At 40.7% G+C, this 144,179-nt stretch overlaps 1 protein-coding gene, 1 non-coding gene and 1 pseudogene across 2 annotated transcripts; 2 read left to right on the top strand and 1 right to left on the bottom strand.

Annotated features, from left to right (window-relative positions):
* Positions 1 to 16,431: 16,431 nt before the first annotated feature.
* Positions 16,432 to 16,665, bottom strand: LOC122753094 (annotated as a pseudogene).
* A 30,621-nt stretch (positions 16,666 to 47,286) lies between these two features.
* Positions 47,287 to 47,475, top strand: LOC122727178. Its single transcript, XR_006353119.1, has one exon. It is a non-coding gene; the product is annotated as a U2 spliceosomal RNA (small nuclear RNA).
* Positions 47,476 to 51,368: 3,893 nt separating this feature from the next.
* Positions 51,369 to 140,041, top strand: NGF (nerve growth factor). Its single transcript, XM_043962733.1, has 3 exons — positions 51,369 to 51,525; positions 127,334 to 127,473; positions 139,241 to 140,041. The coding sequence occupies exon 3, from the start codon at positions 139,253 to 139,255 to the stop codon at positions 139,967 to 139,969; it is 717 nt and encodes a 238-aa protein (XP_043818668.1). The 5' UTR covers positions 51,369 to 51,525; positions 127,334 to 127,473; positions 139,241 to 139,252; the 3' UTR covers positions 139,970 to 140,041.
* The last annotated feature ends 4,138 nt before the right edge of the window (positions 140,042 to 144,179 follow it).

Here is a 144,179-nt window from a genome sequence, read left to right as displayed (position 1 = left end):
TTCTCTGGTCATTGCGTAGAGTCTCTAAGGAAGATTTATGGAAGAACATGGACATTAGAATTTATTTATTTAGAATGTTCCCCAAATTACATGTACAAACAAATTTTCACATCAATTTTTATAACTTTGTGTTCCAAATTCTCTTCCTCTTTCCCTCCCCACCCTCTTAAGAACTCAAACAATTCAATATAAGTTATACTTGTGCAGTCATGCAAAACATATTCAGATACCATCAGTTCTTTCTCTGTAGATGGATTGCATTTTTCAGAAATCCTTCTGATGGCATCCTGCTCATCATTTCTCACAGCACAATAGTGCTCCATCATAATCTCATCCCACAACTTGTTGATCCATTCCCCAACTGATGGTCATCACCACAATTTCAAATATGCATGGTTTTATAGCCCTTTGGCCATTGTTCATATGGCTATAGATGGCTTTGATTCATCTATCAATTAGGGAATGGTTCTCATTTTAACACATTTGACTCAGTTCTCTATGTGTTTGAGAACTGAGGAACATGGACATTAGAATGCTCACATAGATATGGACACAGATGAAAAGATGTGCATGAGGTTACAATCTGTACTAAAGGAGGGATTACAGGTTCATGGAAGCCCATTCCCAAGATTTGAATTTGCCTTAACGGTGAACTGTGGAAGGCAATTCAGGGGCTAAATGTCATTGGTTATAGAGCAGAGGAAGCTCAGACATCACTAACATTTTTTTTCATTTTTTTAGTTTCTCAAGTCAAATGCAGTAGAATCTTCCTCTATGTTCTAGACAAATGCCATTTCATTCAGCCTAATGTTATTGGGGAAAACATAACTAAAGTGGGGACCCAGAGAATCTAAGCCTAAAAGAACCTTCAAACAACCTGATTTAGCAGAGAACTACAGACTCTATGGATGATTTTGTTTTCTCCCCTAAGTGCTGAGACCTGGTATCTATGAGTTTTGAGGAAGGCAGAAATGGGACTAATTCAGGCCTACTTACCTGTGTTGGGTGATTTGAGGGGCTAAGATGGGGATCCCTAAGATCATTTCCTCTGTTTAGTCATTATGGTGCCTGAAATCCCACCATTAAAGATTTGACTCTTTGGGCTAAGAATTGCATTCTCTCTCTCTCTCTCTCTCTCTCTCTCTCTCTCTCTCTCTCTCTCTCTCTCTCTTTTGCAGGGCAGTGAGGGTTAAGTGACTTGCCCAGGGTCACACAGCTAGTAAGCATCAAGTGTCTGAGGTCAGATTTGAACTCAGGTTCTCCTGTATCCAGGGTTGGTGCTTTATCCACTGCACCACCTAGCTGCCCTAAGAATTGCATTTTCTCAACATTCACATTCCCAAGTGAACTTAAAACGGGGCAAGATAGCATCAAAACTCAAATACTTTAATGTTAATTATTTTGTCATAGAATCTTAGAACGGGAAAGGGCCTTAACTTATTTATCCTTATTTTACAGATGAGGAAACAGACTCATAGAAATGAATTAATCAATTAAAAAAACAAAATATGTCATCAAGATTGATGAAGTGATTTATGCTATTAGAAAGTGGGCAGTTGGGCATGAGGTTTCCTGACTCCCAGGTCAGTGCTTTTTTCCATTAAACCTCATTCAGCTGATTTTCTACATGAAAAGAGCACTCCATGAAATAAATTGGACAGGAAGAAATACTGAACCTGGAAGGAAGGCACTGAAGGTGATCCTCATTCTCCTTTAAAATTTCACCTAGAGGGACAGCTAGGTGGCACAGTGGATAAAGCACCAGCCCTGGATTCAGGAGGACCTGAGCTCAAATCCAGCCTCAGACACTTGACACTTACTTAGTAACTGTGTGACCCTGGGCAAGTCACTTAATCCCCATTGCCTTGCAAAAAAAAAAAAAAAGTCAAAATAATTTCACCTACAGTATGGGAGTATGGGGGTGAGCCAGGAGTCTGCTGGTAAATGTTTAACAACAGTCTCTCTGAGGGGGAAAAATACCCATGACACACTCTTGAATTTAATGTACATTCTCAACATTTTCTCTTTTATTTTCTTAACAAAATAATACACTCAAGCCTTCATTTGTACCATTTGCTCATTTCCTAGGCATACATGCTCACAATGAAAATTTAATGATCAGCTCTCATGAGCTTGTTCAGGTTGGCTCTAGCACCCCTCTGGAGGAAGTTTAGTTCTGAGAAAAAAACACAACAATAAGCACTCTGTGTGGTGTCCAGTTATTCCATCCTTGAGAAAGTAGAGTGGACAACAAAGTTTAGTGGACCAAGCCAGAAAACTGCCTTTGAGTTACTTAATCTTGGAGGGTTAAGTTTTGTTTTCTGTAAAAGGAGGGGTGGGAAGAAATGATCTGTGATTTTTCTTTCTAGATTTATGAACAAAGTAAGGTGTTATAATGATTATTTTCATACACGTGACAGTGACTACTGTGGCTCCATATATATTATATTTCCCCCCTCTCCCAGAGTTCTCAGTACCTTTAAGAAAATTTGGGACTGTCTAGATTCTCTACCATTGGCTACAGCCCCCAATGATGCTGTTCCCCCAGTTTTAAAGTTCCCCTATGCCACATTAGCCACTTAACAGTGAGATTAACTTTCACAGAGAAATGTTGACTTCAAAGGTATAACGAATATACAAATATGTCCTTTCATGTGTGGGGGAGTGCTCCCCACCCCCTTCCCTGCACCACCTTATACAATGGGGAGGAGAAATAGGTTATGTTCATAGCTTAGGTGAGTTACTATTTAGCGGAGTCCCAAATACCAAGTCCAAAGCACCCCTTGAGTTCTAGTCTGAAGAACACTGGCTTCTCAGGACTTCCTTTCCAGGTCAGCTGGCTGTCACATAAAGCCTGGAATCCTGACTCCAAGGTGGCCATCTCTTGATTCTGGGTCTAATGGGTATTACCACCTACAAATAGAAACCGTATATAAGTATTTGGGGGGCCATGAAACCTAAAAGAAAGGGCAGGAGAAAATGTCCTTCCCCACCCACACCCCGACTCAAGTTTACTTCATGGAATTGGTGCTGTTGTGAATGCAAACTTCACACTCTCTGGAAGCAACAAAGGAAAGAAGGAGAAGGAGAAAAAAAGCAAGGGTCCTAGTCTCACAGGTTTGAAAGATGCAGCTCCTTGAGGCTATGTGGCCAATGTAAAGAGGCTGTTTTGCCCCTCACCTGATATGGCATGGCAGGATGCACCTAGATGCAGAACACCTCAATGGTAGGTGACTTGGGCATCTTCTGAGGCTCCTCTTACACTCATATGAAGAAATAGAGGCTGAGGAATGATAACAAGCCCCAAATGCTACATTTAATATGGTGGGGTCAGAGGTAGAACAGGAAAAGACCTCAGAGAGCATTTAGTCCAACCACCACATTTTACAGATGAGAGCATTGAGTCCTAGAGAAGCTAAGTGGTTTACTCAAGCTCCCAAAGGTATCTCATGTCTGACTCAAGATTTGAACTTAGGTCCTTTACTGGTTGTGTGACCCTAGGCAACTCACTTCACCGTTTGCCTGTTTCATCATCTATCAAATGAGCTAGAGAAGGAAATGGCAAATCACTCCAGTAGCTTTGCCAAGAAAACCCCAAATGGGGTCACGGAGAGTCAGATAAGACTGAAACATGGCTGAACAACAACAACAGACTTCTGACTCCAAAGACATGGCTCTTTCCACTATACCACACAAAGTAGGGTGCCACCTTCCTATCCCCTCATCTTTCTCTCTCTCTCTCTCTCTCTCTGCAGGGCAATGAGGGTTAAGTGACTTGCCCAGGGTCACACAGCAAGTAACTGTCAAGTGTCTGAGGCTGGATTTGAACTCAGGTCCTCCTGAATCCAGGGCCAGTGCTTTATCCACTGTGCCACCTAGCTGCCCCTTCCCTCATCTCTTAATAAGAAAATTTCCTTTGCCTCTTTCTCCTGGCTTTGTACCACTCATTTTGCAAAATGTTCTTCCAGTTCCTCCCCAGGGGCTAAGCATAACTGAAAACAGATACTTCCAACATGCCTCCCATATTCATAGTTTTATGATGTATTTACATGTCATACTTTTACATTTGCAAAGTGCTTGACCATCATTTTTATTGCATTTTTATTAGCCATTTGAAATAGCTATTTGAAACAATTAACACTGAAACTCCCCCTCTCATTTGTGGAAACTTTGGGTTACATCCATTTTTAGCGGTTTCTCTTCTAAGAACTGCTAAGGATCTAGGGAAGATTAACCACCTTTTTAGGCAATGAGGATCTGCAAATTTCTCAGGGGCAAAAGAATGTGCCTTTGTTGGGGGTTGGGGTTGGTGGTAGGAAGAGTGGAGAGGGCAGGCAGAGACTCTGCCAGAACCTGCCAATAATAATCCCAAACCCTCAATATCTGCAAAATGTATCTGAAAGCCTAGTGGCTACTTCTCCCTCTGCCAGACACACCAGGCAGTCAGAGAGCTCACAATGTTTACCGTGCCCCAGTATTTGAGAAATGTGTAGAATAAACTGAAATTGTGTAACCATTCCATCTAAAGTTGAAACTAATATCCACGTTATAAAAAAAAAGTGCTGAAAAGGATATCAAAGTCTGTAAAAATGTTAACGGAGACAGTGTGTTTCCAATGATTTTGCTTTCTTTGGAATGGAAATACCCCATAAAAAGGCATGATCTGTGTGCTCCCCTCCTCTGTCAGGAGATCTACAAACATTGCCCTAGATGTCTTGAGCAAACCTCACTTTCTTCCAACTCCAACCCATTTGGATGTTCCCCCTACACATGTACAGAGAATTTGAAAGATTGCTAAAAGTACCCTTGGAACAATGCAACATTGTACATTGTTCCCGGGATGCTGGCTTGTTTCATCTATGAACTCAATTCTCTATTCCATTAATAATAATGCTGTATGTGTGCACTTCAGCCTCCTTATCCCTGCACCCCAATTCCACAGAGCCAGCTGCTGTTTATAGAATATAGACCAAGTGACTTTGCAACTCATCACTACAACAGAGAGGCAGGATGTTAGAGTAGATGGAGTACTGGACCTAGACATAAATCAGGAATGGGTTCAACTCCCATCCCTGAGACATTATATGAGTGACCCTGGGCTGGACATAGTAATTTCTCTGAACCTCAGTTTTTCCATCTGCAAAATGGGAATAAAAGGCATTATTGTATAGTGGGTGGAAAACCAGCCTCAGAATCAAGGAGATCTGGGTTCTGGTCCAACATCTGATATATACTGGTTGTGTGACCCTGGGACCATGTAATCTCTGAGTGCCTCAGGCAACTGTCTCAGACTGTAAATGATGTGAGAACTGCCATCATTAAAAGTTCCCAAAACCCATGAAATCACAGTTCTGGGTAGGAAAAAAAAAAAAAACAAGAAAAAGAGACTAGAGATAATAATCCCTAAAGATATTTGCCTCTATTATTAGGATCAAACAAGATATTTTATGTAAAATGCTTGATAAATCTTAAAGCTCTATATAAATGTCAGTTATTATCTCTGCCCACTACACCATTTCCAAGTATCAGGCAATAGTACCTTTTTCAGGACAATAGTTGATACAACAACTGAAAGAATTGTGACAACCCTTTGAAAAGTTCATGAAATTTGGACTGTGATGCCAAGTGGAGAAGGTCAACTGTGGTCTTCCCTGCCCCCTACTCCCACCCCCACCCCCAGATCATAGTGCCACAATAATCAAAGTTGGAAAGAATCACTGGATCATTGAGCATAAGGCCATCTTATCCAAATCTTTCTAACATGTCAGGAAACCAAGGCTCAGAGAGGTTAAAATAACTTGTGTGTCAGCCCTCAGTACCAGAGCTTATATATGTACCCCAATTCTCTCACTCTTCTTTTCTTTTTTCCATATATTTTATTATTTCCAGTTACATTTAGAGATAGTTTTCAACATTTGTTTTTATAAGATTTCTAATTTCAAATTTTTCTCCCTCCCTTCCTCCCCTCCCTCCCCCCTCCCCAAGACAGCAAGTCATCTGATATAGGTTATATATGTACAATCACATTAAACCTTTTTCTGCATTATCTGACTCTTCTTTTCATTATACCATGAGGAAGAGTTCTTTGATATTTGCTGATTTTATTTTTCTCTCTTTGCCTCTCATGTCATCTCATAGGATCAAAGATTTAGGACTGGAAGGGGGCATCAGAGATCCTACAGCCCACCTCCCTTATTTTATGGATGAGGAAACTGAGGCTCTAAAATGTAGTGTCTTACTCAAGGTCACATAGATCATAAGAAACAAAAGTGTTTTTCAAAGCCAGGTCAACTGATTCCAAATCCATTGCCTTTCTCCTTTCTTTCTCCCCTTTGTGGCTGCTGGATTCTAGTACTGAAATGGCAGAACTTCAACTCCCAGAGTTTCTGTATCAAACAGAAGCAAGACCACTACTCATCAAGTATGTTATAGTAGGAATTCATTTGATGTATCAGATGGACCAAAGAGCTGCTGAGATTCCTTTTCCCTCCCCACCCCCTACCCCCAATTCTCAGATTTTGTGAGCTTCAGAAATGTAATGGGAAGATTGCTAGTCTTGAATCAAGAGACTTTGATCTGAATTCTGCCTCAGATCAGTGGGACCATGGACAAGTCATCTAACATCTCAGAGCTTTCCTTTTCTAATCTGTAAAATGGGAACAATGATCCTTGTACTTATCTACCTCAGGGAACCATTGGGTGGTAAACTGCTTTGCAAACATGAAAGAGCTATAAAAATAGAAGTTATGATTGTTCATGTTCAGCGTTAGCATGGAAAGTCTGCAGAAGCCACAGAGGTCCTGGAGACCCAAAGTACCCACCCTATTGGTCTGTTCTGAGCTTCCTCCTATTGTTGTTGGCATTGCAGAGCAGAGCCAGGTTTTGACCACACAAAAGGAGGAGGCACACACAATGATGAGATCAAATTCAACACCATTGTGATGCCCTGTTTAATCTCCAACCACCGCTGGTACATCACACACTGGAACTTCCCAGGCGAGCATTTTTTTTTCCCTCACCACAGTCTGTTTTTCTTTAAAAAAAAAAAATGAACTTGCTGCTCCAAGTGACTTGCTGTCTGGCTCTGGCTACAGAGCTTGAGGGCAGATGGTGAAATGAAAATGTGTTTCTGGATTTGGAGGCTGGAGAGTGGTTGCGGTGTCCTAACCAGGGTGGCCTCTCCAGCAAAATTGTGAAGTAGACAAATTTGCCTTTTGAGTCCCCAGCCCGGGCCCCTCTCACACCATTCCTGGCAATTCTTTTCTTACAGCTTCCAAGGCACCCATCAAGAGGCCCATTCCTACAGAGCTTTGTGTTCACTGAGCTGTCAACTAATACTTTAAGGAGACATGATTTCATTGGGGTGGGGACACCCTCTGTCTGCTCCCCACCCCTTCCAGGAAGCCTGCTCCCTGGGGTAATATAAATGTCCTAGGGAACAGACCTCACCTGGGTGAAACAGTGGTCTGAGCCCCATTCTGTGATGCTGATGTCAAAGGCAAGAAGGAGTTTGAATGAGAGGGTTTCTCATGCCATTTCTCCATTATCCCCCTGTGTCCCTAGGGAGCAGTTGGCCACCTTTTTACTGATAGAGATTATGACCTACTAGAACCCTTGAACTGATGTAGATCCCAACCCCTCTACAGCTTTACAAATTACTGTAGCTGAAAAGAATCTGTTCCCTGGGGGCTGACTCTCTGGTTCAACTCAATTCAATTGAACATTCATTCACTTATTGTCTCCTTGGTGCCAATCACTGTGCTAGTGCTGAGATAAGATAAAAATGAAGCAATCTCTACCCTTAAGGAGTTTATATTCTATTTGACAGAAACAACATATACACGTGTATAAATTGTTCTCCCAGTTCTGCTTACTTCACTTTGCATTAGTTCAATGAAGACTTCCCAGGTTTTAATGAAACCATCCTGCTTGTCCTTTCTTATAGTGCAACAGTAATCCAACACAATCATGTGCCACAACTTGTTCAGCCATTCTACAGCTGATGGTCATTCTCTCACTTTCCAATTCTTTAGTACCATAAAAAAGCTGCTGTAAATATTTTTATATGTATTGGGTCATTTTCCATTTTCTCTGATTGCATTAAAGTATAACCCTAGTAGCAGTAATGTTGGGTCAAAGTATATAAACTGTTTTATAGCCTTTTGGGCATTGTTCCAAATTGCTCTCAAGAATGGTTGGACTACTTCACATCTCCACCAACAGAGCATTAGTGTGATTATTTTTCCATATTCTCTTCAGCATTTGTCATTTTCCTTTTCTGTCATCTTAGCCAATTTGATGGCTTGGGGGGTACCTAAAAGTTGTTTTTTAATTTCTCTATTTAATCATTCAGAGTATTTTATATGACTATTGATAGTTTTAATGTCTTCCTCTGAAAACTGTCCATTCTTATCCTTTGATCATTTGTCAATAGGGGATTGACTCATTTTTATAAATTTGTCTCAGTTCCCCACATATTTGAGGACTGAGACCTTTATTAGAGAAATTTCCTATAAATTCCTCCCCTCTCCATTTCCTGCTTTTCTTCTAATTTTGGCTGCATTGATTTCGTTTGTGAAGAAATCTTTCAATTTCATGTAATCAGAATTATCTGCTTTACTCCCTGTGATCCTCTCTATCTCTTGCTTAGTCATGAACTCTCCCCCTATCCATAAATATGACAGATATTTTTCCATGTTCCCCTAATTTGCTTACTGTGATATCAGTCTTTATGTCTATATACCCATTTCAAACTTATCTTAGTATATGATGTGAGATGTTGACTTGTTCCTCACTTCTGTCAAGTTATTTCCTAGTGTCCCTAGCAGTTTTTGTCAAATAGTTATTTTGGGTCCCAATGACTAAGATTGGAGGTTTATCAAACATTAGGCTACTGTTCTCATTTCTTTCCATATACTATGTACCTAACCTATTCCATTGATCAACCACCCTATTTCTTATCAAGTACCAAATTGTTTTGCTGATTACTACTTTGTAATATAGTTTGAAATATGGCACTGCTAGACCCCTTTCCTTCACATTCAAACCCAAATTCTCTGACTCCTAATTTCATTATACCATGAGGAGGAGTTCTTAAATATTTGGTAATTTTATTTTTCTATGTCTTTAGTTTTAATGTCATCTCATGGGATCATAGATTTAAGACTAGAAGAGGACCTTCGAGATCATGCATTCCATCTCCCTCATTTTATGTATTATAGATAAACCATGCACTTGGCCCACCCATGAACAATTCACATTTCTCCAGTTGTTTAGATATGTCTTTATTTGTGTGGAGTTTTATAATTGTGTTCATATAATTCCTTTCTGTGTCTTGGCAGGTAGTATTTTATACTGTCTATAGTTATTTTCAGTGGAATTTCTCTTTCTATCTCGTCCTGCTGGGTTTTGTTGACAGTATGTAGAAATGCTTATGTATGGGTTTATTTTATATCCTCCATCTTTGCTAAAGTTATTGTTTTGACTAAGCATTCCATCATATCACCTACAAAAAGTGATAGTTGTGTTTCCTTTTTGCCTATGTTTACTCTTTCAATTTCTTTTTCTTGTCTAATTGTTATGGTTAGTTTTTTTGTATGGTACTGAATAATAATGGTTCAATGGACATTCTTGCTTCACCCATAATCCTATTGGAAAAGATTCTAGTTTACCATGTCATAGGTAATGCTTACTCTTGGTTTTAGATAAATACTATTCATAATTTTAAGAAAAATCTCCATTTATTCTTATACATTCTGCTATTTTTAATAGTAATAACCATTATATTTTGTCAAAAGATTTTTAAGCACCTATTAATGTAATCCCATTATTTTCATGTTTTTGTTACTGATATGGTCAATTATGTTGATAGTTTTCTGAATATTGAACCAGCCCTGAATTCCTGCTGTAAATCCAGCCTAGTCATAATGTATCGTCTTTGTGATAAATTACAATAATGTCCTTGCTAGCATTTTATTTAAAATTTTGTACCTCAATGTTCATTTGAGAGATTGGTCATTAGTTTTCTTTTTCTCTTTTTGCTCTCTCTGGTCTAAATATCACAACCACATTTTGTCATAGAAGGAATTTGGTAGGACTTCTTTACCTATTTTTTGTTTTGTTTGTTTTTTGTGTTTTGAGGGTTTTTTTTGCAGGGCAATGGGGGTTAAGTGACTTGCCCAGGGTCACACACAACTAGTAAGTGTCAAGTGTCTAAGGCCGGATTTGAACTCAGGTACTCCTGAATCCAGGGCTGGTGCTTTATCCACTGCACCATCTAGTTACCGCCCACCTGTTTTTAAAGTGGTTTATATGGAATTAGAATTAATTTTTTTAAATGTTTGGTAGAATTTGATTGTAAATTCATATGATCCTAAGGTTTTTGTTTGTTTGTTTTTCCCTAAGGGAACTCACTTTTGGTTTGATCAATTTCTTTTTCTAAAATAGAGTTATGTAAGTATTCTATTTCCTCTTTTTTTAATCTGGGCACCTTATATTTTTAGACATATTCATTCATTTAATTTAGATTGTCAGGTTTTTTTGGTTTGTTTTGGTTTGGGGTTTTTGTTTTTTTGTTTTTTGTTTTTGTGAAAAGGAGCTCCTAACAATTATTTTATTATTCATCTTCATTACTTGTGCATTAACCCTTTTCATTTTTGATGCAGTAATTTTACTTTTTTCTTCCTTTTTTTTCTTTGTTTTTTTTCGGGGCAATGGGGGTTAAGTGACTTGCCCAGGGTCACACAGCTAGTGAGTGTCAAGTGTCTGAGGCTGGATTTGAACTCAGATGCTTTATCCACTGCAGTGCTTTATCCACTGCACCACCTAGCTGCCCTTTTTCTTCCTTTTAAAAATCAAAACAGTAAATAGTTTATCTCTTTTATTGTATTTTTTTCATAAAATCTGTTCCTAATTTTATTTATTAGTTCAATAGTTGGGGGGGTTACTTTCAATTTTAAAAATTTCTCCTTTGATTTTCAAGATTTTTTGATGCCTAATTAAATATTTTTAATTTGCTGTTTTTCTAGGTTTTTTTTAAGTTGGTTAACCAATTTGTTTATCTATTATTTTTCTCTTTTATTGATATAAACATTTAGAGACATAAATTTTCCTCTAAGTACTGCTTTGACTACATTCCCAAAATTTTAGTATATTGGCTCATTATTGTCATTATCTTTAATGACATTATTGATTGGTTCTATAATTTGTTCTTTGACGCACCAATTCATAAGAATTAGATTATTTAGTTTCCAATTAATTTTTAATCCATGCTCCAAAGGCTCTTTATTGAATATAATTCTTATTGCCTTATGATCTGAAAAAGGTGTATTTAATATGTTTGTTTTTATGCATTTGTTTGTGATGGTTCTATGTCCTAATACATGGTCAGTTTTGTGAAAGTGCCATAAATATATGAGAAATAGATATATTCTTTTCTATTCCCATTTAATATTCATCAAACAGCTATCATATCTAACTTTTCTAAAATTCTATGTATCTACTTAATTTCTGTATTGTCTATTGTATGGTTAGATTTATCCAGGTTTGAGATGGTAAATTGAGATATACTGCTTATATAGTTTTACTATATTACTGTACTAAAATATTTTGTTGTTATATGTATTAATATCTTATGTTCTAAAGATGGGATTTTTTATTGGCAAATTTAAAAATAAAAATGTGTTTCTAACTAGAAAAAATGTCAATTCAGCATTTAACTTTTCCTGTAACATTTAACTTTTCCTTCAAGAATTTGGTTTCTTTGCCATTTGACTCAGATATATTCAGAATTTATCTTAATTTGTCTCTTGCATATTTTAGCTAAATGTAGTTTCCCTGACTCTCTCTCTTAATTAGGTCCATTTTTTGCTTTTGTATTGTCTGAAATGATGTTTGCTACTCCCACCTGTTTTACTTTGGCTGGGGCATAATATAGTCTGCTTCAGTCCCTTGCTTCAACTCCATGTGTATATTTCTGTTTCAAATGTGTCTCTTGTAAACAACACATTGTCGGGTCCTGGTTGTTAATCCATTCCGCTCTGTTTCTGTTTTATGGGTGAGTTCATCCCATTCACATTCACAGTCATGCTGTGTATTTCCCTCCATCTTATTTTCTTCTATTTATCTTTCTCTTTTTTATTCTGTCTCCTCTTCAAAGTCTGTTTTGTTTCCGATCACTGCCTCCCTTAATCTACCCTCCTTCTTATGCCCACTATCTTTCTCTTAGCTCCTTCGTCTCCTACTTCCCTGTCAGTTAAAATGAATTTCTATAACCTACTCTGGGTGTATGTATGCCCCTCTTTTATGTGAGATAATTTCCCCATTCTTTCTCTCTCTTCCCTTTTCTCCCAGTGCATCCCTCCTTTTTACCCTTCCATTCTTCATTTGAGACCATTCTAACATAATAGATCCACCATTATATCCTCTGTTTATGTAGGTGCTTTTTAAATGTCCTAATGATGATAAAGTTCTTGAGGGGTTACATATATCATCTTCCCATATAGTAATGTAAATAATTTAATCTTAACTCCCTTATGATTTCTCATTCATATTTACTTTTTTATGCTTCTTCTGAATCTTGTGTTTGAATGTCAAATTTTTATCCAGCTCTGGTCATTTCATCAGGAATATGTGAAAACCCTCTATTTCAACAAATATCCAGTTTTCCCACTATAGGATTATATTTTTATATTTTTTCCAAATAGGTTATCCTTCCTTATAATCTTAGTCCTTCTTCTGAAGAGTATAGGTCTAATATAAAGGAGTATTGATAAGCAATAGAACATTGATTCCCAAGGCACAGTGGAAAACTTAGAAGAGTAGTATAGGAACACCAGAGGGAGAGAACTAACATTAAAAGGTATGCACAAACAGAAAATGATAGTCAGAGAAAGGAGCTCTGACTTGAGGTAGCCTGCAACTCAGGAGAGAGATTCAGAGTGGGGCTACCAAGATCTATATTGGCATGCCCTTCATAGTAACCAAGATAATATTATTTGATTTTCAATACCAGAGAAAGAAGTAGAAGGAAGAGAGGAGGCACATGTAATAAAGCAAATGTCTAGTCCCTAGGCCTGCATGACAATTAAGGCAAGAGTCAGTGAAGTCCTGGTACCAGGCTGAATATAGAGAAATTAGACATTCTTGGGATATTCATCCTCAGCTAAGTCAAGTCTACCTTAGGATTCATTCCAATGTTGAGTTTATTATCTCCCTCAAGGAGAACCAAAGGGATGAAGAGAGAAACACTAAGCAAGTTCTTTGTTTCTAGATTCATTTAAGGTGTAGATTTCAGAAGGGCAAAAGAGAAGATGTCTAATCTTAGGTCCTGGTGCTGAGTCTCTTAGAACTTGGGAAAGCTGGTCCTTCATCAACAGTTATGTCACCATGAACAAAATATTTTTATATTGGTAGGATCTGCCAAAAATAGTACTGTGTTGGCATTAACTTCAAGAACCTCACAGATTACCTCCATGTGAGGCATCTGGGTATCACTGTAGTAGAGGTGTTAATAACTATGTCAATGCTTCAATGCATCTGTTATCTCACACATGTGGGTTTCCATGATTAGGTGTACATTTCCACCTATCCACATCTTCTCAGACTTGTTGATTATTACCCACCACTTCCCATATCTCCTTTATGAATGATCTACTTAATATCCAAGGGGACTTCCTCCAGTTCTCTTAACACCCCATGGGAACCAATGTAGTACTCAGGCTATCCATTTCTCATCCTTTGTTCTCACTACATGACCTACCTTTCTTCTTTTCCCATCATACATTCCCTAAGTGATATCTTCTGTACCATTTTGTGAGTACATCAATGTTGTAACATACTTATGCACATATTTGCTTTTCCATTGTCCCTTATGCCAACTTGCAATTATGATTCTTCAGAAACCATAGTGTTCCATGACATAGCTATATAGTTTTATGAGAAGAATACTGGTGCTAAAAAGATGGGGATCTGTGCTGGAGGAACACACAGTGAGAGCACAAATATACTGCATAAATAATGGTCCAAATACCAATTATCCCATGCTCTTCCTACTATTGACTTCAGGGCTCAACTCATTATCCCTTTTACTGTGCCGGTCCAGAAAGAGATACGCTAAATGATGAATGAACTGCCCACCCAACCACTGCATGTAATAGTTTGGATAATAAATATTGTTCATCCATTTGGGTTTGTTCCAGGAATTCAAATGTTCTGGATCTTGTTGGAGGAGACTCTTTGAAATTCTTGGAATTGAACTAATCAGCACAATGTTATTGGCAACCAGAACTGGAGGGCCTTATGATCTAGAGGAAGGTCCTGCTCCATTTGCACCCTCTGAAGGGTATCCTCCACGAAAGGGTGAACATCTCTGGTAAGAATGCATTTATCTATTCTTAAAAATATATTTGTCTACTCATTAAAAACAATACCTTAACATGCCAAGGAGTAATTGCCATAATAAAAGTTGATATTTACTTTTTTTAAAAAAGTTCACAAAATGTGTTCAGATGCACTGTCTTATTTTGTGTTCTCAAACAATTCTTATAAGGTAGGGTGCTTACATTGTATTGCCATTTTACAGATGGTTACCCATGAGACAAAGAGCAATACAAAATGATCTTCAGTCCTGTGTGGTCCCCTTATACTAGTGATGGTGGCAGAATAGTAGAAAATAGATGCTAAGAATCAGGGTTTTGTTTTTTATTTTTTTACTTCCTTCAGACTTTACCTGAGTTGTTAGTATTCTAAATGTGAGAGCCTCATCCAATGACTGATAACCGGATAAAGTAATCAAGTGAGGGAATGACATTACTTGTTATATTCTCATTATAAATAATAAAAAGGTAGAATAGTTGATAAAATGCTGGATTTAGAGTCAGGAAGATCTGAATTCAAATCTTGCATCAAACACTAACTCTGTGACCCTAGACAAGATTCTTAACCTCTCTAAGCCTGTTTCCCTATCTATAAAATAGGGATAATGATAGCACCAATATCATAGGGTTGTTATGAGGAACAAATGAGATGCATATATACATTATAAATACAAACCGTAAAGCACCACATAAATCTCAGATATTATCATTATAATTGTTGTTGTTGCCAGGAGAGAGAAGGATGTTGCAACTAAGATGGAAGGCTAGCTCAAAGATTCTCTTTGGCAAGACAAATAGAGCAGATGATGGAGTGGGTTTTATCGTACATAAAAAAGCAACAAGAAATGTCATTTTGTGGGACTATTTAGTTATCTCTTTTTTTCTATTTGTTTATTTATTTAGAATTTCCCCCCACCTTACATGTAAAAACAAATCATAACATTGCTTTTTAAAACTTTTTAAAACCTCCCTATTACCCCCCCTTAAGAACTCAAGCAATTCAATATGGTGTGCATGTGCAGTCATGCAAAACATAGCAGACAAAAAAACTTTAGAAAAAGGAACTAACAACAACAACATATACTTCTATCTATATCCAGGTACCATCAGTTCTTTCTCTGTAGATGGACTGCATTTTCCATAAGTCTTTCAGAGTTGTCTTGGACCTTATTTTGAAAATAACTGTCATTTGCAGCACATCCTCTTACAATATTGCTGGTATTTTGTATACAGTACATTTCACTTTGCATCAGCTTATGTATATCTTTCCAGGTTTTTCTGATAACATCCTGCTCATCTTTTTTTTTAATAGGAAACTTCATTTATAAAGTACTTTAAAGGGAGATTTCTTTACAAAGCATCCATGAGGTTGATTATTGCAACAACAATAGCTAACATTTATATAGTACCTTTTACCTGACAAAGAATTTTCTTCACAATAGCCCAGCAAAGTAAGTACCACCACTATCATCATCATCATCATTGCCATCATCATCTTACATTGCTCTTGCCTCTGCTTCAATTTTTTCCCAGTTACTATTGCTAACTGTGTTTTTCTCCATCTTATTAACTCCCCATGATATTTAATCTATTTTCTATCTTCTTTTACCCTATCCCTCCTCAAAATTGTTTGTTTTTTCAGAGAACCATAACTTTAATAAACAATTGCTGGGAACAATTACATTTGTATGTACATACATAACAGGGTACTGCTGGGAAATGTCATGGCTGCTGTCCCCACTCAGCTTCCTTTCTGCCAGCAGCCCAGGATGTAAGCTCTGAAAGGGTATCCTGATAGTTTTTGCTCCCCAAAGAAGGCAATTCAGAAAAATGATGTGCTGCTGGATGACAAATACTTAGATAGATGTGCTGAGTGATGAAAAGTGACATTTAAAATACAGTTGCTCTTAATGTTTGGCTCGAACCCTTCACCCTTGAAAATGGGCCTGAAATATGGTTTCCCAGGTGTAACTTGAACAACTTGGCAAAAGTCATGGCTCCACTTATTTGAAGGGGATACATACTCACAATATGACAAAAAGCAAGAACTAATAAATCAATCCACTGTCTTGGAAGCATTTGCTGGGCTGGCATCTGAAATGGTAACTAAATAAATGAGATTTCTGTGTAGTACATGCTGGTACTATGTGCACTCTGCAGCCCTCCCCTAGTTCTGGTACTCCACAATGCACTGGATCAGCTGGTCATTTTCCTCCAGAAACTGCTGGATGGTCTCCTGATTAACTTCTGCCTTCCCCCTAAGCCACTCTGGCACAAAAGCCACTTACATCTCAGTATCCGAGCAGCTGTCCTCAGGAACTCACCTCAAAAGTTTTTTGCTTCTGACTGCCCCTCCCCCAATCTGCCCTCCCTTCCTTCACCCCTTCCCCCATCCCCTTTCCCTCCCATTTCCCCTCAGGGCAAGATATATTACTTTACCCACTTGAATGTGTATGTTATTCCCTCTTTGAGTCAGTTCTGATGAAAGTAAGGCTAATTCACTCCCACTCTCCTCCTCCATCTTCCCCTCTACTCCATAACCTTTTTCTTGCTTCTTTTATGTGAGATACTTTGCCCCATTCCACCTCTCTCTTTCCCTTTCTCCCAGTGCAATCCTCTCATCCCTTAAATTTTATTTTAAAGATGTCATCATGGGGCAGCTAGGTGACACAGTGAACAAAGCATCAACCCTGGACCCAGGAGGACCTGAACCCAAATCCAGTCTCAGACATTCCCCAACTGTGTGACCCTGGGCATGCCCACCAACCCTGACTGCCCCACAAAAAAAATGACAAACAATAAATGGTTTACAGATATGATCCCTTCGCAATTAATTCTCACCCATGCCCTCTGTCCAAATTTATTCCTTTCAACTGCCCAAATACTGAGAAAGTTCTTATGAGTTAGAAGTATCATCTTCCCATGCAGGAATGCAAACAGTTTAACCTTTTAACATCCCTCATAATTTATTTTTCCTGTTTACCGTTTTATGCTTCTCTAGGGTCTTGTATTTGAAAGTCAAAGTTTCTACTCAGTTCAGATCTTTTCATCACAAATGCCTGAAAGTCCTCTTTTTCATTGAAGTCCCATTTTTTTTCACCTGAAAAATTATATTCAGTTCTGCTTTGTAGGTGATTTTTGGTTGTAATCCCAATTCCTTTTCCCTCTGGAATATCATATTCTATACCCTCTGATACTTCATTGTTGAAGCTGCTAGATCTTATGTTATTCTGACTGTGGCTCCACAGTACTTGAACTATTTCTTTCTGGCTGCTTACAATATTTTCTCCTTGAACTGAGAACTCTGTAATTAGGCTATAATATTCCTGGGAGTTTTCCTTTTAGGATCTCTTTCAGGAAGTGATTGGTGGATTCTTTCAATTTCTATTTTACCTTCTCCTTCTAGAATATCAGGGAAATTTTCCCTGACAATCTCTTGGGAGATGATGTCTAAGTTCTTTTTTGCTCATGGTTTTCAGGTAGTCCAATAATTTTCAGATTATATCTCCTGAATCTATTTTCCAGGTCAGCTGGAGATATTTCACATTGCTCTCTATTTTTTCATTCATTTGGATTTGCTTTATTGTGTTTTGATTTCTCATAAAGTCATTAGCTTGCATTTGTTCAATCCTAATTCTTAAGCAATTATTTTCTGCAGAGAGCTTTTCCATTCTGTTTTTCAAGCTGTTGACTTTTTTTCCTGAATCACTCTCATTTCTCCAGAGAGCTTTTCATTTGGCTTTTCAAGCTGTTGACTTTTTTGCATAAAGTTCCTGCATCACTCTCATTTCTCTTTCCAGTTTTTCCTCTACCTCTCTTACTTTATCTTCAAAGTCTGTTTTGAGCACTTCCATGGCCTGAGAACAATTCATATTTTTCTGGGAAGCTTTGGATGTAGGAGCTTTGACTTTGTTATATTCTTGGGGGGGGTATATTTTGATCTTCCTTGTCACCAAAGAAACTTTAAATGGTGCACATTATTCTTCTGTCTGTTCATTTTTTTTTCTAGCCTCTTTCTTGACTTTTACCTCCTTCTTAAAGTGGGGCCCTGCTTCCAGGATGCACTGTCCTAAACTTCAGGGGGTCCCAGGTGGATAAATTTGAGGAGAGGCAGGTTCTTCACTGCCCTGGCCTGTTCTCTGATCTGTAAATAGCCCCAAGCTTGCTTGCTCTTTAATCCAGAAACAGAATTCTGTTTCACTATGGTTGCTAGCTTTGGATGTGCTTGCACCCCTCCCTCACCTGGGCCTGACACTCAAGACTGTGTTCTGGTTTCCCAGCATGGACAAGACAACTGAGTTCCACCTCAGTGCCAGTAGCAACCCCTGTAATCTCCTCCGCCCCCCCCTCCACCCTTGCCCCCCAGCCAGCAGCTTGATCCTTTCACCAGACCATGAGCTGAGTTTTAGAAGTAGCCACAGCTGCAGCTGATTCAGAAGCTCTGGAGGTCTCTTTCTCTGGTGTAGCCTCCCTGGGGCTAGATGTGTGTTGGTGCATCCTGGGTCTGGGTTCCACTCCCACCCCCGGTACAACAGACCTTTTCTACTGATCTCCTAAACCATCTTTGGCTAGGAAATGATCTCACCCCATCCTTTTGTGGGTTCAGCTGCTCCAGGAATTGTCTTATGGCATTATTTGGAGGATTTTGCAGTGAACATGTGGGGAGCTCCAAGAAGTTACTACCTTTCCTCCACCATCTTGGCTCTGCCCCTCTCTTATTTAGTTATCTCTTATTGGTGTCCTTATGATTCATATTGCCAAAAGACTAATAAAAACCCTGAAAACAGTTTTAGCTTATACACAAATGATATTGAAGAAGGTAAAGAGATAGTGAAACTCCATGAAGAATTCAACTGTCATTTTTTAATCACCACAAGCTTAAATACTCGGTGATTTCAATGCAGTAGTAATAGTAAAAGTCTTCAATGTTAAAAAAAAATATCAGGAACAAGAAATGTTAAAGACCAAAAACATGTAGATTCAACAGAAGTTTCACACCTAAATATCATGAAGAAAATTGAGAGGTACTGGACCTGGTGAGAACCAGGTAATATTTTTTAAAATGAAATGTATTGTATTTTAGTGTTATTTTTTAATTAATTAATTAATTAATTTTTTTTTACATATAAGGTATTTTATTTTTTCTGTTACATGTAAAGATAGTTCTCAACTTTTGTTTATATAAGCTTTACAATTTCAGATTTTTCCCCCTCCCTCCCCTCCCTCCCCTCCCTCCCCCCTCCCCTAGACAGCAGGTAATGTGATATAGATTATATCTATATATCTATATACATATACATATAGATATATATACACACACATATATATATACACATAATAACATTAATCCTGTTACAAGAAAAAAAATCAGAGCAGTGATGCAAAACCTCAAAATAGAAAAAAAAAACCAACAGCACCCAAAACAAAAGAAATAGTATGGTTCAATCAGCATCTATACTCCACAGTTCTTTTTTTTTTTTCTTGGATTTGGAGATCCTCTTCTATCATGAGTTCCCTAGAATTCTTCTGTACCATTGCATTGGTGAGAAGAATATAGTCCATCACAGAAGGTCAACACTCAATGTTGATGATACTGTGTACAATGTTCTTCTGGTTCTGCTCATCTCACTCATCATCAGTTCACGCAAGACCCTCCAGGTTTCTCTGAACTCCTCCTGCTCATCATTTCTTACAACACAATAGTATTCCATTGTATTCATATACCACAACTTGTCCAGCCATTCCCCAATTGATGGGCACCCCTCAACTTCCAATTCCTTGCTACCACGTAAAGAGCAGCTATAAATATTTTTGTACATGTGGGTCCCTTTCCCCCTTCTATGATTTCTTTGGGAATATATTTTAGTATTATTAAAATAAAAAATTAATAAAATTTTGTAATGCATGTCTTTATTATTATTTATACAGAGTTTAACCAATTCAAGCCAACTGTCATAATGAAGAGATCAAATGTCTAAAAACTGTCTCAGTTAGCCACCACTTGACTTACTTTCCAAGTAAAGATATGTGGCTGCCAAGGTCAGATCAGGTTTATAATAATAACACATTTGTAAAATATTATAGAAAAAAATGGTCAAAGATTATGTCCAAAATTGCATCATAAAATATAGAAAAGTAGTGGAGGATAAAATCAGTTTAAAGAAAGCTTGGCAAGAGACCCAAATAAACAAAGTTATCCTGAGCTCATTTAAAGTAGAAACTAGAAGGAACAGGGAAAACAAACATATAAAATATGTAAAGATCTGCAGAAGTTTCTTTTTTTTATGATAAATGCTTTTCTCCATCAAGAATAATGGAACCTCAAATTCCAGGATCAATCTAGGACATACATACTCAGGAAGGAGAGAGAAATAATACTTAAAAAGAACAAAAATGGGGAAAGCTTCTGGACTAGACAAAGTATGTATGGGGGAAGTTGTGTTGGCAGTGACATAATTATAAGGACACTGAAGGAATAATTCTCAAACTATTTAAAGAAAAAGAAGACACACAAGGTATGGCAAAGGGATAATCATGGAATTTATTATTGCCCCTCAGAAAAGCCAATCCTAAGAACATGTCATTGATATATAATTTTATAAGAATGATTAATACCATTAATAGCATCCTTGACTATGGTATTAGTATAAAATAGACAGGCTTTTGAAAGTGATATTCCATAATAAACTTATTCTTTATCATCACTCTATTGACTGAAAGACAGAGAGTAAAATATCCCACTGTGTTTACTGTTGACTATTGTAAAAAGGCATTTGATTAAATAGAACAAGTCAGAGCTTTAAAAGACATCAACAAGATGTATCCTTTGCCTAAATCAAGATTATATGAGATTATTTGAAAGATGTAACAATTACACCAACCTTGCATGATGACTCCATAATTTTCTAACAGGAGAGACATAAAACAAAGAGATTCAGGGGTAGCTAGGTGGCACAGTGGATAAAGCACTGGCCCTGGATTCAGGAGGACCTGAGTTCAAATCTGGCCTCAGACCCTTGACACTTACTAGCTGTGTGACCCTGGGAAAGTCACTTAACCCCAATTGCCTCACACAAAAAACCGAAGACATTCTCTCCTTATGACAAATACTAAATGTTTGCCATTGTCATAGAGGAGATCCAGCTCAGATACCAAGTCGAAAAGTGAATCCTGCTAGATGGTGAGGTTCTTACAATACTCTTGTTGTTGTTGTTGTTGGGTTGTTGGGGTTTTTTTGAGGGACAATTGGGGTTAAGTGACTTTCCCAGGGTCACACAGCTAGTAAGTGACAAGTGTCTGAGGCTGGATTTGAACTCAGGTCCTCCTGAATCCAGGGCCAGTGCTCTATCCACTGCACCACCTAGCTGCCCCCAATATTCTTGTTAATAACACTGTACTGGCACCATCAAGCCTGGAAACATTGCCAAACCTCCTGAACAAGATCCATTGCCATTTAAAAGAACCTGGCCTAACCACCCACCAAGTCGATGAAGAATATCTTTTATCTGGATAATGACAATATAATGTTTTTAACTATGCATATGATTTCATCTTTATAGGAAACATCCTGGGAGGGTTCTCCCTTCACCAAAACAAAGCAGTGTCTACTCTATAATACAAAAATTTTAGAGAATAGACTGGATGCTTAGAGCTTAAATACAGGTTTGAGACTCTTCCCAATGAGAAGAAAACTGAATTCTCTGAGAAGGAAGAAGCTTATTGCCCTTCCAAAAAAAAATATGATATAGTAGAAAGATCATCCAGTTGTTGTTGTTGTTGTTTGTCCTTCATTTTCAAAGAAGACCAATGACTGGCAAAGAATTGGAAACTGAGAAAATACCCATCAATTGGAGAATGATCGAACAAATTATAATATATGATTATGATTGAATACTATTATGCTATAAGAAATGATGAGCAGGATGCTCTCAGAAAAACTTGGAAAGACTTACATGAGCTGATGCAAAGTGAAATGTACTGTGTACAAAATAAGAGCAATATTGTAAGATGGTCAGCTGTGAATGACTTAGCTATTCTAAACAATACAATGATCTAAGACAACTCTGAAGGACTTATGATGAAAAATGATATCAATCCCAAAAAAAAGAACTGATTGTGTCCGAATACAGTTTGAAGCATATTTTTTTTACTTTATTTTTCTCCATGTCTTTTTTGTCTGGTTTTTTCCCACAACATGACTAACATGGAAATGCTTTGCATGACTACACATATATAACCTATATCAAATTGCTTGCCCTCTCAAAGGGTGGAGGGAAGAAGGAAGAGAATTTGGAATTCAAGGTTTTTACAATGGATGTTAAAATTGTTTTTACATATAATTGGGGGAAAATAAAATACTAAATAAAGTTACAATTTAAAAAAAAAAACAATGACCACAAAACAATTTTTAAAAAAAGAATCAATGACATCACAGGCTAATGCCTTGACTCATGCATTCATTGGATTTAAATGAGGCAGAGTTGCACAGTCATCAGTCTCATTCTCTCTTCTAGAGTCATCAAAGTCCAGTGACAAGATAAATGCCAAGATGACTAGCAATGGCCTAGGATGCAGTGGGTGACCTTAGTGTCTTCCATGTCTTACCAAGTTCTATGCACTCCACAGTGCCTTCATAGCAGTTAGAACAAATTGTTCTTATCCACCCATGCCACAGGGGGAATACCTCACATGCTTGAGGTAGACAACCCTCCTAACTCACTGATGGGTTTGAGGCCTATTTGTTATGCTAAAGATGGTTTAACCCTACTACCAAGATGGTTTACTGGGATGTGGCCACTGTGCATTCTACAGCTGCTTGGAGCCACTTGGAGATGAGAATTTAGTGCCAGGTAGACCAAAAAGGTAGATGAGCAGCCTGAAAAGGGCTCTCACGCCAGAGGTGCTAGTCTTCCTTGAACACCACATACACCACACCTAGTAAGATCATCCAGTAAGAATTATAAGAAAGGAGAACAGTAGTTGATGATTTCCTATTCAGGGACAAAGGGGCAACTATTTGTTAATCTGTTAACATGCTGTTCTCTTTTCTTTCTGGGGTGTGTACACAAGATCTAACAGAGAATTTCCCAAGACTTAAGAAAGTGGATGACACTTCATTTCATGTGATTCACACGGTCACAAATTATACTACCCAAAGGAATCTCTCTCTCTCTCTCTCTCTCTCTCTCTCTCTCTCTCTCTCTCTCTCTCTCTCTCTCTTTCTCTCTCTCAAAAGCAAAGCATCTAATAACTTTCATGGCATGTTTCAGTCATCATTACATCCTTCAACAGGTAAAGTAATCAACAAGAGGAAATTTTATTACAAATCTGATTCTTACTAATAGGGAAGAACTTCTTATAGGTGGGGAAATAATGGAAATCTTAGGTGAAACTAACAACTCTGTCCTGGATAAGAAGAAATTTGAGTCCAATCTGCTTCTTAGATTTTGAGAAACATATTTCAGAGAGTTCAGAAGAAAGATAAGGCAAGAGAGGTGAGATCCCATGAAAATAATGTATCAGGACAAGTTAACCCTGGAAAGATAGTTGGTGTTTCAAGAATAAAAATCTGAAGACACAAGGGAGGAGGAAAATACAAATATACAAATGTATGTGGTAAGGGAACTCACCAAGCAATTCAACAAATCAAATAAAATATTATTTGTAGAAAGCACTTAACACAATACCTGGCATATAGGAGGTATTATATAAATATTTATTCTCTTCATCCTTCCCCAACCAACTTAGTTTAAAAAATCTATAGAGAGTAAAATCAAGGCCAGATAACAGAGAATGAATATAATATTGTAGTACAATTCTGCAAAAAATAGCTTCAGGAATGTGAAAATTGAGAATGAAGAGGAAGATAAAGACACAATAAAAGGAGGAGGTGGTAGTTATATTAGGAGAAAAAAAGAGGATCAAATAACTGGTAGGATCATTGCTTGAGATGGTATCATTGCTGGGATGATGGTATCTAACAACAGAGAGAAGGAAAAATTGTTCAATTATCTTTTGCTTCTGTTTTGTCTAACAAGGAGAATAACATTTGCACTCTAAATCATAAGGCACACATGATTCTCAAAACAAATAAGTGGATACCAAGAAAAAATATAGCTAGGCTTGATAAATAAAAGTTACTTGCTCTTACTTCCTTGACCATTAAAAGACTTGACAGGTGTGATTGCTGAACCACTGTCAGTGAGTGGTGAAATATCATGGAACATGGGAGTGGTTCCATTAGATTGGAAAAGGATCAACGTTCTGATTTTCAACAAGTCAACAAGAATTTAAGCAGCACCTGCTATGTGCCAGACACTGAATGGAGAGAAAACAGTTTGCAAACTATAGACCCATGAACTTGACTTTCATTCCTGGGAAAATTCTAGAATGGATAATTAAATAAATGGTTGATGAACACTTAGAAAAGAAAATAGCTATTACAAAGATCTAATATGGTTTCTTTTTCCAGTATAACTCTCATTTCTCTAATTTCTTTTTCCATTTTTCCTTCTACCTCTCTCATTTGGTTTTTAAAAGCCTTTTTGAGCTCTTCAAAGAAGGCTTTTTGGTCTTGAGACAAGATCATCTTCCCACTTGAGTCTTTACTTGTAGACATTTTGACAAACTCATCTGAGTTTGAGTTTTGGTCTTCCCTTCCCTAGGAACGATGAGTAGAATTTGCAAAGAGTTAAATTTAGTCTTCCTGCAATTAAAACTGTCACCAAAAGTGGAATGGGCCACCTTGAAGAGCAATAAGTTCCCCTTCCTTGGAAGTCTTCAGAGGCTGGATGACAACTTGCGAGATAGATTGTATTGATGATTCCTTCATTATATAGTTTGGACTAAGTATATGGCCACAAAGATCTCTTCCAACTCTTAATTATAGATAGATAGATAGATAGATAGATAGATAGATAGATAGATAGATAGATAGATAGATAGATAGATAGATAGATGATAGAGATAGACTCAGATATTATGTATAAACATAGATATATAGATATCTATATAGATGTATAATTATGTATCTATTTGTGTATATATATGCACAGATAAAGATACATTACATATAATATATGAGCTATATTATACATATATTATATATGTGATATATATTTATATATGAGAGAGAAAGGAAGGGAGAGAGGGAGAGATAGAGAGAGAGAGTGGGAAAAAGAAAGAGACAGAGAGAAATAATGGGTGGGGTAGAGGGAAGAATATATGGAGTAGTGAATAGTTGAATAGTCTTGCTTCTACCACATCTGCTAAATGTGTGACCCTAGGCAAGTCACTACATTTCTCAGCAACCCAGTCTGCACTCTAAGACCCTAAACTGCAGAGTTGGTGCTGATATTTATCGGTTAAGAGATTTTCCTCAATGGGATTTACTATTGAAGGCTAGTAAATAGAGATGGGAATAGAGATAGACAAAGATTAGAAATGGAGATATAGTGATGTAGAGCTGAATGAATGAAAAAGCATTTAAGTGTTTACTGTGTGCCAAACACTGTGCTAAGTTCTAAAATGGAAAAAAAAAGAATAGCAAGACTGTCCCTGCTTACAAGGAGCTCACATTCTAATTGGGGAAGAAAACACAAGAAAGATATTTCAGCTGTGGAGCAAATGGAAAGTCTCAGAGGACTTCAGGTTACATTAGAAGGTCAGATCAAAATGCTATGGGTCCACAGACAAGGCTGGAAAGGATGTACATATAAATTTAATGAGAAAAATTGGTACCTCGGACAGATACTGCAAATGGACAAAGAGGTGAGTCCAGCATTAAACAGCAGGAGAGGAGACTGAATTGTCTTTGGGAAATTATGAAGTTGCTTTAAATGATTCTAAACTTTCCCTAAAACAAAGGCTCATCTTTAAAATAGAGTGTTCTGCCATTGTAGCTGTATGGCTAGGAGCCATGGAACACTATAATCTCAAAAGAATTAAAAATAAAAATCACTCAGAAGACAATGGAGAGTCAAATAGTGGGTATGAACAGGCTGTAATAAATCACAAAGAACTATGAAGAACTGGAGTAAAAATGCCATCAAAGAAATGCACTAAAAAAAAAAATGGGCTAGTCACAGGGTGAGCATTAAGGATAATGGAGGGACCATCCATGGGTCCCATCATCCATGTCCACAGAAAATCAGGATGGCCCCCAACAAAATGGGCAGACCCCAGAGGCAAATATGGGGGAGGATGTGGATAAGAATTACAAGGTAAGAGGTGGGAAAAGAAGAAGAAAGGAATAAACAAATTGATTGTGAGTCGTCCCAGAAGAATTACAAGACTCAGTGCCTCAGTTTCCCAAGTTTTATTGCAAGACTGTGAGTGAACACAGGGAGAGAACCAGAAAAGTGGAAAGGTATCTCATGAATAGGGAAAGAAAAGAGTTATATTTATAGTGTGGATAAACTGATTATCAGTCTCATTATAATAATCTCCACCTTCGGGAGGTACAGGGGAGGGTCTATCCTAATTTGGAGTTCCTGGGGTCCTAAGCCAACCCCTAAGGTGGGTACCTTTTTCCCTGGAGGTGTGATTTGGGGATTTACACATCATAAGGGGAATCTGGGGACAAATTTGGCTTTTCCTGCACATGTCTCTTTTTGATTCCCATCTCCAGTTTCAAAATATCTTTATTTATCAGTTGAATTTCTATGCCCTATCTATGTATTATTGTTATAGTTAAGGTCTCTACGACCTGCCTCTTTATGTTATTGTTATGGGTGTTGATTAATGTAGGTAACAAGAACTCAGACCCTGACTTCTATTGATGAAGACTCAAGTCTTAAGTTATCCATTAACTGGGGTCTGAATCCCTCTTAGAGCTCAAATCTAAATTAGAGCTTGGGTCTTAGGTTTTTCTGTTAACCCCTTTTTTGCCTCCTACATCAACTATGTGTCAAGAACTTTGGAGTTGTGAACTGAATGATTGGAGGAACCATCCATATAAATTAACTCACAAAATCCAATTGAATAATTTATAAATGGAGACATTGAATAGAAACTCTGGCTAAGGGTCTTGACCAAGATCACCCAGTTAGTAGATAAACAGAATCAAAGCTAGAACATAGATTTGAAATTAACAGAATCAAGGCTAGAACATAGATTCAAAATTAACAGAATTAAAGCTAGAACATAGTCAAACTAGAAATTTACAAAAACAAGACTAAAACATATTCAGATTTAAAATGAACAGAATCAAAGCTAGACTATAGATTCAAAATTGTCTATGAATCCTTTAAATGAATAGCTGTTAAGGGCATTTGCATTTTTACCTTGATCTTGTATACTGGGCCTAACAAACTGGGAGCACTATCCAGGATACTTCAGATCAGGAGGTGGTCCGGGCCCTTCCCAACTTGTAAGTTTCACCTTTTTCCTAATTCTAGGCAACAATGGAACAGCTAGAATTCTTGCTTCAGTTAGGAAAGACCTTTGATCAAATTGTAGGGGTTTTCTTTTTTGCCATAAGGTATAAGGATGTTAATTTTAAAAAGACAAAAAGGGAAAACTATTAGATAAACACATTGCTCTGAGCTAACCAAGTGTTCACAGTCCTATCACCTGCTAGGACTTGATTCTTCCCTGGTTCTGGTTTGTGAGAGAGCAGCAATGGCGTCTGGGATGTCTTCACAGGGGCTGCAGGCAGCACCCATCATCCACCTGCATGCCCCTGGGGCTAGAGAAGCCTTTGGCTAGAAAGAAGCCTTCCCCCTACTGTACTTCCTTCTTAATTAAAAAAACATTTTGAAAGTAAAATTATACTGTGGTAAGAATAAACAGCAAAACAATAGCTGTGATTAATCTGTCAGAGACTTGTATAATGTGATGCTAATAGGAAGAAATAAATTCCTGCTGAATATCAAAGTCATCCTTTCACATGGAGAACTTTTAAAATTAGAATGCCTGTAAATGAATATACATCAGAAAAGCCTTAGCTGGAACAGTTGCCTCTTAGGAGTGAAAGAAGAGAGGACAGTCTGAGGACATCACAGCCTCAGGGAACAGGAGAATAGCAAAGTAGAGGTTTTCTACCTTCTCCTGCCTGGTAAGCGTGATTCTACTATGATAGCCTCCAGTCAGAAAAATCCAGAGCTTGAAGGGACCAGCATTTAGTGCAACACCTTCACTTTACAGAAAAGGAAACTGAGGCCCAGAGACAGAAAGTAACTTTTCTAATATCTAATCATTAATGTTTATGCTGGAACTAGGATCCAGTACTCCAGAGCAGAGCCATGACTAGCCTGGAGCCAATGGAGCTTTGTCCCAAAGTGTTGAAATGGGGGTGAGAAAGATCCCCACAATGGAAAAGCCAAATTTTCTTCCTGCAGCAAAGGAATGTCCAATATCATTTCCTTTTAGAAATGATTATGGTCCTTCATCAGCTAGCTACCTACAACAAGAAGTTGAGTCTCCTCCATGTCCTGGGCTTGCTTTTCTCTTTAGTCACCCCTGGGGGTGAGAGTCAACCTCCCTTTTGGCATGATGACTTTCCCTATGGTAATAGTGCATGCCGTGTCTATCCACTGTCTCCCATGTCCACTCACTCCTCATCTCCATCATGCCTCTCAGCTGTTTTTCCCAAGTGAAAGAATTTCTAGTTACTCCATTACTAAGTTCATCTCAAATGCTTTCCTTTAACCCATACTGTTCTACCTTTTAGCTTAATTCATTTCAAGCATTACTTAAACTTTCCATGTGAACATCTGAACTATACCCATGTTCTCAACCAGCATGTTTCCTGGCTTGAGAAAATGTAGTAGACAGGAATGAAATGTTACGACCGATAACATGGCATAGTGGGAAGAATATTGGGCTAAAAAAAAAGTCAAATATCCTAAATCATAGAACTTTAGATTTGGAAGAAGTCTTAAAAGTCATTATGTTCAATCCCATTCTGCAGGCATGAAGCAATCCCTTCTGAAGCTTTCCAGTCAACCAGACAAGAGTGATCCAAATTATTCTTGAAAACTTTTGAAAATGAGGAATTCTCTAAGCCAAACCAAGTCAAACCAACGAACAAGCATTTGTTAAATGCCTTCTACGTGCCCTCATCCTCCTCCCTGCCATTTTTCTCCCCTCTGTTTCTGTTGCTGCTTTTGTTCCATGTACCATACCAAACCCCCTGAGAGAAGCTAAATCACTGGGTTCTATACTCCCTAGGACCATGCATCCTCATTTTCAGCCCAGTCATTTTCTTGCCTTTCTCTAAGGATTAGGTAATAACCTTCCTGCCCCACCCCCCATACACACTTCTTTTTCTGAGTACTGCAATCAAACTACCACTATTCTAGACTCCTGTTGAATATATGAATTGGCTCCTCTATCATTCCATATATCATCTCTATGACTTGCCAGACCACCCTTCCCTGACCATCAATCTCCTCTATTTATTTCTACTATTAGAATTCAATTTCTTTGAGGTCAGGGCTTGTCTTCGCTTTTGTATTTGTATCTACAGCCATAGCACAATGCTTGACACATAAGCAGTAGTTATAATAAGAGCTTTTCATTCATTTGTACTGAGCATCCAGCCCCATGGTAGGTGGCAGAGATACAAAGACAAAAGTAAAGCCAACCTTGCCCTCAAAGAGATTATATTCTATCCGAGCAGATCAATGTGAATTTCTGTTATAAGTACATGCAAAATAGATAAAAGGCACTGTTGTCAGCTAAGGCATTAATACCTGGGGAGAGCAAGGAAGTCTTTACATGGAAGGGGAAATGAGCTGAATTTGAAGAAAAGCAGTGATTCTGAAAGGTGGAGGTTAGGAATGAGCAAATTCCAGATATGAAGGACAACCAGTGAAAAGACATGGAGACAGGAAGGGGACTAAATTGTATATGGAACAGAATGTGGTTCTGCCCACTATAAGAGCAGTATACAGAAGTAGACCACACAGGCTATTGATGCTGTAACTATTGATACCTTAAAGCAGGGATTTGAGTCCATGAACTTGTTTTTAAATGTGTGTACATGTGTGTGTGTGTATGTGTGTGTGTGTGTATTGATAACTTCATTTAAGTATATGTGTTTTCCTTTGTAATCCTATCCATTTTATTTTATACATTTTAGACCATTATTCTGAGAAGGATCTCATAGGCTTCACTAGACTGCCAAAGGACTTCCCATCACAAAAATAAGTACCCCTACCTTAAAGTATGAGGATCTTAGCAAGTCTCATCAAGCCAAGCTGACAGCTGCATTAGTGATGTGTGAGACAATATTGAGAGGTGTGGAAGACAAGATTTTAATTCATAAAATAATAATAGCTAACATTGATATATTACTTCCTTTGATCTCTATAGCAAACCTGGGAGACAGGTGCTATCGTTATTCCCATTTTACAGATGAGGAAACTGAGGTAGATGTCATTTAAATGTCTTGCTCAGGATCACACAGCCAGTAAGTGTCTGAGTTCAAATTTGAACTCAGGTCTTTTTTGACTCTAGGCCTGATATTCTATCCACTGAACCACCTAGCTGCCAATGTATGTGTGTGTTCAATCATTTCAGTTGTGTCTGCTTTTTCATGACCCCATCTAGGGTTTTCTTGGCAGAGATCCTAGAGTGGTTTGCCATTTCCTCTCTAGTTCATTTTATAGATGAGGAAACTGAGGCAAACAGGGTTAAGTGATTTGTCCAGGGTCACACAGATAGGATGTGTCTGAGGTCAGATTTGAACTCAAGAAGATGAGTCTTTCTGATTCCAGGCTAGGTTCTCTATGCACTGCACCACCTACCTTCCCCTGATATGTACATAGTTATGATATATACATAATTATCTGCATGTCGTCTCACCAATTAGAATGTCATCCACTTGAAGGTAATGTCCCTATTTTTCTCATTTTTTTTTGTTTACCCAACATTTTGCACAAAACCTTGCATATAGTAAGTGCTTAATAAATGCTTATTGAGTAACTGAGCACTTTATAAACTGCAAAGCACCATGGAAAAGAGAATTATCATTTTCTGGTATATGGTATAGTGAAATTTGGAGTCCTTGTAAAGTCACTTAAAGTATGTGACCTCGGGCAAACTATTTAACCCCACTGAGACTCAGTTTCCTCATCTGTAAAATGATGGGGTAGAATATGGACCAGATAATCTCTAAAGTCCCTTAGATCTCTAATATTATGACCATTATGGACTTTATATGAACCTGTGAAAGCCACATTCATTTGGGTTATCTGTGTATTTGTGTGTGTGTGTGTGTGTGTGTGTGTGTGTGTGTGTGTGAGAGAGAGAGAGAGAGAGAGAGATCCGCTTTTCATGCAGTGCCACAGTAGGTTCATAGACCACTAAAGCCAGAAGAGACCTGGAGGACCATCTAGTACAATGCCTCAACTTTACAAGAAGAGAAAGCCAAGCTCCAAAATAGTGAAATGACTTGTCAAAGGTCACTAGTATGTGGCAAAATTAGAACTAGAAACCAAGTTTTCTTCCTGTATATTCTCAATGAGGGAGAACTTTAGTACCCTGAGTGAACTTAGTAACTGTCTCCTGGGACTCCAGATTGCTAGTGATAATGGGAATTGAGATGGTTGCCCCACAACAATTGCTACACTAGCTCTGGTAAACATTCAAAAATGTTTATTACAGATTGATTGAACTTGATTGAGTAGTCTGCACTATTGTAAGGAAGATTTCTCAACAGAGATGGTAGTTGGACTTGAGAGCATGGGTCAGCTCCCCAAAGGAGAAAATGTATGAATTAACCAAGGCAGTGTGGTATAGTCTATTAGACATTGCACTTTTAGTCAGGAAGGCTTGGATTCAAGTCCTATCTCAGACACATCATCTGTGTAAACCTAGAAAAATCACTCGATCTCTCCATACTTCAGGTTCTTCCTGTGTAAAATGCAGAGACTGTATTCAACAACCTCTAAATTCCTTTCCAGTTCTAAATCTGTGACTCTGTAATCCTTCTCAATCTTTGACCTAACTTAGTCATTCTTTCTCATAACTTCCACTCTGGCATACTGTACATTGTGTTCCAGTAGAACATAGGTTCCTTGAGACCAAGATGCTATTTCCTGTGAATCTCCAGGACCTAATAAGGTGCATTTCACATAGTAGGTACTCAATAAATGTTTGCTAATTTGAGTTGGCCTGAATTTCTGATGACATCTTCAGGGTTACTGGAAGGGATTTTGCTTCACTGTGCTTCAGGACTGCAGTTGGCAGTAGAAAAAAGCTTTCATTTTTATGAAAATTACATCAATCAATAGTATTTATTAAGCACCTACCATCTGCCAGGCACTGTGCTAAGCACTGAGGATACAACAAAGAGGCAAAAGACAATCCCTGCCCTCAAGGAGCTTACAGTCTAATGGGAGATAAAACAAGCAAATCTATATAAAGTCAACTATATACAGGATAAATAGAAAATAACTAACAGAGAGAAGGCACTGGAATGAAGAAAGGTTGGGAAGGTCGGTAGTGGATAAAAACCTGCCACTTTTGAGAAAATTTGGGAAGACATTTCTGTGCTTTACACATGTAAAGTGAATGGATCACATTTTCCCATCTTTGCTGGCAGATCACCACCAAGCCTCCTGTTTTAAATAGCTTGTGCACTTTGTTCTGGCCTTCTGGAATGAAGAACTAGGCAGTAGCTTAGTGCTAAGGGGAAGTGTTGCTGTTGACAAGGACCTAACCGGCTCCAGGCTTCTGAATCCTTCAGAAATAACAACAATTACTGTGCGTTCTACATTTCCCCCTCCGAGTCAGCAAATGCTTCAGCTGTTGGTTATTTTGATACCCTAGATAAAAGCTCTTTCAAGAAAATCTCATACAGAAAAATACCCTTGGCATGTTTGTACTGTCCTTTTTTGCCCTGAACTTTCTGAAGACATTGGACAGTTGTAGATGCTGCTTTCTGGTCGCTGGTTGAGGGTGGAGAGATGTGTGTGGAAATAACCCCAGCTGGGGGGTGGAGGTGAATGTTTCCCTTTTTATTCTTCATGGAAGACTGGAAGGAAAGGGGGATGGGCAAGCCCAGCTCAAAGATAAAGAATCAAAGAATCTTAGAAGTCAAATGGATCTTAGGGGTCATGTGGTCTAACCCTCTGCCAGATGCATGAATCTGTCCTAAAACCTTCCTGTCAAGGGGAAGCTAGCTTCTGATTGAACACTTCCAGGGACAAGGAGTTAACTACTTCAGAGGCTAGCTCTGCAGATGGCTCCACTTGTTAGAACTTTCTTATATCCAGGGGTATAGTAAGGCTCTAATGAGATAATACATATAAAGCAATGTAAAAACCTTAAAGCCAGTGAGTTAATAAACATTTAAATGCCTATTGTGTGACAGGCACTGTGCTAAGTGCTATATAAATGCCAGTGGTTGTGGTAGTGGTGGTGGTGGTGGTAGCGGTAGTAGTGGTAGTAGTAGTAGTAGTGGTGGTGGTGGTGGTGGTGGTGGTGGTAGTAGTGGTAGTAGTGGTAGTAGTAGCAGCAGTAGTGGTAGTAGTAGCAGCAGTAGTGGTAGTAGTAGTAGTGGTGGTGGTAGTAGTGGTGGTGGTAGTAGTAGTAGTGGTGGTGGTGGTAGTAGTAGTAGTAATAGTACTGGTGGTAGTAGCAGTAACCTATAGTCACCTCCGTCACACCTCCAATGTGGTGATGACTTCTTTTCCTGAGCCTTCTTCTCCACTGCTCCTAAGCTAAAGTAATATTTATAGAACAACACAAGGGTGTCCTAGTGCATTTTTAACAACCAGGAGCTCCAGCAGGGAAAAAAAAATGTATGCCCGCATACTTCTAAATTTAATCTGTATCATTAACACTTAAATCTAGACAATCCACAAAACAATAAATCAAACCCCGATATGTGGTGATTGCCCATTTCTGAGGTCATACTGAAGATTTAACCTTTGGTTTTCCCAAGCCAGTCAGCAGTGGTTCCAGCATATCTCTGCTTATAGCTAGCTAATGCATCCCTCCCTGTAACTTCTACCCAGTGGCCTAGATCTGTCCTCTGACAGCACATACTCCCTCTGCTACCTTCTGTCTTTTCTTCTCCAGGCTAAATAATCCCAGTTCCTTTAATGAATCTTCATATGGCACGGTTCCAAGACCTTTAACATCCTTGTCATTCTCTTCTGGACCACTACAGTTTGTTTCATCAACCTTATTAAAATGTGGTTCCCAGGGGCAGCTAGGTGGTACAGTGGAGAAATAAAGCACCGGCCCTAGATACAGGAGGACCTGAGTTCAAATCCGACCTCAGACACTTGACACTAGCTGTGTGACCCTGGGCAAGTCACTTAATCCTCATTGCCCCACCAAAAAAAAAAGGGGGTTTCCCAAGAGTAAACACAAATTCAACAGATGTTATCTGACCAGGACAGAGTGGAGTGGAACTACTCCTACCCTTATTCGGGATACTGTACTTTTACTGCAATTATATTAGTTTGGTTTATATGTCTCTGTGTATGTATATATGTGATCTGTGTCACTCTGTTGATTCATATCCAGCTTGGTAAGCTACATCCTCCACAAAGGAAGTACCATTAAGTGACATCTTACCCATATTGTACTTGCACAACTAATGTTTTGAACCTAAGTGCAGTGGTTTTCATATATCCATATTCAATTTTACCTTGTTAGATTTGGCCTGTGAGTCCTGCTTAACCCACATTTTTTTCTTTATCCAAATCACAATGGGATTCTTCTATTTCTATCATATCTTTTTCTTTTGTCATATTTCAGTGATAAGTCCTATTATATCAAGTCTCAGGGATGCCTTAGAAGTTGTATTTGTCTCTTTGTGTTAAAATTTCAAATCCACTTCATTTATTACCAGTTTTCTACCCATTTGTATAAAGGTATCTGGGACCATGAGCATTACCTCCAACACTTTTCCAAGTTATATTCATACATTTCTGGGCACCGTCTTTTCTGTGATCCTTTGTATAATATACCTAATGTCATCTCCCCATGTTCTATCCCCATTTTCAATTTGAAGTCCCCTTGATTAGATTGTTATTGTTCAGTTGTTTCAATAGTGTCAAAGTCTTCATGACCCCATTTGGCATTTTCCTAGAAAAGACTTGTCATTTCCTTCTCCAACTCATTTTACAGATGGGAAAACTAAGGCAAAGAGGATTAAGTGAATTCCTATTGTCCCATAGCTAGTAAGTGTCTGATTCCAGATTTGAACTAAAAAAGATGAGTCTTCCTAACTCCAGGCCTGAGATTCTATTCATTGCATTGCCAATTAATTATATTAGGCCTCCCAGATGTGGCTGACTTGACCTCAAATCTTCTGGAAACAAATCCCATGGATTAATTGTGTGTCAATGACCTTATTAGTCCTAGCAGTTATTAGTTTAATTCATTCATTCAAGTGTTACAAAGCATCCTATTTGGAAGGGAATTTAGAAGCCATTAAATACCATCTGGACTTGACCAAAAAATCTCCTAACATTTGCCATAAATTGTCTTGAAGACCTCCAGTGAAGGAAACCCACTACCTCCCATAGCAGGTCATTCCCCTTTGGGTTTAGTTAGGAGATTTTTCTTTATTCCAAACCTAAAACTGCTTCTATGCAAATTTTACTTATTGTTCCTGGCTTTGTCCTCCAGGGCCAAGAAGGAAAAAAAAATCTCTTTTACCTTTTAAAGACATTTAGAAATAGCTCTCATGCCTTCCTAAGTATTCTTTTCCCTAATCTAAACATTCTTAGTTTCTTTAACCAGTCTTCATACCTAAAAATCTTGAGGGTTTTTGCCCAACCTAGTTATCCTTTTTTTTAAATCTTCTGTAATTCATCAGTGTTTTTCCTAAAATGAGGTACATGGAAATGAAAATGGTATCACACATGTGTTCTGAGAAGAGCAGAATACCACAAAATAATCTCTCTACAAGATGCCTGATAAAAGTCTGATATCCAAGATATATAAGGGACTCATTCAAATTTATAAAACTACAAACCATTCTTTGTTAGGTTATAGTGATTTTAGGTTATAGTGCAAGGATATGAACAGGAAATTTTCAAAGGAAGGTATTCAAGTATATAGGCAAATGCTCCCAATCAGTAATAATCAGAGGAATTCAAATTAAGAAACTCGGAGGTTCTACTTTATATCTATGAGACTAATAAAGATCACAAAAGAGGAAAATACCTAGTGTTGGAGGGGCTAAGAAATGATGAAATGGCCAGTTTCGGAGGAAACTAAGAAGACCTCTGTGAACTGAAGCAGAGCAAAGTGAGCAGGAATAAGAGAACTATGTATACAATAAAAACTCAATAGACAAAAATAACTTTGGAAAACTCTAGAATTCTGATCGATGCAATGATAAATTGTTAGTCCAAAAGAATGAAGATGAAACATGTTGCTCACCATTTGACAGAGAAGTGATGAACTTAAGATATAGAAAGACATAAACTTCTGAACATGGCCAATGTGGTCATTTGTTTTGATAAACTATGAAGCTTTGTGTGTTTTGAGGGCTTTAAAAATTGTGCTCAGTGGGGAGGGGAGGAAAAGGAAAAGATTAATAAAAAAAAGAAAAAACTAACAATGAAGAATAATTATGCTATGATATAACACGTTTATTTCAATATAATTTGTTGTTATGCAATGGTACACAGCACTTTCAATGCATTCCCTTAATAGGGTAGGACTGCTATTTATATTACTATTATTGGCAATGAAGAGAGAGTTTTAATTGAAAAGATAATCTGTTAAGTGGATGCCATGTGTATGTTTAAATCATTTTATTGTTAAGACATGCTGTATAATAAAATAAAATTTAAAAAGAAAAAGAATAAGAACAAACACATAATAAGTTCCACATGTTAGTTTATAGGCTAGTTTATTTTGTTATTTGTGCTTTCCTTGGTGGCTGTATTTATATACCTCTCTTGTGTTTCTGTTGCATGGAGTGTTTGCAAAGTAAATAATCTACTCTAGTCTATGGTTTTTTTGTTTTGTGTTGTGTTGTTTTTGCTTTTAGTAGGAATGTTTCAAATATCTGGTTTTTTATTGAACATCTATCTTTCTAAATTGATGGTTAAGCTCAGATTTGCAGGGTATATCCTCCTGGGTTGTATCTTGAGTTCCTTATTTCTTCTAAATACATTATTCAATTTCTTTTTTTGATTTGTTGGATACAGAATAGTTTTGTGTTATTTTAATATCCTATCCTTTATATTTGAAGGTCTTGCTCCTGGTCACTTGCAAAATTCACTGTCATTGAATTAATTTATTTTAACCACTATATGTCTTGGACTTTGTTGTGTTGTTCTTTCACCTGGAGATGATCTGTGAATTCTTCTGATTGGCATTTTGTTTTCTATATGGAGAAGTCATGTATTTTGTATGTATTTTCCTATAATTTTCCTGTATCATTTCTTACCTTATAACATTCAGGATTTGTTTTGTTTTGTTTTTTGAATGGCCTTGTTCTTCTTGGAGACCTATGATTCTTGCTGTCTCTATGCCTTTGAGACAGGATGGGATGACCAGATGTTTCATGAAATTACATTTGTTGTTGCCTTTGGACCCCCAATACAGTAATTATCACCTCCTTTATTTGCCTCTCTAAAAGAACCGATGAGTTAGCCTTCCATTTATTTACAATTTCATTTTTCCTGCTTTTGTTTATAGCAAAAATGTCAATATTGTTATGATTCATTTCATCTACCAATATGGTAACTCACTGATTATTAGATAGGAATCTCACATTTAGGTTGCCAACAGATGCATTAATATTTACAGATATTTATAAACTATGACTCCTGGCACCTTATGCCTCCATTTCTATGCCTCTACCATCATCCTTACACTGGCAGATAGGAAGAAAGGAGGCAACAAATGTTTATTAAGGGTCTACTATGTGTTGTTGTTGTTGTTGTTGTTGTTGTTGTTGTTGTTGTTGTTCAGTTGTTTCAGTTATGCAGGACTCTTCTATAGCTTTCTTTTTGTTTTGTTTTGGTTTTTTTGTGAGGCAATTGGGGTTAAGTGACTTGCCCAGGGTCACACAGCTATTAAGTGTTAAGTGTCTGAGGCCGGATTTGAACTCAGGTACTCCTGAATCCAGGGCCAGTGCTCTATCCACTGCGCCACCTAGCTGCCCCCTTCTATAGCTTTCTTGATCTTCACAGAGCCAATAACCCTATAAGGTTGATGTTATTATTATCTCTGCTTTATAGTTGAGGAAATTGAAGCAGAGTTAACGTGATTTGCCTAGTTGTTGTTCAGTTGTTTCTCAGTCATGTCCAACTTTTCTCGTTGAAGATATTGGAGTGGTTTGCCATTTCCTCCTCTTGCTCATTTTACAGATGAGGAAACTAAGGCAAAGAGGGTGCAGTGACTTGCCCAGGGTATATAGCTAGTAATTATTACAGCCAGATTTGAATTTACAGAATGAGTTTTCCTGACTCCAGGTCCTGTGCTCTATCTACTGCACCACTTAGCCATCTAGGATCAAAAAGCTAATAAGTGTCTGAGACAGGATTTGAACTCAGCACTTTTTAACTCCAGGCCCAGCTCTCTATTCACTGTACCTTCTATCTGGTTCAAAGGGAGGCTTGAATTACTGAAGATCACTATGTATGTTTCTTTTTTCCAATGGGTCATGATGGCCAAATGATTCATTGCCAAGCCTACTGACAATGAGCCTCTTTAGCTAGTCTTACACTCTGGAGGCAGATAGACTCTCTTTTTGGAACTGTGTTTGAAGCCTTGTTATCATGACAAAAACAAAAACAAAAAACCCAACAACCTTCTAGAACTAGTAATCTAATGCATTGTTTTCAAGAATTTATGGTCACTTTTACCCCAAAATGAAGCATTAGAGTGAGATTTTGAGGAGGTTCTACAGAATCTTCCTAATGCATCTCGAGATTACATTAGGTCATATCAAATTGCCTACCATCTTAGGGAACAAGGAGGTAAAGAAGGGAGGGAGAAAATTTGGAATGCAAACTTTCTTAAATGAATGTTTTAAATGTTTAACAGTTGGCTCCCTGTTTTTAAAAATTTACTCACAGCATACTTTGAGGTTTGATCTGTATTATTAACATTTTCTCTATCACTTTTTAAAAGTCTAGACAATAAAGAAAACAACAAAAAAGAAAAAGATTGCATTTTTTGACTATCAAGTTGACTCATACCTTTTAGATCTTTAAAAAAAATTTTTTTGATGAACCGCCATTTTTCTATACCTCTTGGATATTGTCTAAGTATTGTTTCCAGGATAGGACTTCACATTTTTCTATTAAATTTCATCTTAGGATCATAGATTTACAGGTAGAAGGGGATTTAGAGATCACTTAGTTCAACTCCCATATCTTACAGAGAAGGAAACTGGATCCTTGAAAAATTAAGTGACTTCTCCAATTTCACACAATAAGGGGGAGAGCCATGACTTGAACCAAGTACTCTGATTCCAATGTTTTCAATTACATCATGTTTTCTTTTATTAGATTTTTTTTCCTTTGTTGAAACCTCTTGGGATTCTGGGGGCTGGGAGGATCATATAATACAAAAATGTCAGAATAATGACTCCTTGCCGATTGCTTCAACCCATTAACCTCCATACTTGTACTTTAGATGTAAAGAAAATGGAGTTTAATTCACAAGATATGAAGAGAGAACCTACATAAACAAGGAAAAATATTAAGAATAAATATCAAAGAATTTTAATATCTAGTGTTCACTCATTGCCCAAATCTAAATGTCCTCTACAGGAAACACAATGTAAGTAGCAGGCTTATTCCTGGCGACCTAACCCCAGCATAATGATCCCTCATGCTGCCGTCTTGCTATTGTTGTTGTTGTTGTTGTTGTTGTCATTGTTGAGTCATGTCTGACTCTTCGTGACCCCATGAACCATAGCACTCCAGGCCTTTCTATCCTCCCCTATCTCTCAAATACTGTCCAAGTTCATGTTCATTTTTTCCATGACACCATCCGTCATCCTCTGTCATCCCCTTTTCCTTTTGCCTTCACTTTTATGCAACATCAAGATCTTTTCTAGGCCCAGCACTCTATCCACAGCGCCATCTAGCTGAGCCATGCTGCACTGACTCTATTCAAATATCTACACCCTCCCTATCCAACAAGTAGAAAATACTGACTCTTTCCAGGCAAGTGAAGGAAAAGAGAGAAGAGGGCAAGCTAAAATGGTGAGACAAACAGACAGCTGCACTGGGCCTGAGGGAAAGGTGACTGGAAACCCAGCTGCAACAAGTCTTATGTCCTGGAAGTTACTCAGAGAAGAGAGCAGCAGCTTCCAGGGCTATCATTGTTGCCCAGATGACCTCATCTCTATTCCATAAGAAGCAGAAGAACCTGGCAATGCCTAGTCACATAAAGGAAAGGAAGATAGCAGTGGGGGGATTCCAGTGAACTGAAAATCTGCCTTGTGACTAGAGGCTTGGACCTGGGGTTACAGTGACTGGTTTAATATGCTTACCCTGAAACAACAGACAGTGATTCTGCTCAGCCTTGTGAAAGAAAAGGGGAGAGTGGGGAGGGGAATGGAGAAGGGAAGGATGAGAAGCTGAAAATAGATTTTTCCCAGGTGGTTGTGACTGGCCTTAGGGGAAAGGAACTGGAAACCCATCTGTGACCAGTCCAGACATTTGGAGGTTACTCATGGCAGGGATCGGAATTGGAAAGTCCATATTTCCCATACTTAGGGGCTGAGGTATCCCTGTAACCAAACCACAGGGTCTATGACATGGGATGGGGCAGAAAATGAATAGCATATAATATAATTAAAAAGCTGAAACACCAAGGATATCATGAAGGAAAGCCTTACTAAGCACCAAGCTCACAAATATAAATCTGCTAAGAAGATACTAAAAAGGTAAGGAAGATGAGTAAAACCACAAAGAAATCAAAGTATGATTAGAAAATATCACAATATAAAGGAAAGTTAACCAATAGTGCTTAGTGAAAAACAGAATCCTGTTGATTCCCCAACTATAATAGAACAAGAAAATTCAAAATGGCCAAAAAGAAAAACAAAAACTCACAAAACAAGTTATGAATGAATTTAGATTTTAAAAATAGATCTCTCAAGGAAGAAAATGGAATTCTCAATGAAGAATTTAAAAACATAATTATCAGATTAGGAAAATTGAATCTGATAGAAACTCTCTGGAAAGAAATAGGTGTGGAAAAGAGATTAGATCTGTAACAGAAAAATAGAAAAATGAAGGAAACTGCCATAAGAGGAACAAGAAGAAGCAGAATATTGAATGTTAAATATCAGGAAGCCATGAATTGTATATAGACAAGCCAATATGACAGGCTTTGAAAACTGGATGGTGAGAGAAAAATTGAGGATCATAGGTCTCCCAAGGGGGAGAAAAGCCAAACATGACAAATGTAGGAAATAATACATGAAAATTGTATGGAACTTCAGAATACAATCAACAAATTATGGATCAGGAGATACCACAAACTACTCCCAAAATAAAGCTCTATGTTTCAATGTCTGCAATATGTATGATCAAATTTAATAATTCCAATGACAACAATATTTTTGCAAACTACCTAAAGAAAGATCTTCAAATATAAGAAAAAAATTATTCTGTAGTAAGGAGAAATCAGAAAAGGGATCAGAAAAATGATTTCCAAAAAGCAATAAAGCTTGGATTGCAACCCAAAACAACATATGCTGCAAACTAAGCAAGAAAAAGAAGGCATTTGGAGCACCCCTGAAAAAAAACACACAACAAAATAGAGGTGAGCAAATTAATTCAACTACAAACACCCCCAAACAGAGCAAGAAAGATAAATAGGTACAACTATCAAGAGAGCACTAAATGATGAAATCAAATACATATTTCATAGGTATTTTTATTGTTTCATGGGGGAAGGGAGAAGAAAGCTTGACCTATGAGATGAAAAAACAAAGAACAATCGAGGGATAAACAGTACATAAGGGGCTAAAGCTTTCAGGAAAACACTCAGGATAAACAATGTGGTTGCTGAATTGATGAACAGTGGACTAATCTTCTGATTCCCCCACATGTGAATCATTATCTTTTTGAGGAAGGGAATATGACAGAGGAGGTTACATAATTGGAGAAAATAAGTGGGAGACAAAAGGAAATGGGTCATGTACCCACCCTAGTATATGGTTAGACACTTATGAGATAGTGATTCCTATAGTCTCTTGGTAATATAGAATGCCTGGGTTGGGGGAATTGGGCGTCTTGCACCAGAGAAGGATGAGGCTCAGTTAAAGAGACTTTTTTGGATTCTGTCATTTAGCATGCTAGCTAGTCCCTTTACCTTTGTATTACACAAAATTTTGATAAGTATATAATATAAATCTTTGATAAACATTTTATATAGTGCTGGTCAAGCTCAGATCCCAGTGGTTTTCTCCTGGAGATTATCCTCCAAACTGACTTCAAGCTATTGACAACTACTTTCTAGATATGGTCATTCAACCAGCTCTACCTAACTCTCTTATCATCTTGCCTCCATCTCAAAAAGCTTTATTAAATTCTTTGCTGAAGTCCAAGTAAATCACATACATAGCATGACCTTGATCTATCATTCTAAAAACCTAGTCAAAAAAAAAGAAAATTAAATTAGTCTTACACAAACTGTTCTTGCTTGAACCTCTTTGTAATTAGTTTCCTCTTCCATCTATATGAATTACTATCTCAATCTATGATTCTCTTAACAAAAACAAAATGTCAGTTGACTCCCACAGGACAGAATGAAGGACATCAAGATCTATACTGATGCTGCTAGCCTGGTTCTAGTCTGCCCTCCTGTCTGTATTGCGGCTGTCTCCCAGGGCTATCTCACATTGAACCAACTCACCTCTTGACATGCTCCAGGCTTTCCTTTGACTTTGAAGTTCTCCCCTCCAACTCTTTCCCTCTCCATTTCTGTACCAAGAAGGCATAATTAATACTTATTGTAGAGTCATAAACTTGGAATTAGGCTGACCAAGGTAGAAATCCAACATATCACTGACAAGGTTTTAGCCATTTTTGAGTACTTGTCTCTGCTTTAGTTCCCTTACCTATAAAATAAGATATTATCTACCTCAATGGGTTAATGTGAATACAAAACATTTGGCTAGCTTTAAAGAGGTATATCAGTATTTGTTATTATTATTAGTATCAGATATTGAGTCTCACTTACCCAAGTTGTTGTGGCTGGCTGCTAATCTCTTCCTTTCTTCCAAAGAGCAGCACAATATGATACCAAGCTCCCTCTGTAATCTATCAAATACCTTGTGTTTTCCATGTGAATTCCCCTTCATTTATGATATTCTGTTTTGCAATGTCAAAAAGAGTAGGAGAGGGGGCAGTTAGGTGTCACAGTGGATAAAGCACTGGCCCTGGATTCAGGAGTACCTGAGTTCAAATCCAGCCTCAGACACTTGATGCTTACTAGTTGTGTGACCCTGGGCAAGTCACTTAACCCCCACTGCCCCACAAAAACAAACAAAAAACCAAAAAAAGTAGGAGAACTTGGTTTTGAATCAAAGTTGTGCTGGTAAATTTTTTAAAACCAGAAAAGTGGAATGGGGAAGGAATGTGGAGAGGATATACTTACTCAAATTTAATATGTACTGTTCACATTTTTCTATCACTTTCTTAAGTCTAGGCAATCAACAAAACAATAAATCCAGACTTGATTTGTACAATTTCCTGATTTCTGAGGGATAAAGACTCGTTAACATTCTTTCTGGTTCCAGCACATCCCTGGTTTGAACCCCAAGGCTGCTGCCTACAACCTTTGTGACTGAGTGAGTCACCTAAATGATCTAGTCCTCATTGTGCTCCTCTGTAAAATGTGGTGTTTGGACAATATGGTCTCAAAGATCTTTTTCCAACTCTAAATCCACTGAGTTTATGCTCTTAGATGTCTATAGTAGGCTCCATCAAAGTCTTCCTCCAATGCCTCATTGTGTCAGAGGGGTAACTCTCAGTTCTTTAAAGGCTATGCCTGTGGAATACAAGCTCTAGTAGGTTGTACCAAGCTGAAAAGACCCCAGATATGTAGCCGGCAATAGATTTTCCCTGTCATTGAAAGAGAAGGTTTAAGTTCAGAAATGTCCGTCATCTGAAGAGCATCCACCAAAAGATGGTTTTCTTTTAATTTGTAAAAATAGAAGTAGGGGGACAAGAATTCACAAAGGCTGTCTGTTAAGGTATGGAAAGATTGTGCTATGATTTAGTGAAAGGACTACCACCAGATGAAATCGCAGATCCTTAAAATATTGGAATATTTCCATAATAATTTGTAATCAGTCAAGCAAGTATTTATGAAGGACCTGCTCTGGCCAGGCACTGTACTAAATGCTGGAGATATAAAGACAAAAAACAGTCCCTGCCCTCAAGAAGATTAGATTCTAATGGGAGAGCCAAACTCTGTGTGTGTGTGTGTGTGTGTGTGTGTGTGTGTGTGTGTGTGTGTATACCAGACACACACGCACAAGTTGGCTCTCCCATTAGAGCCTAAGTATGTCTATTCAAGTCTAAATGTGTATGTATGTACACACATAAAGATACATATATACATGTATGTGTATACATACATGTATATATAGGTATTGGCATACATCTCTTCAAAATGCATACAAAGCAGATGTGTGCTTTCTATACATCTGCATACAAAGATGCAGAGTAGTAGAGAGTGGAAGATTCTGCCAAGGCGAGAGTAAGGGGAATGAGTGTCCTGTGAGAAACAGCAAGTCAGCCAGTTATTCTGTAGAGAATATGGAAGGGAGTAAAGTATAAGAAAACAAAGCACATTCTTCCTTGTGATCCTTTAAGGTAATAAAATGACAGGTATTATCCCAACCTTACAGGTAAGGAAACTGGGGTTCAGAGAGGGTAAGTCTCATATTTGTTTCATAGATTTAAAAGTTGGAAGGGACCTCACAGGGGTCTCTAGTGCTTTTGTTTTAAAGATGAGAAAACAGTTTCAGAGAGGTCAAGTGAATTGTCCAACAAGGTCACTATCGTAAGTAGCACGTTGGGATCAGTACCCAGGTTCTCTGACCCTAAATCTAGCCCACAGTCATATAAGTAGTAAGCAGCAGAGTTAAGTAGGTCCTCTACACACTCCCAAGAAAACCACATAGAATAGGGGGCTGAACTGTATTCAGCCCCAAGTTCCCTCCTTTCCCAGTCCGTCTCCTATCTAGCACATGAAAGAGAACCAAAACCCTCCAGTATGCTCATGACTTCAAAATCCTTTCTGCAATTTAGGATAACACTCACCAAGCCACATCTACTGAAGCTCCATCTTCAAAAAATGTACTCTCTGTTCATCTAAAGTTTAAACTTCATCCCCAAATTCTTGGGCAGTTATTACAAAAGGTTGAGCTGGTGCCTTTAGACAAGTTTATACACAACATGAGTGATGAACTGAATAATATCCTATTGTCTGAAATTTCCTTTGTTTAATTGAAGATGATAAATTTCCCAATGGATGATGTTGACGGTGAGGATGTCTATGCAGAAAGGACCATTTATGGTGTTCCTTGAACCTCCTGCCTTTACCTGCAAACCCTGTTAGTTTACAAAGTTTGGTCTGGACTGGCCTGCTCTGCAAAAATCCAACTCAGAAATGGGGAAGGAAGTCTGTCCTGAGAAATGAAGAAAGGATCCCCAACAGAACTGACTAGTGGGAGAAATCTTCCAACTTCTGTTCTTTGGGTTATTTTCTTAACCCAGCTCTTCAGCACCCATTTGTGGTTCTAGGTTGCTTAGCAACAGTGGGCTGATTTTGATGGACTTGGTGATAGAAGAAACCTCAGTCCAGTCAATAAGCATGTATTAAACACCTACTATATTCCAGGCACTATGCTAAGCACTGGGGATACAAAGAAAAGTTAAAAAATGGCCCTTGCCCTCAAGGAACTTACAGTCTAATGAGAGAGATGACAAGCAATCAGATGTATACAGGCAAGCTATATACAGGATAAATGGGAAATAATTAACAAAGGGCAGGCACTAGAATTAAAAGGGATTGGAAAAGATTTCCTGTAGAAGGTGGGGTTTTAGCAGGGACTGGAATGAAGCCAGGGAACCCAGGAGGCAGAGATGAGGAGGGAGAGTATTCCAGGTATAGGGGATAGCCATTGAAAACAGTCGAGTCAGGAAGTGGAGTGTGTTGTTCAAGAAACTGTTATTGGCTAGTGTCGTTGAATAGAAAATTACATGGCTAGAAGTATGGTGTAAGAAGACTAGAAAGGTGGGGAAAGGCTAAGTTATGAAGGGCTTTGAATGCCAAACAGAGAATTGTGTATTTCATCCTGGAGGTGATAGGCAGCCCCTGGTTTAAATCCTGACTCTCACACTTAGTTGCACCATCTTAAGCATGATCTTTGAATTTTTTGAATCCAATACTCAGACTATGTACCTCACAGGTTCATTGTAAGCAATACTGAGGAAACCTTAAAGTACTAGATAAGTGTGAATTTTGATGATGATGATAATTAAGTAAAAATGAAGACACTATAGTTTAACATATGCCTCAATCCCCATTCACGTTTACCATTGAGATGGTTTAATAAAAGGGATACAGGACTTGTATTTGGAAGACTTTTCTTTTGAGTCATGGACTAACTGAGAAACCTTAGATCATTTAATCTCTCTTAGCCTCATTTTTCTCATCTATAAGGCTATGGACAACTCTAAAAAGAAGGACAGCACCCATGATTTCACATGTATGAGAAATTCCTTCTACTTTTATAAAACAGCATCTTCTCTACAATTGATAGTCTTAGAGAATTCCCTAAAACACTGAGAGGTTAATGATTGCCTGAGGGTGACAGGCAGCACTTGAACCTCACACTTCCCAGTTCTGAGGCTGGCTCTATCTCCATTATGTCCCACTCTCTCTATCTGTAACCTTGTACTAATAATGTTTGCACTATTTTTTCCTCAAAGGATTAAGGAAAATCACTTCTTGGCCTTTTGGCTAAGATCAAGTATAGTATCAAAGGATTGAGGAAAGGATGAAATGAGGGAATATTACCCTCTAAGTAATTTATTTATTCATCAATGTGCTGTGGATTTGAAGTTAGAAGAGCTGGGTTCAAATCCCCACTTTGCACCTTTTACTACCTGTGTGACTTTTGGCAAATCACTTAATCTCTGTGGTCTGTGATTTCATTATCTTTAAAATGAGGGACTCAGATTAGGTGACTTCTAAGGCCCCAAATCTGAATCTATGATTCTAAGGGACAGTACAGTCATATGGAGCAAATTAAAATCCTGAATTAAAAGACTGGCTTTAGTTCTTTTTTGTGTGTGTGTGTGAGGCAATTGGTGTTAAGTGACTTGCCCAAGGTCACAGAGCTAGTTAAGTGTCAAGTGTCTGAGGCCAGATTTGAACTCAGGTCCTCCTGAATCCAGGGCCAGTGCTCTATCCACTGCACCACCTAGCTGCCCAGACTTTAGTTCTTTTGATGCAAAGCTTTGCAAAAAAAGCATCGAATATCTGTGCCTTAGTTTTCCCAGCTCTGCAATGGAATGGTCAGGCTAGAATTAAGATCTGAAACGAATTATAAAGTTGATTTAATTCAGCACTTTCATTTTAGAGATGACAAAAATGAGACCCACAAAACTGAAATGCCTTGCCCACAATCACAAGGCAGTAAACAGTAGAACTGGGATGCAGACTCATGGCCCTTTACTCTAGTCCAGTCAAATCCCATCCAATAAATGCCTACCTCCCTTCAAGGCTAATGTCCAGAACTACCTTGTACAAGAAGCCTTTACTGCTTCCCCTATTATTAGTCCCTTTCTCAACTCTATTTATTTTGTATTTATCTTAGATCATTTTACCTATGAATATCTTGTTTCCTCCTATAGAATATAAGGGTCTTCATTCATTCATTCATTCATTCAAAAATAATTTATTAAACCCCCATCATGTCCCTAGATCATTGAAATCACAGGTTTAATTCTTATCTTTATTCTTATATGCAAGGCACAGTATGAGACACTGGGAATACAAAGACAAACAAAACAGACTTTGCCCTAATGAATTATATGTATATGTGTGTGCATATATATTATATACATATAATATATGTATACATAATACATATATAAGGGGGAATATATACCAAGTAAATGAAAATAATTTCCAAGAATGGGGAGGGAGAGAAATCAGAATAGACTTCCCACAGGAGATCACAATTTAGCAGAGCTTAGAAGGAAGCTGGGGCTTGTGCTAAACAGAAGTGAAGAGGAAGAGCATCCCAGGTTTGGGTAACAGTCTGGGCAAAGGCGCAGGAGTGGAAAGTGAAATGTCATTTATTTAAGGATTATTGTATAAGACCAGAAGAAACGGGGGCAGCTAGGTGGCGCAGTGGATAGAGAACCGGCCCTGGATTCAGGAGGACCTCAGTTCAAATCCGGCCTCAGACACTTGATACTAGCTGTGTGACCCTGGGCAAGTCACTTAACCCTCATTGCCCCTCAAAAAAAAAAAAGACTAGAAGAAAGATCTTATGAAAAGTCTCCTTGAGGGTAGGGACTGTTCTGTTTTTGCCTTTGTTATCCTTAGCTATCCTTAGCCTATAGTATCAAGCACATAATAGTTGTTTAAATTAACAATAACAACAACAGTAATAATAGATAACATTTATATATCCCTTACTATGTGCCAGGCACTGTATAAAGGTGCTTTATGATTATTATCTTATCTGATCTTCACAACAACCCTGGAAGTTAGGTACTATTGTTATCCTCATTTTACAGATGAGGAAACTGAGGCAAACAGAGGTTAAATGACTTGTCCAGGGTCACATAACTAATAAGTGTCTGAGGCTATCCACTGTACTACCTGGAAGTATTCAGCACCTAAAGGCACTCTGAGTTTCCTGATCTGACTCCAACTTCAGAGTTCTTGCCACTGAATACAATGCTGTCTCACTATCTGCTACTCCATTTTCCAGTAGCTGGAAAAATTGAGGTAAGCTCTGAATCCCCCTTCAGGCTTTGGCCACTACACTAATGCCTTCCTTTCTTCATCAGCATAGCCAACTGGCAGTGGAGGCTCCAGGGTTCAGCCCTCACAGGTGGGCAGGTTAGGATAGACTTGATCACCTTTGACCAGAAAAAGCACTGGAGAAAGAAGGTGAACTGAAACATCTCTGTGAACAAAGATCCCACTGAGGTCTCAAGGTTTCCCAGCTTCTTCAGTCTGCCAAAGGTGGCAGACTTTCTTCCCTTTCTGTCCAGTACCAGAAAAGCCTGCAGCACCAGGGTATGCCAAGTAAAGGGTCTTGGGAGAGGGCCTTACCTCAGCCCTGCCTCCCTTTCTCAGGCCTCATCAGAGTTTCAGAGAAAAGAGAACTCCAAGAAAGATCAATCAAAAGTTTGTGGCTGTCTCCACCACCAGCAGACACCTGGGGGAGAGAGAGAGACAGAGACAGAGACACAAAGATACACAGAGAGAGACAGAGACACAGAGAGACAGACAAAGGGAGAAGACAGAGACAGTGACAGAGAAACAGAGACAGACAGTGAGAGGGAAAGAGACAGGGAGACAGAGGAAGAAGAAGAAGAAGAAGAAGAAGAAGAAGAAGAAGAAGAAGAAGAAGAAGAAGAAGAAGAAGAAGAAGAAGAAGGTGTGTTCTTTTGCTGTACTTCAACAAGGCTTTATAAGGGGACCCACTTGCCCCCATCCACTGACCACTCCCAATCTAACAGTCTGAAGCTAGGAGGAATAAGATTTTGCCAAGCTTAGTTTCCAATAGAGCTCCTAGAGGACCCCGTTCGGGTGTGGGGGGGTGATAACTCTGGCCCTTCAATAGTTCACAGTGGTGAAAACCTGGCACAGCAGTGGGTGATGTGCCAGCAGGCCCTTGGCACCCTGTGTGGCACGTGGCTGGGCCACGTGGGGCTTTGTGGCACCCAGGCAAGCAACCAAGCCCCCTCCGACTTGGCTTTCAAAAGAAAGCTAAAAGGCATAAATTGGGGGTTTAACCAAGAACGCTCCACAGACAAAGGGACAGAAGGAGCCTAGGTAGGAATGTGTAGAACAGCTCAGAAGAGGGGTTTATCGAGCTACTGAGCTGTGGGGCAGGGTCTGAGGGGTGTGTGTGTGTGTGTGTGTGTGTGTGTGTGTGTGTGTGTGTGTGTGTGTGTGTGTGTGTGTGAAGAGCTGTCACTCTTACTTAGAGGCAGAGGACTTATTCCCTCCACCTTGGCATCGGCCGTCGCTGGCAAATGGACCGCGGCCATCCGTTAGTCACGCCTTTGCCCGCGGTCACCGCCTCTCCCCAACTCAGGGCCTCCCCTCCACGAGTTTTATGGTTCTGGCTAGCAGCCCCCGCGTAGGGCTCCGTCTGGGACCTCCGTTAGCGGGAACGCCCCTCAGGGTCCGCACCTCAGGGTCTCTTTCCTAGAAATTAGCTCCGACTTGTCTGGAGAAAAGATTCTTAACATGTGAAAAGCAGATCGGGGTGCAGAGCCGTGCGTGCCCACCCTCGAGGCTCAGGTGGCCAGAGGCTAGCAAGCCGGACGAGGAGAGAGGGGTCAACCGGGGGACCTGGGAGCTAAAAAGAGCATACGCCCGTTGTCCCCAAACACAAAGCCCAGCCTCTGAGAACCTCGGCCTCCCAAACCCGTGGGCAGCCCCTTCCCCCGTCCCCCCCCCCCCTTCCTTAGAGGCACCGCCTGAGGTGGTGACAAGAGACAAAGTCTCTACTCCCTTCCGGAGCTTCCCGGAGCTGGCCCTGGCCCGGGATTGCTCAACCCCCTCCTAGTCTCGGAACCTTGGACTGGCCCTAGGACCCTTCCCCTCTGGAGCAGACAACCCTTCCGAGTCAGTCAGAGCAGGTGCTGGGGTGGGGGTGGGGGCAGGAAAGGGGGGGGGGGAGGAGGTTTTCGAGCAGCCTCGAAAGGGGAGGGACTAAAATAAAAAAATGCTAAGGAGGAGAGCGTGAGCCAGCCACTCCAGCAGAAAGCGCTGCAAGCCCGAGGGGAGCGGAGCTCCGAGTGAGTCAGGGCTGCCCCAGAGCACCGGCACTGCAGCGCACGGGCAGAGGCGCACACGGCCAGGACCTGGGGCAGGGTGGATGGCTGTGTCCGCCTGGGAGAGTGTCTACGGACGCGAGTCCAGCGAGATTTCCGACCCTCTGGGCAACCCCTAGGCTCTCGACATCCAGAGGCGCAGCCCCGAGGTGAGTGTCCCGGGCGGCGCTTTGGTGAGAGCGCGGCTGAGGAGCGGGACCGGGCTGGGGGCACGCGGACCTTGCCAGGCGCCGGTGGCTCCAGCCGTGTGCGCCTTAGCCGCGCTCCGCACGGCGGACCCCGCAGGGCCTGGGCAGGCTTCTCTGTGGGCACGCGGCGCCTGGGGAGAGAAACCTGCAAGCGAGGGAGCAAATTTGTGAGGGGTGGGGGCAGGGGCCCACTGGCTCTGACCATGCACAAGGCTGGGGAGAGGCAGGTACGAGCGTTTTGCACGCGAGTGCACTGAGTCCAGAAAGTAGCACTGCTGCCTAAAGGCAGCGCGGTCCCAGGGGCTCCCCAGGTGAGGCGAAGAGCTCAGCTCAGAGCCCACTAGTAAGCTTAGCGCTCACTTTCTCGTCCCCCTCCAACCTCTCCCCGCAGCAGTTTGGATCCTGAAGGATCGGGTCTCTTGGCTCCCTAGCTCAGGGACTCTGGTGGTGCCCAAGGTCAAAGGCTCAGTTCTGGAGATGGGAACGCTGACGTGCCCATCTCCAAGAAACTGGCAGTAGGGCTGGGCTGCGCCAGCCATTTCATTTTAAAAACGCCATGGGCACCTTCAGGTGCCTGGCCGAGGTAGCCAACCAAGGCTTCAACTCCTCCTTCTTGGGACATCCTTCCCTGCCGGGAGTTGCCAGGTGCAGGGGAGGTTTGGCTGAGGTGGCATCACCTTCTTCAGCTAAAGCAGGGAGGACAGGTAGAGGAAGGGAGGGAGGGAGGGAGGGAGGGAGAGAGAGAGAGAGAGAGAGAGAGAGAGAGAGAGAGAGAGAGAGAGAGAGAGAGAGAGAGAGAGAGAGAGAGAGAGAGAGACTGAGAGACTGAGAGACTGAGAGATTGAGAGATTGAGAGATTGAGAGACTGAGAGACTGAGAGACTGAGACTTCAGGGATCAGGGAACGACAACCGGGAGTAGTTTTCTTCGGGCTGATTGAGTCTGTTCTTTTCCTTAAGAACATAACTCCCAGATTATGATGAAAAGGGGTTTGCTAACTTTCTGTACTCCTAAAAAGTGAGAGATTAAAAAAAAAAAAGATCCTGCTTGCCGGGCTGGTTTTTCCAAGTCGTTCCAGATTGGAAGTTGTAACAGTTTGGAGGATAATTTATGGGTGTTTCAAGCATTAAAGTCGATTACAGCAAAGCCTTTTGGGTGCTTGGGGTATTAAGAGAAACGAAGTACACGTCCCAGCTGGAAACAAAAGAAGGGAAATCTTCATTGGTTCTACTCCGTCGATATGTAATCTGAAGTTAAGGAAAATGCCTTGGACCAATTGCTCTGCCTATCAATGTCCTCAGACCCTCACTCATTGACTGTGGTGTGTCATGATCCCCAATTAGGACTCCCAGCTATGGAACTAGGAGCTAGATTGTAATAGTGAATGATGGTCAAAAGCCTAGAGAATCTTCTCCAGAGAATCTATTCTGGGACTGGAGACATCCCCCCCCCCACCCAAACCTGCCCTGGGGGAGGAATTTCTAGTCCCATTCAATTCTATAAACATTTATGAAATACCTACCATGTGCCAGAGACTGGACAACGCCCTGATCTTATAGTCTTTTCCTTAATTCTGCCTCTCTCCCTTCCTCAGGTGAACTCTTAGACTCCCAAATGAACCGTAAGTTCGGCCAACCTGATGGGCCTCTTTTGTTACCACCGCCAAGTATCAATATAGGCAGGCAGCTTGTGTTATTTCCTAGCCAGGAGCTATTGATGAAGCCCGTTGTTAGTTATCTGTCAGCAAAAAAATAAAAATAAAAATAAAACACCCAAGAGCAGAAAGACAAGAAGGGGCCTGGCATGGAGGGAAGGTGCATTCCCTTTTCTGGACTTCCATGGAAGTCCCTGACTTCTTGTAAACCGCAGGGCCCTATTTTGAAATGAAGGCTGATTACCAGTGTTTCTTCGGCCAAATCACTGAATTATTGTACTGATACCCCCTATATTTTTATTCTGATGAATTCCTGATAAACCAACCTTGAAGAGCAGCCTTGAAATGAATGAGGTTTCCCTAAAGGGTGATGTGAAGCCTAAGGACTGTCTTAAGGGGGAGTGGGGAGTGGGGAGTGGGGAAGGCAATAGGGAAGTATTGCTAGCAAGATTTCCCCCTTTTTTTCCTCTTCCTTTTTAGGGGGGAGTAGTTCAATTTAATTCTATAGACAGTTATAAAGAAGCTCGGTACCATGAAAATAGCCCCTTGCTCGTATTACCTGCAGAACCTAGGGCAAATCATTTAACATCCATGGTCCTCAGCTTTCTCCTGGAAAATGAAGGGGCTAAACTAAATGAGCTCTGAGGTCCTTCTAGCTCCAGACTCCAGGCATCTCCACTGGCTGTTCCTTATTTCCACTACCTGGCTTCCCTGACTTTTTTGAAGTCCCAATTAAAATTCTACTTTCTAATCCTCCTTAATTCTGGACCCTTCTCTCTGTTACTTATCTCCCATTTATCCTGTATATATCTTGATTGCATATAGTTGTTTTCATGTTGTCTCCCCCATTAGACTGAGAGCTTCTTCAGAACAGAGGCTGTCTTTTACTTTTCTTTGTATTCCCAAAATAGTGCTTGGCACATAGTAGGTGCCTTCCAAATGCTTGTTGACCGACTAGTTGATCCTATAAACCGACTGTGTGCAAGGTCCTTCACACACAGGAATAATATTATCTCCTCCCAGTCCCATCAAAACACAGGAAGTATACCTACTCATTCCAATTTACCTCAACCTGGAGCATCTCTAATAGCTATTCTTTCCTGATCACTTCTGGGAAAATGAAACTCCCATCCCAGCTCCTCTTGTTTCATCCTAAATATTCCCAGTGAGTCCTGTGGGAACAGAAGCAGGTTCCAGACCCAGACTGATGCAGTTGCAGAAGCACCCAATCCCCTGAGCACTGGGCTGAGATGGAATTGGGAGTCAGGGCAGGAAGAAGGCCCCTAGCTACAGGGAAGGCTGGGGAAGAGCCTTGGGGAAGTTTCTTGTGGTTACTGCTGAAAAGAATCTGAGAAGTTTGCTCTTTGATTTGGATATCCAGCATTACTTGCACCATGCCCATGGAATACTCCCACTCCAGGGGCCACTTGACTTCCATCACAGAGCAGATGCTACATAAAATTAGTTCAGCCACTCCATTACACTAATCACCATATGAAGGGTTCACCTCTAAGGACTGGATGCAAAGTGCTCATCACCATATGAAGAGGTTCACTTCTGAGGGATGGATAAGGAGTGTCTCCACCAGACACTGAAATCAAAAGCAGTGAAAGCTGACACTGGAAGTCAAGGACTTTCAGTAGAAAATCTACAGAACTTTCCGTAAAAAAAAAAAAAAAAATCTAAGGACTAGGAATTCATGAAAAGCGCTAATATCCTTTGCTAACATCAAACTTTCTCCTTGCACATTAGAAGCAGGGCTCTGCCCCTCGTTTGTACTGGTTTTGTGACCACTGTGTCTGCTTTGGAAAGTTATCAAATAGACGGACTATGCCATAACTAGGATGGGACAGATGGGTCTTTGTCTCAGGATGGGGACATGGGGGAGTTTCCTCTTTATACCTAATTTTACTATGTTCCAGAAGCAGGTAGTACAATCACCTTATCCCTACCTGAAGCAACCTGTCACCATGATGCCCCTCTCCGAGGGTCCACTTTCCTTCTCAACTCATAAACCATTAAGCACAACTATAATCATACTCAATGAATCACCAACCTTAAGAATTTGAAGGGATCTCAAAAGCCATCTTGTCCAGCTCATAACCACCCCCCCAAAAAAAAGAATCCCCCTACAACACACTAGACAAGTAATTATGCAGCCTCTCTGGTATCTATCATACATACCTCTGCCTTTTAACCTGAATTTGATCTTGTACAGTTATGATTCTGCCAGAAGTCTAAATCACATTTCTATTAACCAATCCCAAGCATCCCTCTCTTCATTCATATTCATGCCATCCCATCTCACTCTACTGTCTTTTCCTATGCCTCAATCCAGCAGTCCAATTTCTATTTAGATTCCTAATTGGTGAGAGTTCCCTCCAGAGCCCAGCCACATAACCTTCTATCTCCCAAGAGTTCCATCCCTAGCTTTGTGTACAATGCTACCTGAAATGAAGTGTCAGTCATTTGCATTGTGATTTCCCAAACTGAAACACCCTATCTGGGACAGTCCTAATTAGAATGGAAGCTATTTGAGGGCAGACTGTTTCTTGCTTGTGGTGCAGTATTTTTATTCCCAGCAATAAGCATAACATCTGTGACGTTTTTATTCATTCATTCAGTTAGGTTTGCAAACCACCCATTCACAGACTGAACTAATGTGCAGAAGACATTTTTCCCCTAAACTATTTTTTTTGTTTGTTTTTTTGTTTTTTGTTTTTATTTTTTAGTGAGGTAGTTAGGGTTAAGTGACTTGCCCAGGATCACACAGCTAGTAAGTGTTAAGTATCTGAGGCCAGATTTGAACTCAGGTACTCCTGACTTCAGGGCTGGTGCTCTATCCACTGCGCCACCTAGCTGCCCCTTGCCCAAAACTATTTTAAAGAACTTTTACTAGCAAATGAATACAAGCAGTAACTCAGGTGTGGGTTTAGTTTTTAGAGACTCTAATGTTTTTGTGGTTTTGTGGTATTTTTTTGCAGGGCAATGAGGGTTAAATGACTTACCCAGGGTCACACATCTAGTAAGTGTCAAGTGTCTGAGGCCAGATTTGAACTCAGGTCCTCCTGAATCCACGGCCGGTGCTTTATCCACTGTGCCACCTAGCTGTCCCGACTCAATGGTTTTTAGAGACTATAGATTGAAATGGGGACTTGTTTCCTCACCAACTAGAAATTAAGCAAACACTTTGATTCCAAGAAATATATGGGTCAAGCTGACTGTGATATACATCAATATTCAATGGGAAAAAAATAATAATCCAGTGAATTGGTAGAAGAAAGACTTGTAGGAAGAAGATTTGAGTCCCCATCTACCTTTTTGACCTTGGGAAGTCATTTCACCTAACCTGAACATAGTTCTTTTCATCTGTAAAATGGAGAGGGTAGTCTATAAACTCCTGTCAAGTTCTAAATTTCTAATCCTATGAATGGAAGCACTTATTCTTAGTGGGTAAGGACTTCCAGCAACAGAGCTGAGCCAAAGCAAGAGAAGCAAAGAATTTTTAAAAAGAATCTTCAGGAGGGGCAGCTAGGTGGCTCAGTAGATAAAGCATCAGCCCTGGATTCAGGAGGATCTGAGTTCAAATCTGGCCTCAGACACTTGACACTTACTAACTGTGTGACCCTGTGCAAGTCACTTAACCCTTATTCCCCCCCCCCAAAAAAAAAAATCTCCAGGAGACAGTGACTTCTTGAATCACTTGGTTGAGACTTTGGAAACCAGATCCTCTTAAGTTATCCCCTAAATATATGTTGTCCATGACCCAAAATGACATTTATACTTAGTCCAGTTGAGTGATTCTACTCTCAACAGCTGCCATTGTTTCTTTAGGTGGTTGACTCCAGAGAGAAGGGAACCAGAGCAAAGGGGGGGGGTGGCAAGGGAAAGGTGGGAAGAATGTGATGGAGACATGGCAAGAGAAGAGGTTATTTAGCAGTTTTATTTTCTACCATATGCTGGGGGAAAAAAGATTAACCTGTCTATGCCCCTGGTGTCTACAGTGTTGATGTGAAGAGGAAATCCTACCCTTAATCACAGTCACTCACCAAGGGGTCCTTCCTTTGAGCCATCAGCCAAGTACAACCTTTCCTACTACTGAGGCCAATTAATACAACATTCACACATCTCCATGCAACATGAATAAAAATGGGCACAAGTTGTTAGAATAAATGAGAGTCCACAACGTTCCATTTAATTTTCAAATAGGGTACTTTTCGACAGTGAATTACAAATTGCTTGAGAGTGATCCACCTATCCCCTATATTTCCCAAGATAGCTCAGAAGGACAGAGGAACTTGGGTGACTTCAGCTTTTGAAAGGAGTAAAAGGAGTAGTCTCAGGGAATGAGATTTCCGATGACAGGTGTTTGCTAATTATTAAGACCAGAGAAGAGAAGATGATGGTGGTGACGGTGGGGTATTGTGAGGGAACCATAGAACTCTCTGTTAATGCAATTAATGAGATAAAAAAAGAAACTGCAGAAAATGGGAAGCTCCTTGCTCATGTGACAGTCTCAACAGCATCTTACCAGAGTCTCCGCCCCAGGGATCTGTCTTTCCCAACATGTGGCCCCCCTAGGACCAAGACCTTTCCCTTACAATTCTTGGCAATGCAGGTAGGTAATAAGTCACTGCCAAAATCTGAACCCATATCTTCTGCCTCTAAATCTAGGGCTCTTTCCTGAGCACCTCACTTCCTCCTAGTCACCCTCTCACTTATGCCCAATTAAATAGTTGCTTTGAATTATCCAGGAGCCAACTTAGCTTTGTCATATTCATAGAGTCTTCTTTTTTCTCTTGGTCTTCCTCATCCTTCTCCTCCTCCTCTTCCTTCTCATCTTTGTGTTCAGAGTTGGAAACTCAGAATTTCTCTGTAAATTTACTCCTAGGCTAAGGAGAAGTTTGAGAGATTTAGGGCCCCGCAGTGGTCTTTTCTGAAAACCAAAAAACCCTGGAAATGGAAGGACCTGACTATGATGTGGTGGCAGACGAATGGGCTCTGGTGTCCAAACTTACCACAGAAGCCTTTTACTATAAGGAAATTTACAATCCATTATACTACAGCGATCGTTTCCAAGTGACCACAAAATATTTGCTATCCGGTACAGATGTGCTCAGTCGTCTTGGTATGTTTCAGACAGCTGTGACTTCCCTATCTAGAATTAGTTGTATTCCATTCCTTACATTGAATGCCCTTACATTGAGAGAGAGAGAGAGAGAGAAATGAAAAAAAACAAACCCTGAATCAAAAGACCCAGGCATTCTGTACCTATGATGATAAACATTAACATCCAAGAATTTCACAAGAGAAGCCACATAAAGGATGAATGAATGAAAAGCATTTGTTAAGCTTTTAAAGAATATCCTAGGAGTGTATCTCTGAAAAGAAAGTGGGCCAGTCATGGAGTAAAAGCCCACGTGCTCCATTGGCATCCACTCAGAGTCAAGAGAACATAGTGCATTGGAAAGAGCACAGAGTTTGAACTCAGAGGATGTAGGTTTAAATTCTGCCTTTGTCATTTGGTTTTGTTGCTTGTTTTGCTTGGGGCTCTGGGTTTCAGTTCCTGAACCTGAGAAAAGAGGATGTTGGTCTAGATGTGATCACTGAGGTACCTTTCAGTTTTAAATATGTGATCCTATGAACTAGAGAAAGGCATCCAGAATGTTGGGTGGATTCACCTGCAAAGGTTACATGGTAGTACATGGGACACAGTCATACCAGATGAGAGGACATGGACAGCTTATGTTCTGCATCATTAGAGGGAGTACCCACATTAGGGAGATCACAGATTCATCAAAGTATCAAAGATAATAAGCCAATAGGCTAGTGTTGTCTCTGGCCCTTCCCTAGTCCCCCTTCCTCACCTCGCCCTCAAGAAATGTGAGTCAAGGTAGTTCTAAATACCTGGTAATGAAACATGGTACAGTGAATACTTGCTGATTTAACTGAAGGAAATGCAGCCTCAGATGAAAAAGCATAGATTGACAGGTGCCAAGAAACATTTCTTGAGCTAGCTGTGTGCTACGTGCTGTGGATGTGGTTCTGGCCCTTAAGTAGCGTAGGGAATGATGTAATGGAATTTAGAGTCAAATCCTGGGTCTGCCATAGTTCTTTGAGTTACTTCACATGGTGAGGCCACTGGGCTGTCATTTTGTCCCTTATAAAATGAAGGGTTTGGACAAGTCATTCCTACTTCCACATCCTCAGATCTTATCATTGTTATAACTTAAAATGATAAATACCTGGAAAAGGAAAGGATGGTAGGAGAATAGGGACCTTACAGGCCAAAGGATCCAGCTCCACCATTTTGTAGATAAGGAAACTGAGGTCTAAAGAGATTAAGTGATTTGACCAAGATCACAGAGCTGGGTCTGAAGTAAGATTTGAACCCAGATCTTTCTGACTACAGATCCAGTACTCTCTCCGCTATCCACACTAGTGAGAAGGAAATGGTACATTGGGAGCACAGTAGCAAGCTTGTGTGATTGGGGTATAGGGCTCAGCTAGAGCTGATATAAGAATGAAAAGGCTATGCTCCATTTGCGTTTCTTAGATCTATCATTCAATTTAAAATTAAGCCCTGGGGCAATTGTTCCCCCTTCCCCCATTTCATTTCTATTTTAGATGCCCTAATTTGTATAAATCTACTATTGGTATTTCTGGCATGACAAATCATTTTTATTTACCCAGTTGTATATTTTGACATTTTATAATTAACATTCTGGTTGGTTTGCATTCCCTACTTTAAATAATCTTTATAAGCCCCTTGACATATGGGTGAAAGATCAGTAGATGTTCAGATGGATTTTTTTGCCCCAGATTTCATTTTGGAAATGATAAAACATAATCCTTTCAATACAGAATTCTTTGAAAAGTTGCCATTTCGACTGAAGGCATTTGTAGGTATTTTTAGGAAGGTATTGGACTCCACGATCTCTTTCAGCTCTATATCCTATCATCTTATTTTAGTTCCTTACCCAATCCAACAATATGACTATTTCCTTTTAACGTTTAGGGAGGAAAAGGAGATTGGGAGAAATAAACTTAGACAGAAAGAAGCAACTCATCATACAAAGTTTATGAAAGTCGATGATAGATTATTTCCATCGCTTTTAGGTACAGTTCTTAATTGACAGACAATGGGCAAAGGGTGAACTGACTATTGAGGAAAAAAACACAGAAATAGCAAATGTCTGTGACCTCAGGCCACCAAACCAAATTTCCATCGATCAGCTCCATCTTACTCTGAGTATTTACTGAGCACTTACTTAAAAGCTCTGTATTATTCGAGGTACTGTTGGAAATACCAAGAAACATAAGACAGACTTCCAGTTCTCCAAGAACTTATCAATTCAGTCATAGAACTACATGTTTCCTCCACACCTCACTGTCATTTTTGTGCCTCTATGAAGATCCCCAAACCTCCATCCACTCGTGTTCCTTCCCCTGTATATAGAATGCCCTTTTTTTTCTTTCTTTCTCCCCTACATAGAAAGTATTTAAACATAGGAAGAAAGAGAAATGCTTAGCTTTTTAAGCACTGAATTGCCTAGGGAAGAAACTAAGGGCTATAGGAATTGGAATAAGAGGAATAATTCCTCAGCCTAGCATTTAACATTCTCCACCTTCTGGTTTCACCCTTAACCCCCTCCCCCCAGCTTTATTTCACACTCTTCCCCATTAAATCCCACTGACAAACATACTATTCCCAGAACTCTACATGCCTCAGTATAGTACATTCCCACAAGCCATTCTCATACCTTGAATCTGAACACTTAGAATTCCTGTCTTCCTTGAAGGCTCAGCTCATGTGCTATTTCTTAAGGCAGCTAGGTTGCACAGTGGATAAAGCACTGGACCCGGAGTCAGGAAGACCTGAGTTCAAATAAGGCCTCAGATACTTACTAGCTATAAGACCCTATGCAAGTCACTTAACCTTTGTTTGTCTCAATTTCTTCAACTGTAAAATGGGGATGACTGTAACACCTACCTTGGCAGGGTTGTTGTGAGGATCAAATGATATATTTGTAAAGCACTTAGTATAGTGCTAGAGTAGGTGCTATATAAAAATGCTTATTCCCTTCAGTGCCTGGCACATAGTAGGTGCTATATAAATGCTTATTCCCTTTTCTTCCCCTTCCCCTCCTTCATGAAATCCTTCATGAATCCCCCAGCTTTAATTTTAGGGCCTTCCCTCTGTCAATTATTTTCTATTTATCTTATGTAGTATATAACTTGCTTTGTATTTGCATGTTGTTTTCTCCTTTAAATTGTAAGATCCTTGAGGGCAGAAGTGGTCTTCTGACATTTTTTTTTGTATTTCCAGTCTTTAGCACATAGTACATAGTAGGTTTTTTATAAAATGATTATTGTTTCATTGATCACTTTACTCCATGACCTAGATTATAATTACCCATGAGCATGCATTATCTCCTCAGTGAAATGTAAGTCCTTGAAGTCTGAAACTATTTCTCTGGTGCCTTTGTATCCGCAGCACTGATGAAGTTCCTGACTCATTGGAAGAGTTTAATAAGTATCTCTTCAGTTGACTGGATTTGTCGGAGGGAGGGTTTCATAGAGGAGATAGTCTTTGAAGGATTCAGAAGACTTGGGGAGAAGTAGGAGAGAAAGGAAAAGAAGGCCTTCTATACAGGGCAGTCATCATGAATAGACTGAGGTATGGTGTGGATGAGGGGTCACTATGACCGATGTAGGAGAAAATGAATTTCCAGGAACTTTATCTATTACTTCTCCCTCTTTCCATAGAAAAGCACACTCAAAAAAACAGATTATCTTTCTCCCTGCCCCATACTCTGGCTGACCACTGGTCCATTAACCCTCTGGGGGAGTTCCACCCCCCACAGACCTAACTTAAGATAAAACAGGAAATCTTAGTCCTTCTCAGTAAGAATGGAGTAATGATCCAGGAGGCTGTAGAGACACGCACAACAAATATTCAAGGAATTCTAAAGGAATAAAAAAAAATGCCCCAATCTGGATTTTTCCATGAAGACATCACTGGAACATGTTTTCTCAATTAGCTTTCACATTGCTTGGAGTGAAGTCATTGTGTGGGCCATCTATCAGCTCTGAGACCAACCAGCTACCTGATTCTGGACTCTACTTTCCTTCCCTGCACCCTACCAAAGTTTGGTTCAGAGGGCCAACAGTCTTTCTACAAGCTAGCATCTTTGCTGGCTATAGAAACAGAATCATCCCAACATCAATAAGCCAGGGCATGTATGCGCATGTGCACACACACAAACATGCATTTACACTCCAGAAAAGAATCCTAATTTTAGATTTGAGTTGTGATGTGCAAAAAAGTGAGAAGACACACTTCTGTAGAAACTAAGACTGAAAGGAGCCTTCGACCCACATTCTGACTGGTCAGACAATCCAGAAATCTATCCTTCCCCTCCCCCAATCTCTGGGTGTATTTTTTTTTTAAATAAAGTTTAAAGTCACCAAAATAGTTCCTAATATTTCTCGACATGTCCTGGACTTCATTCAGCTTTCTTTTCTTTAAATGTTTATTATTAGATTGTGGCTGCTCACTGTCCTGTCGGAGCACATTAGCACTTTACGTTATAGGTTCCCAAAGCAGAGAAAAATCACCTCCTCTGTAACTGGAAAATTCAGAGTAGGAGGCCAATGAGCTTTAAGTAAAATCATATAGTTAGGAAGGAAGGAAGGAGACAGAGGGAGAGAAAGAAAGAAAGAAAGAAAGAAAGAAAGAAAGAAAGAAAGAAAGAAAGAAAGAAAGAAAGGAAGGAAGGAAGGAAGGAAGGAAGGAAGGAAGGAAGGAAGGAAGGAAGGAAGGAAGGAAGGAAGGAAGGAAGGAAGGAAGGAAGGAAGGAAGGAAGGAAAGAAGGAAGAAAGAAAGAAGGAAGGAGACAGGGAGAGAAAGAAAGAAAGAAAAATGGAAGGAAGGGAGAGAAAGAAAGGAAGGAAGGAAGGAAGAAAAAGAAAGAAAGAAAAAGGAACCATTTGGTCTGTGAATCTGGTGATCATATCTTCTAGATGATTTTCTGAACAGACCTTGTTTCTGAGGGGACAGCTTTATCAGATATTTGTAATTCTTTCAATATCTGATATCTATGTTTCTAATCCAGACAGTCCAAAGGGGATGATTGTCTCTGATACTGCCATAGCAAAACCATTGCCTGTCTAGATAGGAGAAAAAGAGAGCTGATAACAATGTCTATCTCTTTACAGAGCAGTGTACTATTCAACTATATCAGAATTAGGATTTCTATAAAGGCTTCTCTCACAGGTTGGCTTTTCATCAGAAAAGAGGCTACCTCCAAAGATGAAACCTGAGAACCTAGGCTTTGCCATCCCTCCTACTATTGAGCTGATAGGACTTCTGGGTCTTTCCATCCTCCCCGAAATTTGTTTATTATCTCCCCAGATTAGAGTAGAAGCTTCTTGAGAGTAGGGACTGACTAATATTTTTATCTGTATCCCCAAGATTTATTACAGTGGTTGGCATCTAATAAGCACTTAATGAATAATTTTTTTCATTCATTCATTCACCCTCATTGTAGCAGCTAATTGGCATAATGTATTGTGCTAGACTGGAAGTAAGGGAGATGTGAATTCAAATCCTGATTCAGATGGCTGCATGACCCTTCATGTCTCTCAACATCACTTTCTTCATCTATGAAATGGGAATAATAGCTTCTACCTCACAGAGTTGTGAGAGTCAAATGAAATATTATTTGCACAGTTCCTCAAAGTACTATTTGAATGCTAGCTATACTTATTTTTGTGTAGGAAAAAATTCTTCTGAATTGGCTCTTTCTCCCATCACTAAATACTATCTTTGTGTCCCATTTTCCATGCTTAGGGAGGGGTCTCCTTTTTTAGGTAATGGAGTGCTAGAATTGGAGTCAAGGAAGACCTGGGTTCAGATGCTATATCTGATACTCTGAGGGTCAGTCTAGTATCCTGGATGAGGTACTTAGATGAATCCTAGCTCTATCACCCTTTGTGACATTTTGTGACCCTTTGTGACCTTGGACTCATCATTTGACATCTCTGAGCCTCAGTTTCCTCATCTGCAAAATGAGAGGTTTGGACAAAATTATTTCAAAAGTCTCTTACATCTCTAAATTTATAATCTCATGATTTCTCCTTTTAGTTTCTTCATTGGTAGGAATAACTCTGATTGTAATTCTATGGGGACCTTGAGATTTGTTAGTTTCCCTAGAAATCCACAAAATCCACAGAAACTTCCCAATCTCTTGTCATGGGGCTGAAGAGGCTAGTGGGTGACCTGGAATGGAGGCAGGATTTCCTCTTAGCCTGGTTTGCAATGTCTGCAATGTCTGTGAAAGGGCTTTAATTTCCCACAAAATCACATCCCTCTCCCCATGGTATATTTTTATAAGGCCAACAGGGCTAAGATACCATTAAAATGTTGACATTGTCATAATTTTAAAGAAGTTTCTTCCCAGAGCCCTGGGCCTAGAATTTTCCCATAACAGGGGAAGTTCTGTGTTATCTTGGGTATGTCGTTCTTGGTGAAATCAGAGACCAGAAAGTTTGAACATCATCAAAGGAAGTTACTCCTTCATTCGGACCCAAATCTGGTAGCCTATGTTACCCATGTGACTTTGGTCTCCAGTTTCTCCATTTCCAAAAGGAAAAGATTAGATTAGATTAGATGATGTTTAAGGTCTCTTCCAGTTCCAAATCCAATGAGCACAGGGGACCAGTCTCCTCCCTAGGTTTTCTATGCATGACATCACTTTCCCCTACCTGTATGGTCCTTGCTTTTTTTTTATTTTGCTTTGCTGAATCATCACTCGTGTCCCTCCCCATTCCATGTCTGTGTGTACCCACCAATGATATATGACCTCTTCTCCATATATACCATATCTTGCTAATTTCATCAGGTCCGATGGATTGAATTACCATTGTAAAACTGAAGATATTTATCTGCGTATCCAGTCCTAGCCTTTCTCCTGTAATCCATCCTTCTTTCTAACATTATTCCATCTATTAAGGAGGTCAACTTTCTTCTAGTTACCCAGGATCCTGATATCAGATTCAAATTTCACTTGCACATTCAATCAACTGTCAAATCTTGTCAATTCTATCTTCCATATCTCCCAGACATCCTCTTTCCTACACACATCCTCAGTTCAGACCCTCATCACTTTTCATCTGAACAATTGCAATATCCTTGTGATTGTTTTCCTTACCTTAGGGTAGAGGGTTCCTCTATCGACTCCACCCCATCCCACATAGCTACCAAAGTAATATTCCTAAAGCACAGGTCTGACCATGTCACTCTTCTTCTCAAAAAGCTCCAGTGATTCCCTATTACCTAGGGGATAAAATAAAAGTTTACATCAAAATCTGTCTCCACCCTACCTTTCCCGGTTTATTATACAATGTTCTCTTTTACCCACCCTGTGATCCAATCAAATTGACCTATTTGCCATTACATTACATTGCATCTTCCCTTTATATGTTGGTGAAATCAGCAACCAAAAATTTTGAACTTTATCAAAGGAACTCACTTTTCTATTGAGACCCAAATCCTGATCCTGATCCTGACTCTAACCCTCATCCCAACCGGTACCCTAATATTTATCTTTCTTCAGCGAGTACCCCCTAGAGGCAGTGTACTAAGGGGAAAAGGGCGATCCCTAACCCCTTCTTCCTCTCCTAGAATACCAAACTTCTTTCTGAGATCTGCCTGTGATACCTCCTCCTACACAATGCCTGCTTGGCCATTACCTTTTATCCCCCACTCAGTTGCTAATAAATCTCTCGCCCAGAATTTTTTTTAATATTTTAGTTTGAATTTACTTATCTGTGTTCCTATTGTTGTTCTCCTTGAGGATGTAAGCTCCTTCAAGAACTATTTCATCTCTGTATCCTCAGTGCCTGGTATAGTGTCTAGAAGTTTGTCAGCAAGCGTTTTAAGTACTTATGTTCCAGGCACTGTGCAAAGTGCTAGGGATACAAAAAGCAAAAACAAAATACCCCACCATTCCTGCCTTCAGGAAGCTCACATTCTAATGGGTGAGACAACATACAAATAATTATAGGTACAAATTACATACAGTATGCAAAGAAGAGAACCTCAGAGGTGAGGAACCCCAGGAAGAAAAAGCCTCCTGCCCAAGGTAAAGTGAGAGCTGAGTCTTGAAGACAAAGAGTAGGCATTTAATAAAAGCTTGTTTAACATGAGGGAAACACTACAGGTATTAGTAGTATCTATATTTTACAGATGATGAAATTGAAGGTCAAAGGGAATCACATAACAGTGTCTTTTCTCATGGCCATATAACCGGTTAGCTGTCACACTGTCACCTTCATTCTATGGCCCCCTTTCTCAAGCAAAAAGAAAATACCACATGACAGATTGAATGAGAGACTTTATCCAATTTAAGTTCCAAGGGCAGATAAGTAATGTCAAATGAGTGGCCTCTTCTTCGATCTTGGATATCCCTGCCCCCCCACGCATGTCTTTTACTCCACAGCTCCTCTCAAAATAGGGAGATTCCCATAAAGGGCTCTATTTTCATTTCTTGAATGCAAAGAAGGCATTGATGGTATCCAATCTGATGACATATTTCTATAGAAATTTAGTCCAAATTCTTGCCTTCTCTTACTCTTTCTTAGGTATATAAAAGAACCATTTGTATGTATTGTTAGAAGGAGTGGCATGAGGGTAGATAACTTTGGGGAGTGGGGAGGAAAGGGTTATACTTTAAAACTTGCCACCATTATCACTATCTGATCCTTTCTCCCCTGAAAAATGAATACTATTTTTTAAAAAAATACACAGAAGAAGAGAGAAGGAAGTTCAAAAGGGGACCCAGACAAGCTGAGCAGATTTATTATTGCAATGTTAAATTTAATATACACTTTTTAAAAATCCAAATAGTACACAGCAGAAGTTCACAATCCCCTCTTTGATTCTCTTTATATTAAAATGTTCACATTTGTTAAGTTCAAAGTAAAGAAGACATCTTATATTAAAAATAAAATGGGGGCAGCTAGATGGCGCAGTGCATAGAGCACTGGCCCTGGATTCAGGAGGACCTGAGTTCAAATGTGACCTTAGACACTTGCCACTTACTAGCTGTGTGACCCTGGGCAAGTCACTTAACCTCAATTGCCTTGCCAAAAATAAATAAACAAACAAACAAACAAACAAATAAAAGTAAGATAAAAGAATCTGTTTAAAAATAAATAAAATAAAATGAATGGCATCCCCTTCATTATACAATTACAAGTGACTTGGATTCCGTGTGCTTCAAGAACAAGAAGACACTGAAGGTGAAGGAATCTTTCATTGTATTTGTCACATCACCTTAGCTCTCACTTTAAAGCTGATGATTCATACCCATCAAGCAAAGAGAAGGTTTCCCGGGCCCCCAATGAGGAAGCAAATAAGCTTTTCAGCATCTGTGGTTTTTTACTGACTTGGTCTAGGCTGCTTTTCTTCTACCTGCCTTTCAGAAAAAGGCAAATGCTGACTCTGGCTCCAATGCCAAAAAAGAAAAAAAGAAAAAGGAAAAAAGTTCATTCCCACCCTTTTCTGAAACTAGCAAAGGTCAATGGAGCCAATTGTCCCAAAATATGACACACCAGGAGAGAAAGTTTCTTACCACATATGAAATGGAATGATTCTAGGAGTTAGCTCTCCTTTGAACTTGGCTCAAGAGTGTTGTCTGTTATTTTACAAGAAAGGTCACTAATTACAAAGTTGTTTCTTAAAGAGGTCAGACTTCAAACCCTGCCTCCAGATTCTCTGCCCATGTGTCAGCAACTCTGTATCTTGGAAAAGAAAGAAAATATTTGGGGGGGTGGAGTTTTCAAGTGTGTGTGTGTGTGTGTTTTAAATTTTTGGTTTGATTCACTACATGCCTCTCCCTCTAAAATAAAATAGATCATTAGATGTTTTAAAGATTTTAAAAAGCATTTTGCAAAATTTTGCTAAATTCATCCACTTGTCCAAAAAGTTTTCAAATCATAACATTGATTACATAAAGTCTACAGGTATCCATCCCCATCTCTGGTCATTTTACCTTGGTGTTGCTTCATGTACTAGGAGAAAGTTGCCCCTTTTTGGGTGAACCTTAACATCATAGATACCAACTATGGAAACTTGTTCCACCAATGAAGATGAGCAACTTGTCTGTAACTTGGCAGCTAGGTGGCTCAGTGGATAGAACACTGGGCTGGGTATCAGGAAGCCTCATTTTCCTGAGTTCAACTCTGACCTTAAACACTTACCTAGCTGTGTGACCCTGAGCAAGTCACTTAACCCTCTTTGCCTGAGTTTCCTCATCTGTAAAATGAGCTGGAGAAGGAAATGGCAAACCACTCCAGTATCTTTGCCAAGAAAACCCCAAAAGGGATCATGAAGTTGGACACAGCTGAAAGGATAGTCTAACAGAAATGCCTCATGCACTGAGTGGGTTCAGTAACCTATTCATAATCAGTTAGTACTTGCCAGAGAAAGGACTTGAACCCAGGTTTTCCTAATGCTAAGGCTTTTCCTGATTCCCTTCCCCAGCTCTAATGATCCTATGATTAGGGTCATTAGAAGCAGCTGAAATTAATCAGTTTAGGGAGCTTAAATTCTTTTTTTAGTTTGCGGGGCAATGGGGGTTAAGTGACTTGCCCAGGGTCACACAACTAGTAAGTGTCAAGTGTCTGAGGCCGGATTTGAACTCAGGTCCTCCTGAATACAGGGCTAGTGCTTTATCCACTGTGCCACCTAGCCACCCCCGGGAGCTTAAATTCTATTGATTGGAATAATATACAATAGATAGATGATAGATAGATAGACAGACAGAAAATACTAAAATTGATTTGGAAGTTTCTTCCAGTAATACAAGTCACAGTCTATGCCTGCCCATTTTGGGGGACTCTAGATAATGTCCTCCCTTAAGTTCCTCACAGAGTGTCACCAACTTGTTGAAGGCTTTCCTCAATTTCTCCTGACATGAGGAAGGTACCAGTGGAGCCCTTCAGCTGTCCTTCAATCAGCCCCTGCGCCCGACCAACCTTCCCACCCCATCTTACTAGCATACAGTTCCTTGAAGTGATCTTTTAACTCCTCTTCTTCAACAGAGTCCCTCACCTGTCATATGTTACAATCTGTTTACAAACCCCACCAGGCACAGGTCCATTGCTTTCTGTATAGTATTCATTTTAGATTCTTCTGATACCATCTTATTCTTTGTCTCACTTGCCATACAGCAGCATCAGTAAAAAGTTTACATTAAAAGGAAGGGTCTTCATGGGAAGTTTGGAGTCATTAAAGGGGTTTTGCAATTGCCTGAAGGTAATCCAGGCTGCTCTATTCCAGTTTAACTCTATGCCCCCCAGTTGTTTCTCATCCAGCCCGTTTGGCCCAGATATACAGAACAAAAAAGTATCCCTTAGACTTGTTCATCCCTTTTCTACCTTACAGTGATGGGGACAGAGTGACAGAAAAGTAGGCAAAGGGTGCTAAGAACATACACAGATGAGTCAATACAAATTACATAGAAAGTTATATAAAGTAATTTGAAGAGGATGAGATCACTAACCACTGGGGGGAAATCAGGAAAGGCATAGGAATAGGAAGTGACACTGAAGTGGGCTTTAAAGGAAAGTAGGGATTCCATAAGGTGAGAAGAGGTGAGGTGAGGTTGGGAAGGGAGTTCGTTCCAGAAAGGCATGTATTGGGTGGTGGGGTGAGGTCACCTGTGCCAAGTCCCAGAGGTGGGAGATGGAAGGAATGTCATGTATTTGGAGCAGCTAACAGGCTAATTCAACTGGAATAGAGAGTACTGGAGAACAAAAGGTGAAAGATAGTGTGGACCTTAGGTGTTGGATGGGATAGGAGGAGTCTGGGAACAGAAACTTCTGAACAACAAGAAGAAAAAAAAAACCCAGTGATGAGTCAGAGAGGAAGAGAAAGGATTAAGTTAATTAAGGTCAGGAGCCAAAGGAGAGCAGTTTGGAGAAGAAGAAAAGACTCTGGGTGTGGGGACCAGGGAGAAAGATCAACCAGCTCTGGGGTGTGGGGAATTGTCTATGACTGCTATTCCATCTAAATCCCAGACATTGTCCCTAAGAATCAGCTCTAAAAGACCTCAAGTCCTTGCTTTCAATGGAGGTTGGGAAAAACTTAGACTGTTGTTAGGAAAAAAAAGTGGGCTATGAAAAGAAACTAGATTTCTCAGAGTCACGAAGGAAAGGCCCACAGCTAAGAAGAGGCTGAACTTCTTACTTCCACAGGGCACCTGCAATGTGCTGACGTCTCTACCAGAAAACAACTGCACTCCTTTGGCCTTCTGGGTGTGCTATTCAAGCATAGAAGGCTGTCTGTTCCCCTTCCTTGTCCTGCTTTGCATTTCCCAAAGGCCAAACAATAAAATAAAGAGGGCAACAGTGCTACCTGTACAGAGCTGGAGATCACTGGGGCATCTTTGGGGTATTACAAATGGGGGGGGGTGGCAATGATTGAGCTACCGCTATCATTGTACTGGTGGAGACTAACCCATCCTGAATTGGCCATCCCTCCCCTACCAAAACAGCCTCCATTCCATTTTGTGTTTAGGTGGGAGGGTATTTTGTGACCTTTCTTTGGTCCTGTCTCTGATGCTAATTGGGATCATGACCAAAGACTGGGAACAACAGAGCTAGAAAAGGGTGAGAACACATCCCCTGATATTAAAAATTCATAACTGTTTCAATGGTTTAGGGATAAGTACATTTGCCTCAGTTTCCTCATCTGTCAAATGAGCTGGAGAATGAAATGGTAAATCACTCCAGTATGTTTGCCAAGAAAACCCCAAATGGGGTCACGAAGAATCAGACACAACTGAAATAATTGAACAACAAACAACTGAACTTATGATTTCATTCATATAGGGAACTCCCAGATGAAGAAACACAACTAGATGATGTAACAGATAGAGCACTGGTTTCCAAGTCAGGAAGAACTGAGTTCAAATTTGGTCTCAGATACTTACTAGCTGTGTGACCCTGGGTGTGGTACTTCACTTGTCTCAGACTCAGTCTCCTCAACTAGAAAATGGGATAACACTTACCTCATAGGGTTATTGTGAATATTAAATGATGTTAAGTACTACGTGACTGCTGGTTAATATTATTATTCCTGACTCCAAACCTGGCAATCTATCCATAATGCCAAGCAGTCTCCCTTGAGTCTCTTTCTAATCTTTCCCAAGCAGCATGAATTCGAACAGGTTACTCATCATCAAGGACTACACTCTCAGGGTCATAGACCCCTGATGAGACTTCCCTGAGCCCCTGGACAGTGGTTTTAGAGAGTCCCAGCAAGGGAGCCACATCTGTGGGGATCCTCTGGTGATTCATCAAGGCATCCCCGTGGCCTGGTCAGCCTGCCATTAGTCTAGAGTTGGGGCCAGGCTATCGCACAGGATGGAATCAGGGCCCTGCCAGGACACTTACTCACAACTCTGTCTCCTCTTGTTGTCAGAATGCCAAGGTGCTCCTAAGGAGATAAACCTGCTCAAGCCTTATTTCATTGGCCTGCCGATATAGTCTTTAAAGTACTTTAGATTGAAGCTACCTGAGACATACCAAAAGCATCATGCTGGGCATTTACAGAGCATAAAGACTGATACAACAGTGAAATTCAGATGTGAATGCTTAACCTAATGTCTAATTAACACTGACTCACAGTTGATAGAAGCCCAGGTTTTCCAGGAGAATTGGCCTCCCTGCAGCTGTGTTGTAAGGGTTGGAAGGGCCAGAAAAATCACACCCTCACCGAGAAGCCATGGGGAAGCCTGGGGAAACCAGGGGAAGTCATGAAATCTGCTTTTCCTCATGGCTGAGGGCGTCTGCTTCCCCATACCCTTAGACATGCCATCTTATTCACTTTTACCTCTGGATTCATGAAAAACTCTATGGTCCAGGGCCAGCTGGAGTTAAGGGACCCTTCTCTGTCCTTTCTAGCTTTCTGTTTCCCTTCCCTCTATCATCAATGGCCCCCCCCCTCAGCCCTCCATCAATCCAAACATAAAGCCAGGATGTTCAAAAACATTGAGGTAGAACTCACTGATAACAACCTGAACTGTTACCCCCTCATAGGGTGTCTATCTTTCAAGCAGACTCAAACCTTATTCTTTGCTTAAGGACCCTTAACATTTGTTGGATCATGGATGGACCCCTTTGACAGTCTGGAGAGGCCAATGGGCCCCTTCTCAGAATGATGTTTCCAAAAGCATAAAATAAAATACATAGGGTTATAAAGAGAAAACAATCATGCAAAAAGTCAGTTATCAGAATATTTTTTAAAGTCCCAGGACTCCAAGTTAAGAACCTTTATCTAAGGAAATGAAGGTCCCAGAATGTAGAAACACAGCATGTTATACTTTCCCCTTAGTGTCAGGTGGCCAGAAAGACCCTGTCTGATGGACAGCCCTAGTCCAGGAACCTATTTGCAAGGCTTACTGAGGGAAGGGTCAAAGGGGCCCTAATGACCACTAGCTAAGGCTACACTACAACTCCAGGTTTGGGATAATTCAACAGGGGTAGAAGATAAGTGGAATTGTGGGTAGAGCAAAGACTCAAGTTCAAATCCAGCCTCAGACACTTACTAGCTGTGTGAATCTGGGCAAGTCACTTAAACTCTGTCTACCTCTGTTTCCTCATCTGTCAAACAGGGATAATTTTAACACTTACCTCCAAGGGTTGTTATGAGAATCAAATGAGATAATAATTGTGAAATATTTAGCACAGTGCATAGTAACCACTATACCAATGCTAGTAATAATTATTATAATTATTGTTGTTATTATTACAGAGTGCCCTAGGAGACAAAAGAATATCAGGGTTTATGATGCTTAGGCAACTCCAACTCTAAATTGGGGAATTTTCTTCAACTTCTGTCATCTTCATTTTCCTCATCTGTAAAATGGGGAGAAAAATTGCACTTACTGCCTAGAGTTGGGATGAGGATAAAATGAAATCACACATGTAAAGAATCATTGGCAACATTAAAGTGCTATATATATGTTAACTACTATTATTATCATTATTAATCATCATTCCTATTATTAAAACCTATTTTATAGCAACATCCCCTAGAGTCATATGAATGTTTATAGAGGGTATAAAAATTGTGTTTCTCAATGCTCCCTTTCCCACCACTCCCAACATTGGAAGTAGAGGGGGTGAGTATCATATAAGATCAAGGACCAGGGCCAACTACAGTAAGGTACCATGGGTTTTGCTCCAGGGTGCTAAAATACAGAGGGGACCATAACACTTGAAGTCTTTCAATAGCATAGAAACAAGTGAACTTAGCACCTAGTTAGCAAAAATAAGAAGTTAAAATAGGAAACTACCAGAAGTCCCCTCAGGACTTTGCAGTAAGAAGATAAGGAGGGGTTGCAGTGACTAATGTAGAAAATACCTACATTGAGTAGATGTAGTCATAAATACCTACATTCCTTAGATACTTGACAGCTGTGTGATCCCAGGCAATTCACTTAACCTCTTTGCCTCAGTTTCCACATTTGTAAAATGAGTGGGGTTAAGGGGCAGCTAGATGGCACAGTGGATAGAGCAACGGCCCTGGATTCAGGAGTACCTGAGTTCAAATCCGGCCTCAGACACTTAACACTTACTAGCTGTGTGACCCTGGGCAAGTCACTTAACCCCAATTGCCTTACTAAAAGAAAAAATGAGTGGGGTTGACTCAATTGCTTTTGTGGTCCCTTTCAATTCTAAATCTATGACCCTATGCTCATTTCTCCCTTCCAGGTCCTACCCATCATTTAATACCCAAACACATACCCTGACAGATGCTTCCTTTTTCTCTCAGCAGAGGCAAAAATGCTACTCAAGTAGTTCTTGCATCTGTTATATGAGCACAGAATTTTACAATTGGAAGGGATCTTATTGAGCATTTAGCCCAACCCATGCCCCTAAAGGAAGCTTCACTACAATGTATCCAACAAGCCAAAATAGAAGAGCAGTGAAGAGAAGTGGAGTCATTCACAAGATGGTGGCAACTCTATAGTTGATCATCTAACAGCCCAACTAACCTCAGGAGACTCAAGGAAGAAGACCTGGTCCCTGCCCACAGGGAGCTTACATTCAATTAACATCAGTCATTAGCATATCTAGCCTTCACCCTTCAGGGAAAAAACAGGTGGCAAGAATGTTCACTTTGGTTTGGGAGGAGTTGGGATCAAGGTCCCAGGAGGGGCTTCCCCATTCCCTCATGACTTTGAACACAAAGACAGAAGGGCAGGGCAGGGTGCTGTCTCTGAGAAATAATATAATGGGGTTGAAAAAGCATGAGATTTAGAGTCAGGACCCTGAGTATGCTTCCTCCATTTTGAATGGTCACTCTCCATCTCTGAGCTTAACATGAGAGAGCTGAGCTCTAAGGTTCATTTCACTTCTGTATCATAGCTCAATAATCTTTGCAAGGTATTGTATCACATCCTTCACACCTTCTCCTTCCCCTCCCTTCCTCCTCCCCCAATCCACTTCCACTTAGGTGGCACAGTGGGTAGAGTGCTGGACCTGGAGTCAGGAAGGCCTGAGTTCAAATCCATCCTCTGATACTTAGGGGCTATATGATACTGGACAAATGACTCAATTCCTATCTGCCTCAGTTTCTTCATCTGTAAAATTGGAATAATAATAACACTATATTCCGAGGGTTATGAGGATCAAATGAAATAAATATTCATCACATGCTTAGCAAACAGTGTTGGTCAAATACTAGGTATTTATTTAATGTTTGTTTCCTTTGTCCCTTCTTCCTTTCTTCCTTCTACTTTTCTTCTTCCTTCCTTTCACCCCCAGAAAAAAGAAACTGTTGAAATAACTTGTTTCTTCCGTTAAGATTCACAGAATCATAAAACTAAAAGGGACATCAGAAGCAGTCTAGTCTAAGCCTCTCATTTATATTTTTGTAAAAGGTAGCTGTATTACAGGGGGAAAAACATTACATTTGGGGCCAGGAGGACCTGAGTTCAAATTCTATTCAGCCACTTAACACCTCTGTGACTTTGGGCAGTCAACTCTCAGTACCTCGGTTTTCTCATAGGGAGTTGAGTTAAATGCCCCCTAAAGGACCCCTTCTAGCTTTAAAGCTTATGTTATTCTATACAGATACCAAAAATGAGACTGCCCGGAGAGATCAAAGAATGTGGTTAGTTTTTAACCCTGGGTTAATGGCTGAACTGAACTGAGAACAACAAGGTGTTTTTCCAATCTCTTTCCAATACCAACAGACTGTTCTTGAAATAAGTTTTGGAAAGAAAGATGACTCTGTGTCATTATGGCTGAAGAAACAGTTAAATACAACACTTTTTTCCCCTGGTAGAAATTAAGCAGACTATTGACACTTAGCTGTATGACCCTGGTCAAGTCACTTAATCCTCATTGCCCTGCCCCCCCCCAAAAAAAGAACAAGAAAGAAAAAAAGAAAGAAGGAGACAGAGGGAGAGAAAGAAAGGAAGGAAGGAAGAAAGAAAGAAAAAGAAATTAAGCAGACTCATCTGCTAGGTGGCAGGCCAGTGAGATCATCTTCTGTCTGGTCCACTCACTTTCAGTCTCCATGCTTTCATACCTTTCAGTGGCTGTATGTAGGTCTAAGCCATAGGTGAAGCAGGAGATGCCCCTGTTATAATACGTGCAGAATTGATTTCCACATACCCACCAAGGAGGAAGTTGATACCAGGTGTTCTGGGCCTGCTGAGAGTTGTGGTGTCTTCTGTGTCTGAGAGGAATGTCCAGATGACGGCCTTAGGAAGAAATCACCCTCTCTTTCCTATGGATGGGACTTATGTGGCCATCTGAGATATACTGTGAGTTTGGGTAGGGTATATGGGTGGGGATAAGGGAAGAAGGAGGCTTTGGCTCAATAAATCACAGGCTAGAGAAGGAAGGAGGTAGATCTTTGCTAATGTGAAAGATTTCTCAAAAACACTGACCAGGAAGTTGATGGGATAGGCTAGAGAGGGTGACAGCTTTGACATGAACGTGGATTTACACTGGGGGGGTGATGGCTGCAGAGCCTGGGCTTTGCCCATGGCAGCACTGTGTCTGGCCATGTGGCAAGGCTGAGGTGGGGGAGGAGATCAAAGAGAGCAGGACTAATTAGTGCAGGAAGCTTGTGCCAGGCTCCATGGCTAGATTAGGGAAAAAGGAGATTCTTGTTCTCTATGGTTTGACAATTCTGTGTTCAATAAATTTTGTTGGTTTGCTTTTCTTTTAAGCTTAATTCCTCTAATTACTAGTAAAGCCCTCTCGAGAATAACCCAAACTCTGTTTCCAGATGACTAAAGGAAAGGAATGATAATGCAAGGGCTTAGGTCAGGAACCTTCTCTTGTTGTCAGACTGGCATACATGCTGTTCACTGTTCATGACATTCCATCTTCTACATCAGTGGCAACCCCATGCCCAGAATACTCTCCTTCCTCATCTCTACTTCTTGTAGCCACCAATTCCTTTCAAGGTCCAAGTGCCAACTCATCCAAGCAGCCTTTACCAGTCATTTCAGTTCTCCCCCAACCAATAAAATGTCTTTGGATTTATTATGTTCATGTTTTGTATTTACTTCTCTGAGTTCATGTCTCTCTCTTCCTATACTCAGGCTCTGGCACATTCTAGATGCTACTTGATATATGTTTATTGAACTGAATCTCGGATATGAGCTAACGAGCAGCCCGGAGACCAAATATGGCTACAAGAGGGGTTGGCCAACCCAGCAGCTATTAAGGTGCCAACCAGGTCAAATAGAGTTCCCTTTTCCCTGTTCTCCCTTAATGGGGGTAGGGGAAGGCAGTTCCTTCTCTTCATAGGCTTCTCCTTGGGTTGAAGAAAATCCTAGAAATTTAAATAGCGAGTGGCCAAAGAAAGGGCCTATTCTTACAGTCTTTGTCATTGCCGCCATCATCTAATGATATTTATCAACCGCCCACATGTGCCTGGCAGGGTATGAGACATTTAGCCATGGGTAGACCAGAAGTCAGCCTCTGACCCCTCAGGAATTTGGTAGCAGCCTGGGGTTACTAGGCTTACATTGTTCTTCATTAATATTAAGTCGGGGCTGCCAGCAGCCCCAGCCCAAGGACTGAGAGCACTGCATGCACTCAGATTGCTTTTATAATGCACTTAGAGTAAAAGATCTGGCTCAGATCACTGGGGGAGATGCATTTTTATAGCCCAAAAATACCAGGTGGGAGGAGATGGTTAAAATTCAGTCACAAGACTCTAGCAGCTTTTAAAGCCCAGAGTTGTCATCCCCATACATGCTACTCCCAGTTCTTAGGTGGGCAGATGGCCACTATAGGGCCAGCTTCCCAGAGGCATTTTTAAGAGGATTGGGGTGGTGGTGTTGGCAGATGGGAGCTAGGAGGCCCATCCAGGGAGCAGAGACTCCCAGCGGAAATGCTCCATTTTCTGGGTTTATGTGAGTGCACACATCACACAGAAAACTGAAAAGCAAGGGGAGAGAGTAGGCATGAGGTCATGTGGTGAAAAGTGGTTGACAGTTGCAAGCTTGGAGGAATAGAAAGTGGAGACAGATAACTTTGGAAATCCCTTGCCCTGGAGTAGTGCTGGAAAGAGTGCTGAATTGGGAGTCAGGGGACCTGGGCTCAGATCCCAGTGCTTACCACCTATATGACCTGAATCTCTCTGGCTGGGCCTTGGCTGCCTCATCTCAAAATGAATGGCTAGACAGTGGTTCTTCAACTTTTTGGAGGGAAAGAACTCCTCACTTTAAACAAAATGTTTACAGAACTCTTCTAAAATCTTCTAAAATTATTTCAGTGCCAAATACCAAACAAAAAAAGACTTTTTTAAAAAAGCAACAATCTATAAGTGTTTCATGGTTTATTGGTTTCTGGGCTATACAAAGTCTAAAATCTCCCAGCTGGAAATCTATGTTTTCTTACAAGTCTATGACTTCCTCTCCCCTACCCCTTGAAAAGGGGGCAATAAACAAAATTGGGAGGTGTCAAGCTTTATAGAAATAGAAAGGAACCCACGGCACCCTCCACACACATACATATTTCCCTATCCAAACTAAATTTTGGGCCAGTAAAATACCCAAATTCTGTCCCTCCTATTACCCAGTCTGAAGCTATGGCTCAGAACCCAAGTTAGAAAGAAGGTAGGGGAATGGGAAGAGAATGATTCAGGGCAGGTAGAACAGAATGTAATCAGAAGGAAGAAGAAGAATCAGTTCTTCAGGCTGAGAGGTTTGAAGAAGTACGGGTCTCGGAGACTAAAAGTTTTGTGGGCTGGTAAAATTTGGCCGAAGGATGGTGCCAAAAGAACTGGTGGTTGCGGAACCCTATTCTTCCCTTTGGAGATTGAACAAGCATTTATTGAGTGGCTTTAGTATGCCAGGCTCAGTGCTGGGGACACAAAGAGAGTCAAAACTCTCCAAGCCAGGTTTCCCAATTAGAGCCAGTGACCACATTGGTGGTCACTTTTATTGGTTATGATGGGAAGATTTACCAAGTGTCTCTCCCCCCTCTTGGTGCAGTGCCTGAAAGTTCTTACTTCTAAAGATGGATCCCTTGAGGGTAATTCATGGTGTACTTCCAGAAAGTTTCTACTGAAATGCAAAGATCTCAGTGCCAGGTACTGATACCAAGCAAGGCCTGAAGTAAATGAGTTCTAGTAAACTTAATGCAGAGACTGGAAAGGTTCTAGACATAGGGGCTACTGGGAGAGGGTCCTGGAAGAAAAAGGAAAGAAGTGGAATGAAGGGGGGGGTGCGGAGAGACACATGAGACAGCATCAAAGACATAGTTCTAATACGTCATAGTTTTGCCTAAGCTACTTCTGCCCTCTCCAAGACTTATATCTAAGCTGGTTATAGAGCATTCTGAACGTAGACCTGAAAAATAACAATGATGATTATATTAGTTGACACTAGCTAATATCAAAGTTGGAAAATGCTTTATATACATTATCTCATTTGGTCCTTACAGTAAGGTGATGATGATTATGGTGATAACTAACATTTCTATATTATGTACTATGCAGGTGCTATTATTATCCCTATTTTACAGATGAGGAAATTGAGGGAAAACAGAAGTTAATAGCTAGTAAGTGCCTGCAGCTGGATTTGAATTCAGGTATTCTTGACTCTAGACCCAGCACTCCATCCATTGCACCTGTTTTATTTTTATTTTGCTGATGAGGAAACAGGCCTAAGGAATTTAAGCACCTTACCCATAGTCATATATTGGTTTATTTTCTAAAGCATTTAACTTAGTAGAGAAAAATTCAGCCTTAAGGGATCACTTCCAACAGGGTGTCTCCATGAATGTGTTAAAGTCATTCAAGATTCCTTGAGAGAGGCAATAAACAGATAATTTTAATGATTCTCTGATTGGTACCCAACACTCTCATGAAAAATGAGTCCAAATGGAAATGGAATTCCATATATCTGGTGGGATCCTCCAGATTTTTCTCTCTGCAGATGACCTTGCAGAGCCTCCTAATTGAGATTCACACCCACTCAGAAAAGTTGTTTAGCCTGACAATCCAAGAAAAGCTAAAGGGATGAAGAATGCCTATTGTCTAAGCTATGATATGTATTTGGATGGATGACCCATTGAGCTGATCTGTCAGCACATATATTTTGGAGAGATACTCCAGCTGGACAATGAATTTGGCCCACAATCAAATCAGAGAAGAGAGGGCTGAATTGCATCTGGGAAACTGAGGAGTGCTTTATACAACTTCAGTGAAATAAAACACTTTATTTCTATTGCCGGTATTCTTCCACTGATGATGTATGGCTGCAAATTCTAGATACCACAATCTCCAAATTGCAGGTCACCCAGAGGGCAATGGAAAGATGCATGGTGAGTGTAAATAGGCAGCAAACAATGAAGTGCAGGCACAGAATCTATGTAAAATAGACTCAGAAATGTATGGCCGAAAAAGAAAGTATTCAGTCACTTACTGAGAGTGAGAGATCATTCCCTTGCTTGCAGTAGTACCCAGGTCATGTTTGGAGAACTAAAGGAACCCCCGCTCCCCAGGCATTGGGCGGACACCAGAAAGACTTATGCATTTCTGGAGAGTGTACAGACAAGAAAGTGTGAATGGATTGTGATCTATTCTATACCGTTGGAGGGAGTACCAACATGGAGGAGGTCATAAGTTGAAGTATTGAAGGCCAACTTGATAGGAATTTGGCTTCATGGTTGTTCCCCGCATTCAAGTATGTTGCTCATTACCTCATTATGGCATTGGAGGTGGCCCTAAGTTCTTGAAAGCTGCATCTGGAAAATGCAACCTCTTGGCAAGTCCTGCCCATTAATTAGTCAATCTGGAAAGGCTTTGAGTACAATGAATAACTAATGCCTGTGGGCCATCACCACAGGACTGACTACCAAGCGATAAATTTGATGGACTCTAAAACTCACAAAGACAATTTCCTAATATGTGGACAGGTTGCAATCTGAATTGATGGAGGAGGGACTCACCCACCCACAGAATCATGAATGCTTGAGGAATTGACATATGAATTTTCTTGTTTTGCTACCTAACAAAGTCTACAAAGAATGAAACCAAGGATGGATTATATATTGATTTGGGAGCTGGGACATGGCAGAAGACCATTAGGATAGATAAAGAAGAAATGTCCACTGCAAGAAGTGCCCATCCAGGGATAGCTATAAGAGGTATTAACAGCCAGCAGGGCAGCAGAAGGGCACTAGAAACCTGGAAAAGGGCCAGTGACAGGAGAGGGGGCATGAAGAATAGACAAGTTAGGGAGCAAAGATAAGGGATGCTGTTGAGCAGGTTTGTCCACTTTTTAACATTCTATTTTGTGCCAGCCCTAGAGAGCAATTTACTTGATTCAAATATGTTTGGTCTGGAGATGAAGGCATGTTTTCCTTATTAACGTTGAAATAATTAACTTGTTTATGTTATTATAGTCATTGTCTAAATATTGTTAAATAAAGATCTCTTTGCTGATAATTATCCAAACATCACAGTAAACATGGGACTTCTGCCAGGGGTAGGAATGTATTCCCAGTTACATAGAGGTTCCAAGTATTTATGTTGTTCCATGTAATCACTTAGCTGGCCTCCTGACATTAGCTCACTTGGTGCTCCTTATCAATCCCAGGTGAAGAGCACTGAGAGAACAAAACAAATTATACCATGTGGCCGGATGGGGTGCTCCGTGGGTGACAAACACAACACCATTGTTTTCTTTTATGAGCCTTGTTTTCCATGTGTGGGTGGAATTCCAGACTTCACAGATAGGGTTTTTTTTTTCTATAATGAAGTCTACACCACTAATGATAAAGAACAATACTAACCCAGCTAGCTCCCATACCCCAAAAGCCACTATATCAAAACTTGACCTGAACCAGGATTGGAGAAATTGCAAAAGTATCTAGAGCCTTGGGGTCAAGTGATACTGAGTGTGAAATCCAAGAGGTGGCCTCTGGTCCCTCCAGTACACAGAAGTTCTGATATGTCCATGGTTGGGGGGGCACAGGAACCAGATCATACTCTGAATACTTCAAGTGCCAGTCTCATCTTTTCCCCAAACATATGGTGACTCCAGGACAATTCTGCCATGTTGAGAATCCAAAGAGCAGAAAGGAAGTCTAGGCATTATTTAGTTCATCCCTTTGCCTACAGGAAAAGTCAAATGTAACATCCTGGTGTCCTTGAGGACACCTGGAGGAGAGATGCGCAAGACAGTACCATATGTGTTTGTGTACACGTAGGTATGCATGCATATGTGCATTATATATATTATGTATTGTATCTGTGTATATACACATTAGTGTGCATGCTTATTAAAATGTATTGTGTATTGTATGTACACATATGTACTAATATGTAGTTATTATGTATATATTATGTATGTATTATATATTAATTATAGACAGCTAAGTGATTCAGTAAGTAAAGTACCAAGCCTAGAGTCAGGAAGACTCATCTTTCTGAGTTCAAATCTGGCCGCAGACACTTATTAGCTGTGTGACCCAAGGCAAGTCATTTAACTTTGTTTGCCTTAGTTCCTTATCTATAAAATAAGCTGGAGAAGGAAATGACAAACCACTCTAATATCTTTGCCAAGAAAATGCTGAATGGAGTCATAAAGAGTTAGACATGACTGAAAAATGATTGGATAACAATAACAACGACATTAATTATTTTGTGTTATATATACATAGGCATGTACACATTTATTGAACATGCAAGTATACACATGTATCTTGTGTATATAGATATATTTCATGTGTATTTGTTACATATTGTGTGTATGTACACATGTGTAGATACTGCTTTCTTATGTATTGTGCATGTATTTTTGTACACACATTGCATGTATTATGCATATAAATACCCAGGTCATAAAATTATTATTTTTACTCCTTCACCTCCCCTACCTCATATATAATGGTCCATACAAAAATAAGACATTTTTATATATGATCAGTAAAATACAGAATGACTCAAACAGATTGATATTGGCCATTACTTTTTCATCTATGTTTGAGGAAATCACCCAAGTAGCTTTTTTTTAAGTGAGGCAATTGGGGTTAAGTGACTTGCCCAGGGTCACACAGCTAGTAAGTGTTAAGTGTCTGAGGCCGGATTTGAACTCAGGTACTCCTGACTCCAGGGCTGGTGCTCTATCCACTGCGCCACCCATCTGCCCCCCAAGTAGCATTTTAATTGTTACTTTGTCTGATCTCTTAATTTTATAGGGGAGATTATTTGGAGAAATGTTATATGTGTGTGTGTGTTTATTTGAGCTATTCTATATTTCCCTGATCCTATGTTAAAAGCGTCCTGTTAATATGTGGGGCAGTGGGAAAAGGGAAGAATGATAATATCTTGGATTTTTTACAATACATATTTTCCCTATAAATCCCTATAAATTCCCCAAATGACCTTACACCATTCCCCAAAATTATCTCATCTGTAAAATGTTACTGGCTGTTGGGGTACCTTCCACCACTTCCACTCTGCTCTCTATGTGTCCAGTGCTTGCATGTGAGGTCAGTACTTCTCTATTTGCCATTCAGTGGTTCTCAGGGATGTTGTGACCAGTTATGTCAAGGATGTGAGTGTTTAAGTTTACCAAGGGTGGGGACCATGCCTTACATAGGTCTACGTCCATGCTATATACATAGTTCACGTTCATTACTTTTTGGTGGATTTCAGAGACCCGGCTGGGAAGAACATAGCATGGAGAGGGTGTCCAAAGGACAGGGAGACATGACCCAAAGGCAAAGAAAAAAGAATTGAGTTTCATTTTATACCTAGAGGAACTTGAATTTTAATGTCTAAGCAGAAAGGCTTTCCCTCACACCAAGTCTCTTCTCCAGACCTCTTATCCCAGCACCATGAAGCTGTTCATTGGCAGTCTCTTCTGTAGATTTCTTTCTCTAGTTGGTTAGGATAATGGGTGCCACTTGTCTCATTAGGTGACTTTGCCTCAAATAGCATCCGCCTCTTCTTGAACCTAGATAGGCAGGAAAAGAAGGGATGCCAGCTTCCCATGCTCAAGGAGATCTACTTTGACCACCTTCATATGTCTGTAGGGATATGAAACCTACTATTTCATGCCTCATCTTTCTCATAAATTTATTCCAAATTCATCCTCAGGAAGTCTTCCCTGGTTAACCCCTCCTGGGTCAGAACACACCTCAGTTCAAACTCCTTTGTTCAATATTTAAATCCCTCCCTAATCTAATAGTATCTTACCTTCCCAATCTTCTTGCATAATGTTGTTCAGTCATTTCAGTCATCTTTGACCCTTTTGTAACCCCACTGTGGGTTTCAAAGGTACTAGGATGATTTGCCATATTCTTCTACTGCTCATTTTACAAATGGGGAAACCGAGGCAAATAGGGTTAAGCGACTTGCCCAGGGTCACATAGCTATTAAGTGTCTGAGGCCAGATTTGAACTCAGGAAGATGAGTCTTCCTGATTCCAGGTCCCACACTCTATCCACTGTACTATCTTCCCACATAATACTCCCCTGTAAATACACTACATTCTGGACCAACCAAACTACCTACGGTAGTTCTCTATAATACCACATATTACACAACTGATTCATGATATTCCCCGCTTTCACTTGATTTTAGTCATTTTCATCTAACATTCAGAAAGAACCTTAAAATCCAAATCATCCAACCCATACTTGCACAAGAATCCTCTTTACCATGTACCCAACAAGATGGTCGTCCAGTCTGTGTAGGCAAGGACAAGCCTGGGTTAGGGGTACAGCTGAGAACTGTCTGTAACTGGGCTGTGACACTATTCCATCTGTCTGCTGCTAGGAGTGCAGTCTTTACTGTTAATACTAATTAATGTGGTGTGTTGTTTAAAATCTAAATTGTGGGTTCTAATATACCCTCCCCAGTTTGGGGGGGAGAAGCTGGCTAAAATCACGGATAAATTCAGCAAGAGTATAGGCTTTTAAGGATTTATTAAAATATATTATAAGTTAGTGAAGAGAGAGATTGAGAACAGATTCCTTATAGCATGGAAATCCTAGCTTGGATCTATTCGGTATAGCTAGAGAGAAAGAAACCTTCCTTTTCTAGCAGCCCATGTGAAATCCCTCACCACACCAAAAGTCCTGGATGACCAGGGGGACCCTCCTTTTTCTCCCGTCTGCTGCCACGCTGGTTCCTCCACAAAAAAAGACTGCTTCAGCCAGCAAGTCTGTACTTCCTAGTTCCTTTCTCCCTCCCCAAAAGGGGAAGTTCTTCAAATTGATTGGTTAAGAGTGGGCTCTTGCTGATGTCAGTAGTATACTGCCTCTGAAAACAACACTTCACTCAAGGCCAGCCAGGTGTGGTTTCCATCCAATCACCCTTAAGTAAGTACTTAGTCAGTTTCTCAGTCTCACCGAATTCAAACAATTCTAAATCAATCCTCAGGTGGGACCCCAGGGCGTCTGCCAAATCTTATTATTTTATCACAGTGGGAATTGATATAGGGTGGCCCATTCATTGCACATGCGCCCATCATTAAAGATTCTACCATGGCAAAATCAATTAGAAGGGGACAGACATGGGAAGTGTGCCTAAGGTACAAAAATAGAGCCTGGTAGTGGAATCAGCATGCAGAGGACCAAAAAAAAAAAAAAAAAGAATTTGGTCTAAGTTCAGCTAAGATACAGGAAATGGGGCATTTAAACAGGGCTGAAATTATACAAAGAGAGAGGCTTAACATGCATTTGCTCAAGGCAGCGAGATTGTGTTGACATCTTTTTAACCCAAAGAGTTTGGATCAACCCCAAGCTGTTATCCCTACCTTCTGTTCTTCTGAATGAACTTCAAAAGGTGACAAGCTTCTGGACACCAATCAAGTTTCCTGCATGGGAAACAGCTATATTTCTAGGATGGTGCACAGTTCCTGTCACATATTAGGCACTTAATAAATGCTTATTGATTGACCTCCTTAGATCAGGCTTTCATTTATGTATTGGGGAGGGGCGGGGCAATGGGAGTTAAGTGACTTGCTCAGGATCACACAGCTAGTAAGTGTCAAGTGTCTGCAGCTGGATTTGAACTCAGGTCCTCCTGAATCCAGGGCCGGTGCTTTACCCACTGCGACACCCAGCTGTTTATGTATTTTTAATAGCCAATACAGTACTACTCTGGCATCCCTTTTATCTGATCTATGCTTTTTGTAAATTGCTTTACTCCATTCATAAGGTCTAGTTCCTCACTATTTAACAATATATTTTTATTGCTATCTTTTGTTTTCACATCATCTAAATTCCTCCTATTTCTTTCCCTCTCCCCCACTAGAGTGATTTCCTTTGTAGCAAAAATTTATTTTAAAAGAAAAGAGAAAAACATCAATGAAATCAATCAATTCCTTTAAAAAAAATCTGACATTATATGCAATATGCCATACCTTTGGATGGCTCCCCTTCCACCTCTGCAAAAGAATAGGGGGAGGTGTCTTTTCATATCTCTTCTCTGGGGCCATGCTTGTTTGTAATTTTATAAAATTGGTTTTGATTGTTTTGTGGTTGTCATTATTTTCACTTAGAATGCTGTAGTCAATGCGTATATTGTTTTCTTGGCTCGGTTGCTTCACTTTGCACTAGTTCATGCAAGTCTTTCCATGACTCTATATCCATCCTATTTGTCAGTTTTTATGGCACAGTTAATTCTCCATTCCATTCATTTACCACAATTTGTTTAGCCATTTCCCCAATTTGGGGATGTCTACTTTTTAATTCTTTGCTCTGACAAAAATAAATGCTGCAATAAATACTCTAGTGTATGTGGAGCCTTTTTTTATCAATGATCTCCCTGGGGGGTGGTTGGGGTGGGGGAGCTATGTGCCAAGCAGGGAATACTCTGGGCCAAAGCATATGGAAATTTTAGTAACTTCATTTGCATAATTATGCAACTTCATTTGCATAATTCCAAATGCCTAATTCCTGCCTCCACCCACAATGCATTCATGTGTCTTTCTATAACATTGACTATTCCCAGCCTTTGTCATCTTTTCCGTATTCTAGGCACACTTTTATCATCCATCACTCTTTGCATTGGTATACAGACATCTGAAGATATAAATACTATGTCTGACCTTGTTCCCAGTTACTTTCTCTGACTTTTTGGAATCTTATCAACTGTCATTCTACCTTCATTTTCATGCCTGAAGTTCTCCATAGTATTTGCTTTTTATAATTTTATCTGGACCTTTTAGATAGATTCCAAGATTTGCCTCATTTGTACCAAATATAGGGGCTGTCAAGGGTTATGTTAGGTGGAGGATCTAAAATGCACTGATAACCTTTTTCTTTGTCTTGAATTCAAAATTGCTTGTTGAAATGGATTTCAGTTCCAACCTCCTCAATTTCCTTAGGTCTGCAAATCTACAAAAAATGTAAATTTACCAAATGTTTCATTAGATCCTTACATAAAATCTAATATCTAAACACAAGGTAATTAAAAGCTTTGAATTGGGATAAATGCTTCTTAAGACATAGAAGATGAGGTATTAGAGGTTGATCAAAAAAGTAAATCTGATATTTGAAAGCTTTCAGGAAAACATGTTGCATATCACTTTCAAATAATAGTTCTCAATGAGGTAAAGAAATCAAGAGGATGAGCAGTTTTAAAAAAAAAATTGGTGGTCTAGGGGCAGCTAGGTGGTGCAGTGGATAGAGCACCAGCCCTGGAGTCATGAGTACCTGAGTTCAAATCCAGCCTCAGACACTTAATACTTAATACTTACTAACTGTGTGACCCTGGGCAAGTCACTTAACCCCAATTGCCTCACTAAAAAAAAACCCACAAAAAATTTGGTAGTCTAGTGCCCACTAATATGTCTCACAATTTGGAAATCTGCCGGAAAGGCTATGGAAAGCAAAATAAAAGAGCTTATTTTGGGAGGAAATCGCAGCTATCATCATCCAAGACCACCCCCTCCAGCAGCCCAATTATGTTGTCAGAGGAGGGGGCCAAAGAACTTCTCTATGATAATAGAACTCTGGGCATGCACCTTGCATCACCCAAGCCCAGATCCTGAATCGTCATGTTGCTGACTCCATGGAGTTGACTGTTCATGGATTTCACTTATTGGACACTCTGAACTTGTCCACTGGGTCCCACTGTTGCTGCCTCCTCCCTCTGTGGATTACTTAATTTTAATTCATGTTCATGGTCTTGGCATCACCCTTAGCAGACACTCAAGACTCTAAATTCTATACTGGACAGATTTCTAGAGATCGTACAGCCCCCAGAATAGGCCTCCCTCACTTGCTTGATCAATAACCTCCAAGCCACCCTATAAGAATATAGAGGGAATGCCTCCCTCCCTCCACACCAATCACAGAACACCAAGGGTGTAAGGTCCTTCAATTTCCTAAGATTTCTTCAAACACAAATAAGTAGCTCAGAGCAAAAGCTTTTTTTTTTTTGAGTATATATGCCAACAGAATATTTATTTTTAAATGTACACAAATGCAAAATGTTGATTCATATCTCATTCCAGTTTCAGAAGCTAAATTAGGATTTGATTAAATTGTGCTGAGGGGAGGCCTCTCTTGGGAATCATTTCAGTGAAACACAATGAACCCTAATTCTTCCTCTCTACCTCTCACTGAATTTAGGGGGAAGAAACTTTGTCTTTCTCTTTCTAATGAAGTCTAAACTATGTTACTGCTCCATTGGCTCTCCTAGAGTTAGAGGTGCCTTGGATAGTTTGGGTAGTCAGTCACTTGTTTCCAAGGCCAGGTTCAAGCTTCCTTCCCTTCAGAAAAGCTCCCTTTGATTACTCAAATCCTCACTGATATTCTCCTTCTCGGAATTCCTAAGGTCATGGATTAAGGTCCTTTTGGCCATAGAATTCTAGAGTGAGTGGCAAGAGAACTCAGAAGTTATCTAGTCTAAACTATACCCAAGCCAGAATCCTTTCCACTACAACTTTGAGAAGAGCTTGGACAGCCTGTGCTTGAAGACCTCATGTTGAGAGATGCACTACCTCTTGAGAAGGCGCATTACACTTTTGGACAATTCTGCCATATAACTTGACACTCGATTACATATGACCCATTTATTTCTTTGGTTTTTGTTTTGTTTTAACCTGATTATCCCTTTCTTGCCCAAGCTGGAAGTACATTGGCACTCATGAACCAGATCCCACTGCTGATGAGCATGGGAGCTTTGACCTGCTGTGTTTCTGACTTAGGCTCCTCTGACCCTCCTTAGGCAGCCTGGGGGGGGGGGGTCATCATATTGTATTGTTGTGCCTGATATTCTCCATAGTATGTTGTGTAATTTTATCTTCCCCACCCCCAACTTAGTAAAGACACCTGTTTGGCTTTAGCCCTAATGTAGCTCAGAACTCCTGAGCCCAAGTGATCCACCAGCCTCAGCCTCCCTGGCAGTAGGGATTATAGGGGCTGATTATGTATTATCTTGTATTTTTCTCCAGTTGTTTCTTGTGTACCAATCTTATCTCTTCAACTAAATAGTGATCAGGAACCACATTTTGCATTTGTCTTGTGCCCCCAGAATATCTAGCCCATTTCTGGGTTCAGTTAGGAGACCCAAAATGAACTTGTTCAACTCTTTGATTGACTAGGGGATGGTCCAAATGAGCATTCGTGATCCCTTCCAGAAATCATAAATATGGACACGGGGAAAAATATCCTTTTGTATACCACCTACTATGTGCCAAACACTTTTTTTTTTTGGTGAGGCAGTTGGGGTTAAGTGACTTGCCTGGGGTCACACAGCTAGTAAGTGTTAAGTGTCTGAGGTTGCATTTGAACTCAGGTCCTCCCGAATCTAGGGCTGGTACTCTATCCACTGTGCCACCTAGCTGCCCCTGTGCCAAGCACTTTTACAAATATAATCTTGTTTTACAATCACAACCACCCTGAGAGGCAGGTGTTGTTATTATGCCCATTTTGCAGTTGGGGAAACTGAGGCAAGCAGAGGTTAAGTGATTTTCCTAGGGTCATATAGCTAGTAAGTGTCTGAGACTGGTCTTGAACTCAGGTCTTCCTAACTCCGGGCTCAGTTCTCTATCATCTGAGCCACCTACTAAGTACACAATGGCTTCAGCATAAGCCTATGTCCATACAACCATGTGTATCACAGCAGAATTCAACAATTCATCAAGCCTGTGATTAGTTAGGGTTTGTCTTAATACTGCCATTCAAGTGAATGCTTCCTTATAGACAAGCCGCAGCAAACTAAATATATTTACTTTCTGCTTATAGACACAGTCTGTGCTGAGAACTTCACAATTTGACCTAGGATTAGGAGAACAGCCAAGTTTCTGACTTGACACATGGAAATCCCTGGGAATCAAGAGGCTGTTTAGCTATTCATTACAGAATTTAATACAGATTAGGCTTTGCCACAACTGGTAACACTTGCAAAGTTGTTAATTTCTTGTTGCCAATTTCATGGTAAACTCAGTGTATAAATTTCAAACTTAAACTTGGCATTGACAGCTAGATTTGTCGCATGCTTGAGTTATATCTCCTGAGTCGTTTCCAGTTGTGTTATCAGGAAACAAACACTTTCCATATTAATTGCTCTTCCACAAGATCATGGTTTCATATGTGAAGAGGTGTTTGGGTTTTAGCATAGTTACAAAGAGTATTTCTATGATCTAATGATTAAAGTCAACTCTTGATTAGTTTCACATGGATTTTTTAGTTTGTAAATTATCCATAGCCAACTCTTAAAAGTCAGCCTGGCTTCCCTTTGCTATGCAACTATAGCTAGACCTGCCTTTCCTGGCATCTGCAGTTTGTTGCTCTGGGTGTCAGAACCAGCTGTCATAGACCTCCTACCTGGCATCATCTCGCCTCTTTCTGATGATAACAGGAAAGTCTCAACAGGACACTTTCAAGCACATGTTACTTTAGAGAACCCATAGCCATTTCATATCACAGGCAGGTTCCCTCTGTGACCTGAGAAAGCTAAGTTACACCCCAGCTCACTCCCACAACCCACAGACTCACAAGACAGGACAGGTTCTTACTCTTAAGGTCCCTGTTCCCTGTTCAGCATAAATAAACAGACCAACCCTTCCCATTCTTCACACTCCCTATGGGGAGTTAAAGACACTAACAGAGGGACAGAGAAGGATGGAACCCCATGAGCCCTGACAGTAGAATACCCATGGATTGTTGACCCTATTCCAGTCTCCTGAACCATAAATCTATTGATCTGCCACAATACAATTTCTTTGACTTCCCTAGAATCAAATGTGCCAGACTAATGATGACTAGCATTATGCCTGGCTCCAATATTGGCTTAAATAGATTTGTTCCTAATTAGTCATGATGGAGAGTAATTAGGAACATCTGTCCCAGTGGCTAACTGGTCATTATTCCTATGTCTCCATGTCTCCATGTGTCTCCATATTTAAGAAATATGTCAACTCTGCCTCCTCAGCGAGCTTACATCAGGAGATGTGCCTTTTCATTGTGTTCCTGCAGAGGAGAGCTCCCTTTCACAAACTTTCCCTCCTCTTCTTTCATCTTTGTCGATACTAACATTTTGTCATTCTTTGGGGACTACTTCCCCAGTTGAGGCATTATTCCCACCTTAATTAAGCCTTCTCTGTTACTGAAAGGGGAAGTCTGATAAATGTTTAACAACCAACTGGGGGGAGAATTGGGGGGGGATGCACAGCAGAATACACTTTTAAGTTTAATTGGCGTTATTAACGTTTTCTCCATCACTTTCTTAAATCTAGACCAAAGCTGCTTAAACTGTGGGTTGTGACCCCATATGGAGTCACATAACTGAATTTGGGGGTTGTGAAAAAATTGGCAGCACTAAAAAAGGTTATGTATACCTATTTTCTATACCCAGGATTGTGTAACAATGTCTCAGATGAAAAGGGGTCGGGAGTGGAAAAAATTTAAGAAACCCTGATCTAGACTATCAAGAAAACAATAAATCATACCCTAATTTGAAACATTTGAAGATTTCTGAAGTGAAAACACTCACACTCAAAACTTAGCAGGTTTAAAACTTAGCTGACTTCCTTTATTAGACACTCTGACCTGGTCCACCGAGGTCCAGTGTTGCTGCCTCCTCCCCATCTGGATTACATAGCTTCAGTTCCTGTTCATGGTCTTTGAACCACTCTTAACACACACTCTGACTGAAATGCCTAGGTGCTATACTGGAAAGTTTCCAGGTATGATGCAGCCCCTGGAATTTGACTGGTCAATACCCTCCAAACCGTTCCTTGTAATAAAGAATTTTTTTTCAAAGAAAAAAATAGTTTAATCAACCCAATCAAAACATCAACTTCTCTGACTTGTATGTACAATATCATATACCCATAGTTCCCCAGTTTTGCAAAGAGGGAAGTGGTACATTTTCTCATCTCTTCTCCAGGGCCAAATTTTGTCTTTATAATTTCATGGTATTTCTACTATTTTCTTATACTAAAGCATATAAGCAGGGATTAATTACATTTCCAAACTTCATGTGAATTTTGACAATAAGGCAGAATTGTACAAGCCAATGTTGGCTGGGGAAATTGAGGAAGAGAGCCATTTAGGAACCTTGGGTTCTTAGTTGGCCAGTGGCATTCATTTCAGTCCCACCATGTGAGAGAGTCATAGCTAGGCATTGTGGGAAGAGAGTTTACTAAAAAAGGAAGGAAGGAAGGAAGGAAGGAAGGAAGGAAGGAAGGAAGGAAGGAAGGAAGGAAGGAAGGAAGGAAGGAAGGAAGGAAGGAAGGAAGGAAGGAAGGAAGGAAAGAAGGAAGGAAGGAAGGAAGGAAAAAGAGAGAAAGAAAAGAAAGAAGAAAGGAAGGAAGGAAAAAAGAAAAGGAATAGTTCCTGACCTTGAAAAATTCACAGTCTCCCCTAGTCTGATGGGGGAGAAAGAATGAAATGCATGAAAAGATTTAAAGATGCCCATAAATCACTATTAAAGAAAGTTATACTCTAATGCGTCATTGTGGCATGAAGGTGACCCTGGGTTCCTGAGTTCTGTGCCAAAAGAGGAAGGTATTATGGGGAAAGTACTGGATTTGGAGATAGACACAATTGTTTCAAAGCTGCCCATTTGCTCCCTGGGTGATTTGGGCCACTTCACTTCCATGCCTCAATTTCCTCATCTAGAAAATGATGGGGTGGAACTAACTAGACTTCTAAGGTCATGTTTATATCTAAATCTAAGCTGGATTTTGAGTACAAGGCCAGTGATGCATTGTACATCTTTTTATACAAGGACCAGCCTAGCTAAATTCTTCAAGACTCAGCAACACCAAGTGAGGACTGGTTTTTATTTATTTGTATGTTGCTTAGTCATTTTTCAGTCTTGTCTGGCTCTTTGTGACCCCTTTTGGGATTTTCTTGACAAAGATACCAGGTGGTTTGACATTTCTTTTTCCAGCTCATTTTACAGATGAGGAAAACAGAGGCAAACAGGGTTAAGTGATTTACCCATGGTCACACAACTAGTAAGTGTCTGAGGTGAAATTTGAACTCCGAACTTCCTGATTCCAGGTCCAGCACTCTATTCACCTGGCTGCCTGTCAGGTACCTACTATGTGCTAGATGCTATGTGAAGTGCTGAGATACAAATATAATAGATGAAACAGTATCTCCTTGCAGTGTACTTACATTCTAATGGGAAGACAGTAAATACATATAAAAATAGCATAAATATGAAGTGAATAAATACAAATGTATACAAAGTAGTTCAATACAAAGTTGCCTGGGAGGGAGGGTAGTCGGGGGAAGAGGCTGGTATCAGGAAAGGCATCTAGCCTGAGCTATATCCTAAAGGAAGAGAGGGACTTTGGGAAGCAGATGTAAGGAAGGAGTGCATTCCTAGGATGGGGCTAACTGAGCACTTTCCGGTTTGCAAAGCACCTTTTATATACATGATCTTCAATCACGTGAGGCAGATATTATTATAATAGATTTAGACACAGCATTAGCAAGGTGGGTTAACTGCACACTTCAAATAGTTGACCCATGTTAGAGATGTTCTTTAATAAAGAAGCTGTATAGCAGAGTTATGAAGGGGACCCACTGTACGAAAAGGCCAAGGGGACAGAGAGGCAAGAAATGCTCAAATAGCCAAAAAGCTTCTGTCATCAATAGAGTATTGGATGGATACTCACAATATCCCTGTGTGGTAGGTGCTATTATTATTCCCATTTAACAGATGAGGAAACTGAGATAGTCAACCAATATTTACTAAGCCCTTACTATGTGCCCAGTACTGTGCTGACCACTAGGAAAACAAATAGACGCAGAAAGACAGTCCCTGCCCTCAAGGAATTTAGATTTTACCAGGAGGAGACAACACAGAAAAGGCAGCCAAAAAGGGGCTGGAGAACTGAGATGAAGGTACTCACCTTGGGCTCATTGTAGGGAATTTCTGAGGTGGGTGAAATAAACCTACATTATACATTAAATACTTCTGTAGGCTCATAGGACCATACATTTAGAGCCCTGAGTTACAATGGAGATTATCAAGTTTAATCCTCTCATTTTATTGATTTTTTTTCTTTTATTTCGGGGCAGTGGGGATTAAGTGGCTTGCCCAGAGTCACACAGCTAGTAAATATCAAGTGTCTGAGGCCAGATTTGAACTCAGGTCCTCCTAAATCCAGGGCAAGTGCTCTATCCACTGTACCACCTAGCTTCCCCCTAATCCTCTCATTTTAAAGATAAAGAAAGATGCAGTCATTTGCCCAAGGTCACAAAATTCTTCAATGACCAGCTAACCTGAGATGACCCAGGTCTCAAGGCACTCTGGCTAGGTCCCTATCCACTGTACCATGATGCAATTCAACCACACTGCAGCATAGAATTTTGGAAAGGACCTATCACCGTCACAAGACTACATACTGACAAATGTTCTAATTTTTAAATAGGAGAAGAAAATGATCCTTCCAAATACAGGTCAGTAAGCCTGGCTTCAGTTAGTCACCAAGTATTTATTGTCTACCATGTGCCAGACACTCTGCTAGGTACCGGATATACAAAAGGGGGGAAAAAAACCAAGAAGTCTTCTAATCCTAATAGAATATAGTAATGACTCAAATTTATCTTGTACCTTAGTGTTTATAATATGTTTTATTCATAAGCCAATGAAGTAAGGGGTACAACTATTATAAGCCACATTTTATAGATTAGGTAGGACACTGAGACTTAGAACGCATAAGTGATTTGCCCAGGGCCACACAGCTAATGTGTCAGAAACAAGACTCAAACTGAGGTCTCTTGACTCCAGGGCCCAATGTTCCTTCCATGATGCCACAATGATATGTAAGCACTTAGAAATGGAAATGGTGATCACTATAAGGCAGCACATGCTTTCATTGAGGACAGGTCATGCCAGGCTAACATCTTTGCACTGAACCTCTCTAGGTCATAGATCTGGGATCTGGGCTCAGGCCCACCCTGCATCCAAAGATAGACTGTCTCCAGCATATCCTCATGCCCCATTGCTCAAGTCTGCCATAATTTTCTTAACAAACACCTGCTCTTTTTCTTTGATGAGGTAAAGGAAGTCACAATGCTTAAGCCAAAGATCCCATTGCCCCTCTCTTCTAGGCTCTACAGTTTAGGGGGTTGTTGACAAATTTAGATTAAGATTCCAAAGGAAGGCAGCGAGTATGGTGAAGAATCTGGAAATAATTTCACATGAAGAATATCTGAAGGAGTTGGGGGTGGAAGACTGGAGAAAGGAGTCAGAGAATAGCAGTGTGGTGTGGCTTAAAGAGTTTGGGACTATATATCAGGAGACATAGGTTACGAGTCCTGGATCTTTGATTTTCTATCTATGTGGCCTTCAACCTCTCCACCCTTCAGTTTTCTCATATGTAAAATGAATGGGCTAGACAAATGATCTCTAAAGTCCCTTCCATTTCTTTCTACCTTTTTTTAGTTTTCCTTTTTTTCCTGTAGGTATTTTCTTGTTCGTCTGTCACTCCATTTCTAACATTCTACGGATCTGTGAAAAGACCAAAAGAGAGTATGGTGCCTACTTTTGTGAGAGTTCACATATGGAAAAAGACATGACTTTGTACTTAAAGTGTAGCCCCAGAGAGCAGAACAAATGTTTAGACATGATAAGGTTTCACATTTTGGCTCCATCAGAAAAAGATTTTTTTTTAACAATTAGACCTGTCCAACCATGGAACAGGCCACCCCGTGAGTTCTAATCTACTCATCACTGGAAGTGTTCCAAGTATAGACTGTCAGCATCTTTCACAAGATTACTAGACTGAGCAATCAGGAGAATACCATAGACAGAGTATACCTGGGTTTCAGCAAGTATTTGACAGCCTCTTATGATATGCTTGTCAACAAGTTGGAGAGCTGTGGAATTGATAATAGGACAGTTAAGTGGATTAGGAATTGGTTGAATGACTATGCCTGAAGAGTAATGTCAATCTAGGGGAATGTTTCTAGTGGAATACCTCAGGCCTCTTCCCTTGACCCTGGGCTTTTTAACACTTTAGCCAGGGACATAGGTGAAAGCATAGATGATATGACTATCAACTATATGTATAACACATGGGTTAGGAGAACAAGTTGGGGGAAAAAGAAATTTTTAAAAAGAAAATAAAATTTAAAAAGAGAACAAATTGGGACCCAACATTTGCTGGAATATAGGATCATGGGACCATGGATTTACAGCTAAAAGGGACCTTAAAGAGGATCTTGTCTACACACCTAATTTTATGGAAACTGGGACCCAGAGAAAGGAAGTGATTTACTCATGGTCATGGACAAGCCAGGATTCAAACCCGGGTCCTCTGACTCCATATCTAACACTCAAAAAAGATCAAATAAATAGAGACGTGGAAAATGCTAAATGAGAAGGGCTCTTAGAGGAAGAGTGGGCAGGAAAGCTATCCTAGAGTTTTTAGTGGAGTACAAGCTCAATCTGAGTCAACGGTGGTATGTAACAGCCAAAAGAACCAGTGAGACATTATCCAGAATCAGGAATATGATTCTCTACCCACAGGTAGAGAGAATTGTGTGCACTTTCGGGGTGCCACACTTTAGGAAGAGCATTCGTGTGTACAAAGGAAGGTGGCCAGGATGATGATGGGGATGCCAAGCCTTGTCACAGGAGAATTGGTTGAAGGAATTGTGGGGTTGAGCCTGGAGAAGACAAGATTTACCAGGAGAAACATATTAGATTTGTTCAAGTACTTAAAGAGTTGTCTTGAAGGAAAGGGATCATATTGTTTACTTGGCCCCATCTTGCACAGCGAGAAATAAAGTGTCCAAATGGTAAAAAAGCACATTGCAGTTCAACACAAGATTGGAATTCCTGAAAACTGGAGTCATGTCTACAAATTCTTTACAAAAATAGAATGGATTGCCTTAAGAAGCTGTGTGACCCTGAGCAAGTCACGTCACTGCTCTCAGAATCAGTTCCCTTAGCAGTAAAAAATGTCTCTCTCGGGGGCAGCTAGGTGGCGCAGTGGATAAAGCACCAGCCCTGGATTCAGGAAGACCTGAGTTCAAATCCAGCCTCAGACACTTGACACTTACCAGCTGTGTGACCCTGGGCAAGTCATGTAAACCTCATTGCCCCCCCCCCCCACAAAAAAAAACACAATTTTTTTTTTAATTTAATAAAAAGGTCTCTCTCTGTTTCTCTACCTTTGTCTCTCTGTCTCTCTCTGTCTCCCGTGGTTGTTATGAGGATCAAATGACATAACTGAGAGTTTTACAAACCTTAAAGTACCACATAAATAGTAAGTATTATTGTTGTTATTATTAAGTAGTGAGTTCTGTGTCACTGGAGGTTTTCCAGTGGAGTTTGGATGGTCACTAGTCAGGGTTGTTATCCACAGGTTGACTGCTCAAGTGGCAGCATGTGATTTCAGGTCTTTCTCAGCTCTGAGATTCCACGATTCTAAGTAAAAGGGATGTTAGAAGCCATTTAGTGGGGGCAGCTAGGTGGCGCAGTGGATAGAGCACCAGCCCTGGAGTCAGGAGGACCTGAGTTCAAATCCAGCCTCAGACACTTAACACTTACTAGCTGTGTGACCCTGGGCAAGTCACTTGACCCCAACTGCCTCACCAAAAAAAAGAAAAAGAAAAAGAGAAGCCATTTAGTTCAGCCTTCTACTTAATACCAAAATCCCTTCTGTAATAAAGCTGAAAGTCCCTGAAAGCTGAAAAGAAAGACATTTTTAAAATTAGATTTTACTATTTTTTTTTTTACTATTGGAGAAATTAGTCCTTATGGGGCCACTTGTTCTGTTGCTGTCCAAATCTAGCCATTAGAAAGTTCCTTCTTGGGGACAGCTAGGTGGCACAGTGGATAAAGCACTGGCCCTGAATTCAGGAGTATCTGAGTTCAAATCCGGCCTCAGACACCTGACACTTACTAGCTGTGTGACCCTGGGCAAGTCACTTAACCCTCATTGTCCTGCACCAAAAAAAAAAAAATCCTTCTTATATGAGCTGTTGTGATCTTCTTACTTTCTGGTTCTGCCCTCAAACTACACAGAAAAAAAAAATCAATCCAAACAATCAGTCAATCAAAAAACACTTATTAAGAACCTACTATGGGGCAGCTAGATGGCGCAGTGGATAGAGCACCAGCCCTGGAGTCAGGAGTACCTGAGTTCAAATCCGGCCTCAGACACTTAACACTTACTAGCTGTGTGACTCTGGGCAAGTCACTTAACCCCAATTGCCTCACTAAAAAACAAAAAAAAAAACAAAAAAAACCAAGAACCTACTATGTGACAGGCACTGTTCAAAGAATGAAATAATCCCTATTCTCAAGTATTCTATTAAAACGAGATTTGGGGGAGGGATGGATGGATGGATGGATGGATGGATGGATGGATGGATGGAAAATATAGACTAGAGCGGGAGGGCACTTGCACTTGGGAATAGGATCAGAAATGACTTTATACAGAAGGTGGTACTTGAAAGTTATTTTGAGAGAAGAGAGCGGAATTCTGTGAGACTGAGGTGAAGAGGAAGTAAGTACATTCCAGAAACAGGGTACAGCCAAAGTAAAAGAACGAAGAAAGGAAATGAGGTGGGGGCCCTCTCTGATTCTCTCTGTCTCTCTCTGTCTCTGTCTTTATCTCTGTCTGTCTTTTTCTGTCTCTCTGTCTCCCTGTCTCTGTCTCTTTCCATATGTGTATATGCATACATACATATACAGATATGTATACATGTACATATACATGCTTGATCACACACATATGTACCCCTATGAAAGAAAGGACCATTTTGGCTAGACTGCAGAGTGCAGAAGATGGGATAATATACACTGAGGCTAGAAAGATATGTTGGGTTAGAGTTTTTCTTTTACATTCAGCCTTCCAAAAAAAAATATAAAGCAGCTATTGTGCTCTCCATTGGTATTCTCATAGAATTACAAAATTCCAGAATGTTAAAACTGGAAGAAACTTTTGAGATCATTTAGTCAAGTTCATTCATTTTAAAAATAAGGAAACTGAGGCCCAGAGAGCTTGTGACTATGACCAAGCCACATGGCTAATAGAGGGCCAGGAATCAAATCCAGGTTTCCTGACTTGCAATACTGTCCTCTTAAAATTAGACCATGCTGGGGCAGCTAGGTGGCATAGTGGATAAAGCACCGGCCCTGCATTCAGGAGGACCTGAGTTCAAATGCAGCCTCAGACACTTGACACTTACTAGCTGTGTGACCCTGGGCAAGTCACTTAACCCTCATTGTCCTACACCAAAAAAAAAAAAATAGACCATACTGCCTACTCTCTCCCTCCCTCTGTCCCCTCTCATTATATCCTGTGTCTCTCTGTCTCTCCCTCTATCTCTCTTTGTCTCTGTCCCTCTCAACCTGTCTCTCTCTTCTCCAGCCTTAACACCACCCCCCCCCAGCTCCTTCATTCAGACAATCTTCATATGAAATTATTTCCAGATCCCTCCCTATTGTGGCTGCCTTCCTTTGGACTCTTGCTAATTTGTCAATGTCCCTCCCTCCCCCTTTCATTGGAAGAGAAGGGCTTCGGGGGTCTTAGGTTTAACCTCTGTGGCTTCCTTTGACCACATCATGAGTTGATAAGAAAAGGAGCAGGTGTATTTTAGGGGATATGACAGTAGTGAGCAGTGAGTCATGGGGACACATGCCTGAGACAGATCAGATTCATCTACAGTGTGATTTGGAGCCAATGTCCCAGATTTATGATCTATGGTTGTTCAGCACAACTAGCTGAACTCAAGCTAAGTTCAGCATCATTTACCAGCATTTGGGGGGGGGTCTTTTTTTTAATAGTGTCAATGAATTTGATTAGACAGAGTTACACTGTCACCTTTTCCAGCTGGATCTGAGCATCAATAGAAAACCTCAATTCCCCGGATGTTGTCCTTTTTACTCTTGAGTGCCTTCCCTAGACATTTTCTCTGAATCAGATGATGATTAAGACATTCGGTCTCATTCTTTCTCATGTCCAGCCTAGCCTCCTCAAGGTTAACAATATCTGTGTTGAGGACATTGAGTATTCCAAGATGTTGCTGAATCCCCAGGGAGTTCATGAAATCAGTACTGCTGTTCTGACGGTGACATGTATGCCGTTCTTGGACTGTGATCTGGTGTTCTATGAACACAAATTACCTTCTTGTTACAAGTGATGATTGTGGCAGTATCCGGAAGAACTCTGAACCAATAATAGAAGCTGGTAGAGTTAGATTTGGGCTCTTTAGGGAGTGATTGTCAATCATAAATGGCAAGGATTACCTGCTCCCTGTGCATATTTGTCTGGGCCAAGCCCACAGGGAAGTTTCCTCAAGAGGAGCAGTAAATCCCAGGCTGTGGATGGAGAATCTGGTTGTGATTTGTATAGGGATTTCTTGTTGCTCATTAGAGCTAAGGTTGAGGTCATCTTCAAAGCCTTTTCTCCCTGCCTCTTCCATCTCTCTCTCTCTCTCTCTCTCTCTCTCTCTCTCTCTCTCTCTCTCTCTCTCTCTCTCTCTCTCTGTCTCTTTCTCTCTCTGTGTCTCTGTCTCTCCCTGTCTCTGTTTCTCTCTGTCTCTCTCCCTCTTTCTTTCCCTCTCTGTGTTATTTCTCTCTTTTTCTGTGTGTGTTTATATTTTCTTGGTATGTGTTCACTCTGCTCACTGTATGTGTTTTCATTCTCTATTCTTGCTCTCTGATCTCTGTCTCTCCACCTCTCTATCTGTTCTCTCTGCCCTCTTCTCCCTCTCCTCATTCTTCTTATTTCTCTCCTTCTTTCTCAGAGAGGGGGACCTCTCTGGTTTCCCTGTCCCCTGTCTTGTTCTCTTCTATCTGTTCTCTGTCTGTGTCTCTCTCTCTGTCTGTGTTCTCTCTCTTTTCTCTCCTCACTCTCTCTCTCTCTCTCTCTCTCTCTCTCTCTCTCTCTCTCTCTCTCTCTCTCTCTCTCTCTCTCTCTCTCTCTCTCTCTGTCTCTCTCTCTCTCTGTCTCTCCATCTCTCTGTCTTTCCCTGTGTCTCTGTCTCTCTCCTCTCTCCTCTCCTCCCCCTCTTCTATCACTCTTTCTCTAAGTGCAAGTTATATAGTGGTTCTCAGAGATGTTCCACATTGGGAAAGGTCATGGGTTAAGCAGTCTGCCCAATCCATACAAATGCCAAGCTCTGTATGGATATGGTCCATACAGGAAGAATGGTGACTAGGGCACTGGACTGTCATGAGTGTGACAGACAGACTGTCAACTGCTCCCTCAGCCAGGGGCCTGAGCTCAGCCCTGGGCTGGCCCCTAAGTACACTCAGCCATTCCAATGCCATTGCCAGGACCAACTGAAGTGCCAAAATTACTCAGTTCACAGCTAGTGCCCAATGGAGCTTAGGTCCAAACTTCAGAATTAATGACCAACTTGTATATTTGTGACTTGCAGGCTGTGCTGTGGTTTGGAGAAGCACTAGCTGACTTAACAACAATTGCTCCACTGGGCAAAAAGGTGCTTTTTAGAGAGGCAGAATGATGTAGGAGAAGGGCATTGGGCTTAAAATCAGGAAACTAGAGTTCAAGTGTGACTGTGCCACTAATGGACCATGTGACCTTGAGCAATTCTCTTTCCCCTCTAGGCCAGGAGAATGAGAGGGATGGGCCACACCATTCCCTTATAGCCTGTCCTCAGTTTTACTATTCTCTTACACTCTTCCCTTCAGTTGTACAAACTCCCAATCAGACAATGATGATTCTTCAAGTCCCACGCAGAGGTGGAAAAGTGGAAGAATCACAAAGAAAGAATTGTCTTAAAAATCGAAGTCCAGGCTCCTGATTCCTGTTTGTCCCCAAGGTTGGAGTTGAAATCGATGTCCAGGTCCACTACTTTCCTGCTCCTCCACATAGCAACAATGTGATTCCTACTAAGTTTCCAATCAAATCCTAATATTAAGGACTCATTGTGTTTATTACCACTGTTCTAGGACTATTGGATAGAAATTAGATGGATGGACATTTTGGGCTCAGTAGAAGGAAGAACTTCTAAGCTCTTGAGTTGTCCCAACATGCAATAAAATGCCTTGGAAGATAGTGATCTCCCCATCACTGGAGGTTTTTGAAGCAGAGAATACAATATTTTTGTTAGATGACAAAACAAGGTACCCGTAAGGACAATGATGTCCAGCAGTGATAATCTCACAGTGCTCTCTTTTGATCAGATCAGATTTGGTGTATTATGTTATGATCAGGACTAGAGATAGTATAAATGAAAGCAACTGGGTTGTGGAAATTATGCCTTAAGAAATTCAGCTGGAAAAAAAAATGATGGTGTTTATCCAGGAGTATGCTGGTAAATGTTTAATAACCAGCTCTCCAAAAAAAAAAAAAAAAAAGTACCATACCACACTTTCAAGTTTAATCAGACTTATTAACATTTTCTCCATCTATTTTTTAAGTCTAGACAATCAACAAAACAATAAGCAAAGCCCTGATTTATAGTACTTGTCAGTTTCTGAGATGTAGATGTTCACACTAAAAGTTTAAGTTTAACAATCAGCAAAAGCCGGTAATAACTGGCTTCGGCACACCCCTGTGTTTATCTTAGGGAGGACAAAGTGGAAACATGGTCTCTGGCTTCAAATACTTGAAGGGCCATTGTATGGAAAAGAAATCAGATTTGATCTGCTTGGTCTCAGAAGACAAAAGTATGGCCAATGAGTAGAACTTACAAGGAGGCGGATTCCAACTCAGTATAAAGAAGACTACCCCAACAATCAGATATGACTGAAAAGGGAATGGGCCAATTCAGGAGAGAGTGAGTTTCCTGACCTGGAAGGTGTTCAAGCAGAGGCTGAATGATTACTTGCTGGGTTGCTGTAGATAGAATACATACTTCACTTAAGAGATTGCACTAAAATGACCTCTGAGGTCTCTTTCAATTCTGGTATTCTATGATTCTGTGATTCATCTCCTTTTAAAAGAATGACAGTAACCCCCCCAGGCATTCTTTCTTTGGCCTTGTGGTATATTACTTCTCACACATAGTGCTGGCTGCTGAGCGAATAAGGAAAAGCTAATTCACCACTGATGGACTAATTGACAGAGATGCCAGGAAAAAAAGAATCCACTTCTGAAAGATCCTCCCTCAGGACATTTGCCATTTGATCTCTTTACGTTTCTGCTCCACGTTGATTGGTTTCTTGTACTCCCTCAAACTAGTCATCCTTCTCTAATTCCTTGTTTGAGAAAGTGACAAACAAACCCAGCAAAGCAAACACTGTAGAGTTTGGACCAAAAGTGAAATCATTAGCGTCTGTTTCTATTCTTGGCGGCTGGAATTTTACTCTGGTTCTGATTAAGGTTGACAAAGATATTATATTCGAGGTTTTCCTGTAAGCGTAGGAGACTTTTTTTCTTATTGCATAGCCTTGAATGGAAATATGAACAGACAATGCCTGGCCATGGCAACTTTGGAGTCTGTCTTTGTAGCTGTCCCCGCCGCCCCTAAAAAACTTAACTGATCAAGAAGCACTCCTCATCATTGGAAATCAGTGTGCTTTTTTTCCTGGCCTTCCTTACAATTATTCTCCATATTCCCAGTTTTAATATCGAATTAAGCCCACAAAATAGATGAAAGCCATTTCATCTTGCAAAAGTCACATTCCTAACTTGTCACCATCCCCCCTACATGCACACACACACACACCCCTCCCAAAAGATCTACTGAACATTCTCAGATATACTCAGTTTAATAGGTATTCTCTCTAGTCATAGAGAGTAGTCACTACTCCTTTGTGTCTAGATGATACTCTAGGTGTATCTAGATAATCCCAAACTGAAGTATACCAGCTAAGTGAGCTCAGGCTCTTCAGATGGCTTTCTGGAGGTCCTTCATTTTCTCTGAGGTATGAGTTTTATTTGGGTAAGCTAAGCTTGACTTTCATTCCTGAACAAATTCTAGGATGTAATATTATTAAATGGATAATTAGTGAATAGCTAGAAAAGAAAGCAGCGATCATTAAGTCAGCATAATTTGGGGACAGCTAGGTGGTGCAGGAGATAAAGCACCGGCCCTGGATTCAGGAGGACCTGAGTTCAAATCCTACCTTGACACTTACTAGTTGTGTGACCCTGGGCAAGTCACTTAACCCCCATTGCCCTGACCAAAAAAACAAACAAACAAACAAACAAAAAACCAAACCAAAACAACAACAACAAAAAAGTCAGCATCATTTAATTGAAAACAAGTCATACCAAACTAGTTTCTTTCTTTTTTTCTTTTTTTGACAGGATTACTGAACAAATACTATAGATCAGGGGGATTATGTCCTTCTGGTTTACCTAGATTTTAGGAAAGCATTTGACAAAGGCACTATTCTCACACACAAAATCAAGAAGCATGGGACAGTAGAGGATGGTACAGATAAGCGGCTTCAAGGAAGCATGTTAGAGTAGAAATAGTTCTGGATTTAGAATCAGAAGACCTGAGTTTGAATCCTAGCTCTGCCGCTTATTTCAAGCAAGTCACTTCATTTCTTTGGCCCTCACTTTTCTCCTCTGTAAAATGAACTTGTTGGACCAAGAGACCACTGAGATCCCATCCAGTTCTGAAGCTATGTTCTCATAATCCATGGGACTGGTTAACAAGCCTGACACAAAGAGGAGTTATCAATCATTTGATATCCATCACAAAAGACTTCTGGGTTGGTGGGTTCCAGATCTGGGACTGGCCCTAGGCTATTTAACATTTGTCAGTTATTTGGATAAAGGCATACATGACATGCATGATTATCAGATTTGGAGGTGACAAATGAGAGGGACAGTTAATACATTGAATGAAAGAGGGTGCAGTCAAAAAGATTTTGAAAGATCAGAATGTAGGACAGATTTAATAAGATGAAATGTAATACGGCTGAATATAAAGTCTTAGGTTTGGGTTCAAAATAGCAACTTAACAAGTATAAAATAAGGCAGTAGTAGGAAGATAATGATCCAGTTGAAAAAAGTCTTGTGGTTTTAGTGGCCTAAAAGCTCAATAGTAATCAACAATATGATACGGTAACTAAGAAAGCTAACATGGTCCTAGGATGTATTAAGAGATACAGCATCCAGGACCAGGGAATTGTAGTCTGCCCTGATCAGACCACATGTGAGGTAGTAGGTTAAGTTCTAGGCACCACATTTTAGGAAGGACATTGATAGGCTGGAGCATACACAGCCAAAAACCAGATTTCAAAAGATTTTACATGCCAAAGGAGTTTGTATTATTTTTTCCTAGAGGCATCTGGGAATCATGGAAATTGTTGAGCATGGAAGTGAATGGTCAAATCTATGCTTTAGAAATGACTTCAGGGGGCAGCTAGGTGGCACAGTGGATAAAGCACCAGCCCTGGATTCAGGAGGACCTGAGTTCAAATCTGGCCTCTGACACTTGACACTTACTAGCTGTGTGACCTTGGGCAAGTCACTTAACCCTCATTGCCCCACAAAAAAAAAAAAAAGAAATGACTTCAGTTAAGTGTGTGATGGATTGGAGAGAAGAGAGACTTGAAGTGAGGATAGCAATTAGAAAGTAGGTGCAATCATTAGTCTGGGCAAGAGATAAGGAGGGCCCGAATAAGTCTGGTGGCTGGATGAGCAGAAAGGAGGTGGTAAATGCCAGAGATTTTGTGGAAGTCAAATCAATAAGACTTGACAACTGATTTTATATAGGGGCAGGGAGGGAGATGAATAAAGAATTCAGGATGACTCTGAGGTTGTGGATCTGAGTGATTGGAATCACAATGGGGCCCTGGACAGAAACAGAGAAGGTTGGGAGAAAGGCTGGTTTGGCAGGAAAGAAATGAATTCTGTCTTAGATATGTTGAGTTGAATATGACTATGGTACATACAGCTAGAAATGTCCAATAGATAGTTAGTAGTGCTGCCTGTTACTTAGCACAGTGCCTTACACATAATAGATGCTTAAGCAATTCTTGCTGACTGATTGATTGATTGATTTGGGTTTTTAGTTTGAAGGAACCTGTCCAACTCTGGCTTCCACTGGCGTAGTCTTCTCATCCAAGGGTTTTCCCATGCTACAATAATGTATCAGAAGGGAACTTTGTCAATGGATTACTTTTGTTACCATTTCTTTTATTCATAATCAGCCTTCCTATAACACTTTATGGTTACAAAGTATTTTCACAGACATTATCTTATTTAATCTTCACAATAGAGGATATGAGGAGTGTACATTTTACTACCCTTGTTTTAGATATGACTACCCCAAGACTCAACAAAGTTAAGTAACATTTTACCAAAGTCTCACAGCTTGCAAATGGGAGAACAAGATCTAAAAATGGATCATTGGATCCCTTATCTACTTCTCTTTCCAGTTCAACCAGCTTCCTCTTTCTAACATACATGTGAGAATGACAGTATTCTATGAGCTTTATCTAAGGTCTGTTAGTCAGCTGTGGATAGGCTGAAAAATCCAGAGAGTGCATAAATGTGATCATATATGGAAGTATCTCATAGAACCATATATTTTAAAGCTAGATGAGACCTCAGAAGCTGACTCTTTCATTTTTTTTTTTTGCAGGGCAATGGGGGTTAAGTGACTTGCCCAGGGTCACACAGCTAGCAAGTGTCACGTGTCTGAGGTCTGATCTGAACTCAGGTACTCCTGAATCCAGGGCCGGTGCTTTATCCACTTCGCCACCTAGCCACCCCCTGACTCTTTCATTTTAAAGATAAGGAAACTGAGGCTCAGAGATGACAAGATAGCCGGTGCGATAGCTAGTAAATATTTCAGGCAGGATTTGATCTTGGGGCTTCCTGACCCCAAGCCCAGTGTTGTATCTTTTGTGCCACTTAGCTGTTTACCTTTGAGCATGTGAGACTCCAAAGATCCCCTTAAAGGAATGATTTTAGGATCATTGATCTGGTACCAGAAAACACTTGAGAAGTCATCTATTCCAGTGATGCCAGAACTCAAAGAGAAACTGATCCCTGCTGACAGAAAATTGACTTAGCCACACATTAACATTATCTGTGTTGCATTGTATTGTTATTTATTTTGTGAAACATTTCCCAATCACATAATCTGGTTCAGGCCACACTCAGGAGCAGCCCATGATGGGCCATGAGTTTTATGCCTCTGATCTAGTCTATCATTCTTATCTTAAAGAAGATTGAGGGGGCCGCTAGGTGGCGCAGTAGATAAATCACTGGCCCTGGATTCAGGAAGACCTGAATTCAAATCCAACCTCAGACACTTGACACTTACTAGCTATGTGACCCTGGGCAAGTCACTTAATCCTCATTGCCCCAACCCCTCACCCCAACCCCCCCAAAAAGGAGAAGATTGATACCGAAGACCAGGAATATTAAGTGATTTGTCCAAAGTCACATGGGTATTAAATATCAGAGGGAGAATCTGAATCCAAGTCCTCTAACTCCAGAGCCAGTGTTCTTTTTAGTGTGACAATTTAGTGCTAAATTGCAGGGTCTTGGCTCAGTGATCTTTACAGAATTCTAATTAGACTGAATCTGAATTACTTTCTTCTAACAAACTCACTATTCAAATGAATAGACCCCCTGCTCAGGTGAAAGTGTCAAGTATAATCACTGTATAAGAACTTCCTGGTGTACAGAAGACACAGACAACATAGATTCCACAGAGGTACCAGCCTAGAGGAAGTGACCACAGGTTACCCATATAGTAGGAGAAATCAGTTTTCTCACACTTCCTACACCTACCTTAGTCGGTTTCTCTCCCCATTGATAAATCAATTCAGTTCAAAGTCCATAGTGTCAGAGCCAGTATAGTATTCACCGGCACTGGTCATCATCCTTCCTCTTTAAACATTGAAGTTCATCACTGTCTCTACACACCAGAATGACAGCTCACTTGTTAGCTAGACAACTCACCTGCTCAGCCTCTGAACATCTACTGACTTCCTTAGCCACAGTGCCAATGCTGCATCTACAAAAAGGGAGTGTTCTAGGTTAGACCAATTCCCTTTCATCAAGGTAATTGGGTCATTTCCAAAGTAGAGAATGAAAAATCCTACCACGAGACAGAAGGGTGGACACCTCATCCATACAAGTTTGTATGACCAAGCTATTCCTTCAAACAAGTGAATTCTTCTTCATATGGATTCAGTTGCTCCACCTTGATTATCTATTCCTGACTCTTGAGGCACCCTGAAATTAGAAGGCTGTCTTCCCTCAAAGGCAGATAGACCGCACACATTCAGCACACATTACAAATCAGACTGCTTACTTGGCAGGCAGCTTCTATGAAGAAGATTTGGTGGTTTTAGTTAGCCATGAACTCAAGGAGAGGCAACCCACGGATAGAACGGAGAGAGAGCTGGCCTTCCAGCGAGGATGAGCAATGACCAGGGAGGTTGGGAGAGTTTGCCGTCAAATATTTCCAGTGGTTCTTTTGTTTTTGTGCAACTGTTGGCCTAAATGCAAAGCAATCCAGGCTGCAGATTATTGGTGAACTCAGATGAACCTCTAAAAGTCACAACCTTTTTAAGTTTAGAGTGAAATAGAGGTGGGATTCATGATAGGCAAGGTAATCAGCTGTCTCTAGCAGAATACACAGGATTAGAGGGGGAGACAAAGGATTGGGGGGAAGAATACACAACAAGTGATTTCATGATGATGGATTTTTAAAGGCTTAGTTACTTGACAAGAGGCAGTGTGAAGAAGTAGTGGATAAAGACCCAGTCTTAGAACAAAGGAAAATCAATGGTGTGAGAGAACTCCCAGATGAGGAAATTCCCTTTGTCAACAAAGGACAGGGATAGGCTAAATCCCTATCCCTACTTGTTACAAATGCACACTTTTTGGGGGTTAAGTGACTTGCCCAGGGTCACACAGCTATTAAGTGTCAAGTGTCTGAGGCTGGATTTGAACTCAGGTCCTCCTGACTCCACGGTTGGTAATCTATCCGCTGTGCCACCTAGCTGCCCACCCCCACTTGTAATAAATTTGATGCTATGAAGAGGGACTTAAAGTCAGGAAAGAACTGGTTTTGTATACCATCCCCAGACATTAGGTTTTTTGATGAGGAGAAGTTATTTAACCTCTCTGAGCCTTAGTTTCTTCATTTGTAAAATTAAGATAATACCTGTGGCACCTGCCTCAGAGAATGTAAGAATCGAGTTTGATAATGTATGTACAGTGCCTTGTAAGCCTTCAGAATACTCTATGAATGGCCGATGTTATAATATATGAGTATATTTCAATGCCACAAGTTTAACTTTCACTAATTCAAGTCCCTTGTATTCATTCAATACATATTAAGAACCTACAATGTTCAGTCCCTTGAGCTAGACTGTGGCAGAGATAAGAGTTTTAGTTAAGACACAGTTTCTACTCTCCTGGAACTTATAGTATAGAAGGGCATAAGAGCCAACAGATAGCTATCTATAATACAAGAACCAACATGCTATGTTACCATCTCTAGTCTCCCACCTCTAGTTTGTTTAATCTTTGGCAGAACATCTATGACCCTGGTGAAGATCTTTGGTGAACATATGTTTGTCTCCCTGTCTTGGGCTTTGATATTGCTTATAGTTGGTGAAGCTCTCCAGATGATTTTATTTTTTAATCACATTAGGCTGATTGCATACTAGAATACTCTAGGACCTCCTTGATGTCATCCATAATCACTCAAAAGAAACTAACCTCGCCATGAAAACACACACACACACACACACACACACACACAAACCGAAGAGAATGAGGAATGCCTATCATCAGGTGAAGACATGCAGTTGGATGGACCATACATTGAGTTAGTCCATCATTACATAAATCTTAGACTGCAGATATATGATGGGCTGAGCCCAGAACTGAATAGAAGAGTAGGTTGGATTTACATTTGGGAAACCACAGAACCCTTTCAATGATCCAAAAACTGTGGGAGCCATTGTTTTTTAACACCAATAGTCTTTTGGTGATGCCATATCTTAACTCTGATTCATAGAACACCACAATCTCGGAAGAACCCAAACTTCAGGGGGAACAGAAATTTGTAGTAGATACAGGGAGGGTGCCACATATTTCCAATCATGACTTACATTCAAGCACCATGAAACATATTAATGGATGAAAAAAAGATATGGACTGGAAATGCAGCCAGAGAAAGAGACGACAAATAGACCATCCTTCACCCCCTTCATATCTAAAGGGCGGTCCTAGGGGCCAGGAAATACTAGGATACCCAGAGGAAGACTTCTTTGACACTGTGTAAATTCCCTATTGTTGATTTATGATTCCTTTGGCAAGAATCTTACACCAATGCTGTCAAACTCAAATAAAAATGGGGTCACTAAACTTTACATTAGGATCCCTGCAGATAACATATGGACTTAGAAAACTACATAGTAACATTACCTATGTTCCATTGTATTTTTATTTATTTTGTTAAATATTTCCTGATTCCATCTTAATTTTGTTCTGGCCACACTGGAAATTTTGGCCCACTTCCAGGGTTTGACACTTCTGATTTACAGCCTGATTTACAGGCTTTACACTGGTGGAGGAAATATCTACACCAAGGGGGTTGCAAATGCACCAGAATATTGAGATTTGAATTGTTGTGAAGTGTCTAAGCCTCCAGTGGGCAGTAACACTGCCTGGAGGCCAGAGTTTTCAAACCAAAGCTTATCCCAGAAGTGAAGCAACTTTTTGATAATATGCAGTCAATATCTATAAGGTAGGTCTTCATTATCGTGCACCACCAACCCTGACTTTTTAAGGGGTCTGTTGGTAAGAGTAGTATAAAAGAAAGGATGCTGGGCTTGATGTCAAAGACCTATGATCAAAATCTGCCTCTGACATCCACCAGCTGTGTAAACCTGGGTCCATAACATAATCTCTTGGAGCCTCAGTTTTCTCATCCTTAAAATGGGAATAAGAATAGCTACAGTGTTCTTCTTAGAATGAATGGAAAGGAGTATGATGCAGGAAGATTAGAAAGGTAGGAAGAGACCGGGTTGTGAGGACCAAGGAAGAAAATGTGTTTAAAGAGATATAAACAATAGCTCTTTTCCCCATTATTATTAAATATTAAGTTAAAGGAGGAATATTAAGTGAAACTCCATTCTTCTACAAAGACAATTAATTCTGTGATCTTGGATTTCTGCCTTATGCTTCAAAATAAAATCCAACCAGGGAGAAAAAGCTTAAAAATAACTGCAGTAAACACACCACCGCATGGGATGATAACCAGCCCATGGAGCAGAAAGTAGAAAGCATCTGGGGAGGTGGGGATGGGAGAGAGAGAGAGTCAGGCTTGGCAGCCTCTACACAAAGGTATCTGGACCAGTGGAATACATCCGTATTCCTTAGAAGTAGAAGCTGGGGAGTCAGTCACAGAGAGGCCCCTGCACAGCCCTGGGCCCCTGCTCTGCAGGGATCTCAATGCAGACAAGAGGAAAATGCTCACAAATGGTTTTCATTACTGATTGCACAACCTCCGGACTCATTGTGTGTGTGTGTGTGTGTGTGTGTGTGTTTCATTTTCTGCCTCACATCATGGGTTGTAACTAAACAACAAGGCAGTTGCCTTCTCCAAAGCACCCAGCACAGAGCCAGAGGCTGGGACAGAGCACAGAATTCTTCATTCATGGAAAATATGGACAAGGAAAATAGACAAACTGAAGAGAGAGAAAGGCCAGCTAGTTTTCCACAGCACCTGTGTGCGTTTTTTAAGGACTCAAGTTTAAGTAGGAATCAGTGCCTACTAATGCCTCAGAATCTCTGCTCATCAAGTCAACCAGCCAAAAACTTTCCATCCACCTGTCTTCTCTCTGCCTATATAGCTTTCTCCTACTTTCAAAAGTACTCATTACAGTTTGCAGGCCTGGCTATCCCAAGCCAACATTAAAAGAAGGTTTTCCAGTAATCCTGGGTTGTAAATATGGAACTGTCCCCAAGCCAATTCTAATAACTCAGTCTTAAAGTAGTCCACCTTTGCTGAATGACCTGGAGTGACAGTGTAGACCAATCATGTCAAATGCGAATAAAAATGCATCCTTACAGGCCTCAGAAAACCACAAATTAACATTATTTATGTTAATGTTACTGTATAATGCCATACTGTATTTTTATTTGATTAAACATTTACTAATTACATTTTAATATAGTTGGGCCCCTAGGGAGTTTTCTGGGAGCCTGCTGGAATTTGCCATCTCTTATGCAGAGGCTCTCCAAGCTGTCTACACTATTGGGCAGTATTTTGAATTTGGCTATCTTCTTGCAGAATAACCCAAAAGAATTATTAACTACTTACTGATGAGAAAGTATGAGAAAGTAAAAGAAAGCTATGGAATCCCTCTCTGAGGAAAGAACTGAACTGGAAAAAGACCTGAGAGAAAATGGAGTCCATCTGGTCATTTCATAGATAAGGAAACTGAGGCACAGAGAGGTTGTGACTTACCCAGGACCATGTAGCTAGTGGCAGTAATCCAACATTTATTAGGTACCATGCTAACCACTAGGGATACAAAGGAAGGTAAAAACACTGTCCCTGTCTTCAATGATCTTACATCCCAGTGGAAAAGACAACTTGTAAGTAACTAGGTCCATAGAAAACATCGATGGAAGGTAACTAAAGGCAGGATTTGAGCTGAGTCCTGAAGAAAGCCAATGAATGTGGACGTAAAGGAACAGAGTATTCCAGGCATGGTAGATAGCCAATACAAAGCCATGGATAGAGGAGACAGAGTGAAATGTGTGAACATAAGCAAATAGACCAGTGTAGCAATATGGTAGAATGAGTGGAAGGGAATGAAATGAAGGAAGATTAGAAAGGTAGGAAAAGTTCAAGTTGTGAATAGCTTTGAAAACTACATAGAGGATGTTATATTTGATCCTGGAGGCAATAGGAAGCCACTGGACTTTATTGGACAGGGCAGTCACATGGTCAGACTTGCACTTCAGGAAAATCATTTTGTAAGCTAAGTGGATGATAGATTGTAATAACAGGGAAGAACTTTAGGGAAGAAGGCCAAGGAGAAGGTCCCAGACCGTGCCAAGAGATGGATGTGTGAATACTAAAAAGCAGATATCTAGGAGAAATGGTGTCCTAATAGAAATGTCAAGATTTGACAACAGATTGGATAGGTAGCGTGAGGGTGAGTGAGGAGTTAATAATGACACCAAGGTTGTGAGCTTGGGTCACTGGGAGGATGGTGGTGCCCTTGATAGTAAAAGGAAGATTGGGAAGAGGGAAAAGTTTCGGGGGAGGGAGGGAGAGATGGTGAATTCTGTTTTGGACATGTTGAGTTTAAGATGCCTACAATAATATCCAATTGGAGATGTCCAAAAGTCAATTGGCGATGTGGCACCAGAACTCTGTAGAGGCTAAGGCTGAAGATATAGGTCTGATAACCATCTACAGAGAGATGGTAACTGAACCCATGGGAGCTGATTTGATCACTAAGCTAGGTGGTAAAGAGGAAGAAGAGACGAGAACCCATTTCAGACTCTAAAGGACTTCTATGATTAGCGGGTTTACCTTGAATGGAGATCTAGCCAAAGAGATTGGGAAAGTCATCATACAGGTAAAAGAAGAACCAGGAGAGGAGTCACAAACTAGAGAGGAGAGAGTATCAGTAGGAGAGAGTAATTGATGGTGTCTGCAAAGAGGTCAATGAAGATGGTGCTTGAGGAAAGGCCACTCTGGCCTTTATCTGGCAATAAAGAAATCATTGTTTTTTTCCTTCTTTTTTGAGGTTTTTCCCTTGTGTTCTGATTCTTCTTTCACAATATGACTAATGAAGAAATATGTTTAATGTGATTGTACACATATAATCTATATCAGATTGCTTTCCATTTTGGGGAGGAGGGAGGGAAGGGGGTGGGGAGAAAATTTTGGAACTTAAAATCCTACAAAAACAAATGTTGAAAGAAAAGAAATCATTGTTAACTTTGAAGTGGGCAGTTGCAGTTGCAATTGCAATTAAATAATGAGGTTTCAAGCCAGATTGCAGGCTTGAATCAAGCAATCGAGAGAAATGGAAGCACCTAGTGTAGGCGCCTTTCTCAAAGTTTAGCCAAGGGGGGGCGGTGGGGAGAGATATAAGACAATAGCTAGTGGGGATGCTCAGATCGAACAAGGGTGTTTTTTTTTAAATAAAAATGATTTTTTTTAAAGATCAAAGAATACTTTCTTAAAGTTTATTTTCCTTTCTTTTTTGTCAGTTTTCTTTTTTTTAATTAATAAAGTATTTTATTTTTTTTCCGTTACATGTAAAGATAGTTCTCAACTTTTGTTTATACAAGCTTTATAATTTCAGATTTTTCTCCCTCCCTCCCCTCCCTCCCCCCTCTCCTAGATAGCAGGTAATCTGATATAGGTTATATATATATATACACACACACACATAATAACATTAATCCTATTTCTGCATTAGTCATGTTATAAGAGAAAAAATCAGAGCAATGATGAAAAACCTCAAAATAGAAAAAAAACAACAGCATCAAAAACAAAAGAAATAGTATGGTTCATTCAGCATCTATACTCCACAGTTCTTTTTTTTTTTCTCGGATTTGGAGATCCTCTTCTATCACGAGTTCCCTGGAACTCTTCTGTGCCATTGCATTGGTGAGAAGAATATAGTCCATCACAGTAGATCAACACTCAATGTTGATGATACTGTGTACAACATTCTTCTGGTTCTGCTCATCTCACTCATCATCAGCTCACGCAAGACCCTCCAGGTTTCTCTGAACTCCTCCTGCTCATCATTTCTTACAGCACAATAGTATTCCATTGTACTCATATACCACAACTTGTCCAGCCATTCCCCAGTTGATGGGCACCCCCTCAACTTCCAATTCCTTGCCACCACGTAAAGAACAGCTATAAATATTTTTGTACATGTGGGTCCCTTTCCCCTTTCCATGATTTCTTTGGGAAAAAGACCCAAAAGTGGTATTGCTGGGTCAAAGGGTATGCACAGCTTTATCGCCTTTTGGGCATAATTCCAAATTGCTCTCCAGAATGGTTGGATCAGTTCACAGCTCCACCAACAATGGATTAGTGATCCAATTTTCCCACAGCTTCTCCAACATGTATTATTTTCCTTTTTTGTCATTTTAGCCAATCTGATAGGTGTCAGGTGGTACCTCAGAATTGTTTTAATTTGCATCTCTCTAATCATTAGAGATTTAGAGCATTTTTTCATATGGGAATAGATAGCTTTGGTTTCTTCATCAGAAAACTGCCTTTTCATATCCTTTGAGCATTTCTCAATTGGGGAATGACTTGGGTTCTTATAAATTTGATTTAGTTCCCTATATATTTTAGAGATGAGGCCTTTTTCAGAAGTACTGGCCTCAAAAATGAACAAGGGTGTTTTTAAAGAAGGGGGAGACATGAGTTCAAAGCTACTTAGTCCTCACTCCCAATCCCTGCCCTTTATGCCATTCTGTCCACTGACCCCTCTGCTGCCTGTTTGTAGCTATATCTAACAGGGACCTGCAATGAATGAGATTTGTGCATCTCCCAAATAGCAATGTGACTGACTGCCGAGGAACGAAGAAAAATGGGTCATTTCAAAAATAATTTTTAAGTCGGTTACTCAGCATCTTTGTTTTCAGTGATTACAGATAATGACACCCCAGCTGCAGGATCTTTGCCTGTATCTCACAGTTACAGAGAGCAGACACCAGGCATGTGCAGCCAACAATTCCAACCAAATGCTGGTACAAATAGCAAATGATCCCTCCTGGCCAGAGGAGGTGACTAGTTTGGGGGTGAAACACAGTATACCAGTAGACCAGAATAGCAACTTCCTTGTCCATGTACCTATGAGGCAAACTCAGATACTTCATTCCTAAAGCCTTCCCCTGATCTTCCCTTCTCCCTCTCCCCATCTCCCCCACCCCCGCCACCCCATGCAATGGCGTCCTTTTCACTCTCTCTTGTTATATAGCCCTTGTCCTGTGTCTCTCTGATAGCAAGTGTTATTACTGTAAGAGGGGATATTACCTATGCATCTGGCTTATCTATAAGCTTCATGAGGGGAGGTACTAGTCTTTTTAAAGTTTTGTATGCCCCTTCATGCCCATCACTGTGTTCTGGGCAATAGAGACTTAATTTGTTTAATTGAGTTCAATTGAATGGAACTAAAATGAATTGCCTGGGTATCAGGTCTAGCTCTGACACTAAGTAGCTGTGTGACCTTAGATAAATTTCTCAAACTACAGTTTTCTCATCTGCCAAACGAAGGCTTTAGATTGTTACCTCTATAGTTCCACAGCATTGTACAGTAGGGAGAAAATTGACTCCGAAGTCAGAGAATCTGGGTTCAAATAATACTTCTCAGGGTATGGCTGTGGGCAAATCACTTAAACTCTCCATGCCTCAGTTTCCTCATCTGAAAAATGAGGAAGTTGGACTAGATGGGTCCCTTCCATCCCTAAATCATTGCTCCTACAATCCCAAGATATTTTAAAATAAGATAATTACAGAATTGAAATGATTGAGGATCAAAAATGCAGTTGCACATTTTCCTGCATGTTAAACATGAGATGGTACGAGGTTAAATGCCATTGATTTTCTGTGTCCTGTAGGTATGCAATGGGCTGTAGAGGAGACTGTAACACTGAGGAGGGGAGGGAGAACACAATCTGCTCTCAATCTCTGGTCTTCTCTTATTACTCAAAAGATTTGGGGCCTCCAGAGACAGATGCACACTGTGGGGCTCTTGTTAAGCCCTCGGTGAATTCTCCTGGTGTGTAGTTTTCCTTTTGTTCCTGATGTCATGGTCAAATGAAACCCAAAGGGAGAAATACTAGAAGATTGGGAATATTCTGAGATGTAATTATATGGGAATCATGTGACTTCAGAAGGACAGCAGGTTTCCATCTCTTCTGACCTTTCCTCCCGAGATAATGAAAGAGCTCCGCTTTACCTAAGCTTAAAAATACCCCTCCAAATAGTCCTTCATTAGAGTTAACTGTTTGGCTGACATTCCACCATTCTCCATCAAGCACATGCGGCACTGGATGGGAAGAAGGAGCCAATTTAAGACTCGGGCTGGTTTAAAAAGTGATACACAGGAAGAAGCTAAAATGCAGGGCTCCAGACAAATGCAGCGATGAGAGGAAATTCTTCAATTCTGGAAGAGGACCTCCCTTCTCTGTCCTTTAACTTAGCCCCGAGTTACCCAGGATCTGCCTGAGAAGCATGTCTGGGCAGAGTGCATCCAAGTTATCTCTTTCATGCCTTGAGTCAGATTTTCTGGGTGTGAAGTGAGTGGACATGCCAAGAAATGTCAGTAAGAAACAGGAAAGGCGTCAAAGATGTTATGTCAACTCTTGCTCCCAAGTGCCTTCAGTAGAATCATAGAGGCGGAAGGCTAGTGTTGAAGTCAAAACTTGGTTGAACTGTGTCACAGGGGCTCAGTTTTCTTCCTTGTGATGTTCACCAGGCCCAGGGTATGGGTGCTCAATGTTTCTCTTAGACACAAGGTAGCATGAGGGACAGGATATGCTGGGATTTTCTCAGTAGAAATATAGCCCCTTGGTTCAGGCAGACAATTCAACACTCCATAGAATGTCTTTGGGAACAAAGGAGCTGGCCTCGTGGCTGAAATCCTTAAATTTAAGTCCTGTCACTCCCCTACTGATGTTCTTTAATTGCGGAACTTACCATCTTGGCTTTCAGAAAGCCCTTAAGTCTCCATGTCTTTTAAGCTGACTTGATCATAAGGGGTGCAGCTTCCCTTGATTTTTCTTAAATGACATCTGAATTGCATTATACGCTTATGTATTGTAACACTGCTTGACCTATTGCTTGGAAAACATACCTCACACTGAGAAGGAAAAGGCAAAACTAAGGACATTTAATCTGATCAGGCCAGTGGGGATAAAGAAGCTGGGACCTGAACAGCCAGTCCAGATGCCATGTTTGGTTTCAACCTTAAGTTGTATGGCTGGAATCATCCAGTGGAAACCTTGCCACCAGCTAACCTGAGCGGTCCCCTTTGACAGGGTGCTGTCATTTACCCTCAGTCACGAGTACACAAAGCACAGAGCAAAGGAAGGTCAAAAGCATAACTGAAACAGATTTTTCTTGTGGTTTAAGGATTGGCCAGTTGGAAGCAAGGGAATGTTTGCTTAGGGTCTCAAAGAAGTCTGAAAACTTGCTGGATTGTTTTTGGCTCTGCTGGAGAGATTATAGATATATCATTAGTATTACTAAGCCGATGGGCTACGCGATGAGGGTTACTGTTTCAGCAGGGTAGGCTTCCAGAAATACACAGTCCTCGTGGAAGGCTGCTTTGTGTTGACCACATTAATGGCATTGCTCTATGACCCTTTCTTTGTAGTGTAGGCTGCTATACATACCATGGGCCCAGTCAGGTAAATAACATGACCTCTGTGGAGAGTCTCTAACAATAGCAGGCCACTCACAGGCACATCAAAGTCCTTTTGAGTCTGAAATTTCAAGGTCAGCCAACCACAATGGCCTCTTCTTTAAGCTTCCCTTGTCTCTGGGGAGACCCAAAGGGCGGCTTGATGGTGGCTGGCAAGTGTTTCTGAAACCGATCCAGGACCTCCCCCAAGGAGCCCATTGGACCAGTTCTCTTTGAAAGGGACATACCCTGAAACTGTCCATTTAAAAAATTTTTCTGTTGAGAAACAAAGCAATTTTCTGAGCTCTTAATGCCTTCCCAAGGCCTTGGTACCAGGTCTGCTATTTTCCTATTGGAGATGCCAAAACCACTGGATAGTTAAACTCGTTGTATTTTCTCAAACATTGCAATCAGTCAAAACTAACCAAAGTGATTTTTTTTCTAATTCCATGAAACTCAAAAGCCCACTATTTGGCAAGCCTCATGGTCAGGTTCTATACTAGAGAACTGATTAGGCCCAAAATAAGGAGAAGAGGGCGGTTAGACTGAAAAGATGAAGAGGACCTCCAGAATACAAGTGCCCAAATTCCATCCCCCTTCCCACAACCACGTACTCTGAATAAGAATTGGCAGAGAAAGGAAGGACTTGGAGTAGTATGGTAATGATAATAATTATTATTATATTAATACCTTATATTCAAGCATTCCAAATAAATGTATACTTTGCTGTCTCATCATATTATAAAAGGAGATATGGATAAAAATGAAATGTTTGTAAAGCACCCTGCCAAACTTAAAGTGCCATATCAATGTTATCATCATTATTTTTATTATTATTATGGTATAGAGGTAACCCTGGCTTCTTCGAAACTATGACAAGAAAGCATAAATTCTAGCAAGTCTCACTAAGCAGGCTTCTCTGAAGACCAACTCCACTATGTTCAGAGATTCATCACCAGAAGGTCAGCCACCACTTGACAATTGTTTTGCTTTGGCCACAGAAGTTTATGAAGACATGGATGGTGGGCCAGGATCTACCTTCATGGAGGAAGTCCCATATTAGGAAAATCAGAGTTCTTTGAATTGAACTAGAAAAGTACATTCATGTAGCATTTTTTCATCCTACAAAAGTCCCAATTTTCTCCACAATGAGAAATGGCAGCATCACAGAATGATTGGATAAGAAACCTGGAAGTGACTTCAGAAGCCATCTAGGCTAACCCCCTCATTTTTACAGATGATGAAACCGACACCCCAGAAGGCTATAGCTGACAAGTGGGTAGCCAGTCTTTGTCTGAATACCTCCAGTGAGAGGTAGCATACTCTATATCTATATGATGGTGTTGTGAAAAGAGCCCTGGGTTTAGCATCAAAAGATTTGGGTTTGAATCTTGACTTTCCCCAATTTACTGGTTTTTTGGAAACTTTTCACCATCTGAGATAGCCATTACCCCCAACCTATTGGAAGAGAGAAAGATGAAAGATCAACCTGATAGGGATCTTTTTGATGGTCTTCCTAAATCCCTTGACATTTATTCGTACATGTCAATACATACAATCATATATCGTTCATATCATGTAATCTTCACGTAATCATGTAGTCTTCAAGCACATGCACATTAACATACACACGTACACAATGGATCTGAAAAGAACAGAATTTAGAGGTCACTTAATATTTAACACTGTCATTTTTGTAGATGAGGAAACGAAGGCAATGTGGTATGCTGGATTTGGAGAAGGAGGAAGAAATCCCATTCAGTTCGATACATATGTGACCTTGGACAAGTCACTTCCTTTCTCTGGTACTCAGTTTCCTCATCTGTAAAATGAAGGGGTTTTATAAGGCAGGACTTCGTAAACTTATTACACTCATGACCCCTTTTCACCCAAGAAATTTTGACACCACCCTGGGCATTAGGTGTATAAAATAGGTATATATAACCTCTTCCTGTTGCCAAATTTTTCACAACTCTCACATTCAGTTACTTGACCCCATATGGGTTCTTGACCCTCAGTTTAAGAAGCTAGGCTCTAAAGTCCCTGCCTTTCAATGTCTATGATCCCATGCAGCCCAAATTGGTTGTGAGTCACTAAGGTAACAGATGGCAGTGGGTGAATTCCAATCCAAGCCTTCTGAGCTGATCAAAATCAATCAATCAAAGAGCATTTATTAAGCAGTTAATATGTGCCAGGCATTGTGCTCAGTAGGCACTAGCAATATCAAAAAAAAAGATTAGAAAGAGTCCCTGCCCTCAAGGAATTCTCATTCTAATGGTGACCTCCCCCCCATTCTGATCCAATGCCCTCTTCCTACTATACCTTAAAAGGGCCAGAACAGTCAGTGTACATATCTCTAGGTATCTCTGAGATAGCCCCAGGCACTGACCTCTTATGCTTTTTGTTTGTTTGTTTCTGGAATAAATTAATCATTTATTCATGATATATTTCAATGGAATTCCATCCCAGACAATGTCAGTCTTCCTATCATACCAGGAAGGACTTTCTTGCAATGGTAAGTGAGAATTGGAGGGGCAGTCAGGGGATACATTGAGAGGAAAAGGGTAGAAAGGATAGAGGGGAGATGGTCCATGGGATCTTTCAATCTGGCCCCAAAACCACTTGAGAACTACTGGAACAAAGGACAGAGATGAGAAATTGGCTTCAGTAACATGGCCATCATTCCTTGGATATAACAACTAGCAGAAAACCTGATGTTTCCATTAAGGTCTGGCTTGAATAGGATATTAATTTTGAGACATTTGCTATTTGTCTTAGCCTCTCAGCTGAATTTGACATAAAATCATTAAAACCTAGGGAGGCTAAAGGGTCTGGGCCATAGTCTAATAGAGAGATCAGCTGGTGCAACCAACTCCTTTCTTCCTCCCCGCTTATACAAGTGAAAAAATAAGAGCCCTTGAGAGATGGAGAAGCTAGATTTAAGGTTTCACAGCTAATTAGCAGAGCCCAAACAAGAGTCCAAAGCTCATGAGTCCCAATTCATTGCTTTCCAACCTTGAGTTCTTGATTTCCATCATTAGTAGTGCCATAAAAAACCAGGATGACCCTTGGAGTTAACTGGGACCACCAGTCCATCCTATGGAGCATGCTCTATCTACAGTCCTGGGTCTGATGGTTGACCTGCTTTTAGAGGCCAGAGAAGGTGTCCAAGAAGATGTGTTAGCCAAAACCACTTGGAAGGAGATCTTGGGGTCTTTCCCACATTCGTTGTGGGTCATTTGGACCTCCTCAAAACAAATGCCTTTGCTAATTCTCCAGCATCTGTTGATGGGATGTGTCAAATTCATCATCAAGGGATGATGAGCCTCCCTTTATTAAGACTGGGCTGTGTAGATCTAATTAACACTCTTGCCTGCTCTTTTTACCACCAAACATGTTTCTCCGAAGACCCAAGACTGTACAAGATTGTATTTGTCCAGAAGATCAATTTAGATGACATAAATCACTCTACAAAAAGATTGTAGATTTTACAAAAGGATTCATATTAAGAATTGTTAAAGTGGCCTGGAAGTCTGCATAGTGAATTTAAAATATGAATGAAGAGGAAAGTGAGATCACTTGCCATCCTCCAAATGTCTAGAATTTTCCCAACTCCATACCTGTTCCCTCCACCCATCCCTTGCTCTACTTGTTGGCATCCCATGTATCCTTCAAGATACAGGTAAAATTCCACCTGCTTCATAAAACCCTAGAAATGATTTCTCCCACATCTGTTCTCATGATACTTCATTGTTCTTTTATGCATTTCTCTTATTCTAATTATATTTATGTGTATAGAGACAAAGAAATGGAATAGTGGAAAGAGTACATGACTTGGAGGCAAGGAGATCTGGGTTTGAATTCTGCCTCAGATGTTAGTGGTTTGACCCTAGTCAAAGGGTCTCTCTGTGCCTCAGTTTCCTCATTTGTAAAATAGACACATACAACATCTACCTCACAGAAGTGATGTCATATGTAAAGTGCTTTGAAAACCTTAAAGCTCTCTTTATATAAATGCTAGCCATCATTATATTTTTATTCTTACATTTGTTATAATCATATTTATTTAAGTTCTATTTCTATGTTATTAAATGTTATAATTATATTAATAATTATTATTACTTCTCCTGACTAAATTACGATGGAGTTTTGAATTAGTGCCTTTTGTAGAATGCCAACTAGGTCATATCTAAATTACTTTATCCTCCTACTAGGGTAGATGCAAGTCTCTTTTATCTTTTTCATCTATCCCCAGCATCTGCACAGGGCTTTGCAGGTACCATAGACTGAATGCATTTTTTAAATGAATGAGTTAAAGGTCAAATCTCAAGCAACTTTTCCAGATTGCACCTATTGCCTGAAGTGAAATTCATTTGTCAGTATTTACAGTCAGTCAATAAACATTTGTTAATCGCCTACTCTGTGCGAATCACTGGGGATATAGAGAAAGGCAAAAGACTGTGCCTGCCCTCAAGGAGCTCACAGTCTAATGGGGGACCAGGGGAATGCACAAACAACTACGTACAAAAAAAAGCTATAGATAGGACAAATAGGAAGTAATTAGCAGAGGTAAGGCACTAAAATTAAGGGGGATTGAGAAAGGCTTCCTGGAGAATGTAGGATTTAAAGTGGGGCTTGAAGGAAGACAGGAAAACCCAGAGGTGGAGATAAGAAGGGAAAACATTCCAGGAATGGGGTTGAGAGAATGGAGTGTCTTATTTGAACAACAGTAGGAAGGTCAGTGTCACTGGCTTGCCAGCAGGGTACGTGGGCATGGGGTGGTGCTCCAGGTATAAGAAGACCTGAGCAGCCTCACAGGAGAGTCCAGCAACCCCTCTCACATCTGGACGACTCAGCCTTTGCTTCTTAAAGTACGAAGCTGGAGTGCTTGCTTTCCCAATGACACAGGGAGAGGGAGGGATGTGATGCTGAGGTAAACCCAGATTGGTTTCCATTCTCTTTTAGAAGAGCTTGCTGCTACACTCCTTCTGGAGTGTGTGTGTGTGTGTGTGTGTGTGTGTGTGTGTGTGTGTGTGTGTGTTCTGTGAGCAGGGGAGGGAGAAGTTAAGTGTCTGCTGTAACCTTCCAACCATCACAAAGTCAGGCTGTTTATCCTCAATTCCCAAAATAATCTTTCCATGATAAATGGCACACCAGAGTGTGGTCATATGTGAAGAATACTTCCCTGGGAGACAGAAGCAGTCCAGAAGTTCTGGACTCCAGTATTTACCATTGGTGTTGTCTAGGGTTAATCAGTCAACCTCACTGAGGCTTTGTTTCTTTATCCTTAAAATGAACATAACAATCTCTACTCTGCTTACTTTCTACAATTGTTGGAAGGACTAAGTGGTCCTTGATCAAATGAGATAACATTTGTAAAGAGCTTAACAAAGTGCTTGGAACATAGTAGGGCACTATATAAATGTTTATGCCCTTCCCCTTCTCCTTCCAACAGTAGAGAACCCTGAAATGAGCATGGGGGAGGGCTTTAAATCCTTGCTCAGCCTTGATTACCTTGGGCAAATCGTTTTCCTTCCCTGGGTCTCAGTTTTGTTATTTATAAAATGAGGAGTAGATTCAATGACCTTTTAGGAACTTCCTAGCTCAGGGTTCTATAATGAAGAACAAACCAAACATACTTTGTTAGTTTTCCCTTTCTTCCCAATGGATGCTAGAGTCTGAAAATAAAACCAGACAAAATATTAGCAAGTTAAAACGTAAAAATTAAAATTAAAAGTTAAAACACAAATAGTTTCCACCAACTGGTGGGTCTCAGAGCTACATTGATGAAATTAGGATCCATTCCAGAGAATCCATGGGTAGTGGTAGTAGTAGTAGTAATGGTGGTGGTGGTGGTGGTGATAAAATAGCCAACATTTATATAGAGCTTTAAGATTTACAAAACACTTTACATATATTATCCTATTTGACCCTTACAACAAAGTAGGTGCTAATATGATCTCCATTTTACAAATAAGGAAACTGAAGCCTAGGGAGATTAAGTGACTTGACCAGAGTCACACAGCCAGTAAATGTCAAATCTGTCAGGTCTTCCTGACTCCGTTTTCAGCACTCTCTCTACTACACTGTCCCATTTATACAGCACTTTGCTGTTTTCAAAGTCCTTTCATGTTCATTCATAGACTTTGGGGTTGAATTGGACTTTACAGATCCTCCAGTGCAAACCCCTCATTTTACAGATGAGGGAACTGAGGCCCCAAGAAGTTAAGTAACTTGCCCAAGGTTATATAGTTAATAAGTTCAAACCTCTGTAGGATATGGGAGAAGGTATCAAATAAACTGAAACCGAGTCCACAGTCTGGTAGATCAATAAGTGGTCAGATGCCCTGGCGAAAGAAGATGCTAGTATTTAGATTATTCAACATACTCTTGATGTGGACTCTGGATATCAAGAGACCTGTCATAAATACAGAGTCACCCTAGAGGAGCCAGGTGATCAATCCCTCCATCCTTCTGCCCCTCACAGATTGTACATCCCTTCTCCTCTCCAAGCAGTCAAGTAAGAGAGGTGGGAGGTACAGCTAGAATTAATCCATCCACCAGAAAATGCCTCCAAATATGGGCAAGAACAGGTGAGAGTAGAAGGTCCAACCAGAGGGAGAATCCCCTGGTTCTCTCTCCATGGGGACTCTTAGCTGGAAGAGAGACTGAGAGTGATGACTTTGCACAACTCTGCCTCACTTCAATCCAATTCATGAGCAAGTCAAGACATCACCTTCATATCATTGGTTCTCTTCGAAAACTAAAGATAAGCAACCTTGGCCAACAAGAGAGACAGGGATCCCAAGCATGGAATGGGGTACCAGACATCATGATGACTGACATGTGTAGAGCACTTAATGGTTTACAGAGTTCTTAATGCCCATTATCTCATCTGTTCCTCACAATCAGTCCTATGAAGTAATTCTTACCAGTATTTGTGGTCCTCATTATATAGATGGAGGAACTGAAGAGTTAGTGTCAGAAGCTGGTGTTGATCCAGGTCATCCTGGTTCTGATTTTCCCCCCAGGCAATTGGGATTAAGTGACTTGCCCAGGGTCACACAACTAGTAAGTGTCAAGTGTCCGAGGTCAGATTTGAACTCAGGTCCTCCTGACTCCAGGGTGGGAGCTCTATCCATGGAGCCACCTAGCTCTGATTGTAATGCTTTTCCCACTATACTATCCACCCTTAGATTAAGCTTTACTGCATTGAGATCCACAAGGTCAGGTTTGGAGCTGGCAAAATGGCAGCTCACTAAAGTATTGGATTGGGGAGTGGGAGAGAGAATGGGGGTGGGATGATTTTGTCAGGTTTGGCCAACATGAGCCCTGAATGAGGAACCCATTGAGTTTTTCCCCATTCCACAGATTGTCTCCTATTTCCCTTGAGTAGTAGATAAGTCCTGAGCATTTCTCTCATACCTCCCCAAAGCATGCCTTCTTCCAGAAACCTAGCTTCAAGTTGGAACAGCCTGGATTCAGTGGCTTTCCCCATGAGCATCTGACTCTCTCCAAGGGCTGCCAGATAAATGTTCCCTCTAGGCCTAAAACCTCATTAAGAGTCAGAGGTGCTTTCAAGTATTTCCTGAGGCTGAACCAAATTGCAGAGCTCAAGGCAAGAAATGGGGAGGGGCATTCCCAGTTTGTGCTAGCCAATATTCAATTCTTCTGTTTTCTCATGTGTAAAATGAAGCTCTCATACCACTTACCTGACAGGCCTGCTATAAGGAGAGCACCATAGAGATAGGGTGTTACTTCCAAGGGTGAAAATGATTATGGTACATAGATCCTGAGGAACCTCCTCAGCTCCTTTTTGTTCATGCTAGTTTGGTAGCATTGGGGAAAACATGCACACAGCAGGTTTTGTGGAGCCAGGAGGGAAAGAGTAATCCCCAAATGAGGAGAGGTCAAGATGGAAGAAGCAGGCTGGGGGTAGTCACTGTGGGGTCTGAAAAAGTGGAGACTGGTGATGAAGAATGCCATCCTATTATCTTCCCATCCTCCACCCCATTCAAACCTTCAAGACTTGTTTGAGGAACAAGAGGAAGATAAAGAACTCCCATCCTATTCCAGTGGTAACAACTTAAGGACCAAATGATACCCCTCTCCCTTCAGTCATTTTCTCCTCTCCCTCTATCTCTAGATTCCTAAAATTTGAACTTTGGCCTGGCTCTCTGAGCTTTCTGTCATATTTTCATTTTTTAAAAAATTACCCTTATCTCTCAAATACTTGCCTTTTTAAATTTTCTGTGATTGCTCATCTGAGTTTTCTTCAAAGTACTGACTTGTTCTGAATTGTCAGGGCATTTTTTTTTTCAGTTTGATTTACCCTCATTATACTGTTCCAAAGTTGGCTCTATTTCTGCAAATGTGTAGCATACAGAATGATTTTCATTTTTGTCATCTGATAAGGGTGCCTCTGTCTGCAGTCACATGAATCTGTTGTTGGATTTGAAGTCGCTTTGTTGGGTTTAAAAGTAGTTCTGGACCATGCCCAAGAACAAACCAAAGGAATTAATCCTGGCAAGAGGGTCATAGACTAACCCTCCCTCCAAAGGACATCGACTAGGCCAATCCACAGAATACAGGATAGAGTTTCTGGGAGCAAAGGACCAATTGTTGCTTCTCTCTTATACCCACCCCCAAAGGAAAAAAAAAGTTCCTAGTAAGATCACAGGCCACCAGGTAAACATCCAATTGTCTTTTGGGAATAATCTCACCTTATTTGGGGTTTTGAGAACACCAGGGATTCCTGCTTCTGATTCTAATAAGAAACTATTTCTGATATGAATGCTATTCTTCCTCTAGAGTACTGGACTGAGTCTCCACTGGCCCTTGACTGTGCAGTCTGGGGGGCTGGATGGCATGCTGGACCCAAATGCAGCTCAGCGTCTGGACCCAATAAAGGCTTTCCCCGTGGAGCAGCTTTCTGTCCAGGCCACATTGAGGTAAGAGTCCATGCGATCTTCTAAACCCCACAAGCATCTTCCATTGCAGGGATAAGACCCCGTCAGTGACTGGGCAGCTGTGCCCAAGACTGAGGAAAAGGAACATTTCTGAGCTCAGGTGCTGTTTAGCATGGGCCTGGGCTACGAACTGGACTTCTTAATGAACACATGCACATGGAGGTCTCCAAATCTACCTGGGAGAAGACTTCCCTAAGGGCCTTCCTCCTGACCCCATCTTTCCCAGCATCACATGGGCCCTTGCCATCCCACCGTTAAACTTCTAGTACACAGGCATGGTGGGATTCAGGACCTTTTGTTCTTAAACAGCCGTGTCTGTGTGTGTGTGTGTGTGTGTGTGTGTGTGTGTGTGTGTGTGTAGCATACATACATACACACACATATATCTATATATCTATATATCTATGTATATCACACCAGCCACATTCAAAGCTGACCTTGGCTCATTTAAAGTCATTTAGCTTTATTTCACCTAGGACCCTTCTAGATTTCCCTTCACCCATCTCAGGATTTATGTCTTGTGGACTGGGCTCATAGACTCTTCTTCTATTAATTCATTGAATACATGTGTTCTGTGGGTAACCAACACAGTTGAAGATTCCCAAGGACATACGAACTATGCATTTGTGCCTCTTATGCTGAATCCCCAGGCATTGAAATGCATTTCTCAAAGGGCATTTAGATTATGTCTACATTAGGCCCAATATTTGGGTGTCAGCAGGAAATAATTCAGTTGTCTAAATATTTTACATCTATCTAAATTTTTGTGTGGTGTTATGGGGACAATGCACAGAGAATATACTTGGCTGAGTGTCCATCTGGATATTGAAGGTTAGGTAGACATACCCTTATTCTGTCGGTACTGTGTTTTTATTTTTTATTTTTTTCATTTTTTTGCGGGGCAATGGGGGTTAAGTGACTTGCCTAGGGTCACACAGCTGGTAAGTGTCAAGTGTCTGAGGTCGGATTTGAACTCAGGTACTTCTGAATACAGGGCCGGTGCTTTATCCACTGCGCCACCTAGCCGGCCCCGGTACTGTGTTTTTAAATAGGGATATTGAGTTAGGTCTTCTTACTCTGGAAGGAGCACAAGACCTCCCAATAAATCCTACTGGAGGAGAAGCAATGGTGAGTCTGGGTTTTACTCTATTATCCCTGTCTCTGTCCTGGTACCAAATACCTGGGATGCTGCTACATAGAGCATAACACAGTAGAATGCACACAGCTAAGTAGAACTCAGGAAGCCACAGCTCAAGCCATATGTCTACAACTAACTAAGTAGGCAAACTTGGCAAGTCCCTTCTCTCAAACTCCTTTGCCTCATCTCTAATACTATGAGGTTGGATGAGATAACCTCCCAGGGCCCTTCCAGCTCAAACATGCTATCATTTATGTTAAGGGGAGCCTTTAAACTCTTTCTACTGACCATCAGGAAGCCCATGGAATCATCTACTCTCCAAGGGAGTCTGTTTCATTAAGGTGAAGAAAGTGGCCAGTTCTCCTTTAGAAAATGGGCCAAATGAGGGCAGCTAGATGGCACAGTGGATAAAGCAACAGCCCTGGATTCAGGAGTACCTGAGTTCAAATCTGGCCTCAGATACTTGACATTTACTAGCTGTGTGACCCTGGACAAGTCACTTAACCCCCATTGCCTGAAAAAAATTAAAAAGAAAATGGGTCAAATGAAGAAGGAAGAAAGGAAAGAAGGAAGGAAGGAAGGAAGGAAGGAAGGAAGGAAGGAAGGAAGGAAGGAAGGAAGGAAGGAAGGAAGGGAGGAAGGAAGGAAGGGAGGAAGGGAGGAAGGGAGGAAGGAAGGAAAGATGTAAAAGTGATCCTGGAACCTTTCTAAGATGGAGTGGAGGGAAGGAGATAGTAAGCAAGATACAAAAAGAGGAGGAGAAGACATGGGAGATGTTGGAAGAACAAAATTCATTTAACAGTAAGAATTTTCTCTCCCTCTATCACTTAGTCTTTTTCTGGTTTCTTAGTCCAATCTGTGGTCTGAGAATCACTAGCACAGCCCTTGGCTCATATCTTGTTTTAGCAGAAATTCTTACTCCCTTCTACAGCTCCCTCCCATTAAGTTTCTTTGCCAAGTCTTCTGGTGCCAGTGGTTCCACAAGCCCTGTTCAAATATGTGAGCCAGTTGCCTACTTCCATCCAGCTGTTGTATTACCTAGTCAAGTAAGGTGGATTTTGGACAGGAGTCTATAGGAGGGTATTTTTTTTTTGGTGGGGGGAGGGCTCCTTGATCAGGTGAATGACTGGAATGACTGCAGTATGCTGATTAAATTGAGCAGGCAGCTGCCAAGCTAGGGAGATGGTGCTTCTTCCAGACAGAATGATGACCTAAGAGGATAGGTCCAGGCCAGTGGGGCATTCTGACCTACTTCTTCACTCTGGGCCATTTTCCTTCCATTCCAGTGTGAGGCAAAGTGAAAAAAAATGTTTAATTCATAGGATCATAGTTCTGGAATTGGAAGGGGCATCAGAGGTCAACATTTCCAACCCTCACAGTTTCCAGATAAGCAAACCAAGGCCCTCTCTGGTTAAGTGGTTTGTCAAAGGTCTCGAAGGTAGGTACCAGAGGTAGGATTTCAACCCAGATCTTCAGACTTGAGGGTCAGCTAGGTGGCACCATAGTGCATAGAGTACAAGATCTGGAGTCAAGAAGCCTCCTGTTCCTGAGTTCAAATCTGACCTCAGATATTTACCAGCTGTGTAGCCCTGGGCAAGTCACTTAACCCTGTTTGCCCCAATTTCCTCCAATAAAATGTAGAAGGAAATGGCAAACCAGCCTAGTATCTTTGCCAAGAAAACCCCTAATGGGCTCACAAAGAGTCAGACATGACTAGGGGGGAAAAAAAGAAAGAAAAAAAAACCAACTGCTTTCTGATTTCAGAGCCAGTGTTGAATGTAGTCATTCACCCAAGCTGCCTCTCCCACAGCTAGGTTTCACTAGCACTCAGACTGGTTGGTGGAGCAGGATGAGGAATCATCATTGGCTCAGCATTTTGTTTTGCTTTAAATAAACATATATATACAGATATACTTATATAATTTCTATATATAATTTCTATATATAAATTATTTATGTATATGAAGTTTATATGTGTGTGTATATATACACACATATACATACATACGTACATACATACATACATACATACATACACACATATTCTTCCATTGTTCACCACTAACCAAGGAGAGAATTTTTTTTCAACCATGATTACGGAATGATATCACTATAATAGAAGGAACATATTTTTTTCAAAGAATATTTTGGAGTTGTAGAAGGGAAAAAAGGGATAACAAGATCAAATGGACAATGTCACTATACCAAGAAAACTTTTCTTATCCCAACTTTTAAGAAAAGAATGTAAGAAGAAAAATCTCTCTTCTCTACCCCACCCCCCTCCCATGTAAGAAACATACTAAGAAGATTTCAAAGTGTCAGAAATTTCTAATTTTGTGCAAGTTTCTGTTATGGTTAGATGTCATCAAATTATAAATTTTAGCATATCTACCAGGATCATCTATTTTCTATTAAATTATATATAGCTATATAGTACATATTTATAATTTTTATATAATTATATGAATTATCTTATTTTTTATTATCCTATATAAAGCACCAAATAGACATGTGTATAAACAGCTAGCCAGGGTCTAGTATATAGTACTAAGCACTTGTAGCTATGTGTAGATACGTTCAATAAACTGAAAAATCTAGACCTGTAGAATATAGTGCTTGCAAGCAAATGCCTCTTTAACACTAGGGTAGGAAGGGATTCTATCAATCCTGAAGTACAATGCTCTCATTTTATAGGTGAGGAAACTAAACCCCACAGAGGTTAAAGACCTCTCTTAAGGTCACTGAACAAGTCAGGGTCAGAGCCACTACCTTGATTGTCGACCTGAATTGAAGTGAATTGAACTGAATCCTTGACAATGGGGATTGGGAGGAAAAGAACAAAGCTAAATGAGCTGTCCCGACCTCCTTTTAAGAGTTTCAAGTTTCTGCCTGTCAAGACTGATCAAAGCTGATGAGTATAAAACCTGAGCGATGATGGGTTTCATCCCTTTGATGAAAGTATGATGCAAGAAGTTAGGTGGAGTCCAGTGGATCAAGTACCAGACTAAGAGTAGGGGAGACCTGAGTCCCAACCCTGCCTCAGTCAATTTCTAGGCTGCATGACTCCAAACAAGTTTTGCTTAATCTCTCTCAGCCTCAGTTTCCTCATGTATAATATAGGGATAATAATAATAATGCCTACTTCACAAGATGAAATGAGACAACGTGCGGGATACTTTACAACAAACGCTATATAAATATTACTGATTAAGTAGTGATAAATATCAGTGATTATTATTATTAACGCTGAGGAAGGAAATCTAGGTCCTAGGATCTTAAAGTCAGCTTCCACTAACAATGTGACTGACAGAAGGAAGGCAAAGGAGGGGAACATAAGGAAGGACACACAAAACTCCAGGATTGGGATAATCGACTAACTAAACATTAACATTCCCAAGTTATTCACTGGACGTCCATCTCCAGGTCAACAAGTGAGCCAAGAAAATAGAGAAAAGGTGCCTCCTTCTCTGCCTGCCAGAGTTCACACAGCATCGCAGATTTGGAAGGACCCCAGAGGTCATCTAGTCTAAACCCATTCCTGGACTGGGATCCCCTCTCCAACATCCAGCCTTTACTCAAAGACTTCCCATTTATTAGGATAATTTTGCTTACTTAAATCTGAAATTTGCCACATAGGATTGCAGAATTAAAGGTTAGAGGACCTTAGAGTTGGTAATCAGGTCCAACCATTTCATTTTACAGGTGAGAAAATGGAGGCCCATTGGAGGAAGCAAGTGACTTGCTCAGGGTCACACATTGGGTAAATGTCTAAGACAAGATTTGGTGTATCCACTACACCACACTGCCCCTTTGCTACTTCCACCCATTGCTAATAATTCTGCCCTTTGGAGCCAAACAGAAGCAGTCAAATCCCTATTCTACATGAAAGTCATTCATATACTTGAAGACAGCCACCTAGAGACTTGCTGGTAAATGTTTAATCACCAGCTTGGGGTGGGGGGGAGGGGAGGGAGGAATTGTTTGCACAACATACATTTAATCTGCATTGTTAACATTTTCTCCATCACTTTCTTAAATCTAGACAATCAACAAAACAATATATCTAACTCCAACTTATAGTGTTTGTGGATTTTGTGGTGCCAATGCTCACCCTTAAAGATTAACAATAGGTTCTTTCTTTTTCAAAAAAATAATATTTTAGGGGGCAGCTAGGTGGCACAGTGGATAAAGCACCAGCCCTGGATTCAGGAGGACCTGAGTTCAAATTCAGCCTCAGACACTTGACACTTACTAGCTGTGTGACCCTGGGCAAGTCACTTAACCCCAATTGCCTCACCCAAAAATAAATAAATAAATGATATTTTGTTCTTCCCAATTACATGTAAAAGTCATTTTTTAACATTTTAGAAATTTTTACTTCCAATCTCCCTTCTCCCCTTCCTGAGAAAGTTAGCAATCTGATACAGGTAATACATGTGCAAAAATAAAAAACACATTTCAATATTAGTTATTTTGTGAAAGAAAACTTGAGAAGGAAGGAAGGAAAGAAGGAAAGGAGGAAGGAAGGAAGGAAGGGGAAAAATGAATGTTATCATATGCATCAGACTCCATCAGTTCTTTCTCTGGAGGCAGATAGCATTTTTCATCATGAGTCCTTTGGAGCTGTCTTGGATCACTGAATTACTGAGAATAGCCAAGTCATTCATAGTTGATCATGACACAATATTGTTTGTTCAGTAACCTTCCAGTGTTCTCCTGGTTCTGCTCACTTCATTCTGCTTGGGTTCATGTAAATCTTTCCAGATTTTTAACAATGGGCTCTTTCAAGTCAGTATGAGCTGGCTCTAGCATACCCCTGAGCCACCAGAACCTAAGACTTCTCTTCCCCAAATTTAACATCTTTTAATTCCTTCAGCTGCTTTTCATATAATAAGATCTCAGTCCATTCACCATCTCAATTATCATACCCTGTCGGGAGGTCTTAACTTGGGGTCCATGGATAGATTTCAGAGGATCTATGAGCTTGAAGAGTGAAATATTGCATTTTATGTTAATACAATTGTTTTCCTTTGTAATCCTATGTATTTTATTTTATGCATTTAAAAAGATGGTGGTCAGAAGGGGTCCATAGGCTTCATAAGAAAGCCAAAGGGATCCCTGATACAAGAAAAGCTTAATAAGCCCTGCTCCAGATGCTGCCCATTTTGCCAATATCTTTTTTTTAAACATGTGATACCCAGAAGTGAGCATGGCACTCTAGACAATGCTTGGGTATCTCAAGGACAAATCAGACTTATTTGAAGAATGACAATTGAGAAGGAAAAGGATATCTGGTTGTAATTCTGGCTTCCCTAACATCTACACAAGTTACCAAAGATGAAAGTCTGTATTTCGTACAGATTGTGTGCAGATATGGGAACATTCAGGGCCACTGTCATATTCGCAGACATCCAGGGACCATCTGGAAATCTCCCCACCCCATCCCACACTGCTCCTCATTACATTACTATGTGCCCCACAGGTGTTTCTAGGGCACTATTATTACAATTCTTTTTATTTACAATCCTGATGAAATCTGAATGAAATCAGATGATAACTTAAAAAAAAAACAGGAAGTGATTTATTTTAGCCCCTAAAGTCAGCTCCCATTCTTTGATTTATCTGAAGACTCCTTTTTGAGCACCTACCACATGCAAGGTCCTGTGCTAGGCATTGGGAGATGGTTTTGAAATCAGAAATGTGGGGTTCGAATTCTGACTCTGCTATTCCTACTTGTGTGACCTTAGGCACTGACATATAACCTCCCTACCTAGGTTCCATATGGAAAATGAAGAGACTGTGCCAAATGGTCTCTGAGTCCCTTCTGGCTCTAAATCTGTTATAAAATGAATAAGATATGATCCCTGCTCTCCAGGAAATTATACTTGAGTAGGAGAAAGAAGATGTGGTTAGAGATACCTATAGTCATGACCACAAAAAATTGAAGATCCCTAATTTCATGAATATTGATGCATCTCCTGTGGACAATTTGCACCCCTCCCCCTTTCCATACCCTTAGGAGACGATCTTTGTGATTTTCTGAAGCCAAAAAAAAAAAAAAAAATCCTTCATCCGGGACCCAGGTCCCTGGGGATGAATCTCTCTGATTAGCTACCTGGCCCTTGGATTATAGACACACAGAGTGTTCCTGGCCTCAAACCCAATTCCTTTCAAGCTTGGTAGGAACTACTAGAGTTGGCTCTCCACTAGCACAGCCCCTAAGATCCCAGGGTCACCTCCATTCCTAAGAGTAGAGCAGCAGGAGTTTAACAAAGGCAATATATGAGAGGTAGCTGGGTGTCATGGAGGATGGAATGTAGGGAGACAAGAAGACCTAAGTTCCAATACCGCCACATATACATTTTATTAGTTGTATGACCCAGGGTAAGTTATTTATACTCTTTCGTTTCAGTTTCTTCATCTGTAAAATGGGGATAATAATAGTGCCTAACTTCTAGAGTCTTTATGAAGATTTTTTTTTTTAGTGAGGCAATTGGGGTTAAGTGCTCAGGGTCACACAGCTAGTACGTGTTAAGTGTCTGAGGCTGGATTTGAACTCAGGTCCTCCTGAATCCAGGACCAGTGCTCTATCCACTGTGCCACCTAGCTACCCAATCTTTGTGAGGATTGAGCAAGGCAAAACGTAAAGGGCTTTGCAAACAGGAAAGTGATATAGAAATGTCAGCTATGATTATTGTCAGGTGTCATCAGAGAATAACACTGATTTGGCATTTTCAGGTTTACAAAGTGATTATCTCACAACAACTCCAGGAGGCTGGTAGTGAAAGTGTCTTACTCATAAGAAAAATGTGGATTGAAGGGGTCAAGGAACTCACCCACAGTCACAAAGCCAGTAAAAATAGAAGTCGGGATACAGGAACAAAGTTGAATCCTGGGGGGGGGGGGGGTTCACTGCCCTGACATTTCAGTACATGGTTCGATACTGACACCTAAAAGCTGGTGAACTGAGCTCAGTCAGGAGCTGTAAAGAATCAACCCCAGACAAGAAGAGGAAGAGATCCCATCCCCACATGGAGATTTTCTTGTGCCATTCACATCCCAGAGCTGTTGGGTTGGCCCCCTTCCTGCCTGGGCTGACTTTCTATATGGAAGGTGTGGTAGAGAATGTCCTATTGGGTTTGAGCCCTGAGCGAGAAGGCACAGACCTAGGTTTTTCAGTGAAATGGGAAGAGGCTGAGTGGTCAGAAGGAGCAGGGGGCAGTTGGAGTCAGGAGAAGCACGCCCATTGGCACCCAGAAGAAAAAGGACTTGAGGTTCATCTGAGCCTGTTTCTGTCTCCACAGCATCTGCCCCCTCTACAGGAAGCCCTTGAGCTCAAATGGTACATACATCCAGATCTAGAATTGGTTCATTTTCCCAGTAAAAAGCTCCCAACTACTCTGAATATAGAATAATGTTCTCTCTGGGCAGGAGTGGGATAGGGTTGCATCCTTTCTTTGTCACTGATAAATGGAAATAGTTACTGACTTGTAAAGGCAGGGTAGTGCAGTGGAAAGAACACCAGGGGATTTCAACTGTCTCCCTGGCTGTGGTGCTCACTCTATATTTGCATGTGACCTTAGGAGAACAACTTCATTTCTCCAGGCATCAGCTCCTTCATCTTTCAAATAGGAACAATAATAATAATCCCTCCCCTCCCTGTTATCCAGGCAAGTAAGGCTGGAAGATGTCAGATATGTTGTAGAAGGGGATTCCCTATTCACTGTGAGTTGGACAGGATGTCCTTAGAGGCTCCTTCCAACTGGATTTCTGTGACTAATCAAACGAGCAAATCAATGTGAGAAGTTCTTTGGAGAGTTCAAACACTTGCAAGTGAGGCAGATTCAGAGTGAGAGGATCTTTGATAATCCCATCTCTATCACTTACTCCCTACATGACCTTGGACAAGACACTCATTCTCTGTAGACCTCAGTTTCCACACCTGTAAAAGGAGTGGATTGAATTCAGATGACCTAAGGTCCCTTCCATCTCCCAATCTATGATGCTGTGATTTTCATGTCTGAGCTGGGTTTAGATCAGTACTAGAGTGAACCGAACCTGAGATTGTATAGCTCAGTAAATTACGGTAAGAATAGAAACTGTTCTTGCGATGTTTGTCAAGCAAATAAACCAGTAGGTCTGGAGGAATGGATGCATGTCTCTGAACCTTGTGGATGCTTCATTTCTTCAATCTAGCATGTAACTTTAGTTCAAGGGTTCTTAACCTGGGGTCCTTGTATAGAATTCAGGGGCAAGGTATGTCTGTGAACTTGAACTTATTTCTACTAGCCTCTGATGTTTAGCATTTCCTTATGTTGTAAATGCAGCAAACAAACCATTCTCCAGAGGAGTCCATAGGCTTCACCAGACTACTAAAAGAGTCCATGACCCCACAAAACTGTTAAGAACACCTTCTTTGTCTGGAGAGTAGCAAGAAGGAGAACAGGACCCTTTCAGAATTAAGGGTCAGAAATATTTATGAAACCAATGGTCTTTTCCACCTCTCAGCAGGGCTTTGGAGCCCTGCTGCAAAATCAGGCCAGGGGCAAAGAGATAAGCAGGCAAAAGAAGCAGTGTCACAGCCCCAGCTCGAAGCTATGGGAAGATGCCTGATTTCCCCCCAGAGGGTAATGGGACTGGCTTTGTAACACACACACATCTGCAGGGGGCGGACTTAGTTGGCAAGACAAGCATTAGCTGTCTAGAAAGAAACAGGAAAGTGGGGAACAATAAGGAACATCTTCTGAGGTCTAGTGGCTCTTTTTTCTTTTTTTACAGGGCAATAAGGGTTAAGTGACTTGCCCAGGGTCACACAGCTAGTAAGTGTCAAGTGTCTGAGGCATGATTTGAACTCAGGTCCTCCTGAATCCAGGGCCGGTGCTTTATTCACTGTGCCACCTAGCTCCCACACACACACACACACACATACACACACACACCTTTTTTTAAAAAAATAAATGCAATTTTTTGCCACCAGAAAACTCTGTCCATGGCAGATAGGTATTCGTTTCATCATAAGGTGAGGCACACATGTGATAATGATGGCTCAAAGACTCCAGTGAAGAGTTGGGGGAAGATGAAGGGCACAAATTCCAAACTCTGCCAGGGAACACCCAAGCCTTGTCCCAGCTCTGGTGGTGAATGCTCTGAATGCCAGCAGCACAAACCCAAAACAACCCAATCTGGTGACCCTGGTTGTCCAAGACCTTTTAATGCTCTGTGGGAAGAGAGCTGGAAACACAGCCTACAAGCCACAAAAATGTCCCTCACTCCTCCTCCTCCTCCTCCTCCTCCTCCTCCTCCTCCTGCTCCGACTACCAGTAACACCCCTTGTTCCCATCATGACCTACAGTAGACCTTGGCATGACCGAGAACTTGAGAAAACAAGAATATGATGGCCTTCCCCAAGAGTCTGGGTAAATCCCCTGCTTCCTACATAATCCAATGCGCTTTAACAGACCTTTATTAAGAGCCAACAGTATGAAAGGCGATGTACCAGGTTCTGGGGAAACAAAAACAAGACCAAAAAAAAAAAAAAAAGCCAGCCCTTGCAGTCAGATTTGCCTCAGATAAACTGTTGTAAGCCTGGGCAAATCAATTCACATCTCTGAACCTCAGTTTCCTCATCTATTAATTGGAAATAAAAAATAGTACCTCCCTCACAGGTTGTGAGGATCAAATGAAATATCCTTGCCAATTTTAAAACATTAATCAAATATCAACTGTTATTATTAGAAGTATATAAATTTAAAATATAAAATAAAAATCGTGTATAAATTAAAAATAAAATAAATAAAACAAAAAGAAGTCTATGTATATACACACACACACACACACATATGACAATTTGTGTGTATATTTGGAGAAGGGGTTATTAACCTGGGGTCTGTGAACTTTGTTTTTACTTTGATAACATTATTTCAATATTATTTATTACCTTTGTGATCCCATATCAGAATATATGGATATTCTGAGGAGATATCCATAGGTTTACCAGACTGTCAGAAGGGTCCATAAGACACACACACACACACACACACACACACACACAAACTGTTTAAAATGTCTGGTCTAAAGGCAGCTAAATAGTGCAGAGATAGAGAGTCAAGAAGACCTAAATTTGAAACCTTCCTCAGACACTAGCTGTGTCCTGGGCAAATATTTAACCTCCCTCTGACTCAGTTTCCTCACCTTTAAAATGGGAATAATAAAAACATGGGGTTGTGAAGATGAAAAGAAAATGAGATAATATTTCAAAGTGCTTTGCAAATCTTAAGGCATCATATAAATGTTAGTTGTTACTATTACTAAAGAGGTCAGGGTGGATTCCTATAGGAGGCAGCATGTAAAGTAAGCCTCAAAGGAAGCAAGAGCCAGAGGTGAGGATGACATTCATCCTAGATGTGGAATAAAATCTTTGCTGAGGCTGAGGGGAGGCTTTGCTGAGGGGAGGTAAAGAATTTGGGGAAGAGCAAGTACGTGCTAGAAAAGGGAAAAGGTCACCCCACAGGCCACCGGGACGATGTCCCTTTGGGAGAGATGGATCCTGCCCATGGCTGAAGAGGTCGCTGGGGCTCCCCACAGTAACCTCCTGTCTTTCTTCCATCCCAGGTGCACAGAGTGATGTCCATGTTGTTCTACGCTCTGATCACAGCTTTTTTGATCGGCATCCAGGCAACACCCCAGAAAGAAGACAATGGTACAGCAGGGCACTCCATCCCCCAACCCCACCGGACTAAGCCCCCACATGATCCCGACACAGCTCAGCACACGCCCCCCAGCCCCGCGGCTGGGACAGTAGAGAGCAGGGCAGCCAGGCAGACTCTTAACGTCACTGTGGACCCCAAGCTTTTTAAAAAGAGGCGGCTGCGTTCCCCCCGGGTGCTCTTCAGCACCCAGCCCCCACCCGTCATCGCGGATGCTCAGGACTTGGACTTTGCTGATGACACCGCCCCCTTCAACCGGACTCACCGGGGCAAGCGGTCAGCCCACCCCGTCTTCCACCGGGGCGAGTTCTCGGTGTGCGACAGCGTCAGCGTGTGGGTCGGGGACAAAAACACCGCCACGGACATCAAGGGCAAGGAGGTGACGGTGCTCGCTGAGGTCAACATCAACAACAACGTGTTCAAGCAGTATTTTTTCGAGACGAAGTGCAGGGACCCCAAGCCCGTCTCCAGCGGGTGCCGAGGCATTGACTCCAAGCACTGGAACTCCTACTGCACCACCACGCACACCTTCGTCAAGGCTCTGACCATGGAGGGCAAGCAGGCGGCCTGGCGCTTTATCCGGATCGACACTGCCTGTGTGTGCGTGCTCAGCAGGAAGACTGGCAAACCCTGACCGGCGGGGCCAGCCCTTGGTGCCCTGCCCGCCAACACTCTCCCAGGCCCCTCCCTACCTCAGCCTGTAAATTATTTTAAATTATAAGAATTGCATGGTGTATTTATAGTTTATACAGTTAAAAAAACATTATTTATTAAACTTTTTGGAAACATCCTATGCGTCGGAGGCTTCAGTCGCCTTACTGTAGCCGACTCTCAGGTTTCCCGAAGTGGGTTATCAGTGACAGAGTTAGTTTTCTGATTTTCTATTTTCTGATCCTTAATTCATTTCTCCCATTAAAGGTTCACTCAAAGCCCCCCATTAGCCATTAGGAAGACAGGGGATACAAAATAACTTAAGGTCTCAGCCTAAGAAAATTTTAATAAGGAAGAGAAATCTTCATCCTTTCGTGTGATTTCAGGTAAAAATCAAATAGCCTGAGGTTTGGGGATTCACAGCCGTGCAAAGCCACAAGATAGATAGTTGTGACTTTACTGATGTATGCCTGGATGTCTATGTAGCATATAGAAAGATGTTGATGCTATCTTAGGTGCCATGGAGATGGTCATAGGTCATGAAAAGAAAGAAATTGATGCCTTGGTTGTTATGACTTGTCCTTGGTTCTCAGCTTGTCCTCCAGTAACTTATTATGGAACTTCAGGTCCAACAAAAACTTTTCAACCTTGAAAAGTCTTCTCACTTATCAAGATTCACCCCTCTCCAAAAATCCTTATGCCCACCAACAATCTCCGATTCCTCCAGCAGTTACTGCCTTGCTACCAAAAGACCATCCCTCCAACAGTATTAAGGAAGGTCCTTTCAATTTATGGGCATATAATGAGAAGATTCTTGAGCCAATTTCTTCCATTGTTGAACAGAGACCAAAGATGCCATCAGGTTCTGCTTCTGTAAAGAAAAGGGAGGGCAAACACTGAGAAGAGGAAATAAACAAAAATGGGGAGGAAAAAAGATGAAGCCCTTTCCAAGACAGCACAGGGGAGTTATTTTTCTCTGTTGTTCCCCCAATAAATTCAAAGTTTTTATCCCCTTCTCATTTTTTTCAGATCAAACTAATCCAGTACATGTGTAATGCATAACAGATGAGCAAAATGTTTTTATATTGGTGATCTCATTTTACAAACGCAGAAAAGATCTGAAATTTCATAAGCTTAACTCCTTCCATGAATATCCAATCCATCAATAACTTGGGAGATAAATTCTATGGAGCTGCCTGAGGCACATAAGTATTAAAGTGACTTACCCAGGATCACACAGTTAGTATCTGACCAGGATTGGAACTCTAAAACTGACATTGTCTATTGTTCCACCATTATACCTCTTTTTATTCTTTGCATAGCCCAATGAGTTATCAAGGGCTGGTATTTCTACTCCCATATTCCAAAGGAGAAAACCAAGGATTAGAAACTTTTTTTCCTGAGTAACACAACTAGTAACTCCCTTGCTTAGGTGAGGAAAAAACCATTACATTTTTTTAAAAAATTGACAGGCACAGTTTTCTTAAGATGACTTTTATTTTCATTTTAAAAATAAATAAACAAAACAGGAGAGATAAGAGGAAGGACAAGAATTCCGGGCTTCTGAGTTTTTATTTAGGGGTCTTTCCACTAGGTTATGGTGCCTGTAGCAACAGAGTGAGCATCATGGGGAAATTGAATTCACTGAGCATTATAGTTTAGTGGCTAGACTGCTGGGTTTGGATCCTATCTGAGATACTAGCTATATGTCCCTAGGCCAGTCATTTCAACCTCTCTGGGCCTCAGTTTCCTCAACTGTTAAATGATGGAGTTGGATCTTTCGAGACTTAGGTCTATAATCAAATAAGTGTTTATGTCTTCGACCCCAAGGGAGCCAATCAAAGGCAAGACTGAGAGCAGACTAGCCAGCATCTTTCCCCTTAGGCTGTGTTCTATCTAGGTGCCTCCCATTTCTCCTGCATCTACCCTAAAACCACTTTTACAACCCCAGAATTAACTGACATTTAACATCTCGATTCTTTCATTGTACTCCCCCCCCAGGTGAAAATTTTTTTCCCAGTTGTTTTTTTCCCCATAAAAATTGGCCAGTCTTACCAAGAAAAATATGCATTGAGTTGTTAATATTTTCTGCGACTTTCTCCTTCCCTACCCCCAGGACTAAACTGGGCAGATGAGAAACAGGGAGCTTGGCCCGAGAGACATGATGAAATGTGCCTTTTTTTTCTATCAAAGCTACTGCAAACCAGAATAAAGATTTATGTGAAAGAAACCCCAAGAACATTCCGTGCTGAGATACTAATTGAGATAGGGACCATGAAGAGGGAGAAAAAAGAGACCTCCATTCTCCAAGATCTCACTTCCTCTTCTCTTGCTGCTTGTAAGAAGAAACTGGGATTCTCAGCATCAAGTGATCCGGCCTTCCCAACTTGGGCTGCTGGGGCCTCTTTCCTGTGCAGCATTGACGTGCCCTAACAAATCCTGGAGGAGGTTAAAAGGGGCCCAGGAAGAAATCCCACTCAGGAACCTCCTGGCTGAGACAGGTTTCCCTTGCAAGCTGTCACAGCAGCACACACTGCCCTGGAAGGATATGTCTTGCACACAAGATTAGGACTTTAAAAAAAAAAATGTTTCCAAAGGTGTTCTATTTTTTTTTTTTAAATTAAAAGAGGAAATTCCAGAAACACCTGGAATGAAAGGTTAGAGAAGAATTTACCTGGGCCTACTAACTTCCCTAAAAGTTGATTGTAGGGAAGAGGCTATTAGCAGCAGGGCCTCAGCTGCAACTGTCATCCCAACATCACCAGGTGTTAGAGGATCAAAGCAACATCTGGTCCTGACTCCCCCCCCACCTTTTTCAAATGCAAAATTTGCCCTGAGCTGAAATGTGGAGTCCCAGCAGCGTGGGAGCAAATGTTTTCACACAAACACAGAAAGATATCAGTTTGGCTGTACCCCCATTTGGAAGATTCCAAGAAAAATTGCCAGCCTGGTGGTTTCGGCTGCCTAGTCTCTTGCTCCCACACACTGGAGGGAGCTCTGGTTTATGGACCTTCCCCAGGCTGCCTCCAGGGACACGGAGGCCAGCAATGTGTGGGCTCCAACTCGTATTGAAAAAACACCCCAAAACTTCACATCATTCTGTGTGGAAGAACAGCAGTTGCACAACCAAAGGAATTTTTCCAACGCCATGTCAACTGGGCCCTTTCTGTCTAGTTTCTCCCAAGTCTCTGAATGTTTAAGGCCCATCCCTTCTCTTCCTCCCCTCCCATCTTCCCTCAAGTGCATCCCCTACAGTGCCCAAATAAATGTATCCAGACCCCTTCTCATCCTCTCAGATGAAACAATCTTTTCTACCTTTCTCAGCTTCAGGCAAAATTCCTGGTTCCCAGAGATGAGAGGAATATGCTGCCTGACTCTGGCTAATATCCCATGCTTGTCCTTCTGACTTCCCTTCTGCCAGAGGACCAGACCCAGATGAAATCTGCTTCCCCTAAAAGCAGAAGACCTGTAATGTGGATATAGATTTTCAGCAGGGACCAAACGGCTAATTAACCCCGCTTAAACAAAGGGTCATTAGTTGATGATGAAGAATGTCTTCCTGACTCCAAGACCAGCACTCCATCCCCAGGGGAGGAGATGCCCAGGCTACTCCCACAAGCCTCTGCTGAGGTGCCTCATCTTACTCAGCACCTCAAGCATGCTTCTTGAATCCAGTCATATGGGTCTCATGAGGCAGATGGCCACAAAGGGTCTGTTTTTGGTTTGCGTGCATTGGCTGCTGGGGAGCTGCCTCATGTTTCTTCCCTGATGTGTTTACTCCCTGGCCACTTGGCAGATTTATAAACCACTGGCTCTGAGAGTTTCCACGTGTCTGACACGCGGAATTTGTTTTGCCCCAATACACTCCAGTCTGATGCTGACAAGCCCTCGACTTCCCAAAGTTCACCTGGGTTCATGGGAACAGCTCTCGGGGTTGCTATCTTTCCTTTGACAAATGTTCAGGAGTAAAATGGACAGACCTGCTCACATCAGCTGATTCTCCTTATCAGGCAGAACTTGTCCTCATTCCTTCCCCTTCCCCCAATCCCTAAGCCAAGAGACAGGTGAACCAAGATGGAAACTTCTTGAGAATACAGACTATCCTTATATTTTGCTGGGTCTTCCACAGGGCCTCGCACAGAGCTTTGGGGAAGTCAATTGACCTCTTTGGGACCGAGTTTTCTCACCTGTCA

The sequence above is a fragment of the Dromiciops gliroides genome, chromosome 4, assembly GCF_019393635.1.
Source record: "Dromiciops gliroides isolate mDroGli1 chromosome 4, mDroGli1.pri, whole genome shotgun sequence".
Classification (NCBI taxonomy): domain Eukaryota; kingdom Metazoa; phylum Chordata; class Mammalia; order Microbiotheria; family Microbiotheriidae; genus Dromiciops; species Dromiciops gliroides.
Note: the sequence above shows the minus strand (reverse complement) of the source record. Positions and strands in the feature narration are given on the sequence as shown.

Coding starts and splice junctions, on each gene's coding strand:
- NGF (XM_043962733.1), top strand. CDS start 139,253: ATGTCCATGTTGTTCTACGCTCTGATCACAGCTTTTTTGATCGGCATC.